At 43.3% G+C, this 144,179-nt stretch overlaps 1 protein-coding gene and 1 non-coding gene across 5 annotated transcripts; one reads left to right on the forward strand and one right to left on the reverse strand.

Annotated features, from left to right (window-relative positions):
• The first annotated feature begins 1,359 nt into the window (after positions 1-1,359).
• Positions 1,360-103,225, forward strand: LOC126468975 (ankyrin-1-like). Of its 4 annotated transcripts, XM_050096594.1 has the most exons (5): positions 1,360-1,646; positions 13,907-14,017; positions 64,337-64,477; positions 69,899-70,138; positions 101,127-103,225. In XM_050096594.1, exons 3-5 carry the CDS (start codon positions 64,464-64,466, stop codon positions 102,802-102,804), a joined length of 1,932 nt encoding a protein of 643 aa, XP_049952551.1. In that variant the 5' UTR covers positions 1,360-1,646; positions 13,907-14,017; positions 64,337-64,463; the 3' UTR covers positions 102,805-103,225. The 4 variants fall into 4 exon arrangements, with proteins under 4 accessions (XP_049952551.1, XP_049952554.1, XP_049952552.1 ...); XM_050096597.1 differs by lacking the exon at positions 64,337-64,477; XM_050096595.1 differs by lacking the exon at positions 13,907-14,017.
• On the reverse strand, positions 93,296-93,370 carry Trnas-cga (transfer RNA serine (anticodon CGA)). The gene has a single exon. It is a non-coding gene; the product is annotated as a tRNA-Ser (tRNA).
• Positions 103,226-144,179: the final 40,954 nt, after the last annotated feature.

Consider the following 144,179-nt stretch of genomic DNA (forward strand, 5'->3'; position numbering starts at 1 on the left):
TAGAACATCTTTTTCGTACGATTAGTCGTTTTAGAGACATTTAGTTCTCTCAAGTTAAAACACACACTCTGCATGTGTTTGCTTTTGATTAACTATGTTAGGGTCTTAGCAGTATTTCACAAATTGCGAAAATCATTTGTGAAATGATATTAAGAAAGGTAATCATCATCCATATTGAATAATGGGACAGAGTAAGCAGGTCGAATGCAGTGTGATTAAGCATGAATCACAGCAGAGTTTAAGCTCTTTCTATACAGAAAATTAAAATCAGCATCTAGTTTCAGGGAATGGCAGTGGCGTGGCTGTAGTTCTGTACCTTCACTTTTAAAGGTAAAACAGTTTTTGCGAAGTAGCAATTTGTGGCAGAGAAAGGAGCTTTCTTTGGCAATACCAACATTGTGCACCTTTCTTCGTACCAAAAACAATATGATCTTATAAGAAAACCTCTTTAAGATATTATCATCCATTCATTTCATACAGACGTATCAACCAGGTTATGAAACTGATTTCACATTCGGAAAGAAGCCCATCTCTGCTACAGTAACTGTTTTGAAAATCTACATGATTAAATAACCCGCATCATCAGAATAGATTTAACGTTATTAGATACTATCATTAAAAACTGCATCACATTTTTATTCATGCTTCCAGTATAATGTTGTAATTTAATTTTCGTACTGTGGTCTTCAGGTGTTCAACATCTGCAACGCATTGAGCCATGGATAAACCTCAAGTGGTATATTGAAAAAATGAATTTTCTGGATTGACGTTTCATCTCATTCACCCCAGTATGCGATAAAAACAATCCGAATACGATAATTAAAGCTCCAAGTGAGCATAACTGGCGTCAGAAAATGTAAGATTTTTTAGTACAACGTTGGTATGTGATGAATACAATAATTATAGGTGGACTAAACAGTCTCACGCTCACGCGGAGTGTGAAGCTTAACTGTGAACTAGAAATTAATAAATCATTTTTCTTAATTTATTTTGACTGAATTACAAAAACGTGTTATACTCACATCGTACAGGCGACTTCGTAGAAGCTGTTGCGTCATAATAGTATTAATTCCTAATAAGAATTAGGCAATAATAACGAGGCAATAAACGGGCAAAAGATATTAAAATATTCATCAGTATTTACAGTACGAATAAAACATCACTTTTTGAGTTATTTCTTCGTCAACCAAAAGGACTGAAATATTTTTCTTATGTAATAATGCGTGTGCTTTTCATGGCTACCACCTTTAGAATTGAAGAATCAGTGGCTGTTCCTTCGCGTGGCATAGTACTTGACTGCGTGCATTTCAGCGCGACGTAGTTGGTAGCCCTGCTAGCGAGTTGACTGCTGCACGAGGAACTGTCTTATCTGCGCGGAGTGAAGTGAGCAGTAGCCTGAAATTAGTTTGCGTTGCTGTGTGATTATTTCGTATCTCTGTTTCACGTTTGGGCAAGTTGATTGTGATGGTTTCACCTGTGTTAATGACGTGTTCAAGAAGTAGTGTGCAGAGTTGTGTTTACGTTTAATGTTCGGACATTAGTTAATACATCTGTTGTATATTTTGTGATTCATGACTTAACTTCGTTCCGCTGTCTGCTTTGCTTCGAGATTACGCCGTGCTGCCAAGAACTGAGACCTAAAGAAGGTAAGCTGTGGAATCTGATTTCTGTAGCTATGTTTTGCACATCGGAGCAAATGATATAAACATCGTAGCTGTTTGTATTTGGTTAAGAAAATGTGCCCGGAAAAGATTTGCTGATGTGATGTTTTTATATCTACTGAATTGTTTCCAAGATGATATTTGAAGAAGCTTTTACTTTGGTAACTTTATTTATGATGGAAGGACATGCTTAACTAAACCGCCTTGATATGCGGAATTCATCAAGTTTGAAGTATTATTTACGACGTGATATCACCAGTTTTTCATACTTTTTGTTGTGTTACGACTGTGCAAATCAAAGTACGACTGAAAACGTATTCAGTATATTACTTCAGTACTTGATTTGTGCTTCATTAAGATGTATGTAGGCCTAGTAATATTTAGGTAAATGAGCAGTTGTTTAGTCACTTTCTAGCTTTGGATGTCCGTACTGGTCTTAGCACAAATAAAACTATACAGGCGTACACAACACTGTAGGGAATGTCATATTTAATGTGCAAACAGCCTTTCGGATCTTTGTCTGCTGGTTTCGTGTTGTTAGTTATTGAAATGCCGGATGGGGTCGGAGAGGCATATTTATTAACTGGTGAACTCTGTTTCTAACGGCTAGGAAAGTACACTTAAAATAAAGTAGTAATTAGTTACTTCTGATTCGTTTTAAATGTTAGATCAGGATGCTGTTTATATAGTGCAACGTGTATAGCACTCAAAACAGGGCGATTTTACTTTATTTCTGTAGAATTTCTTTTTAAAGACTGTTGACGATACAGTGATGGTGGGGCGTGTTAAAAGCAATTTGAGATGCAGTAGACCTTTTAAATAACCTTGCAGTAGACTGTCATTAGCAGAATGGTAATTTCCCTTCTGAAACTCCCCAATGATATTAACAAAACAGTCTTTAATGAAGGGAGTATTGTGAAGGCTACGTTATGTATTCTATTGAAGCATGCAGCAGTAGAAACAAATAACTGCGATATAACTGGCGATATATTTCTACGTCGATTAAGTTAAGTTTTCCTTTTAATCATTAACTAACTTCTGGTACGATATGATGCCGAGGCGGTCTTTTTTCGGACATTTGGTACGCTTGCGTTGTTTTGAGGCTGAAATTTAAAGAACTGTGCTACTCATCCTATTAGGACAGTTGTCTACAATTACAAATTTTCATGTTTCGCAAAACTAAGATTTATAATGTTGTTTACCAGTTCCAATGCTAGAGCTAAATTTTAACAACTTCAGATAGTAATAACGAGTGAACTATTGTTTGGAAAAGAAAGGGCACGCCATTATTGCAAAGCAGCTGAGTAACATATTTTACGCAATTGTTGTTACATTTTAATATTTTCAAATAAATATTTTGTGTAAATCAGTATTTTTTAAGGTGGTTTGATTATGTACGAAATACATTGTTACCGAACAGTTACAGTGATAGAGTGAACGTTTCCTGTAATTTAAAAAACTGCGTCTTGCTTCTTACTGTAGTTTTCCATGTTAGTGGCATAGGCCATAGACCGTGTGTCAAGTCACAGAAATCCTCTGGTGAGAAGTAGTTGTTATCTGCAGAATTTGTTAACCGCGACAATAGGAGTTAATAAGTTCGAATGAAATAAAATTAGTTCTGGACAAAAGTACTGAAGAGGAGCTTTAAGAGGTAATTCGTATGGAAAGTGATACAGAAATGGACCAAAAGATAGATACTTTAGCAACAACAGGATGTTTGTAATAGTGTTGCAGCTAGGTTTGACCCAACTATCAGAACTTACTAGTTTCTAATTTTAGAATCTACTGTTTGTTATTTAACACTTATTTATTGGCCGTTTTGATAAGTTTTTGGTATTTTGTGATACTATCGGCGCACAAGGGCAACCGAATGAAATGCCATGTAATCAGTCGCAATTAATCATACTTGCAGTGATTGCTTATAGTAGGATAACAGATGTTACACAAAACTAGGAGAGATTTCCTGGAGCATTCCGTTTCTGGCTGGCGCTGTTTTGGGCTGAGGCAGTGACGCCTCAGACAAGAGAAAAGCTGGGAGGGGCACTGCTTGCGAAGCCGACTGTCTTTTGTTTGCGATGTGGTTGGGTGGGGGAGAGGGGAAGTCTGCACTGATGACGCTGTCGCCCGCAGACGAAGTGGGACGCGTGACCTTCAATGCAGCTGCTTACGTTGGTCTGCTCCACAGCTTCCCGTCTCTTCTTCGTGCATTGATACTCGCTGGTACTGTGTCGCTGTAAGAGCTGGTGTCCACCACAGCTGGCAACAGCATTTAGTCAGCCACAATATCATTGCACCTGGGAGAGAATGCGCTCATTTTGAGTCAGCGCGTAGTCGTTGTCGATAGTATGTACATAGCTGACTTGAAAGCATTGACAGTACAATGAGTTTTCCTTGGTCACCGCTATACTTGTTGACTGTAACATCACCGTGTGTTTTCTGTACCGGCCAAGTGCAATAATACCGTGGCAGAGCAGTATTACAGTATGAAGAACCCTCGTCTCTAGAACTGCAGAAGCTATTACTAAACGGCTAACCCGTGACGGTCTCCAGGTCCCAATTGCAGGCTGCCTATTTAATGGCTTCCAGGGGTAACAGTCATTTGATTTTCAGTACTTGGTATAATTTTTGACTGAAATTATAAATCTTATGTTTAAGGTGTAACAGCAAGAGCAATATTACCGTTAGAAATTTTGTATACGGGGCGTTTCACAGTTCATGGTAACACACTTCTCCAGGTTGTAGAGGAGACTTAATAGATAAAATTTTACGAGGGAACCGATGTCCAAAAATATCATTCAAAGACGCTACAGAGTGCCAAAGTTACAGGCGCCGGCGCCTGTAAATGACTATACAGTTTGATTTCGTGGTGATGATAAAAACTTTCTAGGATGACGGAGAAGGTTAAATGTATCAATTTCAGGGAAGAGTCCCTGTAAAGGAAACAGACGAGTCGAAAGTTAAAAGCGAAAACCGTTCTGACACCTTTGGCAGAAGAATAAATGCACTGATACTGTTGTTACTAAGATTATAGATTAGACAGCTTTCAGGGGTGATAATATGGACCGAAACAAGGAAGAAATGTCTGGTAAACATGGGCTCTTCTTAAATGCGTCCCTGAGGAGCTGTGAGCGCGTGTACATTCTTGCTACTGTGAAACACATTTCCTCCCTTGAGTGCTCACAGCTCTGCATTTTAGTGCCAATATTTACTAGACTTTTTTTTGTTTTGGCCTGCGTTGTCACTTCTGAAAGTGACCTACCTAACAGTCTTAGGAACACCAGTTCCAGTACATGGAATTCCACTGTGAACGGTATCAGAACGGTTTTTGCTCATAACTTGCGACACGTCTGTTTCCGGTACAGGAACACTTACCGCAAATTGATACATTTATTCTTCTCCTTCATCTTAGAAAGTCTGTAGCATCACGGAGTCAATGTGTACATACAGGCATTTACATACGCCGGCGCCTGGAGCCATAACGCTCTGTAGCGTCGCTGGACGTTTCCGGACATGGATTTTTATGTGTGTGTTGTAAAACACCCTGCATATTTCAAAAATGGCTCTTGGCTCTGAGCACTAAACTGCTGAGGTCATTAGTCCCCTAGAACTCAGAACTACTTAAACCTAACGAACCTAAGGATATCACAAACATCCATGCCCGAGGCAGGATTCGAACCTGCGACCGTAGCGGTCTTGCGGTTCCAGACTGCAGCGCCTTTAACCGCACGGCCACTTCGGCCCGGCACCCTGCATATTTGAGTTAGCGTAATTCACTGTGCGCAAATACCCAAATTACAGTCATCCAGTAGTTAAACTTTACGAAGCTCTATTTCGTTCGCTATCCCCCCGCCACCACACACACACACACACACACACACACACACACACACACACATTAAAGTTCATCGCGTAATAAATTTTCGCAGTTCTTGCAGTAAAACTTATCACGCATGACGTTTTAATTTATTACATCTTTACTACTAACTCAATTCGCATCGTATTTTGCAGGCAGTATCCTCACACACTGTATCTGAAAAATTATATCATTGTACGTCAAATAATTCAGGAGATACGACGCCATTGTCATTGAGATGAGTGAAAAACAAGCTTTCGCTTAAAACCGAGCGCGAATGACTCTATCCCCATCCAGTATTTGAGAAACGAGAGCACTTAGGAACTTCCAGTAAGCTGTAAAGGCAATTGCCAACCTTTTGTTAAGTTTTAAGCGTACATGCTTAACGTCAAATACTTAACACACGAACTCACGTGCAGGGTAATCAAACTTTTCAAGCTGTAGCTGTTTTCTACAGAGGAGTTACATTCTGTAAAGAATGTTATTTGACGAATGTAATCATCTGGAATCCATGCCAGTTTTGACTGACTGAATAACATTTTAAATACAGCAGCAGAACAGTGTTATGTGCAGCTTATGCTTTGGATTAATTTCCTGCATGTTGTCTTAAGGTGTTGAATATTCGTGAGGTGTCATTTGCTTACAGATGCCTTTGACGTGTACAGATACGGTTCTTGGTAAGGATACTAGGAGCACTTGTACACGTAACATGAATAATGCGATACGAATGAATCTACATGGACATTTTGGATGAAAATTTCTTTCTAAAGGCAAATAAAAATATATCATTTGTGCAGATTAATTTCTCTGATTTTGCTCTTGATACAGACCGATGACAAAGATCGCGTAACAGCATGATTATGTCTACAAAATGGATCTGATAGTAAAGTTGTGGCCTTAGTGCATATTTCTATGAACTGTCTAATACATATGTGGCGATTAATAGACATCACTGACTTTAGACTGTGGTTGACGTATTCAAGCCGAAACTACTTCCACAAATCAATAATACAATGAGCTCATTTCAGACAGTGAAACCTGTAATTGTTAATTTGATGGAAGTGTACCGTCGTGTCGCTTCTCAGTAAGACGTTCTTTGTCAACTGACGCTGTAATTTATATTACACGAAAGTTTTAAGAGTGGCAGCATCCCCCAGTTCAATTTGTAGTCAGGTAAAGCCGCTTATATCTTTATCTGTCATACCTGGAATGTTGGGTCGTTTTTGTAGTCTACAACAAAAGTTTTCACGGCGGTGTTGGCGATTCATAGTTTGAGCAGAATTCCTAAAGATGGACTGTCCCTGAGGAAGGTTCAGATCTCAACAGTCCTATCACTATAAGTAATGGGAATTAATGAGTGATTCCCACAATAATGCAGAGGACTACAGGTGCATAATTAGGCTTTTATTTCATTACTGAATGAAGTACGGCTTTCAGCATAGTTATGAATATCAATGCATATGTTTAAGAACTATCGTTGGCTAGGCTAGATTACTCTTTTAGTGTCCTCGACATTTTATTCAAGTACTTGACACTAATTTCATCTCAGGTAAGAAAAATTCCAGGTTGTGTAGAGACATCAACATATCTTTTACCAGCCACCCGGATTTGCACCAGAAAATCTGAACCGGTCGGGGCTCAAAACATTTTGAAAAGCGTCAAAGTTTTCGTACTGTGGTACTTATCATTTCTCCGATTTGGAAATCACGTCTGATACCAATTTAAGTCAAATGTACGTCGATCAACGTATTATTTTTTATTCAAGTGACGTCGATTACGATAGTGATTGTATAGGTCAAGCCCTAGTTATTCATTCTATTTTCTATTTTTTATGGTAACTGCGAATCGATGCACGAATGTTGTATTCTCGGTTACAAACTGATGCCGATAACAGCCAGAGATAACAGGAAGCGAGTAACAGTGATCGGCACTTTAACGTACTGCACCCACAGTCCCCTTGGGGCAGCTTAAAAGCCAGGACGCCGACCGGATGCTGCTGGGCGCCCAATGCAGGTATTCGGACGAGCATTGTCCGTGTGGCGCTGCATTGGCGGACGCAGCAGTCTTCTTCGGGGAAATTTGGAAAACCAAGAACAACGCGTGGACCTAAGTGATTACGCTAAAACGGTAGCAGTGGAAACGCGCCTTCCGCTAAAATCGACGTTTTACAATGTGTCCATTCCGGCACTGCACTTTCTGCAAAAGGCGTTGTGCGTTGACCGGAAATTTCGCGGAAGGAACGAGGGGATAACTTTTCTATCCCACGGTCGTCAAAGGTACGTGTTTGTTGTTCTGCAAAGACAGCTAAGAAATGACCAGTGACTGCTGTCAAAATTTTTTATACTGATAAGACAGCGGATTGGCAGGTAAGACATGAGCCTCTGACGTAGGCCCGCTTTCTCGGAATAGCGCGAGCGGGAGAATGAATGAGCAGAGGATAATTTTCGCGCATTCCATAGTGGGAGAATTTGACACTGGTGGTAGCAGTAGTAGATTTCAGCAAGGCAGGAGAATTCATTGAAGGCACTCTAGTTGCAGACGGCTTTCTGCAGACACCTCTAGTTGTAGATTAGGACGTGGACAGACGGCGTTCACGTGCAAGGCAGAGTGGGGTGGCACATCACTCACTTGTCAGTCTACTTGTCCAAATGCACATAATGATGAGAATAACACTAGTGGCATCGGCTGGCTGGGGCGGAACAGTTAAGTGTTTTGTTACTAATTCAGTAAAATTCACTTTGGTTTTTCGTGACTAGGTGGACAGCCACACTTGCATGTAATGTCATGTTCTCTTTCCGGCACAACCACTGGTTTCATTTCGAGGGCTTGTTGTGCTTTAGTAGTATGTCAGGAAATTGATTTGCATGAAACCCTGTTAAATTATCTTCGCCAATTTCACCATTGCCTATTAAACTTAGTTTCATATCTCCCATCAATGTTTTGTTGTGTGCTGCTTTAAAAATCTAGTAAAGTCTCTTATCAAAATCGCGCAATAAGAATTTGTAATAAATGTTGGGGGTTTACTTGGGTCAAGCTTTTGATTTGTAATTCGTAAGTCCCTTTGAAGTTACGTAACAGTAAATTATGACAATACTGGTACCTGGTATTCAATGCTAGTGCAACCCTTCCCTCATTAATCGTGTTTATTAGAACCGTTGTGGATCTTTTAATAAGCATTTGAGTTTCGAGGAGTAATGTGCCGCTCAGCGGACTCCCTGTAGAGGGTACACACACAAGCATTTCGCAGTTACTTTTGTCTAGTATTGTTCATCATAGGTCTCTTAACTGACATGTTGAAGTTGACAAGGTCTGCTTTCCATGTGAAAATAACACTCTTGTCTTTTCAGCTTCTTGACATCGAAGAAGTACAATTGAGAACAATTGCGCCATCTGACTCAAAATTGTTTTTATCCCCGAATATCAAAAGGAAAGACCTGTATCTCCGACAAGAAACTTAATAAGAATCAGTTACTTCACCGGCTCACATATAACCTTAAAATTATTCATTGGAAAATGTTTGGTTTGATGATTAATTGACGGTGGAAATAATCACAAAAGTTATTAAAGGAATTGCGGACCTCCAGCAGTGTGTTTGAAATACACAGGTTGAAGAAAAATTCGCGCACTCGGACCTCGCAGGGCGCTTCCTCACATTTGTACTACTAATACAAAAATGTTTTACAAAATTTCGGCCTGTGCATATATCGGGCAATAAATTAAAGATCCCCTCGACTATACCTCAGCTTCATCTTTGAAGCAATTACCATTTTTGCGCACGTGGATGAGACTACATAATTATATCCTCAGCGAGATCTGTCACCCTCCTATTTTATAATGGTTATATGCACGCATGTTGAGGAACCTAGCCATCACGTGTTCCGTCGAGTGTCTTAAACCATGGCAACTATGCCCGCTGAAGGCGGTGCAGGCACTTCACTACCGCTGCAGGGTAGTTCTCACTAGGAAGTTCTCCACGATGTGTACTCCGTTGACTGATTTGCCACGTGTGTGACAGTCACTGCGTCATGATAGACCTCCACACTCCATTTAAAGTACATGGGAAAGGAAAAGTTTTGTGACTTTATATGTAAGTTTCTTTCTGTTTGGCTCAGCGAACTGATGACGTGATGGTAAAATTGATTGTAAGCTGTGCGAACGGTTATAAATTTAGTTTTATCATTCGGTGGCCACTAGATACATTTGTTGGAAACTTCGTTTATGCAGTCCTGCTGTTTCAATTTCCTACGCGGTTTTTTGCAATATAAACAGTATCCACTGTCGATTAACCCATCTACTGCAGTGATACCCATTTTGGGGATCTGTCTTTGCAACGGACATTTTGTGTTTGTAATTCTGTTGGCAGCAGTTACTACTATATTGCGTCGTTGTCTAGACCTTTTGTCAACCTTTCTTCTTCGCCTTCCACGTGTTTGTGTTGAGTATTTGCATTTGCACACTGCTGTTTCACTTGTGTGTTTTGTTTTGCGACACTTGTGTGTTTTGTTTTGCAGTTGCAGGGTACGTTCGTCTTTTGTTTGTTTTTATAGTGGCGAACGCGTCTGCTATCGCTATGTTAGTGTTTATATTTTCCGACAAGGAAGAGAGAGTGAGAATGTTTTTCCTACAAAGCATTTTCGTTTATGTAAATGTTTTGATTTTTTATTTCATTTTTATTCATATATTTTTCCTTCTGTAAAATACTTCTTTTTATTTTCTTTACTTCATGTTTTATTTCCTTTTTTGTTATGATTCTAGTCTCTCTCTCTCTCTCTCTCTCTCTCTCTCTCTCTCTCTCTCTCTCTCTCTCTCTGTCTCTGTGTGTGTGTGTGTGTGTGTGTGTGTGTGTGTGTGTGTGTGTGTGTGTGTGTGTGTGATCCAGAGTTGGCAATATTGCCTAGTTTGATATTATTTAGTGTTATCTATGGGTGTTTTCTTTTTCAACAATATGTTTTATTAGTTTAAATAGCATCCTGTTGATGTGTGTGCTCATTTAAAGTGTATTTCTTCGCTATTATTGCTTTTTGAATTTTGAAGTTTTCTTGTAGGTGTAAGAGATACTTCTTGTTAATGAAACTATTTTTATGTTCTTTTCTGTTGTGATAGGGTTGTGGTTTTCTCGATACAGGTGTTCTGTAAATGTTGAATGACTGGTGCCAGATTTCCATGCTCTTTTGTGTTCCTTATACCTGTCTGCTCTAGGTACAAAGCATCACAGCTGTTACACTGGACTTGGTAAATGACAGATTTTTGGTAGATGTCCATGTGATCTTGCTTTTTTAGTCATTTCTATGTAGAGTTAGTGCTTTGCTATGCTATTTTTATTTCTTGGTTCTTGGGGATGTTTCCACTTCTGTGTGTTAGTTTATATTCATATGAGTGTGTGTACCCATTTGCCTGTTGAGTTTCTATGGTGTTCTCTTGTTAGGGGGGGGGGGGGTGGCGGTGTTTGTTTTGGGCGATGTGGGTCTCTGGATTTGTGTGGTGATTTGTTTCTTATTTTTATGTTTTTCTGTATTTCTTGTTCAGTTTTGTTACTAGGGATTCTTGGTATCTATAATTTTTTGCCATCTTAATAATTGTGGATTCTTGGTATCTCTAATTTTTTGCCATCTTAATAATTGTGTGTAACTCAGGAACAGAGGAATTACATAAACACCATGAACATAGGCCTAATGAGAGAACTGATATGAAAAGAAATTAAAAACATCACATATACAAGACATGAACACAATAAGACAAGGCAAATGACAACAGAAGCTAAAACTCTGAAAACTCTTAGAGAAATGCTACACAGAGACCACATAATCATAACAAAGACAGACAAGGAATACAGCTGTCCTAACGGATAAACAAGAATCCATTTCACAAAATAAAATCAAAAAACCAAAGTCAGATCCAACAAACAGGTTCCAAAAAAATAAAAAAAATAAAAAAGTGCTGTAGACAACTGAACTCACTACAAGATAAAAAGCTCATATGAGACGTATTAAACCTAATGCCCCAGAACCTCAGAGCAAACCAAAGCTTCATAAGGAAAATACTCCTGTGAGACCCATAGCAAACAACAGAAAAGCACCATCACTACCCTCGCCAGGCATATGCTAAATATACTAGCATAACAGTATAAATTACAAAATTACAGAAAAGTAAAAATCACAGAAGAAATAACAAATCAAATAAGACACAAATCCCAGACACAGCTATGTTGATCTCATTTACAATCAGTTACCACAAGAATGTGTAACAGAGATAAACTCACGCCTGCACCTCATTACTGGCCAAAATTACTTTGAATTCAACAAAGAATTCTACCTAAAAGGAGCAGGATTGTCAATGGGGTCATAATTTCAGGAAAGTTTGCAAATATCTTCCTGAACAAAATAAAAGAATTTTTCAGAATATAGTACCAGGAAAATGTATTGGTGGAGATACATGGCTGGCATACACTGCTTGGTAGATGAACCAGAAAATAAAACTACTGTATGCAGAGATAAACACATTACACAAAAACATAAAGTTCGCAATAGAGATAGAACAAGGAATCCAAATAAAGTTCCTACATATCACCAAGAAAAATAAAAAAACACTCATTGATCATTTACAGAACTTGTATGTAATGCTGACTAGAAGTCAGGAACACTGTCTTCAGGTTTCAGCAAATACTTGACAACTTAATCAGAGAGCAGTTGAGGTACATCCAACACAAGTAGTCTCTTCGTAGTGATTTATATTGCATAGTAAGGATTGCACAGATTCACCACATTTGAATGCTTAGTTACTTCTCACACACACATTTACTTTCTCCCATTACTCTATCTGCAGGTGGAATAGTGAAATAGCAATGATATCTTGATAAACTTCACACTATCTACCTCTCATTTCTGATGAACTGTAAGGGAGATTGTACAGCGCCGCAGCAGGAGTAGTAGTAATAGATGATGATTCAATAGATTTAAATACTAGGCTTCGTGGCGAATTCAGATTGTAGTAGGTTCCCAGCTAACTGAAGGTTTCTTAACCAGTTGTACCACAGCGACCGTGACATTCTTTTGATGGGTGTCATTATAACATTTTAACTGACACCAATTTTCGCTATAGGCACACCTTGCTGTGATGGAAAATTGATGTCGATGTAGACAAAACATAGAACTCTAACCCTCCTTCCTACAAACAGAATTTGATCAAATGTGCTAGTCACTTTCTTGGGGGGGGGGGGGGGGGGGGGTGGTGGTGGTGGTGGTGGTGGTGGTGGTGGTGGTGGTCGTGGTCAACCTCACACTTTGGAGTACGAAGCACAACTGCTGGGTTCACTTCATGACTAGTTGGCCTGTGTTGTTGATGATTTGGGGGGGGGGGATAATTGCAGTTCCACAATATTGGAATAAATATTTTGGATGTCAGATTATGACATCATCAAAGATGTCATGGCTAGTACTTGTATGGTGATGGGATGATAAACACCAACCTCCTCCTCCTCAAGCACCACTACGGTATTATATGAAAAGTAATACTGCCACCCATCAAGAGAATGTGTGTGTTGCTGTGGTACAACTGACTGAGAATCCTGCATTTAGCTCGGTACCTATTGTAATCTGAGTTTGCCATGGGGTGTACAGTTTAAATCTATTGAATCATCATTATCTTCTACTACTTCTGCTACAAATGCTGGAGTGGTACTACACCAACTGAACCAAAGCGACCACATATGTGTAGGGATTACTGTAGCACATTTTTTTGCACAAACTCACTCACATCAGAAGTGAGAGATGTGTGTTATGTGTGATGCTAAATACTTCGATGCTGCCTTGCTCCAGTATATTCTAGATGGGCAGTAAGACTGCATGCAAAACATTGTGGAGGTTAACTTACTTAACTGCTAGTAGATCTATATCGCTATTCCACATTCAGATGGAGCAATGGGAGAAAGGATATGCGTATATGAGAAGTAACTTTAAGTGTTTGAGTTTTGTGAACCTGTGCGATCTGTGCTCTGCAATATGCATCACTGCAGAGACTACCTTCGGTGATCATATCTTAACTGCTCTTTGATTTAGTTGTGAAGTATTTGTTGGTACAAAAAGGTCATGTTCCTGACTTCTGATTGGTGCTAAATACATGGTGTGCTGTGGTCTGGTGTCTGACACTGATGACTGTTTTTCATATTGAAGTGCCATTGATAACAAGGAAACAGACAATTACTCTCATTCGCTATTCTGTCACGTTTAACATTGCTGACCTATCGTGTAATACCCCTTGTAGGTAACGTGCAGTTGTATGACGGCAAACGGCAAACTTGGCTGAACATGTTTGCGATTTTGTTTTTAATCTTTCATTACCATGGAATCTAACTCGTTATGTAATTTCTTAGTATCAAATTTTATGCTATTTTCAGATGACTGCTTTCACAGGCCGTCCCGGTTAGCCTCTGCTGCTCTCTTGACACACAACACTCATATTCCTTACCAGATGGATGTAGCGATCTCTGCTGTGTCGCCAGATGATGGTACAGTCATCTGAAAAAATATGTTTTAGTCTGTAGTCTCAATTTATTTTTCCGACTTGCTTCGGAACCCAGTACTATCTTCAGGCCATCCTATCATCAAAAAATTCAGATACATACTCTAAACAGTAGCGTAAGACCAATTTACAGAAATATTATACTCAGACAGCAAACCTGTGGTATGTAGTGAAGCTTAAAATATGTAGAAAGCCTCTCATTATTCCTGACATGCAATTGTTACATTGGCGCCTCAAGGAGGTGTCAGTTCTTAAAAGATGATGTCAGTGTAGAGCTTCAAATAAATGTAAATTGTGGCCAACAAGGATAAGTGTTTATTTCATTTATTTATTTTATTCCCTTTTTACCTTTTAAAAAAGTCACAGTGTATAATATACCGAAAAAAGCATAAAATTTGAAATTAATACATTACACAAGAAGTTAGATTCCACTGTAATGAAACATTAAAAACAAAATCGCATACATGTTCAGTCAAGAGTGCAGTTTGCTGTTATACAACTGCAGGTTGCGTACATGGGGTATTGCACGATGTATAAAGGTGCCAGGAAATTTAATTGGTTGACAAGAAGTTCCGTGAATTTTTCATCTCGATGCATCAGTGTTTATTTATTGCTGATGTGATGTTAGGATCTGATTTGATGTGTGCTGACCACAAAATCCAAATTGAAGTGCGGAATTATAGCAGATGTTTGATGTTGAAACATCTCTGCTGTTTGCCATAATTCTTCGACATTTGGTAAAATGTCGCTACAGAGTCCTAACCGAGCGAGGTGGCGCAGTGGTTAGCACACTGGACTCGCATTCGGAAGGACGACGGTTCAATCCCGCGTCCGGCCATCCTGATTTAGGTTTTCCGTGATTTCCCTAGATCACTTCAGGCAAATGCCGGGATGGTTCCTTCGAAAGGGCACGGCCGATTTCCTTCCCCATCCTTACCTAATCCGAGCTTGTGCTCCGTCCCTAATGACCTCGTTGTCGACCGGACGTTAAACACTAATCTCCTCCTCCTCCTACAGAGTCCTATGCTTTCCCTTGAAGGTGTCACACCAGTTCTGTGAAGTATTAGTCACTATCTTCAGATTGCAATGAAACCGCTGCTACCATCGCTCATTGGTTTAACTTCTCAGATATAACTAGCCAGATGTGTGCTATTTCTGGGTCCTTTGAAGCGATTAAACCCACGAATCGACAGGGTGACATCAAATGCATTCCCGTACCCCGCCTGATGGGTTCTGGAGGCTTAGCAGCAGCTCACCCCTTCAGCCAGAAATGTCCATTCGTTTCAGCTACCCCCGCCACGCACCCACAAAGCAGGCAGAATCGTTCTAGGAAACGAGCCACGTACTTACCCGTGTAATTACAATTAAATATTATGATCGTAATGCCAATCTGGTGACCTTCGCCAGTGAGCGAAGTATCAGAAATACTTTTTTCTGATGACTGTGGCTCTGGAAACATCAGTTTTCCATGTAGATCTGTATAATTCTTATGACTGCACATAATTTTCCAGATAAAATCTTTCATTCTCCTTACCAGCTATCGATATGTTGAAGTTACGGTTTCCCACGTCAGATCTATAGCTCCCTTTCGACTGGACATAGTCATTTTCTTTGCACATGTCGGAATGCTGACATTCCTTTGCACATGTCGGAACTCTGTCACTTTGCACTCCAACACATACACATTTCCGATTATCGTTTATATGTGTATAGTGTCCAAAGAAATTGTGGGAAAACACACACACACACACACACACACACACACACACACACACACACACACACACACCAGGCGTCTGGATTCTCCTCACTTCTCGGAAATGACTTGACATTTAATTCTTCCAGCTAATCAGATTTCAGAATAGACTGCAGCACTTCCGGAAACTGCATCCCTCCAAGGCTCTCTCAGGTATAGCACAGGCATCCGGCACTATGCGATGATCAACAGTCCTCCAACGGATGGAAAGGTTGGAAAGACATTACTGATGTGGATTGGTGTTCTGTAATAAACATTTCTGTCGATAGTGCGACAAATAACGTGTGAGGACCTGTTTACAGCAGTTGATGAGAGGACATTCTTGGTATCCTTTTGGATACAGCCGTATTGCCCGTCCTGTGTGTCCAATTGAACCCTTGCATTGGTGTAGTGTGCAGGTGTTTATGAAATGAATCTAACGCCCCTTACGGTCAAATGTATTTTTCAGTGTGTTGTAATCACTATTCCCCACATCAGACCTATGCTCCCGTGATGACTAAACATACGTAATTTTTTACATGAATACTAATCTCATCACTTCATACACGCGTATGGTGAGACGTCAGAGCAGTAACCACTGTAACTTTACATTCCAACAATATAACATTCCTGACAAGTAGTGTGATCATCATTTATAGAAGTATAGTATCTGAAAAATTGTGGTATGTCTATACTCACACCAGCTGGGTGTTGTTTCACACGACTGATCATAGCTTCCCATCAGCGAAATCCTCCCACCACTTTGTCGTTATCACATGTGTGTCAAAAACTAAAGGGCGTAATTTTAATTAAAAAGCCCTTGCATCTGTTACTTATGTTACGTGCGATCTTGCATGTTAGCCTACGTTTCAAAAAAATGGTTCAAATGGCTCTGAGCACTATGGGACTCAACTGCTGTGGTCATAAGTCCCCTAGAACTTAGAACTACTTAAACCAAACTAACCTAAGGACATCACACACATCCATGCCCGAGGCAGGATTCGAACCTGCGACCGTAGCAGTCGCACGGTTCCGGACTGCGCGCCTAGAACCGCGAGACCACCGCGGCCGGCTAGCCTACGTTTGCTAGAGTAAGAAGATGCTAGCTAAGTTCCAAGTCACAGACACCTGCCAATTCCCATGAAATCCCTTCACGTTCCAACAGCATTGTTCCATAGTTAAAAGACTATCTAGTTGTCCGTCCGTCACTGACCAGGAAGAGATCTATAACAAGGAGAAACATAGCACATGAACTTACATTGCACAACGAAATTCAGAAGCACAACACCTACAATGCGTTGATACCGAATGACAGTTTATAAATATCTCCTTTATTGTATTTCTGTAATTAGCATTCTAGAAATAAGATAGTGTAATGGGGTAAGAGGCTTCGTTGACAGCAGTCTCTCTCTCTCTCTCTCTCTCTCTCTCTCTCTCTCTCTCTCTCTCCCCCCCCCTCTCCCTCCCTCCCCCCTCCTTCCCTCCCGCTCCCCCCTCCCTCCCTCCATCCCCCCTCCATCCCTCCCTCTCCCCCCTCCCTCCCTCCCTCCCTCCCCCCTAATTATTTTTGTAACATCCAATGGAGTAAAAGTATGACCTATAAAAACTTTGCTAATGTCACCTTGGGAAAGAATAGGGTTTGGAAACTAGGCAGTTGTGGGATCGAATCTCGGAATTCCCCGCTGCAGCATATACCGCTCATAGTATCCACCAATAGTATGCTAGGAAAAACTGTCTCAAACAGAGGGTATTGAGTTAATTGCCCAACTTGATAGAGTGGGGGACGTATTTCCAATAGATGCTGGAGGTTTCCCAGGTATTGGCTATTTTGTCCACAGCAAGGGAGTTTTCAAGGTGGTTTGTGGAATGCTTTCTTTCCATCCGCTATTGGTTTCCAAAGCAACGGAAGTGTGGGAACAGAGGGATATACCTACTACCAGCACCTGGTCTGCATGATGGGTTGTGAGTGTGGGAGGAACATTGTGGTCTGTGTGATTGCACACATTAATTCAATCACAGACAGGAAGTAGCCACTCGAGAGAGAGCAGTGGTGGTTTCTTAGGCCTCAAAGATCAAATGGTTGCCACCACCTGTTGCTTTGTTCGACAGGAAGTAGCCACTTGAGAGGGGTTCATGCATGTGCAGACTTCCAGTCCTGTCCCAGCTAGAGGTGATAGCACATGGTACTGTAACAGTGAAGCAACTGTTGCATGGACGCACATAGACGTGATCCTCGTGGCCCTTGTGGCCCCCGTCACGTATACTCTGCGGTCGGTGCGAAGATGCGATCGCAAACTTTTTAGCAATGTAATTGTGTACCGTGAGTTATGTTGACGACGACTTCATGATGGTATTTATTTCATGATCGATGTATTTCACACTATCTGCATCTTTGAAAATTAAAGAAACTGCAGAGAATGATGAGCTTTTCCCATTAGATCAAAGCCCTGCAACTTGAATTTTAGAAATAAACCGTATATCTTTTGCTATGTCATTGGCATTGATTTCAATTTCATGTTGTGAGATCCTTCCTCTCAGCACAGACTGGGTCTTTTTCCTTCCAATTTCCAAGTGGGGGAGAGGAGGGGCCAAGAGGATTTCCCAGAAGGGGATGGGTTAGTTAATTTATTGATTTAATTAAATACTCAATTCGTCGATAATAAATATTTTCTTGAATTGGTGTGGGAGTCAGGGAGAGGTTGGGGATTTCATAGAGGGGTGGGGGAGTGGCGATGGGTTTCTCAGAGTAGTGGATTATCTCCAGGGGGGGTCGTAAAAAAATCGTGTTTACACATTAATCTATGAAACCTACACAAACCAAGTGGCAAAGAACACTATTTGCCGTACTATTCATGGGACATGAGCCATTCACACTGATTTCTCTAATCTGAAAATGAAAATTACCTTTAATGCAATATTAACTTGGGTGTGATTGTAACCGACTTCATAAACCACTTACTAAATAGAAACACCAGCTACAGTCCTGCAGAGTGCGCAGCTATAACGTATAGTGTTAACGCGCCATACCTCGTCACAGGCAAACACCAAAGTACTCACTTACTAACTGGGGACTGGAAGAGGTATTGGTCTCCTTCCACCGTTAGAAATAAGTTTGGTGTGTCAGCTATACTTCGTACACAGCAAACTATTTCTTAAAACCTATCAAATGTAAACTGGTCAACGATTGTATACTTAACTGCAAGTTTTTCAGAATGTGCCTGATGGATTACTTATTTGGGAAGCATCACAATAACTATGGGGAACAACGAAAATAAAACCAGATTGTCATAAAGCTGTGATATCGGTCTATGCGATAACGAAAAATGGATTTTTTTCCACATGGTTTCCTCAAATACAAATCAGAAAGATTGCTTAGTGCAGAACACGCGCAAATCCCAAAACAGTGATTTTTAATTAATTCTTTACGTGAAAAATACAAGTTTATATATGAAGATAGTATCTGCCCTTTCGGACATGTCCGAAAGAACAGATACCATCTTCATATATATTAAGGGTCACTGGCCATTTGACCATATTCTTCTGTGCGGATGCACAAACAGTGCCCGAACTCTTACGGGAATCGGCAGTAAAGCCGAGAGTAATGAGTATGATGGGCAGGGGCACTATGAATATAGTGCGGGACAATAAGTTGGGAATTTGGGTCTCACGGGAGGCGTGCCAGAGATACGTGCCTGCAGTCGCACTATCCTTTGTGCCCTCGGTGGCTCAGATGGATAGAGCGTCTGCCATGTAAGGAAGAGAACCCGGGTTCGAGTCCCGGTCGGGGCACACATTTTCAACTGTCCCCGTTGACTTCTGTATGCAGCTGAGGGTATTCATTTCATTGTAAATAAAAGTTTCGCTGAGAAACTGCCTACTGAGACGTAAGTAGCTTTGCTTCATCTACATAAGTTTTTTCAGGCACATCGGATGACTTCAAATGAATGAAAACGGCAGCGCGCCACTTGGACTTCTTCGCCACGCATCCCTCTAGTGCACCACTCGTGGCAACGAAGAGACGTGACGCAGACAACAAAGTGACACGTCCCCATCACGCCATTTCTGTGTGGACTGCTCAATTTGTTAACACGGAGACGCTGCGAAACAGAGCCACGTCCGCGACGTGTGGTGAAGGGCTGGAACAAACATTGCCTTCCTCTCGCAGGGCTGGGAGCCAACGTCCGTATCTGTGCTCCTGTGGAAGCAGCTCTTACGGATCGCTAATTCCATCTGGTGTTCTGAAGATCGTACTGGAACCCTGTCATGAACCAAGTTTAGTCTCTTAACTCACTTGCAAATAAAAAAACGAGCAACGCACGAACAAAGCAAAGCACAGTATACAAAGAATTAGATGACATCTGCAGCGCAGTTGTTTCCTGAGGTTGGCAATGTAGTAAACGTGATGGGTGAGACTCGACCTCTACCGTTATCTAGGCAAGCTTGGTTCAAAACATCCCCCACCTCAAAGTGTCACATTATTTGTTTGAATATTAGCATTGGTGTCTGGAGAAATATATCCCAGAAGGGCAAGACTCTAAAATTGCCGTTTTCTTTTTTAAATATGTATCAGAGTTCGTGAGTTTTAATGTGTAGGGGACACGGAGAGTAGTGAGAGAGGCAAAAAAACTCAACCATGTGGGGGTACAGGTTTCGTTCTTTGGTGACTGCGCTGCAGTAGCGCCCAACAAACAGCGGAAAACTGTTCTTTTGTGCTATGCCGTCGTACATTATTGCTCCTTTGACATACTCTTCTCAAATTGTTTACGAGTCGTAGCCTGACTGAGTAATCAAATTCCTCATACTGTACATCACCAATTCATGTTATGGAATATAATGTATGCCCTATTGTCTAAATGCTTTCCTGAAGTGTTGTTTCGTGTGCAAGTTTTATAGACACCCATAATGGAAACTCAGGACAAGGTGGTTGGCAGAACTGCTCGAATCTGTGGCATCGACCGATATTTGCCCATTTTTGCCTGCTGCCAACATGAACTAGTAGGCACCATCAAATAGAGCAGAAGTGCGGAGTTAACGATTACTGAAATATTATGTGAAACTTATTTTGGAATCACTTGTAGTGTCCGCTATCTCAAGTTGGTAGCAATATTGACGTGGGGTGTTTACTGCGGAATTGATGGCCATCTATCGGGCTCTCTGCTTTATTAAACGGTCTTCCCTCGCCCAAATTCAGTTATGTACGGACTCAGTGAGTGGCCTTCAGGCTACCACTCGGTGTTTAACCGCCACGCTTAATCTCTGCCATCCACGACTTTCTAGCTGATCTTGACGCCGCTGCTTATTAGGTAGATTTTTTTTTGCTGATCGTTTGGATGGGAGGGGAGGGGGGGGGAGCGCCCCCCCCCCTTCTCAGTGACCCCCTCTGGGAGCAGATTTGCAGCTTTACATCCGGTCCCTTTCTGCTTATTCGTGGGCCGACTCTATGGGGAGGCTACACTCCTTTCTAATAAACATCGTACAATCACGGAGACTCCCACCACACACTTTCCCCTCTGCCTCTCGTGGTGTGAATCTGAGGGTCGTTCAATTAGTAATGTCCCATATTTTTTTTCTCAAAACATATTTATTCTTAGGAGTCAGAATTTGGTGACAATACAGATCAACATGTCTTGTCCATGTCCTATTTTTCTATGTAGTCTCCATTACGTTCTATAGCCGTACGCCAACGTTGTGGAAGAGCATGTATTTCCTGATGGTAAAACCTCTTGTCCTGTAGGCGTAGGCATGTTTTCATTGCATGACTGACACTCTTATTATCTTCAAAGTGTTTTGCCTGCAGAGAATCTTTAAGCGGCCTAAAGAGACGAAAGTCCGTGGGTGCCAGGTCTGGACTGTAGGGCGGATGAGGAAAAGATACCTAACCCAATTTGACGATGCATTCCCGGGTTCTCAGACTTGGGTGTGGGCGTGTTTTATCGTATTGGAGCAAGTTTTCTGCTGGGTTCTTGTCCGATGGAACACGTCGGAAACGGTTCTCGAGATCATTCAGAGTCGTCACGTATGCCTCTTGAGTTGATGGTTGACTCTGTTGGCATCACATCCATGAGAATGACACAATCACAATCCTAGAAGACTGTTGCTTTTGTGTTAGCAGAAGAGCCAACATCGTGTTACGAGTGGGGACAGAAATGCACGCGTTTTAGCTCACGCAGGCTGGCGTGAGGAGGGAAGAACTGTACTGACGTGAGGTCTGGAACATGACAAGGAATCAGAATTCAGAAAGCGGACGTAATTAGTTTGATACTTAACTTTAATCCATTAATGATGAATGTCGCTCTTGACGGTACATGAGTCGCAATATTATCTGTTCAGAATACATTCTTGAAGATATTACTTATAGTAACTGAATATGGCGCCTTGCTAGGTCGTAGCAAATGCCGTAGCTGAAGGCTATGCTTAGAGCGTATGTAGACGGTGAACCATCGCTAGCGAAGTCGACTGTACAACTGGGGCGAGTGCTAGGGAGTCTCTCTAGACAAGACCTGCCGCGTGGCGGCGCTCGGTCTGCAATCACTGACAGTGGCGACACGCGGGTCCGACGTATACTAACGTACCGCGGCCGATTTAAAGGCTACCACCTAGCAAGTGTGGTGTCTGGCGGTGACACCACAGTTGCCATGACTTTTTCGGCAGAAGGGGTTGTCTTGAATTTCTTCTTTGATGGTGGATGAGGATGACGTCACTCCATGGACAGCCGTTTTGTTTCCGGCGCAAAGCGGTGCACCCAGCTTTCGTCCCGCATAACGATCCGTGAGAGATAGGCCTATCCGTCGGTCTCACAACGCTCCAACAATTCAGGTGAAATGGCCTTTTTTTGAATCTTGTGATCCATTGTGAGCATTCTTGGAACCCATCGTCAGCATCTCTTTGAATATCCTAGAGTATCGATCATTGTAGACGTACTGAAATAACTGCTGCGACTTTTCTTTCTATTCGAGTATATTCCTCTTGGGGTAACATTTCATAAGTGTCTTGAAAATTCCTGGATTGGACAAAAGATTAATTGAGCCAAGAGCAACGCAGTACGTCTGTCAGCTCAAGCTCGAGGTAATGAGGAGGTACATCAGCAGCAAAAATCGAGAACGGTGTGACAAATGAATCGAAATCATCCTTCACCGTGCAAAGTCTTAAATATATTTGAGAGGTGTTTCAATTATTCAAACATATTCCATCATGTCTGGTCCACAAATGACTTCCTTGATTCCCGGGAAACGTTCTGCATCTTAAGCATCCAGCCCGTTTTTTCCATAGGATTAATTTTTGTGTGATAGCATCAATGTTGTCCGCCACATCTGTTAGCAAATGATTCTCCCCGTGCACTGAAAAACTTGGTGAAATGAAATAGTCTGCAGTTTTGTCTTTGCTACATTTATCCTTACCTCAGTTTGTTCCCTAATGCTATCATTATTTCAGCCACCATTCACTCTCGTTCGTTAGAAGACAAACGTGACTATTGCTGTAATTGTGTTCCAGTGAACATTTTTCGAGGTAGTAATAGTGCAGTCATGTATGACATTCAAACTATATGAAAAGGAAAGCAATTTTAATTGAGCATTGGATGATTTGGGTTCTCCACTTCTGTCTATTTTGGGTCAAGTGCGTACAGTGATTGGTATTCCAAATACAGAACGTAAATCTGATTTAATACAATTAGTACTGTTAGCAATCTGTGACAAGTCGACTGCCTTGCTTTATGCGTACGGCTGCAGTGTTTTTCTTTCCTTCCCAGCCCCCTTAGCTCTACTAGTCGCTGCTCTAGGCGAGAGCAAGGCCGGAGCGCTTGCACTCGAGGAGTGCTATTTGGCCAGACCTGCATTATAGGTCCCCCCCCCCCCCCCTCCCTCGTCACTGTCTGTGCATATAGTATTGTTATATTCAAATACCATGTAACGAAACAGAGCTTCTTTTGTCGGAATTATTATTCGAAGCCCACTAACAGGCTACCTGTAAAGATTAACGAAGGTGCGTACCTAGAGCCTGTCCTGGCTACCACTGAAACTTAACAAGTGACGGAATAAAGCACAAAAAACTGATTACACTACACGCGAAAAAATTGAGGTAATAGGTAATATTGTAGTACACTATTTATAGCAAGTTTTAGACATCGAGTTTTTCTGACAGTCTGTAAAATTAAAGCTTTCTTTAAAAAGAGCCAAATGACCCGCATACTGTGGACTAAGAAATACACACATCAAAAAAAGTTTTGCATCGCCCCAGTTCCCAGAACTCCTGACGATAGACGTTGACTGTGGATATTGTGTTCCCTTTCTGTTCAGAGATATCACTAAACCCGCACAAAGATGTAAACAACCATGCATAAGCAGAACCTATTAGACGGAGGGGGTCCGACAGCTGATCAGTTCGTCATTGCACCAGGAAGGAGGTACACGGCTCGTGTCTGTAGTTCACCATGCCTAGACGGTCAATACCGCGGTTCGATCGCGTCCGCATTGTTACTTTGTGAGGGAAAGGGCTCTCAACAAGGGAAGTGTCCAGGCGTGTCGAAGTGAACGAAAGCGATGTTGTTCGGACATGGAGGAGATACAGAGAGACAGGAACTGTCGATGACATGCCTCGTTCAGGCCGCCCAAGGGCTACTACTGCAGAGGGTGACCGCTACCAACGGATTATGGCTTCGAGGAAATCTGACAGCAACGCCACCATGTTGAATAATGCTTTTCGTGCAGTCACAGGACGTCGTGTTTCGACTCAAACTGTGCGCAACTTCACTCCCGACGTCCATGGCGAGTACAGCAATCTGGACCACCACCTCTGAAATTCTAGCTGTATGGTGGTACAATATGCAATGTGTGTTTCCATGAGCAATAAAAAATTCGGAAATGATGTTTATGTTGATCTCTATTCCAATTTTCTGTACAGGTTCCGGAACTCTCGGAACCGAGGTGGTACAAAACTTGTGTTGATGTGTGTAGATAAGATATGCCTTACTTTTCAGGTGGTGACGATTTTGCACGGAGGCTTTGCCGAGAGTGAAACAAGAACACCTATTGTAAAGAGTATGTTAAACATGACTTTATACTACTTTTGAATGATACTGAAATTTATGAAGATAACTTACACAATCGGTTGTTGTGCTATTTTGTTGCGACAACCTCAAAAAAAATTTGATTCACATAGTGCATCAGTACCGCATTTCGCCACGAACATTGCAACGGTGTTCGGCCACCAGCAAGACCTTGCACTACCTCATTTTTTCACAGAAGTTCGAGGTTTCCTCGATAATCGCTTCCGAGGTCGGTGGACTAGCCGTGAAGAGCCATGGCCACCTCGTTCTCCGGACTTAACGCATCTGGACCTCTTTCTCTGGGGTTTTATTAAAGACCGTGTGTATATACCTCCCCTACAAAACAATTTAACCGACCTGAAAAATCGAATCTACTCTGTTTTTGCAAAAGTTACGTCGAATTTGCTGTAATGAGTGTGGGAAGAAATTGATAACCTGTGGGATGTTTGCCGCTTCACGTATGGTATTTCGCACCGAACCAAAATGACGCTTGACACTTATGTGTAATTTTAGGTTGTTTGCTACAAAATGATACAGCTACCGATCCTGTGTTTCTTCATTAAATTTCTGTATGATTCCAAAGTTTTAAAGTCTTCTTTGACTCACCCTGTGGAACATGACCAGATTTTTCGGGTAACATACCTTTACGTCTGCCACGAGTTAAGCTGAGGGCAAAAAGGCAGCTGCGCTGAAGGAAACGGTTAAGTGTGACGCTCAAAGAAAAATCGTTCATGAAGCGATTGCTGAAGACATAGTTCGAAAATCGTGGTCGTCCACACTACACTAAAATTAACTAAGATGCGGCTTAGCGGCATAATCGACAGTAACTTCTTCACTTCTAGTTGTGTATTAGTGTTTTTTTTTTTTTTTTTTTTTTTTTTTTTTTTTTTTTTGCAGTTATTAAGACGCCTGTTCTCGTGACTCATGGAAATGTGGGGAGGGGAGGGAAGGGGGGGGGAGGGTTGCAGCAGCGAGTAGCCCTCTTGCGGGCGCCCATAGGTATGTAAGATGTGTAAAGGATATCTTTCGGTCTTTTAAATTATCATCGCATTCACATCTGGAGATAATGGCGCCATAAATCATTTTAAATGCAGGATATCCTGTCTGTGCTGTTGAAATAGCAGCTTGGCAAGTTTCTTTTTGGCTAGTGATCGTGCTACCTGGAGAGCGGTGCTGGGATACTGGACTCATATCAGGGAGGACGGTGGTTCATGTGGCCATCCAGATTGACGTAGTCCATCGTATCCTTAAAACGATTAAGGCAAATGCTGGGATAGTTCCTTTGGAAAGGATATACCTGCTTTCCTTCCTCTCCTCAATCCATCTGATGCTGAGCTGAATCTCCAATGACCACGTCGTCTCCGGGACGTTAAAGTCTCCTCTTCTCTCTTTCGTAAATGTAAACACCAGTCACGGATTACGCCTTAAGACTGTACCGACTGACCTACCGGAGTGGCCGTGCGGTTCTAGGCTCTACAGTCTGAAGCCGAGCGACCGCTACGGTCGCAGGTTCGAATCCTGCCTCGGACATGGATGTGTGTGATGTCCTTAGGTTAGTTAGGTTTAATTAGTTCTAAGTTCTAGGAGACTGATGACCTCAGAAGTTAAATCGCATAGTGCTCAGAGCCATTTGAACCAAGCCATTTGACTGACCGACTGCTGCCCGAAAGGCAGTATGACGAGCGAACTGTTATAATGGGACATTCGATCAACATGTCGCCAGTTCCTCCAGTCTTTATTGCCACTCGATGAATCCCCTTGATGCCGTTGCTGTTTTATTCAAGCTCCTCATTTAGCCTCACAGAATGTGAGTGGACCCCGCACCAAACCTCCCTGTCTCACAAAAAGTCCGAGGACATACCGGGAATACAACCCGGGTGATTCCACACCGAAGGCAGAGACGCTAACCATTTCTTTTTAGTGTCCCGTACCTCAGGGACCACTTAGTTGTTCGTTTGTCTCCCTGCCTGCTATCCGACGATTAAAAATTCTTTTTCTCAGGATCGGATGGACGTATAAAGTTGATGTTTTTTATGTGCTAAGGTCTAAAGTCCCTTGGCGCTGTAATAAATATAAGCTTCCAAGCAAATGCAAACATACTGACACAGACCGCTCGGACATTCCCGTTCCAAACTTCTAGGACTTCTTGATTTCCGGTATAGATGAACTCTCTGTATATATAATTAAATTTGTTCCGAACCCACGGTGTGCGAGTCGTACTCGCACTTGTCCTGATTTTTTTGTCATGTTTCGTTTGATGTGTTTCTTCGTCCTTTTTCGTCAGTGGCTCTGTGCTTCTTCAAATCCCATCCATGAGAACATCAGTCAGTTTTTGTTTGTTATCCTTACAAGGGGCGGTCACTCCCCTGGCAGTACACTCTGAGATACCGTGCTGGCTGCCGTTAGGGTATGGCTGCAGTCTCTTCTCTCCTTCCTTTTCTGATAACGCTACGCCAACGTCGAACAAAATAACAGACAAGCGCTGGCCGTATCTTATACATTTTGTCGGCGCGTTCTCATCGGCTGAAAGGGAATATCGTGCAGCTATCTACGTATCACTCGCTTGGATATCTCGAAGGTAAGATTAGATTGCATGATATACACTTAAAATCGGCCAATTCCGAATGGTGCTGGAAGGAAACTCAAATGTGCCGATACTACAAGACCTGTATAATTGCAGGATTAGTATTGACGTAAGTTGTGACAAGCGTCTGCAGTGCGACGTGACCAGATTTGAACTGCAGTCTCTTCGCCGTTGTTCGATGCTATACAGAAGTGACGTTATTTTTCCACAGTGGTAAAAAACAGTTGTCACGTGTGAGACTCGCAGCGAACAATTCGTCAAACATTACTGCAGCAGGAGTCTGTCGAAATCAGATTTGAACGATAGAGCCAATCATTTTGAAGAACCGTAGTAACTCTTGAAATCAAAGCTGATTAGTATTAAAACTATTATGTTTATATAGTTTTCGTATTACCATGATTAAATTGTTTGTTCTTGACACATTTTTGTGTGTCTTTAACATATTTTAGTAGTTAATGTTTTATGGAAAATCATACTTCGCAAGATTCAGAACTACTTATGTAGTTGTTGCTTCTGCGAGATGCTTTCAATTAATTAACGAGAAAATTTAGGATAATAGAATACTTCGATGCAATGAAACTATTTCGCATTTCATTCCAAGTGCCCGTGATTTGAAATCTATGTAGATACGTTTGTTGTCGATTTCGGTGTTTACAGGGATCCAAATCAATTATCATGACATACCTTTCCAACTGCCCCCCCCCCAATTGTAATAATGAATGCACCAATTTCGAAATGTTATTTGAAATAAAACATACTAAACATGGCTACAGCTTTTGCTAGGTAATATTGTTTTCACTGGTAGTCCAAGAGAGAAATAAAGCAAAACAAAGAATGCTGCAAAGGAAAACGAGACTAGCGGCGGAAGACTATATAAAGAAAACGAGCAGGTAAGTTACGTGGGATGTAGAAAAGATAGTATCAAAGGACGAAGATAAAGCAGTTGGACGAAATGAATGATAATAATGACAGATCTAGAGAAGTTAAGAGAGTATTCATACGGATAAATACGGAAACCTAAATGGCGATAAAAGCAAAAGTTTTAGGGAGATAGTAAGAGTATTTTGGCGAGTTACTTGGTGGAAATTGGGGAGGGAATAGAGAAAACCTTCAGTGAGGAAGAGAAGGAACTGAATTTGGAACTGGAATTGGATAAAGAAGTTAACGAGCTGGAATTCGAACCATCGGACTTGGAGGAATTGAAGAGCTCAATTAAAAACATAGAGAATGATAAAGCAGTAGGAGAGGATGGCATAGAGGCCCGAATTCATGAAATTATTGAATTACTAAAATTTGGGGGAAGAAGATGCATATCACTGTTAATGAATTAACAGAGGAAATATGGATAAAGAACAAACGCCTAAGCATTGGAACATGGAATAATCTGTCCATCCCATAAGAAAGGTGATAGGGCAGAGTGCAGCAATTACTGCGGGATCGCTCTCTTAGAGGAAACATACGTGTAAGGGGTTTATTACGTCTTAGGCTCTCAGATAGAATAGCGGCTGCAAACGATACTGTGGTATTAACAGACTAGGTTTAGGAAAAATAGATCCACAGTGGACCAGATAGTTTTATTGTGATAAGTGCTAGAGAAATTTAACGAATACGACAAGCAATTGTATCGGTTGTAAGTTGATTTTGTACAAGCATACGAATGTCGAGAGAAGACTAAGATTGTCCAAACTATGAAAGATGTTAGATTTCCGCTAAAATTAGAGCGGTTGACCGAAATGACAATGAAAGCGCCTGTTTGTCAGGTCAGAATAGAGCAAGAGTTGTCAGGCAGGATGGTATGGTATCTGCACTTCTCGTGAGGATAGAGGGGAGATCTCAAAAATAAATGAGAAAGAGTACCAAATAGTGGAAAAGCTTTAACTATCTACGTTCGATAATAACATAAGGCAACAGGACAGCAGCAGAAATTCAGGAAAGGATGGCTAGTGGAAACCGAAGCTATTATTCCTTGCAGGTGTTTGTCTATATTAAGACCTATAGTAATACATTGATCGGAAGGGCAGGTGAGGATTACAGAGGTAGATGGTTTCTTATTGAGATGGGAAAGGAAGATTTTGAGAATGATTTTTGGGACAATGGGAGGGGAAGATGGCTGGAGAACAAGGACAAACGCAGAACTACAGATACTTTTTGTATAGATGAATATTGTAGTGAAAATAAAGCAAAAAAGAATAAGGTGGACTGGTCATGTACAGAGAATACCAGAAAATCGGAAGTGTCGATAAGATGTTTATAGTGTGTACTTCAATGATACTTAGCTTTTTTTCCAAAGATTTTTATTATGCGACCAGTGATTACCAAAATAAAAGAACAGTGATATGTCTCTGTGCCACCATTATGGTCGTCTTAATGTCCTTCGGAAGCCACAGGACTAATACATTCTTTATCCAAACATGGTATTTGATCTTCTCCGACCGGCTCCAGTACAGATTTTTTTCGTTCTGTCATTGAAGATTTGTAACCTCACGCTTGTGGCATGGTTAGTGGCGATCTGCATGACGGAATTTCAGATGCAGTTTGTTGTGTAAGCTACCATCTTCTTTCTTTATAACTGACGTAGCTAGCCAGAGATCAGTGTTCGTTCGCGGTGCGAGAGATGGGAGGGTGTCGCACGTATGCCCTCACACCTCCCTCCCCCAAGTATAATTTGTTGACACTTCCACCTTTAACGTACCCCAGTTGCCCAGGTTTTAATAATAATAATAAAAACAATGGTGATAAAATGTTTTAATATGATAATAACGGCTTATGTTAATGATTAGTAACTCTCCTGAGAATCATACTTGGCAAGCCAGCTAACGGTGTGTGGCAGACAGTACTTCCGGTACCACTATCTGATCCCTTTTAACTCTGTTCCACTCGCGAATAGTGCGCGGGAAGAATGATTGTGGGTAAGCGTCTGTATTGGCTTTAATTTCTCGAATTTTCTCCTCTTGGTCAAGACGCGAGATGTATGCAGGGGAAAGTAATATGTTGTCTGACTCCGCCTGAAAAGTTCTGCCCCGAATTTCCAGTATTAAATCTCTCCGTGATGCACAACGGCTCTCTTGTAACATCTGCCAGTGGAGTTTGTTTAGCATCTCCGTTACGCTCTCTCGCTAGCTAAACGATCCCGTGACGAAACGCGCCGCTCTTCGTTGAGTCTTCTCTATCTCCTCTTATCAGCCCTACCTGGTAGGGATCCCAGATAGACGAACAATACTCAAGAATCGGGCGAACAAGTGCCTTATAAGCCACTTCCTTCGTGGATGAGTTACATTTCCTTAAGATTCTTCCTATTAATCTGAGTCTGGTGTCTGCTTTTCCCACTATCTGTTTTATGTGGTCATTCCATTTAAGGTCGCTCTGGACAGTTACGCCTAGATATTTTGCAGCAGACTCTGTCTCGAGCTGTTTGTCGTCAATAGTGCAGCAGTACAGTAGTGGATTTCTTTTTCTATGTAGGCGCAGTGTATTACATTTATTTACGTTCATTGTCACCTGCCAGAGTCTGCACCATTCATCAAGTCTCTGCAGGTCGTTATGCAAATTCTCACTATCTTCTGGCGTTGACACTTGGATGTAGACAAATGCATCATCTGCGGATAGCCGTAACGAGCATCCGGCGCATTCTACTAGACATTTTTATTTACTGTAAACAGCAACGGTCCTATCACACTTCCCTGTGTTACTCCGGATGTTACCTTTACATCTGTCTATTTAGTTTCGTTAAGAGCGCCTGTTTAGTTCTATGTGCAAGAAACTCTTAAATCCAATCGCAAGTCTTCTCCGATACTCCTAAGCTCGTATCTTTTTCATTAAATGGCATTGCGGGACAGTGTCAAATACCTTACTGAAATCAAGGAACACGGCATCAAACTGAACGCGCCGTTGTCCACTGCGCTGTGGATCTCATGGAGGAACGGATCGAGCTGAGTTTCGCAGGATCTCTGTTTGCGGAATCCATGTTGATTTTTATAGAGGAGATGTTCATTTTCCAAAAACGTGATAATTCTTGAGCATAAAACATGTTCCAGAATTCTACAACAGATTGACGTCAACAATACAGGTCTATAATTATGTGGATCTTCCTTACGAACTTTCTTAAAAACGGGAATGACCTGTGCTTTTTTCCAGTTTTAGGTACTTTCGTTGCTGAAGCGGTCTACGATAAATTACTGCTACAAGGGAAACAAGTTCATACGCATAATCTTTATAGAATCGTATTTCATCTGGCCCTGACGCCTTTCCACTACTAAGCGATTGTATCTGTCTTTCAATTCCGCGTTCGGTTATCTCAACATCTACCATTTCGACTTAGTACGACGATTGAAAGAACGGACAGTGTTACGATCTTTCGCGGTGAAACAACTTCGGAAGACCGAATTCATGAATTCAGTAATTTGACCTCTTCTGTTATCTTCCGTTTCGGTTCCGGTGTGGTGGCTGAGAGAGTGAATAGATGATTTTGAGCCACTTACTGATTCTGCATATGATCAAAATCTCTTAAGGTTTTTACTCAGGTGGGTTCACAACGTCTTGCTTTCAAAATCATTGAACGCTTGTCTCATTGCTCACTATCAATATATCAGTTACCAGTACGATTGTGAACACACATCTACCACGCTCTGTGCTAACGTATAAATAAGGAGGATTCTGTTTCTTTCAGTCACTCCCAACTATTCTGGTTAGGAAAATCAGTGTTCTTTATACATTTTCCTTTGTGGTGAGCGTTTCATTTTCTGTCCTGCCGTACTCAGCTTCTTGTGCTTCGCCAGTTCCACCCTGTATTCTTGGATTGCGTCCGATGTGTGGGCGGCTGCAGGTGTGACCAGCCTATGAATGTGCGTCTTTAACCGGCTGGAACGCTGTTTGCAGCCGATCAGTCAGTCCGCGCGTCCATCCATGTGCGCCAGCATATATCAGAAACGGAGTAAGCGTGAGTCAATACACACATCGAGGCGCCGCTTTTACGTCAGTGCTAACGGGCTTCCTGTAGTAGTATGACGAGTCTGAGAACCTCGGCACTGCGGTCGCTTCATACTCGTCGACGCGTACCCTCGTACTGAAGCATGCGGGAGTGAGAGACTAGTCGTGACTTATTATGTGTACGGAAGGTGAGTACATGGTCTTGGTGGTTTTTTTAGACTGTGGAACGTGAAAGAAGAAAATTACTTCGATGTAAAGTACAGAATTTCAAATGTATTCCTTTAGAGGGGGAATGCCATTGTCCACACTTTAGCCCCAAAACATACCAATTTCGTCCTGTGCAAACAAAATGGTTGTAATCCTGTTTACTTCCACCACATCAAAACATCTGTGTCAAACGAAACCTGGACACAGACAAACGTCACTTCTATAGCATTGTAACTAAAAAGTCGGGGTTTCTGTATTTATTTGGTGACGACAACTTGCGTTTGTGGACTAACAGCGAGTTGTATAGCTTATCATTCATTTCTGTAATTTATTTGAATAAGTAACCACCATTTAGAGATCACTCTTCATCCTTGTGTTATTTTTTGGTATTGTCCTTACAGACTAGGCAACATCTCCAAAGTGTGTATATGTCGGCGTAATATTTTTGGACAATCTCTGAGTAGTTATTAAAGATTAAAATAAATTTACAGCAGTCTCCGAAAAAGTTTCATGTATATAAATGTGTGCATAAATAGAATGATATTCACTGCTAACCAGTCAGTCATTATATTGGTGTATAATAATCGTCATACCTAATGGCGTTTGTCATTTAGGCAGGTCGGACGTTTTGTGACATTTCAACTTGCACTTGAGAATGGCTATAAAACCGAACTCACGATTGTATGTAATAAATGAACAGTAATTTCCGGTTTAATGACTGAAACTTCCCTTAAAACTGTTGAGAGTCAGCGGTTATATTTGCGAACTCGTGCACTCGCACACCTTTCTGAATGAGTCACCAGACTCTGGTGACGAGTAGGTTGCGGCGAAGACTCAAAAGGGTCTCGAGGAGACGGCTACATCGGAGATACAACACAGGACTCGCTGGCGAGTTTAAAGCGAGTAGACGGAATTGCTTTATGATATCAGTAGGCCACAGTCATCAAGGTGGTAACTGAAATGTGTCCGGTGTCGAACATAGTTTGTAATGTTGTATAATTTGTTGCTATATTACACCGTTTTCGTGCTGCATTTTTTCCGAAAATTCAGAATTTTCTCACGCAGATGTTTCCGAAACACCTGTAATTTACCTTTTTCTCGTCGCGTGTGTGCAGTGCGAATGAATAGTCTAGGTAACGGAATTAGATACATGATGTTGTAGTGGCTGTTACGAGCGTTTCCTCAAATTTTTCTGTAAAGTAGTTGGCAACCATGAGGTTTTCCGGGCTTCACATTGCCAATCCATCCTTCTTTTTGTAAAATGCATCTTTCAGTTTGAAATGCCTGATCTTGGGTCAGTATTGATACAATTCTGCAATATAGGAACGGATATTTGGAATCAGCTGTTCCATAGAGGAGATAGTAGTTTGAACATTAGAACATTCACTAAACCAGCATGAATAATGTTTAATATTTTAGACTTAATACAACTCTCTTCCAAGTAAAACGCTAGCGATAATTTCCAATGTTGGTCCCACATCCGTCTCTTTACACTGAAGAGCCAAAGAAACTGGTACACATGCTTTTTTTGTTTTGGTTTGTGGGGCGCTCAACTGCGTGGTCATCAGCGGGTATACCTGTCTAATATCGTGTAGCGCCCCCGCAAGCACGCAGAAGTGCCACAACCCGATGTGGCATGAACTCGACTAATATCTGAAGAAGTGCTGGAGGGAATTAACAGCATGAATCGTGCGGAGGGAATTGACACCATGAATCCTGCAGAGCTGGCCATAAATCCGTAAGAGTATGAGATGGTGGAGATCTCTTCTGAACAGGACGCTGCAAGGCATTAATGCTCATGTCTGGGGAGTTACGTGGTCAGCGGAAGTGTTTAAACTCAGAAGTGTGTTCTTGGAGCCACTCAGCGATTATGGACGTCTGGGGTGTCGCATTGTCCCATGAATGGATGCAGGTGGTCATACAGGATGCTTACATACATGGCACCTGTCAGTCTTACCTAGAAGTATCAGGGGTCCCATATCACTCCAGCTGCACACACCGTACACCATTACAGATCCTCCACCAACTTGAACAGTCACCTGCTGACATGCAGCGTCCATGGATTCATGAGGTTGTCCCCATACCAGTTCACGTCCATCCACTCGATACAATTTGAAACGAGACTCGTCCGACCAGGCAACATGTTTTCAGTGATCAACAGTCCAATGTCGGTGTTGACGGGCCCTGGCGAGGCGTAAAGTTATGTGTCGTGCAGTCATCAAGGGTACACCCGAGCGGTCTAAGGCGCTGCAGTCATGTACTGTGTGGCTGGTCCTGGCGGCGGTTCGAGTCCTCCCTTGGGCATGGGTGTGTGTTTTGTCCTTAGGATAATTTAGGTTAAGTAGTGTGTAAGCTTAGGGACTGATGACCTTAGCAGTTAAGTCCCATAAGATTTCACATACATTTGAACATCAAGGGTACATGAGTGGGCCTTCGGCACCGAAAGCCCATATCGATGATGTATCGTTGAATGGTCGCACGCTGAAAATTGTTGCTGGCCAGTATTGAAATCTGCAGTAATTTGCGGAAGGGTTGCACTTCTGTCACGTTGAACGATTCTCTTCACTCGTCGTTGGTTCTGTTCTTACAGGATTTTTCTCCGGCAGCAGCGATGTCGGTGATTTGATGTTTTACTGGATTCCTGGTATCCATGGCACACACATGAATGGTCGTACGGGAAAATCCCCACTTCATCGCTACTTCGGATATGCTGTTTGTCATCGTTCGTGCCCCGACTAAAACACCAGGATCAAACTCACTTAAATCTTGCTAACCTGCCATTGTAGCAGCAGTAACCGATCTAACAACTGCGCCAGACCGTTTCTGTCACGTGTTGCAGAGCGCAGCGCCGTATTCTGCGTGTTTAGATATTTCTGTACTTCAATACGCATGCCTGTGTAGTTTCTTTGGCGCTTCAGTGTACATTGGAACTGCTGGGTCACGCCTGTGTTAATGAGGTCGATTATTTCGTGCTGTTGCATTCTTTTCATTTATATTTTTTATCAAAAGATGTGAAATGTAAATCTAAATTACGGCGGCAGCAGCGGTAGTTCGAAGGAGAGATTGAGGGAGATGGTATAATTGGCTGTTCGCATGAAATTGAAGCAAACCTTTCACAGTAAGTAACCTGGTAAAGTTATTGTGCTTTCGAACACCATCAATATCGCAGAAGAGATAAAAATTCTCAGAAGATGCACCTGTTCAGATACCTTACGTGAATTCACTGAATGTAGATGAGACGTCTTTGTTGCAAAGTGACTGAAGTCTTTTGACAGATCCGCAACAACGGTGAGCGTTAATTAATTGCTAACGAGGAATACACAGGCCACTTACAGTATTATTCTTGGCAGCCAAAAAAGGTAAGACGTGAACGGTTGCGATGTTGCCATTCTGCGTGCGTGTCAGCGCACTCTCATGTTGCGGTGTTTGTCAGCGCCTCATCGACACGCGTCACTTGCCGAAGGCAGGAAACGCGCCGTGATGGACTCGGATTGCCGAGTCGTTTACTGGCCGCGATTCGTTTGCAGCTGCAGGAATGTTGTGCCTACCCGACTACGGTCCTGTACACAAGTGTCGCGCAAATGTGATACACTATTGGAAAGTGAAGTACAGAAATGTCAAAAAGTAAGTGTGGACGTTCGCCGCGTATTAAGTTAAAGGCACCTCACGATGAATTTTTTGTCGAGTAATTCACTTTCAGTTTTACATGTGATAGCTAAGATTACACTTCACACAATAAGTTTTAGGCCGGCCGAGGTGGCCGAGCGGTTCTAGGCGCTTCAGTCCGGAACCGCGGGGTTGTTATGGTCGCAGGTTCGAATCCTGTCTCGGGCATGGAAGTGTGTGATGTCCTTAGGTTAGTTAGGTTTACGTAGTTCTAAGTCTACGGGACTAATGACCTTAGAAGTGCCATAGCGCTTGGGGCCATTTGAACCATTTTTCGTTTGCAACGCGAGTTGAAAATACACGGATGCTGACCTGCAAGAACCTCATTATCTTTCGAGATATCTGTGGAAGATTTTCGTTGTAACACTGTTGGGGCGCGCGCGCGCGCGCGCGTGTTTGTGTGTGTGTGTGTGTGTGTGTGTGTGTGTGTGTGTGTGTGTGTGTGCAATCCATATTTTAGTTTCTAGTCCTCGTCGACCGTGGCGCAACGCTGATCGTAGCGGCGAGTTGGTCTAAAAATGCAAGTGTTCGTCCAAAAATACAACCAGCAGCTTATTATGATGGTAAGTATGAGTGTATTATAAACTGAAGAGCGAGCGGCTTTTGTGGTGGGGCATGCAGGAAGTGGTCTTTCCCGGAAGAACGGTACTAAAGCCGCACTGGATGGCTAAAAATGAAATTCCTGCATTGCACAACAGCACGCGATATTTTTAGTGTTTTTTTATCAGTTAAGTACATTAGCTACTGATTTATGTTTTCCGTACAGTGGTAACGTATTTAATGGAAAATCCACTCTCAACGTCGCGTCTACACACTTTGTCCAGACGGATTCAAAAGGCGTGCTGCTAAAGGATCGGTTTAAGTTTGTTTAATGCCCTGCAGGAGGTCCTCTGACGTCGCCGGGTAGGTAGTGGCCAGTTAACTTGCGCGCTTTATGAGCCCGATGCAATGGGTGTAGCGTGCGGCCGTTGACAAAGTTGTGCTCGCTCAGCGTCGAAAATCTGCAAGAGCGGCTCACGATCTCTTCTGAACCACTTGGCACGAGCCACTTACTGTATGTTTTTCCCGCTCACGCGTAGGGGCACTCAGGCTAAAAAGGGAAACGTACAAGCAACGGGTAACGAATTTTTCACCCCTTTCACGTGGTTGTAGCAAATATTTAGACGTAACGAATGCTACACTAGTACAGTACGTTACTATAACGTTTGCAAGAACTCGAGTTGCAAATTTTATTAAAAATATTTTCTTCTTTTGGCCTACTCCTCGTGGCATACATTCTTAATAAACACTAACTTTTGGGGACGGCAACCAAGGATCAAATGCACAAGTTGAAGGAACAGCCGTCGAATTAACCTGATGCAGTCTGAAGAGTTGAATACCACACACCCCGAGCGTCGACTGCCGAGCAGTGTCGTCGGCGTAACCGGCCATGCTGACAGGTCGTACTGCGTACGAGTCACATTACTTTTTTCCTTATCTTACGCCAAAAACTTCTATTGTAGAAATCACTATTTCTCATCAGTGCGCTGGTGTGCGTTTCACATTGAACAACGTACGCTGCTTTTGCCCGAGTGTCGATAGATAAATGATCATTACATCGCGATTCTTTGTTATACTTCGCCACATATGAGTTACAACGATTATTATTATTATAGTTTGACGAACTCGTGACAAAGTAAAATAGCTGCAATTAGAAGGAAGGTCAGCGTTGGCCGTAATATTGATGGTTTATTGACAGCAAAATCGAGTTTCCATCACATAGTGATTATCTTCAGTGCTGTAGTGTACAATGGTCCCAGCGGAGGTTACAATGGTCCCGGCGGAAGTTCGAGTCCTCCCTCGGGCATGGGTGTGTGTGTTTGTCGTTAAGATAATTTAGGTTAAGTAGTGTGTCAGCTTAGGGACTGATGACCTTAGCAGTTCAGTCCCATACGATTTCACACACAATTTTTTATTTTTTTTTTTTTTTTATTTTTTTTTTTTTTTTTTTTTTTGTAGTGTACGAATTAAACTCATAGGCACTGGTGCCAAGTTATTATCAGTAACCGAAGCTATGAAACGATCACAATAACAAGCCCAGCTTCAGTTGTTGTGATCGTTTCATAGATTTGGTTACTAATAATAACTTGGCACAAGTGCCTATAAGTTTAATTTGTACACTACAGCACTGAAGATTATCACTATGCGATGGAAAATCGATTTTGCTGTCAATAAACCATCAATATTACGGCCAACGCTGACCTTCCTTCTAATTTCACGTATATGGTCGTTGTGCATACAGCACTCTATGGAGTAGCCAATCAACAAAGTAGCTGCTTTATTGAAACTTCCTGGCAGATTAAAACTGTGTGCCCGACCGGGACTCGAACTCGGGACCTTTGCCTTTCGCGGGCAAGTGCTCTACCATCTGAGCTACCGAAGCACGACTCACGCCCGGTCCTCACAGCTTTAATTCTGCCAGTATCTCGTCTCCTACCTTCCAAACTTTACAGAAGCTCTCCTGCGAACCTTGCAGAACTAGCACTCCTGAAAGAAAGGATACAGCGGAGACATGGCTTAGCCACAGCCCGGGGGATGTTTGGAAGGTAGGAGACGAGATACTGGCAGAATTAAAGCTGTGAGGACCGGGCGTGAGTCGTGCTTTGGTAGCTCAGATGGTAGAGCACTTGCCCGCGAAAGGCAAAGGTCCCGAGTTCGAGTCCCGGTCGGGCACACAGTTTTAATCTGCCAGGAAGTTTCATATCAGCGCACACTCCGCTGCAGAGTGAAAATCTCATTCTAGCTGCTTTATTACATTATATATTGCTTTTTCTAGGCTTCCGAATTCTCATTCATTCTTGTTCTGTTTTCCTCTTCTTTGTGTTTTCGGTTTCCCCTTCTCTCTTGTTTCTTTCTGGAACATAGTTTTTTTGTTTTTTTTGTGCGCTTTGCCTTGAATAATTCACGTCTGTTTTCTGCGTCTTTGTCTGTTATCCCAGTTCCGGTAGATCTTCCTTAATTTCTTCAAACTCTGAAATTTGTTTTTCCTGAGAAGGGGAATGTTTTTGTCCGCCTCTTGTTATCCATTATGTTGGATGGCCATAAACTTTAGACCTGCTCTTTCTTATTAGCCAAGTGAACGAAGGAAAATTAGGGGGGGAAATCGTATAGCCGCTAATTTCTGTACAGTGGTGGCAGGGACTGTCATGAACACGACACACAAAAATCTCAACAATTAATGTTTTTCCTGAATAACTGGGAAACTGTGCCTTTTGACGAAAACGTTTCCTGGTATAAAATTAAACTACATTAAATTTCCTACAGAAAGGTCCTATTCATGTTTCTTTGGAACTTGCACTTCCCGCGTTTTAACGTACTATGAAATGGTATTGATCGCTACCATTTTCTGAAAAATTCTTACCTACTGTGTTGTGTACCAGCTTGGCATTTATTAGATCAGTAGATGTTTGTAGAATCCTGCACCCCGCGGCTTAGGGGTAGCGTCTTTGCTTAGTAATAAACACACCCTCAGTCTCAGGTTCGAAATCCGCCATCTCTTAAATTTTGAGTAAGAGTCAGTATTGGCAGCCGAAAATTTCCGGCATAAGTTGTCACCCTCATTCTGCCAACGGCTTTGTCAAAAAGGGCGGAGGAGCGGGCGCAGGTTCAGGGCACTCTCTTGTCCTTGTGGTGGAAAACTGCTCCTGAAGGCGGAATAAACAGCAGTGACCAATGGAATGAGGATGGAGAAAGCAATGGAAACCTCTGCATTAAAAAGACGTAACGTGGATCCACAGGGCATGTGGCCTGTAACTGAAAAAGTGTCATGATGATCTCTCAATTGGTAAAAGATTCCGGGATGACCCCCCCCCCATTCGGATCTCCGTAAGGAGACTGCCAATGGGGAGGTGACGATGAGAAAAAGATTGAATAACCAAAGCAAGGACAATGTTCTAAGAGTCGAGGCTGGAATGTCTGAAGTTGCAACGTGGTAGAAAAGCGAGAAAATCTGAAAATGGAAATGCAAATTCTCAATCTAGACGTAGTAGGGTTCAGTGAAATAAAATGAAAAGAAGACAAGGATTTCGGGTTAGATGAGTATAGGGTAATATCATCATCAGCAGCAGCAGATAATAATGGTATAACGGGAGTGGGATTCGTTACGAATAGGAAGGCAGGCACAGAGTTGGTGGCGGTGAACAGTTGAATGATAAGATTGTTCTTACCAGAATGGACGACAAACCAATACCGACAACAGTAGTTCAGTTATACATGCCGACGTGGCAAGACGAAGATAAAGAGATAGAGAAAATACGTGGGATGTTGGAAGGGTAATGCAGTACGTAAAAGTAGATGATAGGGGAGGGAGCAGAAGAATATAAGCAGGAGTATATCGGTTTGGGACAATGAATGAGAGAGTAGAAAGACTAATCGAGTTCTGTAATTTCGGCTGGTAATAGCGAATAATCCGATCAAAAACCACAAAAGGAAGACGTATACTTGAAAAAGGCCGGGTAATACGGGAAGATTTCAGTTAGACTACATCGCGATCATGCAGAGATTCCGAAATTAGACACTGGACTGCGAGGCCTACCCAGGAGCAGATATAGACCCTGATCACAATTTAGTAGTGATGAATAGTAGGCTGAAGTTTAATAGATTAGTCAGGAAGAATCAATACGCAAAGAAGTGGGATACGGAAGTACCAAGGAATGACGAGATACGCTTGGAGCTCTCTAAGGCTACAAGTCTCTGAAGAACGAAATAAATAGAAAGTGCTGGGAAAGTCAGACGAAATGGATGTATGAAAAATGTGAAGAAATCAAAAAAGAAACGATTGTGGGAAGACTGAATCAGCATATGGGAAAGTCAAAATAACCTCCGGTGAAATTAAAAGCAAGGGTGGTAACATTGACTGCAACGGGAATTCCACTGTTCAATGCAGAGGAAAAAGCGTATAGGTGGAAAGAGTACATTGAAGGCCTCTATGAGGGGAAGATTTGTCTGATGTGATAGAAGAAGAAACAGGAGTTGATTTAGAAAAGATGAGTGATCTTGTATTAGAATCAGAATTTAAGAGAGCTTTGGAGCACTTAAGATCAAATAGGGCAGAAGGGATAGGTAACATTCCATCAGAATTACTAAAATCGTTGGGGGAAGCGGCAGCGAAACGCTTATTCGCGTTAGTGTGTAGAGTGTGTGAGTCTGGCGACGTACCATCTGACTTTCGGAAAAACATGATCCACGCAATTCTGAAGATTGCAAGAGCTGAAAAGAGCGAGAATTATCGCACAATCAGCTTAACAGCTCGTGCATTGAAGTTGCTTACAAGGATAGTGTAGAAGAATGGAAAAGAAAAATGAGAATGTGTTAGATGACGATCAGTTGGGCTTTAGGAAAGGTGAAGGCACGAGAGAATTCTGACATTGTGGTTGATGAGGGAAGCAAGACTAAAGAAAAATCAAGAAATAGATTTTTTCGACCTGGAAAAGCCTCCGACAATGTAAAGTGGTGCAAGATGGTCGAAATTCTGAGATAAACGGGTAAGTTATAGGAAGAGACGGGTAATACACAATATGTATAAGAGTCAAGAGGGAACAAGAAGAGAGGACGGCCAAGAACGAAGTGTTTGGATTAATAAGGGTGTAAGATAGCGATGTAATCTTTGATTTCGTACTGTTCGAGCAATGATGGAAATAAAAGAAAGGTTCAGGAGTGGAATCAAAATTCAATGTGAAAGGATATCAATGATAACGATTCGCTGATGACATTGCTATCCAAAGTGAAAGTGAAGAAGAATTACGGTACATGATCTGGTGAATCGAATGAATAGTCCAGTGAGTACAGGATATGGGTTGAGAGTGCATCGAAGAAAGATGAAAGTAATGAGAGTAGCATAAACGACAACAGCGATAAACTCAACAGGATTGGTGATCACGAAGTAGATGTTCAGGAATTCTGCTACCTAGTCGGCAAAATAACCAGTGACGGACGGAACAAGGGGGACATCAAAACCAGACTCACACTGGGAAAAAGGGCATTCCTGGCCAAGAGAAGTCTACTAGTATCAAACATAGGCCGTGATTTGAGGAAGAAATTTCTGAGAATGTTCGTCTGGAGTACAGCATTGCATGGTAATGAAACATGGTCTCTTGGAAAAGCAGAAGAGAATTGTAGCATTTGAGATGTGGTGCTACAGACGAATGTTGAAAATTAGTTGGACTGATGAGGTAAGGAATGAGGTGACTCTACGCAGAATCGGAGAGGAAAGGAATATGTGGAAAACACTGACAAGGAGAAGGGACAGGATGGTGGGACATCTGTTAAGACATGGGAATAACTTCAATGGTACTAGAGGGAGCTGCAGATGGCAAGAACGATAGAGGAAGACAGAGATTGGAATACATTCAGCAAATAATTAAGGACGTATTTTGCGATTGCTGCTCTGATATGAAGAGGTTGCTACAGGAGAAGAATACGTGGCAGGCCGCATCAAACCAGTCAGAGGCCGCATCAAACCAGTCAGAAGACTGATGACTCAAAAAATGTTTGTGAACCAAAGCAAGAAAACAATACATCGAGTGAACAGAACTTACAGTGAAATTTGAAGTTCGACCGCTAATGATGCATTGCACAGGCAGCTTTACAAAATGGTTCAGATGGCTCTGAGTACTATGGGACTTAACATATGAGGTCATAAGTCCCCTAGACTTAGAACTACTTAAACCTAACTAACGTAAGGACAGCACCCACATCCATGCCCGAGGCAGGATTCGAACCTGCGACCGTAGCAGCAGCGGGGTCCGGACTGAAGCGCCTAGAACCGCTCGACCACAACGGCCGGCGGCAGCTTTGCAGGACATCAGAATGATCATAACTCTTGACTGTCCAGAGAGTAACCAGGTTATACATTATGCGTTAATGGTGTATTGCTCTGCCTTTTAAACGCAGTACAAGAGCGATTTTGCGTGCCATGGATGTGTATGTGACACCAGACGTCTACACACAAGCCAAGAACCTTTCATAAATTAGATTTGTGGGTGCAGAGCCAGTGTCCGGTAGCATCCTAGAAATGTTCATACCAGACGAATTTAGTGACACAGACACTCCGTCTTCAAGCCACGAGTGGCCTGCGGGGACCATCCGACCGCCGTGTCATCCTCGGTGGAGGATGCGGATAGGAGGGCCGTGGGGTCAGTACACCGCTCTCCCGCTAGTAAGATGGTATTCTTGACCGAAGCCGCTACTATTCGGTCGAGTAACTCCTCAGTTGGCATCACTAGACTGAGTGCACCCCGAAAAATGGCAACAGCGCATGGCGGCCTGGGTGGTAACCCATCCAAGTGCCGACCACGCCCGACAGCGCTTAAATTCGGTGAACTCACGGGAACCGGTGTAGCCACTGCGGCAAGGCCGTTGCCTAAGGACTCAGGCATCAACGTAAATTTCATTATCATGACCCAGACATCGATATGAGTTAGTTGTCATGATCATCAGGAGCCGTATAATTGTTCGCCTGCCTGCGTTATCCCCTCTAGTGGACTCTCCCAACATACCACTGTTTTGTTGATCTCAGTAAAAATGAATATTCAATACATTAATGATTTGTATTTCACTGAGATTCATTTCGGTATATTCACTGCGGCATACGGCACGCGCGGCTAACAATCATACGCCACTGCGGAGAGACTTTTTGAACACTCCGTATTATGAAGGATATAGAAGAAAGGATGAGTGATAGCAACATCTCGCAGGACATGTTGCATGAGTTTTGTTTCTGTCTATGGCGAGAGTGTCAATATATTAAAACCCTTGGAAAATCATGAAAGGCTTCCTTGTGCTGCTCATTATGTATACAAAGCATTTCGACACACTTTCGATGAAGACAGCGCCTCGTTCAATCATGCCCCGATCATCAGAGCAACAATAAATACTGCAGAATGCCTTGTAAGTTACATTACGAAAACTGGCCTCTGCTTATCTTTGAAATCGTCTTTGAAATAAGAAGTGAGCATACATTATAACAGCTTGTACAGTATGCTTAAATCCTTAGCTACTTAGTATAACGAAGTTGCTGCTTTGCTGAAGGAAAAGAAGTGCTTTTACAGATACCAGTGAAGAGTGATGAGCTTGCAGGAAGAATTGTGGATTTCGTGAAATCACTTAAAATCATTTAGAATTAGACGACGAAAACCAACGTAAAGTCCAATTCGTTAGTTCATTGGTTTCAGGAACGTGAACATACCTGTAGTTTCAGTGAAAACGATTGTGAGGCGAATTTAGTGCAGTTTTTTGTTTCTTTATGATACGAGCAAAGAATTGATTTGTAATGAAACAGTGTTACATATGTATAGTAACGTGTGTGTTTTTAAAATGAGTTACAAGGGATTAAAGATAGAGCTCTGACTCTCCTGCTTGAGAATATTGTAATTACTTCCAAGCGTAAAATTGCTACGTTCCCTTAGCTATGTATATGTGATCTGAATATGCTTGATATAAAAGACGTAAATTAAAAGAAGAAAATTCTTAACAGTGTGCGGTAAATGTGTTCAAGTTACGGAGGTAGAACATGCAATGATTAATGTAATCGTTTTTGCATAGTTGATGTACTGTATCTTATAGCGAAGCGGAAGTATTATAATTCGTATAATATTTCATCAAAGTAAAACACGAATTTTTCAGGTATGTCTTCATGAATTCCACATCAGTCATCAGTTCTCTCTCTCTCTCTCTCTCTCTCTCTCTCTCTCTCTCTCTCTCTCTCATCACACACACACACACACACACACACACACACACACACACACACACAAACACATTAACAGAGAGCCGAGAGCCTGCAAGTGTTGTTTTTATCGCCACCTAGAAACAGAGATTATTTCAAGGACTGCACGGACAAATCCTCCGCAGCAGATGAAGTTGACGAGTGCAGTCGCAAGACGCATTTCATGCATCCCAGAAAGAGAACATAAAGTGAACTATGCTTTAGTAAACCTGACATATTATTAACAAACCTCCGCAGCCAGTTAAATCCAGAACACGTCAGTAATCTAATGCTCAAATGGTTCAAATGGCTGTGAGCACTATGGGACTTAACATCTCAGGTCATAAGTCCCCTAGAACTTAGAAAACCTTAAACCTAACTAACCTAAGGACATCACACACATCCATGCCCGAGGCAGGATTTGAACCTGCGACCGTAGCGGTCGCGCAGTTCCAGACTGAAGCGCCTAGAACCGCTCGGCCACCAGCGGCCGGCACCTACTGCTGATCAACAAAACTGTAAATTTTCTTGTCTTGCAAACAAGTGAAAATTATGAAGCGTTACAACTGTAAATATATATGTTCTTCGCATGTGTTCTCTACAGAGACATGCCTAGATTTCAGGGAAGGTATTTATTTAATGTGTACATAGTTTTCTATTAACGACAGACAGAATAAAATCTTGTGTTTGGAAATGAGACGTATCATTTGTCTATGACCAACAGGAGGCTGGAAACCTGGGCCAAGACTGGTTTTCGGTTCTCACCAGAGAAGAATACATGTGTCCATTTTAACCACGCTCTTCGAAGTTTTAACCAACCAGTGCTCGCAGTGGGGAACAATATTTTACGTTTTAAAGAATCTGTGCGCTTTTTGCATTCTTTATTTGACTCGAAATTAACTTGGATCCCACACCTAAATACCTATGAACAAAGGACTTCCAGTCATTGAATATTTTGAAATCCCTTAGCGGAAAAGCATGGGGTGCTGACAGATCCTGCCTCCTGCTGTTTTATAGAGCGTTTGTTCGATCACGTTTAGATTATAGGAACGTGGCCTGTGGATCTGTCCGGATTTCCTACTTAAAGACGCTGTCCACCATGAGGGCGGTCAGATATCGACTGCAGCCGTTCGGACCAGTCAAGTTCAGTCTCTGTCTGCAGCAGCAGGCGAACCATCACTCTGGATTCTGCAATGCATCCTTTCGGCATGACAGGCGCTAAAAATCTCAGCGTCACATCACTCATTGACATTTAGTGTATTATTGCAACCTAACTTTGAGCAACTGTTGAGGAATCGGCCCCATGTAACCAAACCATTCGGGATACGTGCTACTGACTGTCTCAAGGATCTGGATCTATAAGAGCTTCGAATACACAGCCAGGGATGGAACGCGTTAGTACCTTCGTGTCTTCAGAGGTCCGAGGTGATTTTAAAGCTTGGCACACAAGAAAACTTGTACTCCAGATTACGATTTTACAACTTTGTTTTCTTCCATTTTAAGTACGTGCCACAGTTTTATCGCTATTTATACGGATGGGTGCCAGCAAGAGAAAGACCTCAATTGTTCCGCTGTTTCATATAATAGGGTTTTCTGCGTCTTGTGGAACAATTTACAAATTAGAAGTATAATGCGGTGTTATCTGTCAATATGATGGCGCTCGAGAGGATTAAGGTTACTTGTCCCGACACGTTTAGTGCACTACAAACACTTTATCAAATGTGTTCAGTAGACTAATTGATTCATTTCATCCATGACTCCTAATAGCGGCTCCAACATTATGGCAAGGTGGTGATCTTTTTCTGGGTACCTGGGCACGTCGGGATAGAGGGAAACGACATGACAAAGTGGCCAAGGAAGCATGTCGGGATGGTGATTTTTGTCAGTGATCCACGCCGTCATTTCATTTTCTGACAGATGCATCACGCGTCAGTGGGAGACTGAATGGTTGAAAATAACAGAGAAAAAAGACTGCAGTCAATGAAATTGACTACACAGGCATGGCGGACTTAATGTTGGCCTGACTGCTTGAAGGAGGTTCTGCTTTACAGGTTGCGCATCCGAATAGCCGTTAAACATGTGGTTTCTTTCTGTGGTGGGAAGATCCACCACTCTGTGAGGTTTGTGTGTGCCACTTACAGTTCAGCATATTTTGCCACCGCGTGTTTTGTATATTGGTATCAGGGCAGCTCTCCGTCTCGTTGGAGATCTGCCCTCCATCCTCGCTGATACTGATTGCAGTGTTAGAAAAGCGGTGAAATTTTTTGAACTTTCAGGCCTCATCCCTAAATCGATGGGGAAGGGAGGCAGACTTTAATGCATTATAAACTGCTTCACATGTGGGGTACAGCCTTTCTCCCCACTCAATAGAATGTCATGCTGACTTATCGTCACAGCCCCTGATGACCATGATGTTGAGCGCCTCTCACCTAAAATCATGGTGGTGGTGGTGGGTGGTGGTGGTGGTGGTGATTACGATCATCATCATTATTATCATCAATGAAAAGTACTCAAGAACAGGTCGAACAAGCGCCTTATAAGCCACTTCCTTCGGGGATGAGTTAGATTTCCTATGAATCTGTCTGTCACCTGTTTGTTTTATGTTGTCATTCGACTTACGGGCGCTGTGGGTAGTTAGTCCTAGGGATGCTTTAGGGTAGATACTGTTTCCAGCAATTAGTAATTAATAGAGTAGTTGTATAGTAGTGGATTTCCTTTCCTGTGTATGGGCATCTGTTAAATTCATTTACGTTTAGGGTCGACTACCAGACCCTGCACCATTCATCAGTCCTCTGTAGATCGTTCTTCAAATCGATTTTGTCTTCTTGCGTCAGTGCTTTCTTATAGACACCAAATCGTCTGCGAACAGTCTTTGGAGCTTCCGACGCTTTCTACTAGATCATTTGTAGATACTGTAAACAGTAACGTCGCTACCACACTTTTATCCAAAGGCCCCGAATTTTCCTAGTTTACTCTATTTAGCAAGTGCTTCAAATGTAGCGTTGTGGATGCGACTGCTGCTGCTTTCCCATTATTTTTCAATATTTTCACTAGTAATTTGACTTAATAGTATTTTAATATTTGACTTACTTATGGTGTAGCGGCCCCGGGGTGAGAGGTCACTTAGATGCACAGGCCGAGATGCGGTCAGGGTTGGAGACGGTAGTTGTAAGGAAAACATAGCTTGGAACGTAAACACTTCCATTCAACTTGTGCCACAACATTCGTAGTGCGGTGACGCCGCGGTTATGCCCCTATGGCCGTGCGGCGTGGAGGCCCCGTTGACTGCTGTGGAAGCCAGCTGCCGTCCGCGTTTCTGGCTGTGACGTCTGCACCCATTTTTGCTGACACTAGTTCAATGGTTCAAATGGCTCTGAGCACTATGGGACTTAACATCTGACGTCATCAGTGCCCTAGACTTAGAACTACTTAAACCTAACCAACCTAATGACATCACACACATCCATGCCCGAGGCAGGATTGGAACCTGCGACCGTAGCAGCCGCGTGGTTCCGGACTGAAGCGCCTAGAACCGCTCGATCACAACGGGCGGCGCTTGCACTAGTTATGCCCGCTCAGCGACGTCTGTCCCAGTCTGCACAGTGTGGCATGCGGCAAGTTACACCGTCTACCAGAATTCTCATGGAGAAGTCAGAACGCGGAAGAAGAGATCGCCCGCAGGGGCGACGATGGCCGGTACTGAACGCTCGGCCAGATGGCGGAGATTGAAGGGCTGCACCGCCCTGGACATGAGTCGCTGCCCCCCAAGGCATAAGTTAGGCTGCTGCTGTGGAGAGCCTAGGAGCGGCGCATCCGTTGCACTGCAATAAATCCACAGGTGGCGGCGGACTTTAGCACACGGAGTGGGTCTGGCGGAGTTGGGAAGGGGAGGGGGGTTGGTTTGGGGAAAGGAACAAAGCAGCGAGGTCATCGGTCACATCGGGTTAGGGAAGGATGGGGAAGGAAATCGGCTGGGCCATTTCAAAGGGACCATCCCGGCATCTGCCTGAAGCGATTTAGAGAAATCACGAAAAACCTAAATCATTATGGCCGGACACGGGTTTGAACCGTCATCCTCCAGAATGCGAATCCAGTGGCGGAGATGGCGGCGCCCTCTGGCGCCCAGTGCTTGTTTTGACCTAACCTGGTGGTGACCGGTGGCGTGGCATCGTGTCGTGCTGGGCGTTCTCACGCTGCACATACATCCTGCTAAACTCAACCAGTATTTACACTGATTAGTGACAGATTCGTTACACCGATGCTGGGCATGTATTCATGTATGACTCAGCACCCGTGTGGCTCAACGATGTGGAAACCACCTGGCCCATCCCGTAGTTGCGCTACACTTAAGCTACGTGGCCAGGATTGTGAGGAGCGGCTCGACCCGCTTCGTGGTGAGTAAACAGGTATGTTGATGAAACTTAACAAGGACTTTAGGACTTAACAGTGCCGTATATTGGACAGTGTTCCATATAAATGCTACTAACATCGGGTGTGCGCCAAGGAAATGTAATGATACATCTAATGTTCTCAAAATACTGAAACGGTTTATCGGATAGAATCAGTAGCACTAGGAGAATAGGAAAATATCGATGGACGAAATGCCGAAAGATTTGGACAAGATTTTCACTAAGGTGGTAAGAATGACTGCGCGCTATAAATTTCGATACATGCAGTCAATGCCCTTAAGAACCCATTAGGGATAATACAACTCGTATTCCAAGGAAAACAGGTGCTGACAGGTGTGAATATTTCTGAACCATCAGTTTGAGTCATGGTGGCAAGATACAGACACAAATTATTTACAGAAGAATGGAGAGTGTTATAGAAGCCTACCATGGGAAGATCAGTTAGGCTTCCAGAGAAATGTAGGAACACTCTGACATACCTTAGAAAAAACATTCAAAAAAAGCAAAACTGCTTTATAGCATTTGAAAATACAGACAAAGCTTTCAGTAATGTTACTTGGAATACATTGTCCGAATTCTGAAGGCATAGGGCAAGAGTCGAAGGATGTGAAAGGAAATGGGGCAGGATTGTAGCCTACCAATCCATGCTATTCAGTCTGTACATTGACCAGTAAAGGAAACCAACAAGGGATTTGAAAAAAGGATTACATTTCAGGGAGAAAGTATAAGAACTTCGTGGTTTGCAGAAAATATAAGTTTCTCTGTCAGAGACATTGAAGGATTCGGAAGAGCAGTTGAACAGAACGGACACTGTCTTGATAGGAGGATATAAGACGAACATGAACAAAACCAAAACATGATGTGTGGATTTGGGCAACCATTTTTCCTCGCTTAATAGGTGAATGGAATCATAAAGAAAATCGACGATCTTGGTACGACGTACCCTCCAGCATCCACTGTACAGTTGCTTGTGGAGTATATATGTCGATGTTAAAGTAATGCCGATACATAACAGCATGACGCACTTCTCGGATTACACGTAACAGAAAAAAAAAAATGGCCGGCGGATATCACAGGCTGGTAGCATCCTCAACAGTTGAGTATGTTGTTATATGTATAATATGTTGTTATATATACAGGGTGATTCAAAAAGAATACCACAACTTTAAAAATGTGTATTTAATGAAAGAAACATAATATAACCTTCTGTTATACATCATTACAAAGAGTATTTAAAAAGGTTTTTTTTTTCACTCAAAAACAAGTTCAGAGATGTTCAATATGGCCCCCTCCAGACACTCGAGCAATATCAACCCGATACTCCAACTCGTTCCACACTCTCTGTAGCATATCAGGCGTAACAGTTTGGATAGCTGCTGTTATTTCTCGTTTCAAATCATCAATGGTGGTTGGGAGAGGTGGCCGAAACACCATATCCTTAACATACCCCCATAAGAAAAAATCGCAGGGGGTAAGATCAGGGCTTCTTGGAGGCCAGTGATGAAGTGCTCTGTCACGGGCTGCCTGGCGGCCGATCCATCGCCTCGGGTAGTTGACGTTCAGGTAGTTACGGACAGATAAGTGCCAATGTGGTGGCGCTCCATCCTGCTGAAATATGAATTGTTGTGCTTCTTGTTCGAGCTGAGGGAACAGCCAATTCTCTAACATCTCCAGATACTGTAGTCCAGTTACAGTAGCACCTTCGAAGAAAAAGGAACCAAAAACTTTATTGGCTGAAATGGCACAGAAAACGTTCACCTTAGGCGAGTCACGTTCATACTGAGTTGTTTCCCGCGGTTTCTCAGTGCCCCATATACAGACATTGTGACGGTTGACTTTCCCGTTAGTGTGGAAAGTTGCTTCATCACTAAACACAATCTTTGAAACGAAAGATTCATCTGTTTCCATTTGAGCAAGGATCAAATCACAGAAATCGATTCTTTTAATCTTATCAGCTGCAGACAGTGCTTGAACCAATTTCAGACGATAAGGTTTCATAACTAACCTTTTTCGTAGGACTCTCCATACAGTTGATTGTGGAATTTGCAGCTTTCTGCTAGCTCTGCGAGTCGATTTTCCTGGGCTGCGAACAAATGCTTGCTGGATGCGTGCTACATTTTCATCACTCGTTCTCGGCCGTCCAGAACTTTTCCCTTTGCACAAACACCCATTCTCTGTAAACTGTTTATACCAACGTTTAATACACCACCTATCAGGAGGTTTAACACCATACTTCGTTCGAAATGCACGCTGAACAACTGTCGTCGATTCACTTCTGCCGTACTCAATAACACAAAAAGCTTTCTGTTGAGCGGTCGCGATCTTAGCATCAACTGACGCTGACGCCTAGTCAACAGCGCCTCAAGCGAATAAATGTACAACTAAATGAAACTTTATAGCTCCCTTAATTCGCCGACAGATAGTGCTTAGCTCTGCCTTTTGTCGTTGCAGAGTTTTAAATTCCTAAAGTTGTGGTATTCTTTTTGAATCACCCTGTATAATAACCGAATAGATGTAAGAGGGAATACGGTCGCTAGTGTTCTCTAAAGTCTCATAGTTGAAGGTCAGAGTTTCCACAATCTGACGACACTATAGGCCGTAGCAATTTGGCCCCAGGGGCTCAGCATTGATTTGCTGGGTACGGGCTTGGCGACCCAGGGGTCCTGAGTTGGGGACTGGTCAGCGCCGCCAGTCTCCTGTCACCGTAACCCCCGGACATGCTTCAGCGACCACCGTATGGCGCGGCGGTGGAATGTTGTGTGCTGAGGGGAATGGGAATCTTGGCTTGGCCGCCTGGATTGCGAGGAAGGCAACCTCTATAAAAACCCCTCAATCTTACGGTGTGCTGCGCGCCTACAAGATGCATGGCTGTTGGGGTGGAACAGTCGCAAGCGGGCAACCTCTGGGGCATCAGTTGTATAAGGCTTACTCAGGCACGCGCACCTTTGTCTGAGCGGACCTTCAGTTCCCTAGCTGCCTGTGGGACCGCAATGGACCCTTCCACCTCTATGTTTCCCCCCTACCAGTGGATTGGGTGGGACACTGGTAGGAAAACACACCCCATCGAAAAAGAGACGACGTGCTGCGAGTCCTCCAGTGCCTGCTGTTACTAGAGATTTATCAGACTGTCGTAACAGAGCACATGCTGATAACCAAAATGTGTTTTTGATTGTCAAACGGAAGGAGGGTAGGTTTGAGAGGGTTTCTCCCTTCTACATCCACAAGGGTCTTGAGGGAATTGCAGGAACACTGAAATCTGTGAAGCGACTGCGCAATGAGACTGTTAGTTGAGACTTCTAGTTCCCGTCAAGTCGCTTCTCTTCGGAAAGCAACCTGTCTCGGAGAGTACGCTATCGAGACCGAGCTCCACTCCACTCCACTCTGAACTATTGTAAGGATGTTGTGACATGTAGGGACTTGGTGGATATCCCCAAAGACGAGTTGAAATCTGAGTGGGCTGACGAAGGTATTGTTGACGTGCAGCATATTATGAAACGAGTCGATGGGGGCGTAGTCAAACCCGACTCGTTTATTCTCACATTCAGTTGCCCGAGACTCCCAGAGCATGTTAAAGCGGGTTTCTTACGTTTGCCAGTACGGCCATATTTCCCCAACCCAATGCGCTGTTTCAAATGTCAGCGCTTTGGGCATACTACGTTGGGGTGCAATTGGATAGCCACTTGTGGTAAATGTGGTCAGCCTGCCCATGAAGGAGCCGATTGTTCATCGCCTGTGAAGTGCGTGAATTGCTCTGGGAGTCACCCTGTCTGGAGCCGGGTCTGCACCATATATCTCAAGGAATGGAAGATACAAGAGATCAAAACATCTAAGCGCATCCCCTATGGTGAGGCCAAGAAGCTCTTTAAGGCCATGCAGCCTCCTGTGTTTACTACATCTTTCGCTTCTGCTCTACAGAAACTGGTACAGTTGGCCACTGTTGCTACACAAACGGAGGTTGCTTGTGTCAGCACTGATACCTGCGTTTGCCAGTGCACTTGTGCTGCTGCGGTTGTTTTGCAACCTGCAGCTCTCCCCACAACGTCGGACAAGGCCGTGGTTGCTGACATTGGGGTACTTCCTGCCCCTCCCCATATAGCGCCTTTTGCCCAGGCGAGTAAAGCTCCAACTGTTGACAAGGTTCTGCATTCTAAGCCCGCAAAGACAAAGATGTCGAAGGTGAAGGTTTTGCCACCTGAGGAGACTAGTCAGTGTCAGTCCGATGACGAGGCCATCGTACTGTCTGACATCTCCCTTGGGTCGCCATTGGAGCTGATGGACATTGATGTCGACCGGGGGCGATCTTCTCGCCCCGGGAATAAATCTCCGGCCAGTACGGGCTCTCCTCCAAAGCACAGAGGCAGGGTGAAAATTCAGCCACCCTGATCACTGGCTCCCATATTACAGTGGAACCTGAATGGGTTCAGGACGCATGTGGCCGAATTACAACTCCTTGTACGAGAGCGAACCTTGTGCTTATGTCTCCAAGAGACACATTTTCGGGCCACTGATGCTCCCTCTTTACAGGGCTATACCGTGTATCGGAAAGATGATCTGATGGGGGAAAGGGCAAAGGGTGGTGTTGCGGTTTTTGTCCATGACATGCACCACTCCTCTGAGCTCCCTCTCGTTACGGACTTGCAAGCAGTTGCAGTTGACCTTCTTGTGGGGCGGAGGCTCACAATCTGTTCCGTAGGCTCAATCCTTTGGATTCGCCTCCTGGATGAGGCTGTGGCATTACCAGTGCCGCCCAGGTGGCACCTCTTCTGAGCTGACTGGACACTTTTCAGCCATCTGGCTGTTTTGGAACACCGTGCCAGCGTCCACGAATGGGTCGACCATGTTACAGCCGTGATCTCCCATGCTGCTGAATTGTCGATCCCACGGTCCTCAGGTCATCCCAAGAGGCGTCCTGTCCCTTGGTGGACCACTGAGTACCGCTCAGCCATCCGAGCCCGCCGTGCAGCTCTACGCCGCTTCAAGTGCCGTCCCTCAGCTGACAATCTTACGGCCTTTCGGATGGCAAGGGCCAACGCGCGGCGAGTGATTAAAGAGAGCAAACGACGGTCATGACAATCGTTCTTGAACTCCATCTCCCGCTTCACTAGTTCTACGAAAGTATGGGAAGCCATCAGAAGGATTTCCGGGAAACGCAGCCAAATACCTGTCACGGCATTGCTGCATCAGGGATTTCTTCTCACGGCGCCGAGAGACATTGCCCAGACATTTTTGCGGAATCTACCGCCACTATTAACTGTGATCCAGATTTCTGCCGCTACCACACTGTTATCGAGAGGGGTCATTTGTACTTCCGGTCTCCAAATTCTGAACCCTACAACTGCCCCTTCACAATGTGGGAACTGGATTCGGCGCTGTCTGTGGCTCATGATACTGCGTCCGGTCATGATCAGATCCGGTAGAGCATGCTGCAGCACTTGTTGCTGCCATTCAAGGAAGTTCTCCTGAATTGTTTTAACATGATATGGTTATCCGGCACGTTCCCTGACTCGTGGAGGGAGGCGATTTTGATTCCCCTCCTCAAACTGGGGAAGGACCGAACGCATCCCAGTAGTTATCGGAGTATTGCTTTGACGAGCTGTGTCGGGAAGACGTTGGAACGCATGGTCAACCGTCGCCTGGTTTGGCTGCTCGAGACCAGGCAGCTCCTTAGTCACTCTGTGGCTTTCGGAGATGTCGTTCAACTATAGACAACTTGATAACCAGCATTGTCTAGGTGTATTCTTTCACATTAATAATGCGTAGGACACTACTTGGCGCCGCCTTATCTTCAATCAACTCCATCAGTGGGGCTTTCGTGGCCATCTCCCCATCTTCATTCGGTCCTTTCTTTCCCACCGCCTCTTTTGATATCGGGTTGATAATGTGCTATCTGATTTGTACTTGCAGGAGAATGGTGTTCCTCAGGGAAGCGTTTTAAGTGTCACCCTCTTTGTCGTCGCCATCAACAGTATCACGTCCACTACTATCCGGAGTCCTGCCCAGTGCTCCTTGTTTGTGGACGATTTTGCTGTTTTCTGTTCTTCCTCCGGTTTTTTCACTGCTAGTCGGCAGTTGCTGCTTACGATAAAGCGATTAGAGGCATGGACTGCGAAGATGGGTTTTACCTTTTCTGCAGACAAATGTGTGTGTGTTCATTTTAATCGTTCTCGACGTCTTTTTACCTCCCCGGAATTGCGTGTGAGGAACACCATTCTTCCGTTTAGCGACACTGTGAGGTTCCTGGGCCTCACTTTTGATTCCAAGTTGTCGGGGTTGCCGCACTTTAAAGACCTCAAGGTGCGGGCCCTGAAGGCACTGAATATTTTGAAGTGTCTGATCCATCGGTCCTGCCCCCCAGGGGGTCCACAACTCTTTCGTGGATACGTGCGTAGCGAGCACGGGACCCCGAGCTAATGTGGCCTTCCTTCCTTTCCGGGCTGCATACCTTCCCTTTCCGCATCCTTCCCCATCCCCAATCTTCGCCCCCCCCCCCCTCACCTCTGGCTCTTTCCTTCCCTTTCTCCCCCTCTGGGAGTATGGTTTGTGCCTACGTCCGGAGACGGACGCTCGAATCTGTAACAAATTCTTTGCTTTCTCCGCTTGCAGGTCTTCATCCCTCCTCAGTCCTTCTCTTTTCCTTACCTCTTCTCTTTGCCCTTTTCTCCGCTGCGGCGTTTGAGACACCTCTTCTTTCCCTTTCTCTTTTTTCCTCCCTGTGCGTGTCTGAAGGTCGACTCACGCATTTCCATGTGTAGCCGGTGACGGGGTAACGCGTAATTACCCACCCTGGGTAGACCGGTAGGACACGTACGTACCCCCTGGTAACGGCCAGGCCCAGGGAGGGGTGATTACCCGAGCCGATACCTTCCGAAAGTGCCGATTGGTCCCTCCGTCCGTTTCTCGGGAGGTGTGACCTGAGGTGTGAACAATCACCTAAGGCGGGAGTGCCCTCAGAGAGGGCCCCCACAAGGAAGGAGCGCGCCATCGGAGACGCCGGTAATCATGGGGGATACTTTCGCAATGGTTTCCTCATCTTCTACTATGTCAGCTCACAAGCGTAAGTTCAGTGAGTCTCAGCCACAGACAGTCCTTCCATCGTTGCCACAGTTCCTTGTTGTTCTCGGTCTGACAAAGGTCACGACTTCTCCACGGTCAACCCTTTCATTATTCAGAAAGGTGTCGACGCAATTGCAGGTCCTGTAAAGTCTTGTTCCAGATTACGAAATGGCACCTTGTTGTTAGAAACAGTCAGTGCCCTCCAGGCACAAAAATTGATGTGTACTTCACTGCTACACACCTTCCCTGTCCGGGTGGAACCGCACCGTACCTTAAATTCCTCGCGTGGAGTCGTTTATACGCGCTCCCTCGATGGATTGTCTGACGAAGAAATTCAGCATTACCTGTCTGACCAGGGCGTCACAGCTGTTAATCGGGTTATGAAAAGGGTTGATTCGAACATCATTCCAACCCGCACTGTCTTCTTGACATTTGACAAAGTTCAACTCCCATCAAAAATCAAAGCAGGCTATGAGATAATTTCCGTTCGCCCTTATGTCCCAAACCCTACGCGTTGCTATCGATGTCAGCGGTTCAATTATACCAGCCAGTCCTGTTCCAATCCGGCCAAATGTGTTACGTGTGCCAAGGATGCCCATGAGGGTGCTTGTCCACCTCCATCCCCTCTTTGCATCAACTGTATGGATGACCACGCTGCTTCCTCTCGAGATTGCCCCATTTTTAAAGACGAAAAGCTCATTCAGGAAATCAGAGTGAAGGAAAAGGTGTCGACCTTTGCTGCTCGAAAATTATTCGCCAGTCGACAGCCCACCGTGCCTCAGACAGGAAAATACAGCACTGCCCTTGCCTCTCCTCGGCCAACAAAGGAGGCGGCCACGCAGACTTGTGACCTTACCTTTAGTGCCACGGTCGTCAGATGGGCCAGCGCAAAGATCGCCTATTCAACCTTTCCACTTTCGCCTGCCCACTCTATGGCTCAACCTTCATCGGGTTCTGCTAAATCTCGAGCCCAAAACTCAGACACCAAGACTTCGAAAAAAGAGCATACTCGTGAAGATTTTTTACGTACCCCAACTTCACAACCATCGGTTCCTCCTTCATCTAAACATCATGTTTCGAAGAAGGCTAGTAAGAAACCCAGTTCATCTCCTTCTCTGCCAAGGCGTGTCTCATCTACAGCACCACCTGGCGGTAATCGCCCTCGGCCGTCTTCTGTGTCGCCGAGGCGCACTGCTGGTGGTCGATCAACCGGCCGATCGTTGGTGGCAGGAGCTGCTCCTGAACAACCTATGGATCAGTATCTTCTGCCTTCGGCTGACTGCCATTCCATGCTGTCGGTCGCAAGCTCTGAGCAGTCGCTGAGTTGACGGCAACCTTGGTCACATTCCTCCATGTTCTGTTCACCCTATGTCCATTATCCACTGGAATATCCGCGGCCTTCGAGCCAATTGGGATGAATTGTCGATCCTCTTACGATCCTACTCGCCGGTCATCTTCTGTCTTCAGGAAACAAAGCTGCGTCCCCATGACCGCTTTGTTCTCCCCCATTTTCAGTCTGTCCGATTTGATCTCCCCTCTGTTGAAGGCACTTCAGCACATGGAGGACTCGTGATTCTTCTCCATGATACTCTCCATTATCACCCAATCCCCGTAAACACTTCCTTCCAAGCTGTCGCTGTCCGTTTTTCCCTTTCTGGATATAACTTTTCTCTTTGTACTGTATACATTCCAATGGCACGAGCTGATATCCTTCATCTTCTTGGTCAGTTTCCACCCCCCTATTTGTTGGTTGGGGACTTCAATGCCCACCACCCGCTTTGGGGATCTCCATATCCTTGTCCACGTGGCTGACTATTGCTAGACGTCTTCCACGAAGCGAATCTAGTTTGCCTCAACACCGGGGTCACTACATTTTTGTCTGCCTCCACTACAAATTTATCTCATTTGGACCTTTCGGTCGGTACTGTTCTGCTAGCTCGGCGCTTCGAATGGTTCGCCATTGATGATACACACTCGAGTGACCACTTTCCATGTGTTCTGAGACTGCAGCCTCAACCGCCATATATGCGCCCGCGACGCTGGAAGTTTGCCCAAGCCGATTGGACACTTTTTTCGTCTCTAGCGACATTCGATGACCGTCACACATATTACAGACGTTATTCTTACAGCTGCGGAACGTTCAATACCACGCACCTCCGCATTGCCCCAGCGCCCCCCAGTTCCTTGGTGGAACGAGGTATGCCGTGACGCAATACGTGAGCGTCGACGTGCTCTTCGCGTTTTCCGCCACCATCCTACTTTGGCCAACTGTATCCGCTATAAGCAGTTCCGTGCGCGATGCCGTCGCGTCATCCGCGATAGCAAGAAGGCAAACTGGAAATTCTTTACTAGCTCATTTAACAACTTCACTCCCTCCTCGGAAGTTTGGAGTCGGATTCGACGGTTATCTGGCGCGCCTAGTTTCTCCCCGGTCTCTGGGCTCACTGTCGCGCATGATACGTTAGTGGACCCCGTCGCAATTTCTAACTCATTGCGTCAACACTTTGCTGAGATTTCGAGCTCTTCAAATTACCCGCCAGCGTTTCTCCCGAAGAAACGTGCAGCGGAAGTGCAACCTCTTGCTTTCTCCTCTCAAAATCGCGAAAGCTATAATACTGTTTTCTCCATGCGGGAACTGCAACATGCACTCTCTTCTTCTCGCTCCTCCGCCCCAGGACGGGATGGTATCCACATCCAAATGTTGCTGCATTTATCAACCCATAGTCTGCGTTACCTCCTTCGCCTTTATAATCGAATTTGGACCGACAGTACTTTTCCCAGACGATGGCGGGAAGCTATCGTCGTTCCTGTTCCGAAACCTGGAAAGGACAAACATCTCCCCTCTAGCTATCGCCTCATTTCTCTCACGAGTAGTGTATGTAAGGTTTTGGAACGTATGGTGAATTGCCGTTTAGCTTGGTGGCTGGAGCCCCGCAGTCTTTTAACACCTGCCCAATGCGGTTTCCGAAAGCATCGTTCTGCAGTTGACCATCTTGTTGCTCTTTCCACTTATATCATGAACAATTTTCTCCGGAAACGCCAAACAGTAGCAATATTTTTTGATCTGGAGAGAGCGCATGATACCTGTTGGAGGACAGGCATCCTCCGCACACTGTTCTCTTGGGGCTTTCGAGGTCGGCTGCTCCTTTTTCTTCGCGAATTTATGGCAGAGCGCACATTTAGAGTGTGGGTGAACACTACTCTCTCCCGTACTTTCTCCCAAGAAAACGGGGTACCCCAGGGCTCCGTGCTAAGTGTTGTACTGTTTGCCATTGCCATAAATCCAATTATGGATTGTCTCCTTCCTGATGTCTCGGGCTCCCTCTTTGTGGACGATTTTGCGATCTACTACAGCTCTCAACGGACCAGCCTTCTTGAACGACGTCTTCAAGGATGTCTCGATCGCCTCCACTCTTGGAGCATCGAAACCGGATTCCGTTTTTCTCCCAGTAAGACCGTTTGTGTTAATTTTTGGCGACGTAAGGAGTTTCTTCCACCCTCCTTACATCTAGGACCTGCCAACCTTCCGTTTTCGGACGTCGCTAAATTCTTGGGTCTTATGTTTGACAGAAAACTGTGCTGGTCCCCCCACGTTTCCTATCTTTCGGCTCGCTGTCTGCGATCCCTCAACACCCTCCGTGTCCTGAATGGTACCTCCTGGGGAGCGGACCGAGTGGTCCTTCTCCGCCTATATCGCGCCTTAGTGCTCTCGAAATTGGACTATGGCAGCATAGTCTACTCCTCTGCTCGGCCGTCTATTCTTCGGCGTCTCGACTCTATCCACCACTGTGGATTAAGCTTAGTGTCTGGCGCTTTTTACACCAGCCCTGTGGAAATCCGTTATGCTGAGACTGCTGAACCTCCGCTGTCCAATCGGCGAGCAGTCCTTTTGAGTCGTTCTGCTAGCCATCTGTCTTCCATGCCTGCTAATCCAGCCCATGACATTTTTTTCGACGCCTCCTTGGATGTAGGGTATGCAGGCCGCCCTTCCTCCCTACTACCACCGGGAGTCCGCTTCCGTCAACTGCTCCATTCTCTTTCCTTCCGCTTTCCTAAAACCTTCTTGACAACTTGGGGTACAGCACCGCCTTGGCTCCGTCCCCGGATCTGCCTGCTCCGTGACCTTCGTCAATTTCCCAAGGATGGTACACCTTCACTTGTTTATCGTCGGGCATTTGCTGCTCTATGTGCACAAATGAAGGAAGCCACATTTATTTACACTGATGGCTCGAAAACATCGTTAGGTGTAGGGAGTGCCTATATTGTTGGCGACAACCCAAATCGATTTAGGCTTCCCGACCAGTGTTCGGTGTATACTGCGGAGCTTTACGCTGTTCTCCAGGCTGTCCAATACATCCGCCGCCATCAGCAGATACAGTATGTTATCTGTTCAGATTCTCTCAGCTCTCTACTCAGTCTCCAAGCTCTCTACCCTGTCAACCCTCTGGTCCACCGGATTCAGGACTGTCCGCGCTTGCTCCACCTGGGGGGGCGTCTCGGTGGCGTTCCTCTGGCTGCCAGGACACGTTGGTATCTGTGGAAATGAGGCGGCCGATATAGCGGCCAAGGCTGCAGTCTCTCTTCTTCGGCCAGCTATTCGATCGATTCCCTTCGCCGATCTACGGAGCGTTTTATGTCGTCGTGTTGTTCTTTTATGGTACGCACATTGGTCGACATTTCCCCATAATAAATTGCGGGACGTGAAAGCTCTTCCCTGTGCTTGGACCTCTTCCTCCCGAACGCGTCGTCGGGAGGAGGTAATGTTAACTAGACTTCGGATAGGGCACTGTCTTTTTAGCCATTGACATCTTTTAAGCGGCGATCCTCCCCCACTCTGTCCCCACTGCTCTCAGCTGTGGACGGTAAGACACCTTTTAATTGAGTGCCCCTATTTTACTCCGTTACGCGCCCGTCTACAACTGTCGCCTGATATGTCGTCCATTTTAGCAGATGACACGCGCTCGGCCGATCGCGTTCTCGAGTTTATTAGTGCCAGTGATATGACGTCAGTCATTTGAAGCTTTTTTTTTTTTTTTTTTTGGGACAACCAACCCATTTCTGTAGTGGATTTTCAAGCTTTCCTTCTGCTTTTAGTTTCTCCAATTTTTTGAGTTTCGTTCCCATTGCTGCTGGTTTCCATTTTCGTTTTTTTACTGTTTCCTAAGTCACGGACCGGCCGCTAATGACCATAGCAGTTTTGCGCCCTAAAAACCACAAAAAAACCCATCGGTCCTGGGGAGCAGATCGGGCGCGTCTGCTGCTCTTTTTTTGGGCTTTCGTCCTGTCGCGTCTTGACTGTGGATGCACCGTGTATGGGCCAGCGAGGCCTTCGTATCTGAAGATTCTTGACGCAGTACACCATGAGGGTATCAGGCTGGCCACTGGTGCCTTCCGTACCAGTCCCATCCCCAGCCTGTGTGCTGAGGCAGGGGAACCGCCGCTCTCCATCCGGCGGAAACTCCTCATGGTGCGACGGGTGTGTCAATTCCTTGCCTATCCTACCTCCCCTGCGTACCTTACCGTTGCCCGACCGCCTATGGAATGTCTCTTTTCCAGTCGTCCCAGGGCAACGAGACCATTTGGGATTCGTGCCAAACACTTGCTTGAGTCCCTTGGTGTGGAGCGTGTGGCACCCCAACTCCAGGGTTTTACCCGCCTGCCTCCCTGGTTGCTTCAGAGGCCCAGCATCCTTTTAGACTTGTGAGAGTACCGGAGGAGCTGCACTCCTGCGTTTGTTTTTACCTCCTTATTTTACGATATTTTAAACCAGCATCCCGACCATGTACCAGTATTTACGGATGGCTCTAAACAGGGGGACTCTGTTGGTTGTGCTGTTGTTTTCCCTGATCGAGTCGTCAAGTTACGGCTTCCTGCGGCGTTTACCATCTTTGATGCCGAATTGTTTGCGATTTTGCGGGCATTGGAGCAGATGAGATGTGTTCCCAGTCTTAAGTTTCTCATCTGTTCTGACTCCCTGATTGCCCTTCAGACCATGCAACACTTGTACCCAGCGGATACGGTCGTCCAGAACATCCATTGCAAATTTTGGTGATAAACAACTTAGTAAATTAGCTTACTACGCCTATTTTCACTCATTGCTTTCATATGGCATCATATTTTGGGGTAATTCATCACTGAGGAAAAAAGTATTTATTGCACAAAAGCGTGTAATCAGAACAATAGCTAGAGTCCACCCAAGATCATCCTGCAGACATTTATTTAAGGATCTAGGGATATTCACAGTAGCTTCTCAGTATATATACTCTCTTATGAAATTTGTTATTAACAACCAAACCCAATTCAAAAGTAATAGCAGTGTGCATAACTACAATACTAGTTCAAGATTAAATCTAACTTTGGCACAGAAAGGGGTGAATTATACTGCCACTAAAGTCTTTGGTCACTTACCAAATAGTATCAAAAGTCTGACAGATAACCAACAAGTATTTAAGAAGAAATTAAAAGAATTTCTGAATGACAACTCCTTCTACTCCATAGAGGAATTTATAGATATAAATTAAGAAAAAAAACAAACAAAAATTATAAAAAAAGTAAAAAATAAAGAAAAACACAAAAAAATAAAGTTGTTATATTAACTTAAGTATGTTGTTAAATTAACTTAATTATGTCATGTATTGGAAAATTTGACTCATTCCACATCATTACGAAATATCGTATTCATGATCCATGGAACTTGTATTAATCTAATCTAATCCATGATGATGCCCTACTCCACCTGCAGCGGCAGGGGAAGGAGCTTTCTTTCCGCTGCGTGCCGGGGCACGTGGGTATTAGGGGAAACCAACTGGCGGATTTGGCTGCCAAAGATGCATGTTCCCTCCCTGACGTTGTTGAATGTGCCGTCCCTCTCCATGCTGTTACCTCCCTTTTGCGCTTTCGTGTTATGCGTCAATGGGAAGAGGAGTGGCTGGCAGTCGGTGAAAATAAGCTGCGTCTGGTCAAGGCCACCACGCGGTCATGACGTACGTCCTACCATTCATGCAGGCGGGATGAGGTTCTCCTCACTCGCCTCCGCATCGGGCACAGACCCTTAACGCATGGTTTTTTACTCCGGCGGGAGGACTCCCAATCAGCAGTGCTTGTGGCGTCCAGATTACTGTCCGCCACCAGAGGGCGGTGGTTTCCTTGCCACCGGATTTGCCCTCTATTTTGCAAGACGACGCAACGACTGTGGTTAAGGTCTTACGGTTTTGTGTCCTGTCCAATTTATTGCCTCGGATTTTAGGGAGAGGATTTTAATGTGCTGCTGGGTGACTGGCTCAACCAGGTTTTAGGTAAGAGGTCCGTCAGTCACGATTACCTACTTGTTTCACTTCGATTTCTGTTCTCTTTTCCTTGTGTTTCACTTCGATTTCTGTTCTTTTTTCCTTGTGTTTCCTTTCCCTTTTTAGTGCGTTTCTTCTCCCCTTGTTTTGCCTCTGTATGTGAGGATTTGGAACTGCGTCAGGTCTGTGTCTTTTAGCCGTTCTCTTTGTTCGCTGTCCGTCTTCGTCCCTTCACCGCATGTGTTCCTATTTCTCTATGCGTTTGGGCGCTGATGACCATGCTGTTTAGAGCCCGAAAACCTCAAACCACACACACACACACACACACACACACACACACACACACACACACACACACACACACGTAGCTGTTTTTAGGGGACATTTTCTACCGCTTGAGTAATGCATCAGTGGTCAAATGATCAATACGTGTAGTATAAACTGGAAGCAAGTTTTGGAGGCCAGTGTAAACTAGAGTCCAATTTTGGAGGGTACTGAATCAAAAATTTTATTTATATCGCATTTAGTCATTGTGCATATGTCAGATATACAGCTTTGCACCTGGAGTTGGAATATTGGTGCGAGATTCATAATCCATTGTGTACACTCGCGTAAATGTCATATTATTCATTTATTCCTGTTTACTGCTACAGGGAGGATCGAAAGATACATCATTAGTACGCTAAAAGGTTAGATGGAAAAAAGAATGCAGAAATAAGCGTACGTGCTCATTTACAAGGTGTGGAGGTTATACAAGATATCACACACGTGTATGAGGTAATGCACATGCGAGGGTAAGTCAGTTATTATCCTCAATTTAGTTATATTTTTGTTTATTTTTGGTACTGCTGTCGTTTTACGTTGATGGCACATGCTTTGTTTATTTGTTGTTACATCTTTGCAATTTTCAAGCTGCTAAGTTAGTTTCGTTATCGCTGTCGTGCTGTTAATCATGGCTGCCCCGCTGTCTATTTGCACCAAAGAAGAGCGACATTCAGTGATCCGTTTTTTGTGGTCGGAAGGCGTATCACGTGCCGAAATTCATCGAAGGCTTTCGTTGCAGTACGGGAACAGTGTTTTGCCACAACAGTGTGTCTACGAATGGATTGAAAAATTCCGAAATGGTCGCACAAGTGTTACCCACAGTGAAGGAGCCAGACGACCGTTTACCGCCACAACCGTAGAAACCATTGAGCGTTCACGTGAAATGATTCTCTTAGATAAACGATTAAATATTGACGTAGTGGCACATAGTCTGCAAATTAGTCACGGTTCTACCTACATAATCATCCACAACAGACTTGGGTTTCATAAAGTTTATGCAAGATGGGTCCCAAAACAACTCATACAATTGTATAAACAAACACGCTTGGACATCTGCAAAGAACATATTGGTAACGAAGGGGACAACTTCTTAGACAGGATCATTACTGGCGACGAAACGTGGATCCATCATTACGATCCGGAGAGTAAACGGCAGAGTATGGAATGGAAACATCTCAATTCGCGTTGCAAGTAGTGGTTCAAGACTCAACCGTCCGCAGGAAAACTGATGCTTACGGTTTTTTGAGATGCACGAGGTCTAGTAGTGGAACATTATGGGGAGAGGGGCACAACAATAAACAGTGTACGCTACAGTGAGATGCTTATGGAACATTATGGGGAAAGGGGCACAACAATAAACAGTGTACGCTACAGTGAGATGCTTACTGCCAGGCTAAAGCGTGCAACTCGGAGCAAATGCCGAGGATTGCTGTCAGAAGATGCTGAAACGCTCCAGAAACTCAAATTTGAAGTACTGGATCATCCTCCATATACGAGGGTAGCCCGATCTTGCCTTTCTGACTATCATTTGTTTGGTCCACGCAAACAGACATTAAGGAGCCATAGATTTGCCTCGGACGAAGCAGTGAAAGAAGCGATGCATTCCCGGCTCGCAGCTCAACCGAGAACCCTCTTTTATGAGGCCATCAGTAAGCTTTTACAACGATGGACCAAGTGCGCTGAAACGCAAGGAGACTGTCGAAAAATGATGTTTCCTATTGGATTACAATAAAATTTTATAACTACTTTTCCGGATAACAATTAATTTATTCTCGTAGTTTGTGTCAGTAGTCAGAAATATAGAGCTAGCACTAAAACACGTCTACTCAAACGTGTTACGTTTTCAGTTATTAATAAATGCCACCATTACGGTTCCATAACCTGTCAGAAAATGTTGAGAAGGGAAATTCGTTCACACAAATCTAACTTTTCGTCATTCCCTTTCTCTCGTGAAACATACGTACACAACAAAGTAAGTGCTTGTCTTGTTTTTAAACTCCGTCTATCGTTGTATGTGAACAATTGAATGCTGTTCGTTAGTGTCACGACCATGCCTTCATCTGTCCAAAACAATTCTTGCCTGAATACAAGAGCACTGACCACATCATGTTTCATATTCTCTGTAAACCATCCAGTCCTAAATGAAATTACACGAAACAATCAGTACGAAATTTCAGGGGCGTATGTGAGTAAATCCCTTAAAGCTAAAATAATTAATAATTTATACTTCATTTCCATCATGGAGGAAAGGATTCCTTCATGTTCCTGACTTACAAGTGCCAGTAGCAATTTCTTTCAGTCCAGCGAAAGAACGCACGTTGTTACACTGTATGGGCCAGTCTACAGATCGAAAAAAAAAAAATCGTGCCTGTTTCTTTTCTGCATCAGGGGGTCACGGACACAATATCATCAGTGAATCCCGAATTCGGTGCTCCGTAGTAAACTTGTAATTTTTCGTTTCCGCTGTTATGGCTTTTCTTATCAAGAATCCATGGACCCGTTAAATACTTTTTCCGTGGCCTCTGGCGAGGCTACTGACCATACCAATCTCATCTGAATAGATGGTTCTTCATCTACCGTTAGTCACACTGAACGAAAATTATGTTGAAAAACAGAGTTTTGTAACCAAAAAAGTGGGACTTACATGGTGCATTAGAATCCTGACTAAAACTAAACTGCTTCATGAAAAACAGTGTTGGATTACTAATTGTACTACATAACCTCTTCGAGAGAGGTCTAGAAAAGTCGCGCTATACATAGTACTTAGGAACAGTTCCGAGCAAAGCCGTTCCGCATATTTCTCTCGCTGTGTGCCTATCTGATGTAACTTCATGCTTCTTGGTGATAATTTGTTACTATTAATTGTAACTGTGTGAGACTTTCGAATTTAGAGTTCCTATGTACAACGTGTACATAAAGCTTGGGAACACTTTCAATTATTTATTGCACAAGGACTAAACATTGTACAGATGTCATAAATATTGCATTTTGAAGACAAACTCTGAAAGGGTGTTTTTTTTTCCAAACATTCGATATGCGAACCATGAGTGATCCGATAGACGTCAATACAGTAATCGAATTCTTGCCATACCTGTCCCAGCATAGCATCGTGGACTGTGGCAGTCACCGTATTCTCTCCCGGAGCTCTGCTACATCACGTTGTAGAGGCGGTTCATACACCAGATGTTTAATGTGTCCCCAGAGAAAAGAGGCACATGGCGTGAGATGTGGTAATCGGGGAGGCCATTTCATGAAACAGCTCGCTCCGCAGCTGAACTCGCCATGTTTGCAACTAGCACTGATTATCGGCAAATTACCAAACCACGCTGTGGCGGTATACATGAGGGGGAAAAAAATCAGTGTTTCTCTTCTAAATGATAAATGTATATTATCTGTACAATATTTGGTTCTTGTGCAATAAATAATTGAAATTTTTCCCGGACTTTATGTATACCCTGTATGTGTTTGTGTAAGCTGTATGAACTCTCTGTGAAGTCTTCCGTTCTGACCTTTCAGATGGAATTGCTGTACTCGTGTAAGTATGTAAACTTGCGTGTATTCTTTCTCCCAGGACTTCTAATGCAAATCATTTCTGCAATCTTTTAAGTGTTCATCATCTCTCTCTCTCTCTCTCTCTCTCTCTCTCTCTCTCTCTCTCTGTGTGTGTGTGTGTGTGTGTGTGTGTGTGTGTGTGTGTGTGTGTGTTTTAAACAAGCCAACATTTACATATGTAACCCTATGATTCTTACATTATGTCTGAACAAATCACTGAAAATAGTGTGACTATCCACTGTGATGAATATAGAACAACACAGTATTTCTTAACACGTTGCTCTGAGTACGATAGTGCTCAACAACGGTAATTAATACGCTTACAGAATGAACAAGTACAATAGCTAGAGGTATTCAGAAAGTGAGCGAAATCAATACACACTGACAATCCCTTAAATGCCTTAGGGCAATGTGTGAACGTGGCCTTAGTAATGTTAACGGCTTACCTGTTGAAACGTAGGTTTACTATGCAATGCACATATAATGATCTGCAAAAGATTAGCTAGAAAAAATCACGTTGCATTTGATATTACTTAAACAAATTTTGTTAAATGCTGTGCGAGGAAGCCAAGCGCCAGCAAATCACATGATCAAACGAGCTGCAATACTTGTCGGAGGTAACCGTATTTCACAAAATTTTTGAATGGTCAAGTGGGATCTGAAGGTTTAGTAACGAATAACTTGGGAACTACTGTGGTTTAGTTTTGTATTAATTATCGGAATATGCACCACATTCTTTTTCGCCAACAGTTACATATTGAACACAATGAAACGTGAACGTAAGAAAGAATGATTTTTCTTCTGCATCACATATTTTTCCACGTAATCTCATTTCCACTCTATGGCCAACGATACGCAAGGGCGTGTTTGTTCTGCTGGTCACGAATCACGGTTGACTGTATCCACACTTCTTTGCTGACTGACTGCTTTAGCGTCAACTCCAGAGTCTTTATACATTGGTCCCCGCGAATGACCATACCAGCAAGCTCAATCTCGTCAAGTGAGACAGCCGTGGATTGCTTCCCAAAACGCTGAAAATCGTGGAGATATCTCCCGAACATCCTCCACATAACTGCTTCACCCACTTTGCCCTGCGACTAATTCTGTCGACTACAGATGCTCCATGAACTGCCTACAAACGTTTCGAGAGGTTTATAAGGATGCGTGACTTAGAGACGCCATGTTGAAATATTGCTGCAGGTACGCTATCTGTCGAAGGAAACGGAAAATTTGCGCTGACACTCGGGAAAATTCAAGTAATGCGTATCTAACGTTTTACGCTCATACCGTTGCTCGCGGCCCAGGAAAAAAGTGTTGCATTGCTTTCTGTGCGATCCTCGTATACATTGCTGGTCGTAGTTGCTAACAATTATTGTAATTTAGCATATAGAACAGAAAGCTCTTGAAATGAGCTCTGTAGATGTAACTTCGTCTTACCTGCTCCGTACATTGAAAGGAAAAGGGTAAAAAGTGATTTGATCCTTCCCTGTGTTCGTGCGAATTATGAAGTGCTTAAATTCAAAGCTGCAGCAACTGCATCCCGAAATCAAGCCTCCTCATCACCAAGGCCAAAGTCAAAGCATGCGATTCTACCAACGCTCAAGAAAGAAGTGGGCGCCAGTGCTTTCAGTTACTCAAACTTTGGAATCTAACGACACGCTTTCTGTACATGCATTCAGGAAATAAACTTTCTGTGCCAAATATTAAAAACAAAAGTGCCGTCTCTCGCAATATAGAAGCTTTACATTTTAAGTAAGTGCAAATAAAAGTAAAAAAACAAAAGGTTCTGTCTTTCGTCTTGCTTATTCAATGCTTGTTAGAGTTGAAGTTTTAACAAAAAAATTGAAACGTACATTTATTTTCATTATAATTTCAAAATAGGTGTATCCAGCGGAACCACAGCTGAGGAAGCACTTTCGCTGTTCGCAATTGATAGTTTCTGCTGCCACCGTAATTAATGCGCTGACGTCGCTTGTACGCCAGGAATAAAATCAGTCTCTTAACTGTCTGGATGGATTATTGGACACATTTATTCTAGTGTACGTGTATTTCCTGTGCAGCACATTCACGAAGGTATCGAACTATAATTTAATGAGTTAAGGACTCCTTGGAGACTATAGGTGGTTCACAATAAATCACTCACGAAATAGTTTCGATATACTTGTAAAGGGTTTTAACCCTATAAAAATACTTAGCTTGAAAATATTCCTCGCCTTTTAATAGTGTAAACAAACTAGACGGTAATTTGCAGAACGTTGTCCTACCAAAACATACGTGAATGTTGACTTGCAAATTTCTTGCCCTACAATTCATTCGAGTTCCGATTTATATTGTTACAGGTTTCACCGTTTACAAATGGCACCATCGAAGGACGCAGGATATAAAGCAAAAGTGATATTAAGCTGGACGACTCTACACTTTGCCGAGGAAACAGAGTCGTGGGAAAGCGTAGAGATATTGCTCAATGGAGGATCTTCAACTCGTGACCTGTTCACAACGAAAAGGAAGCTCAAAGATCCATTGCGGGCACCTTCCGTTGTGAAAGAGATATGTCGCCGCGGGTGTTTGCAACTGCTCAGGTCAGTGCAATTTTTATTCAATTATTTCTTACAGTAAGCCAATTACTTGACATGATTTAAGCCACATGACAGTCACGTAAAGTATATATCATTATCAGCCATTTAGCATAGAGTGCTGCCTTGAGACTTCACCATGCATTATGATTTTCAGCCACATGCACCCAATTTACTGCTGCTGCATATTTGTGTTATCTAACCACTTCCAAGTAGGTCGCCATTCTGATCTCTCTGTTGTTTCTTGGAATCTCCCTGTAATTCATTTTCCTGCTTGTAAGTCCCAGACATCTGAATTTTATTTTAGCTATAGTCATAACTACGTCCTGCAATCCAGTTTTGTTCCCCATTTAATTTGTTCGGTTTTCGATGTCTCATGGCAGTTCCTGATATGTATTGTTTAACTACATACAGAACGTTATCTTTTCTTCTTCTTCTTCTTCTTCTTCTTCTCCTTCTCCTTCTCCTTCTTCTTCTCAGCACTCACAACCCCTGTAGACGACACGCTGCATCAACAATCTGCTTACATCGCCTTCTATCTCTCGCAGTCTCTCTCCACCCTGCGAACATTCCTAATGCTGTGATTTCCGTCTCTGTCATCTTTCCACCTTGTATGAGGTTGGTCCAGTGGTCTTGTTGCCAGGAGAGTTCCTTCAAATGCTTTCTTGGTGATTCTCTTGTTTTCCATTCTAGCCACAGGTCCAGCCCATTGCAGTCTCCTGCTTTTTAATTTCTGGGTGATAGTGGGTTGCTTCATTAACTGATAAATTTCATTGTTCCTTCGAATGCTCCATACACCATTCTCCAACACAGGTCCCCAGATTTTTGTCATACTTTCCTTTCGAAAACATTCAGTTTTTCTCTTTCATTTTTTTGTAAGTGTCCAGCTTTCTGAACTGTACAGTACTGCAGGGTAGATGATAGTGTTGTTTATCTTGAGCCTTGTGGGTACTGACAAAGCTTTATTTTTTAATGGGTTGCTTAGTGAGTACAGACATCTTGACACAGAGGCTATTATTTCGTTTATATACACTGTTATGATATTTTTACTGTTGAAACATGATCCAAGGTATTTAAACTGAAGAAAGTTCTTTGAATTTAGAATGTTGGTCAATTTCAAAATAAGGATTTGGGTTTATGACTTGACCTATTTCCATATATTCTTTCTCTTGGTTAGTCAAAAGCCCCATTTTGCTGGCACTGTGCCTGAGAGATCTGTTTTTCAGTTTCACTTGGCAACACTACATCATCTGCATATGCCAGGATTTTTACTGCACTGTGTTCGAATCTGAGACTATTGTATAGATTTACATTACTCTCCTGAACCACTTCCTCTAATGCAAGGTTGAAGGGGGCACATGAGTGTCTCCTTCTCGCAAGCCTGTTTCAATTGGAAAGGTGGCGGGTATGGATCCTCTGAACTTCACTTCTGCCTGGGAGCCATCCACACACGGTTGTATCATCCTAATGATTTTCTGATTATACTAAATTATTGTAATGTGTTGTGGAGAGTACTTCTGTGGATGCTGTCATACGCTCGCTGGAAGTCAATGAAGAGACAGTGGATGTTTTTGTTAAATTCCCGGTATTTCTCAAAGATCTGCCGTATAGTAACAAATCATCAGTTGTGGAATGGTTTGTTCGAAATCCAGCCTGGTAATCTTGAATAATGTTTTCTGTGTAAGGTTTAAGTTTTTCCAGAATTATCATTGACAGAATTTTGTATGTTATGTTCAGCAAACTGATTCCTCTGTAATTTCCAAATTCAATTCTGTTTCCTTTCTTGTGTATGGGACAAATTATTGCAGTTTTCCAATCTTCAGGCAGTGTTTTTGTGTTCCATAGCATTGTGATAAGATTATAAATATCATTGTGTAGTTTGCTTCCGCCCTCTTTTAACATCTCTGCTGATATATGGTCCTTGCCTGCTGACTTGTTGTTTTTCAGCTTTTGAATCACGTGGATTAGTTCTTGTTCTGTGATTCTGCATTCGTCATTATTAATGCTGTCACTCTCAGACTTTGCATAATTGAAGGTTATGTGCGGATCAGGGCAATTTAACATTTCTGTGGAATATTTCCATCTTTCTAGGATATCGTCCAGCTCTGTTAGCATATTTTGATTTTTATGTTTTATGAATAGGTTTTCACTTTGATAACTTCCCTTACTTTTCTTTGTATACTGAAACAACTTTTTTGAGTTTACATTCCTGCTTTCCACTTCTACAGATTCTAGGACTACCGTTAGCTATTTCCTTTTCTCTGTTCATAGAACTGTTGCAGTTTCTCTTTTAACCGCCTTGAAGGCTTCTCTCCTGTCCTCAATTTCTGTTTCTTCATTTTCTTTTTCCTGCCCAGTGTTTTTTCTGCTGCATCTGTTACTACAGTCTTTATTCTTTCCCAAGCCTTCTCGAAATTATTTTTCTCCTCAGCTTCTTGCAATGCTGTCAATTGGTTATTTATTTCAATCACATAGGTTTAGTTAACGGACAGGTCCTTCAGTCGTTCGATGTCTAAATTAGGTTTTGGTGTGGCTTTTGGTTGTTGATTCCAAATCACCCTGATTTTTGTCTTTCCTACCACTAGAAAATGATCTGAGCCAATTTCAGCTTGTCTGTGTGTTCTGATATCTCTTTTAAATGAAGTGCAATGTTGATCGCTCATAACATGGTCAATCTGATTCACTGTTTTGCCATCTGTATAGTACTATATACCTTTGTGTATTTCTTTGTGAGGGAACATCGTCGAGCAAATTCTCATATTCTTTGACAGTGCAAAGTTGATCATTTTTAATCCATTTTCGTTTGTGGTCGAGTGTTTGCTTTGTTTAATTCCTATTGTGGGGATGAACATATCCTCTGTACCTTTTTTTCCCCATTAAAGTCCCTTGTATTCTTCATAGTACTCATCTTTCTCATCCTCAGTTGAATTTTCAGTGGGTGCATGGACATTTACGAATGTTATATCGCACCACTTGTGTTTGATTGTTATGTAAGGCATTTTTTTGTTAACATGATGGAATTCCTTAACCGGATTAACAATCCAGTTCGTAACAGCAAAACCAGTACTAAATTCATGATGTTTTTCATCTCCCCCATAAAAAAATGACAGTTATCCTAAATGTGTATCCCTTCTCGAAGCCACCAAATTTCCTGTAGAGCTACAATGTCTGTCTTGTATGTTTTTAATGCAGATATCAAAGTTGCTGCCGCAGCTGGTTTATTAAGACTACAAATGTTCACTGTCCCAAATGTGAAACAGTGTTTCTTGTTTCCACCTTGCGAATTCCTGTTCCATAGCCTATGTCCGCTTCCTCTGAATCCATTATACGAGGAAAATCGTTGATGTGAGCCAGTAGGTATAGAATCCTCTGGCCGTGTCGAGAGTGCTGTGCAAGTTAAGCTTGGTGATGGGGCTGCCACCTTACAGCTTCCAAGCTCGCTGAGTAATACACTCCTGGAAATGGAAAAAAGAACACATTGACACCTGTGTGAGACCCACCATACTTGCTCTGGACACTGCGAGAGGGCTGTACAAGCAATGATCACACGCACGGCACAGCGGACACACCAGGAACCGCGGTGTTGGCCGTCGAATGGCGCTAGCTGCGCAGCATTTGTGCACCGCCACCGTCAGTGTCAGCCAGTTTGCCATGGCATACGGAGCTCCATCGCAGTCTTTAACACTGGTAGCATGCCGCGACAGCGTGGACGTGAACCGTATGTGCAGTTGACGGACTTTGAGCGAGGGCGTATAGTGGGCATGCGGGAGGCCGGGTGGACGTACTGCCGAATTGCTCAACACGTGGGGCGTGAGGTCTCCACAGTACATCGATGTTGTCGCCAGTGGTCGGCGGAAGGTGCACGTGCCCGTCGACCTGGGACCGGACCACAGTGACGCACGGATGCACGCCAAGACCGTAGGATCCTACACAGTGCCGTAGGGGACCGCACCGCCACTTCCCAGCAAATTAGGGACACTGTTGCTCCTGGGGTATCGGCGAGGACCATTCGCAACCATCTCCATGAAGCTGGGCTACGGTCCCGCACACCATTAGGCCGTCTTCCGCTCACGCCCCAACATCGTGCAGCCCGCCTCCAGTGGTGTCGCGACAGGCGTGAATGGAGGGACGAATGGAGACGTGTCGTCTTCAGCGATGAGAGTCGCTTCTGCCTTGGTGCCAATGATGGTCGTATGCGTGTTTGGTGCCGTGCAGGTGAGCGCCACAATCAGGACTGCATACGACCGAGGCACACAGGGCCAACACCCGGCATCATGGTGTGGGGAGCGATCTCCTACACTGGCCGTACACCACTGGTGATCGTCGAGGGGACACTGAATAGTGCACGGTACATTCAAACCGTCATCGAACCCATCGTTCTACCATTCCTAGACCGGCAAGGGAACTTGCTGTTCCAACAGGACAATGCACGTCCGCATGTATCCCGTGCCACCCAACGTGCTCTAGAAGGTGTAAGTCAACTACCCTGGCCAGCAAGATCTCCGGATCTGTCCCCCATTGAGCATGTTTGGGACTGGATGAAGCGTCGTCTCACGCGGTCTGCACGTCCAGCACGAACGCTGGTCCAACTGAGGCGCCAGGTGGAAATGGCATGGCAAGCCATTCCACAGGACTACATCCAGCATCTCTACGATCGTCTCCATGGGAGAATAGCAGCCTGCATTGCTGCGAAAGATGGATATACACTGTACTAGTGCCGACATTGTGCATGCTCTGTTGCCTGTGTCTATGTGCCTGTGGTTCTGTCAGTGTGATCATGTGATGTATCTGACCCCAGGAATGAGTCAATAAAGTTTCCCCTTCCTGGGACAATGAATTCACGGTGTTCTTATTTCAATTTCCAGGAGTGTATTTTGGATTACCGTTTCCTAGGCAGATTGCCTTTCCCAGGCTCTGAGCTCTGCCTGCCCCATAGAGATGCCTTCTGCCTGCAAAACACTCCACAGGTTCTAAATTGTTTTTGCATTAAAAGTCTAATCCTCACTGGTGCAAATTGTAATGCATTTCTCCCCCTTTTTAAATGGAAAGAGTGCTCGGCTAATCGTAGTAGTAGTAGTAGTTTAAGTTCAAGAAATAATAACCGTCTCCTAGTGATCACCCGAGTGTTATTCCTTTTGGAACTTTGGCCTTTCTTGTGATTCTTGCATTTTGAGTAAGGTTATTCTTAATTTAGAAATACGTAAGCGTTACCAGTAACAGTGGTAGTTACTGACTGTATGCAACCCAATGGATATTCAAAAGTATTGGATTTGGTTGCATTACTGCGATGCATACCGACCAGTTGACACTCTTATAGAAATTGTGTGTTAATGGTCAACATTGACAAAACAAGTACAGAATGCTTATTTCAGAACAATACCTGCAAGACATTAATATGATCAACAAACGTGCAAGTACCCATTTTTTTATACTGGCTTGTCATAGGTCATCTACATTTTGCTGGTTAACAAGCTCCAGTCAGTCATTAAAGCTGAAAATATGGTTCACAACTCTGCCTAATCCTCGGCACATGTAAATGTCGTAGCACACTTAATGTCGCAAAACAACTGTGTTACAATCTGTAAAATGAATATTTGTAGTGTAACTATTATTCAGCAGTGCAGTCGGTAAAGTTCAAGTTAGCGGGAAGCTTTGTGTTTCAATACTGATAGGTTTGCGTCCTCATTTACTCTTAACATTCTTCATACAGTAATTCAAAATGAGTGTCACAGTACCTGTACTTGTGGTGAAGCACATTATGGTCTCTCTTTATCTCGTCAGTTGCCTCAAGGCATAAATGGTAACCATGTAACATATACAGACAAGCTGAAGAGGCTTCTAGTTATTTTGTTGCAGATAAACTATTGGATTCTGGTCCTTGTTTGACAAGTAGTTACTACTTCTGAGTTTGACTAAACAAGAGAGATATCACAAATGTATAGGCATGTTAATCATAGTAAAAGAAAAACATGTTTAGCAACCTAGTGCACTATAAATTAATTTTGTTTGTATGAATTAATGTACCAAACATACCACTGTATTTTCAAAATTTACTGTGATCTTCAAGTGGAGTATTGGTGCGATTCTTCTTATATTAAATTATGTCTGTTGTTTCTTTTTACCAAGACATTGACTTTGTTATCTTTTAACCACTTATTTACTTCTCACGATAACTGATAAATCCATATGATGATCTGTTTTTCTGTGTATCTTTCGTCTGTTCGTAGATTGCAAGCACATCATGGAATCTCTGTGTTCTTTCATAGATATTCATGTTACCAACATTCACTAGTAGAATCACGCACTTGTCAATTTCCCTACCCAGTTCTACAGGATGGTTAGAAACAGTCGAAAAGCTTGTAAGGGCATTGTAAGGTAGCTTGTGCTGAGAAATAATTGTTAAGAAAAAATTGACATGTTGTGCTATTTCAGAGTTAATTAGTATTGAAGTTAGTCAATCAGGCCGTTGTGCACCCAAATTAAAGTGCCCTGTCAGAATTAATGTCAGTTTTTCTCATAGCACAGATGATAGCACATGAGACTGCTCATGTAGCTTGGGTTTGATTCTGACTACTGCCCCAGGGCCAATTTTTGTATCACTCTGTTTTTGGTGTTAGGAAACCGCATGAAGAGCACATTTGGTGACACTGTCTATTGTGGGCTGCTTGAATTTACACTCAGAATGGTCTGATTGGCTAACTTAAGTGGTAATTAACTTGGCAAAGGTAAACAGAATTAAGACATTAACATTTGTAGAGTGACGTTTACAATGTAGTATCAAAATTATTTTGACACAGGGTTATATAAAAATCACCTCTGGAAGCCGATAACTTACTATTGGTAACGACTACCCCTGGTTTTGCCTGGCGGATGAAGGAGTTACTTCACTACGTGTTGCTGTAAACTAGGATGACAAAATGATTTTCAGAGAAAACTGGGACACAACCAGCCAAGCTCCAATGGATCCCCCCCAATCAAAGTACACAGATGTTTTTTGGTTTACATTGTAAGGTCTTCATTGCAGATTTTCAGTACGTGAGAGTTCTCATCCCTCTGTTTTGTCATTCCCATTTATTTTTAAGTGTTTGTGAGGATAGATCATTAGACTGCCTCTTTTTGTGCAAATGTCCTGCATACCATGAACAAATAATGAAGAGTAAAAAGCACTGACACAATTATTCTGCCAAACAGAAGAAAATGCCCCACTGCTGTATTCAATGAAGTGTCACTTTGTACTAGTACTTCTGAGTGGGACGAAGCAAAGCCAAGTTAAAAGCTGAGTCTTTGGTCTGCCTGTGGTCCGCACATCCTGCAAAAGTGTACTTCGTCATTCTGTGGCCAGCTCTACATTAGGAAAGGGGATAGGATTGAAGTATAGAAACCATTAATTAATTTTCATGGCGTGGACCGAATGATTTGTGTAATGATTTGGTTGAATGTGGATCAAGTACAGGAAAAACAATCATATTCACAAAATAATAGATTGCTGTAATCCTGTACTTTATACGAAGGTTCTATCAAATTCAAGAGTGCACCAAATTGGAACAATGATATGATGGTTGGGATAAGCACCAGAGTAAATATCAGTAGCTGATGATGAGTTGTTTACAGTTTTTATAACTTCTGTTATGTGATCATCATTCTCTGTGTCACCAAAGATTCTAATGCCACCTCCAAAGATTAACTTGGTAGAAAAAGCAAAGAAAATTACCTGAATGGTAAAACGTTGATACTAGTTTCCTCTTCACATAAAAAAATATTTGAGAACTGAAGAAAAAGCAGGAAATAGAAAGAGGAAAAGAAAAAATTAAAATGAAAAATTTTTATGCGGAAAAACCAAAAATGCGAAGATCGGGAAAATGACATTTGGGAAAACTAGACCCATTTAAAAAGTTAAAGAAAATGGAGAAAAACATGAGTCTTAGACTTCATCAGGCAAAGGGGATGAAGCATGCATGTTGTGTAATAGGCTACATTCAGACCCAGTGTCTATCTTGTGGCTGTGGCATGAAGAACATTCCAGTGCTTCAGGAAGAAGACAAATACTTTACCTGCAATATCGATTCTTAATAACATGTTTTTGTTTTTTATTACAATCATTTATTGAGAACTTTGCATATATTAATGTAGTATTTTGAAAATTTAAAATGATTTGTCAAAATCAGTTTGGTACTTAAAATAATTTATGGTATCCATTGGTAGTACTCTCAAGAATTTCTCAATGTTTTCATATAGCTATTGCACTAGAATAAAACTACTATCTCATTTTTGAGGTTTTTTCCCATTCATTTAAATGAGTGCCCCATTTTATCCCATTTTGTAGAGATGGGACAAAAATGGGTATTTTGCACCTAACAAGGTTATTGTTTTTTTTTGTAGAGGTGGTATATTTTAAGCTGAAACTGGAATAGCTTCATCTTGCGGAATAGTTGAGGCACCTGAATAACCTTAATTTACTAATCTACTGATCGTGAAAGTAATTTATGTGAATTAAAAATTAATGTCCTACTTTTTCCCTATAGTATACAGCTCTGCAGTTCATAGGCATATGGAAAATTTGTTTCTTGTTTTATTTAAGGTGTGTTTACACTGCAGCCTCACTGCTAGCACCTCGTTGCTTGCTGATGGCACATAACATCTTGCCGCTTGTTGGAAGCCTGTTATATTATTTACTCTGCAGGTATATCTTGATCATCTTGCTTTGTGCCAGAAACCTTTACCTTGCAGCTGTTAGATAGCTATTTAAGTGCATTATTTGCAGCTGTGTGAAGCAAAAATGATATTCTCTGCATCAACAGTAATAGGAGTTCGTTCATGCCACAAATGTGGTTAAAGAAAAAGAGATATGGATACAGCCTTTGAATGTGGACTGTCCATACTCTGATAATTTCACCAGTTCTGTCAACAGCTCAGAAATTATCCAGAACATTTCCTCCGTTACCAGCGTCACACCACATTTTCCAATCAGTTGTAAGTATTATTGAGCTGGAAGTACTTCAAGAAGTGAAGTATTGTGCTACAATACTATTAACGGAAGAGAGGAGTGATTAATAGAACTACTCATTCTACCTCATGTACTACATCCGGATTGTAGTGAGCAGCTTGACATGCAGCGATGATTCAGATTAACCCTAGAACACCCATCCTATTTTATCACAGTAGACACGTGACCTGACTCAGTGAGACTTGTATTTTTTTCTTCATAATGTTATATTTTCACCAAGATAAAAATGAAAATTTGAGTTAGCACCACTTTAGCAAGATTTTATTAACATGAATTTAAATATTTAATACAGATAAGCAAACAAATTTTTATTTATTTTTTTTCTAAAATTCACGGATTGATAAATTCTGGAAAAATACTGTATATCTGTTGTATTTTTATATTATGTTGATGGTATTCTTGAAAAAGTTTTGTTTTTGTGTGTTGTTTTCACAGACAGCCATCATTGTACTTCATTGCAGAGGTTAAATATTCACAACATATGTTTCTTCTGTTGTTGATACAAACAATTTTCTGCATTCTTTGTTTTAAAGATTGCACTTATAACAATAATACTACTTTGCTGGAATTTTTTTCTTCTACAGTTTGACTGGTGTCTTGAGGTTCATGCACAACACTTTCCATACAGTGGAGAACAGGTTTCTGAAGCTCTAGTTCTAGCCTTATTTTTATATGTGTTTGAACCATATCTTCAGTGAGTTCATCAAGAAAGATTTGAAGCTTAGATTTAATTTCTTCTACATCATGTGTCAATTTTTTATTCAAAAATACCACATACAGTGCAACCTAACAAACAGCTGAATTTATGAACAATGAACCATCGGATCCAGTGAATACACCCCACTTTTCATCTCACTACGGTACTTTTTTCCATCATACGTAGTGTGTGACAGTAGAGTGTGATCGTGTGTAGAAACAAATTCTGTAGTTCATTCCTCCCAGCTTTTCTTTGGCAAACATTCTCTAGGTACAAATGCTTTATTTTGTTGAGAAGCCCCTACAAGTGTCAGCCCATGGTCTACTGGGAAATCTGAGAGACCCATGTATGTGAAGAAATACCTGTCGTCGTATTTCAGCAACTAGTGAAACAGTCTGTTGTAAGATAGGTGACAACATTGAAACCAACATTTTCACCGCATTCATATCCTTCTTTTCCAAGGTATGCCCTTTGAGTGTGTGGAAATTTTTAGTCACATATACAGGGTATTACAAAAAGGTACGGCCAAACTTTCAGGAAACATTCCTCACATACAAATAAAGAAAAGATGTTATATGGACATGTGTCCGGAAACACTTAATTTCTATGTTAGAGCTCATTTTAGTTTCTTCCCCCTACGTTCAATGGAGCATGTTGTCATGATTTCATACGGGATACTCTACCTGTGCTGCTAGAACATGTGCCTTTACAAGTACTACACAACATGTGGTTCATGCACGATGGAGCTCCTGCACATTTCAGTCGAAGTGTTCGTACGCTTCTCAACAACAGATTCGGTGACCGATGGATTGGTTGAGGCGGACCAATTCCATGGCATCCACGCTCTCCTGACCTCAACCCTCTTGACTTTCATTTATGGGGGCATTTGAAAGCTCTTGTCTACGCAGCTCCAGTACCAAATGTAGAGACTGTGCTCGTATTGTGGACGGCTGTGATACAGTATGCCATTCTCCAGGGCTGCATCAGAGCATCAGGGATTCCATGCGATGGAGGGTGGATGCATGTATCCTCGCTAACGAAGGACATTTTGAACATTTCCTGTAACAAAGTGTTTGAAGTCACACTGGTACATTCTGTTGCTGTGTGTTTCCATTCCATGATTAATGTTATTTGAAGAGAAGTAATAAAATGAGCTCTAACATGGAAAGTAAGCGTTTCCGGACACATGTTCACGTAACATCTTTTCTTTCTTTGTGTGTGAGGGATGTTTCCTGAGAGTTTCGGCGTACCTTTTTGTAACACCCTGTATACAAAATTTTTATTCTGTACTTAAGAAGTTTTGAACTCGTATACTACCTAAATGCACACTGTCCACAGAATGGAACTAACTTTTCATGTATCATAAAATTTTTGTTTGGTATGTAATATTTCCCAAGACTATGATTTATGGTTTGCCAAAAGTTCCTGATTGCAGCAAATTCATCTTGCTCTCTTTGAACACTTATTGTAGCTTTATCATGAAGCTACAAAAACAGTAAAAATGCTTCAAATCTCTGACATCCGTTGTAGCTCTAAAAATTGATGGACCATACTTCTTGCTAATGGTTCTCTTACATTGGACAAATTGCTTTTTAGATGATCAGCAATTGACAAAGGGCTGAACAGAGCCATTATTTCTGTACTAGTAAATTTTCAGTTGGCAGTTGGCAGCCATGGCAGATGAATGCAATGAAGTGTGTGAATGTGAACAACAGCAGTGGTGGAGTGTTGAAGAGTTGTTGAATACAGTACAGTGTTCTCCATAATTTGCAGGTTGCATCTGTGTAATACTGTTGTAATAAATATCATGCCTGTTGGAATTTTCATTCAGTTTGTGTTCTCTGTGATTTAAAATCAATGTTAAGGGAAAATCAGTGGTGTATTTACAACTAGCATTAACTTCTGTTCACTGTATAATTGTTAAGTGTTGGTTTTGATCCATGAAATGGCACTACATAGTTTCCTGATAGTGAGGATAGCTTTAGGTGATGTTTTTGAAAGAGATTAAATTTTCCCGAACTAAATTTTCGAGAACTATTGATTTCCCTGAAACTCGCCCCCCCCCCCCCCCCCCCTCACTAATTAGTAAAATCCGGGCAGCTATCATCCGAAACTGAGTATCACATTGCGTCTGAGATATTAAGCAACGGAAAACATGTTTTCAATTTTGTCAGTGTGGGGTAATGCTGCACACGGCATCTGTGGTATTTTCTGTAAAGTCACACATGCCTCCCTTCTCTCCCTCCCCCGTTTTGTTCTAAATAGCAAGCATTTCAGGGATCTCATGGTTTGTTTGGTGTGTACAGCCCTTGCAAACCTGCATTTCCTGATCTGAGAAATGGCCTCTTTAAAGCAATTCACAGGCTTATGGCATCAGGAATTGTGCTGCAGCCGGTGCACCATGCGTGCCCCCCATCCATACATATGACGTATACTGGTGCTGCCCACATTGAGGCAGCTGAATACCTCACAGTGCCGTTGCAGTTTCACAACAGTGCTTGTGTTCTTGATGCACACAAAAGAACTACATATTTTAGAAACGATTTTGCAGAAACTTCAATTTAAAAAATTGGTAATATCACGTTACTCTGACTCGCTACACAACTGTCAACTAGCACCATTTTCATTATTGTCATAATTATTATAATGATTCAAATTTAACTAACCCATTCGTCAAACCTGATCTGAAAAAGCCTATTCTGGTGCACTTCAGGTTATATGATGTTGCGTAGGATACATAGCTAACATACAGAAGTAACTTTTGCAGTAGAAATCAGTGACATAACTATTTCCAGTCTAAACTAAATACATTTTAAATAGTAGATTTTTGGGCGCTAATGACCATCGTAGTTGTGCGCCCTAAAACCACAAAAATAAATAAATAAATAGTAGAGGCATGATGCCCTGCACTGTAGTCGTGGTGTAGACACACACATCATGTGGCATATTTGTCTGTATGACAAGCATTTCAGTTTATTGCCTGCAATGTGAAAGCTTTATTCACAAAACAGCGTGTGGTAATGCTTACTGGCAACAAAGTATTATTAGCAGTTTAAAGTTTAATAGTATTCAGAACGTGTGCTCTCTTATCTTAGAGGGTGAAGTAACGTTACTAGATAAGAATATGTAGGGTCATTTCTTCCTTCTATTGATTACATTTACGAAGGATCAATTCAAATTTCGACTAAGAGATTGAATAGAAAGTTTAGATGATGTAATGTAAATGGCTGTCTTTAGAGGCTATTGATCCACACTAATTCGTGTTCTATTTACAACTTTTCCAACAAAATTCCAAGTTGAATTAAAATAGTCGCAGGTGGTTCTGAAGTTAATGTAAAACCATTTCTCACCCTGATAATGTGTTCCCCACTTTGACACCACGGAGAAAGGGCCCCAGTAACCACGGCATACCTGAGATTTCTGCCCTGCCGGACGCATTTGTCCGCCAGGTGGTTTTGCTGTTGTACTGCACCGTTCTCTGCGATGATGCCGCCCATTAGCTGCAATCTGCGTTTACTGCCGCACCACCTCAATATCACACTAGGTAAAGTGCTTGTCCTGACAGCCTCATGATATTTTCCTGTTCTGGCTCATATGTCACACAGTAACTACACTGATGGAAAGAAAGTCGCAACACCAAGGAGGAATTGTGAGACATAAATGGAAGTTGCTAGGCGTGTTTCTACATTTGAACATGAAGCCTACTCAGATTTCGCGCCAATATGAGGATGCAAATCAGGTTTTCTTCAAATACGTGCCGTAACAGCTGTGAGCATTAGTTAACTTTGAGGGACTCGCATTCGGGAGGACGACGGTTCAATCCCGCGTCCGGTCATCCTGATTTAGGTTTTCCGCGATTTCCCTAAATCACTCCAGGTAAATGCCGGGATGGTTCCTTTGAAAGGGCACGGCCGACTTCCTTCCCCGTCCTTCCCTAATCCGATGAGACCAATGACCTCGCTGTCTGGTCTCCTCCCCCAAAACAACCCCAGTTACCTTTGAGAATGGACAACATGAGTTGATGTTGGTCAAGAATGCCTTTAAGGTGACATGATTTCATCAACACTTCACTGAGTTCGAATGAGCTAGTGCAGTAGAACTACGAGAAGCTGGATGTTTCTGCTACAGTATTGCAGAAAGACTTGACAGGAATGTAGCCACTCTACGTGATCGCTGACAGCAGTGGTCACGAGAATGCAATACCCAGCATTACATTGAATTTTCCTTTTGGAGGGTCACTTTTAGGTTGACACTGTGGAAAAGGCACATAAAGTGTGTCTTAAGAGTGAAACCATCGCCATCAGTCAGCACCTGAGGATAAGGTGTATTCTGTCCTGGAATGTTTCCAGGAGCTGGAACATTCATAGTGTTTTCTTCAAGTCTCTAACCTACGTTAGATGCCTCAAAAATCCATCGATCATTATTTTGTCCGTAATCAGCTATTAACACCCAAGCTCCAAAACAGCGTCGTGTGATTTGTTCACCTGAGACATTTGTGAATGACACATAAAGCTGAAACAGTGATGGACACTGTTCTGTGATGTATAATGAATTTACTGTGGATAAAGGTGTAAAAGGTTTGTTCGAGAAATTGACCCCTTTCTTCTTCTTCTTCTTTCGATTTCGGCCATCTTTGGACCACGTTCAACAATTCACTTGCCCGGCTTTTTGATCTTTTTTTTTCTCTTCCCAATATTTCCTCATCATTTTCGAGTGGTTCCTCCTCCGCTCTTCCGACCATTTCCTGTTATTATTCTTTAGTTTCGTTTCTTCTGGAAAACACTTAATTTCGTTCACTATTTGTCTAAACTTTTCCCTGTCCCTGATTGACTCACGGGTGACATTAAAATAGGCCAAATCCTTTTTCACCATCTGTATCCAATTATTGTTGGTTTTTTCGTTCCTGTTACTATGTTCAAACACTTTTCTTGTTAGTCTGTTTCCATCCATCCTCGACAGGTGACCATAAAACGTTAGTCTGCGTTTACGCATTGCCTCACTCACTTTCTCAATAGTTTTGTATATTTCCTTATTACTCTTTAGCTTGTACTCTTCTCCAATCTTTCTCGGTCCTAATATTTTTCTCAAAATTTTCCTTTCTTTCTTTTCCATGTTTTCTATTTCCCCCTTTTTGTTAAGAGTTAGGCACTCCGATGCATACAGGCATTCTGGTCTAATGACAGTTTTATAATGTCTTAATTTAGCTTGAATCGAAATGTTTTTTTTTGTTATATATGTCTTTGGTTTTTTGAAAAGCAAATTCCATTTTCCTTGCTCTCGCCTGGTTTGCACTCTTGTCTAAACCATTCACTTGAATTATTTCACCTAAATACTTAAATTTTTCTACTCTCTTAATATTGCCGTATTTAGTAATAAGATTTTTCTTGTTATTTCTATGATTAGACATATACACGGTTTTTTCAAATGAAATCTGCAGTCCAGCTCTGGCCGAAACTTCTTGTAGTTTCTCCAGGTAGTTCTGAGCTATTTCTTCGTTTTCTGTAACTATTGCCAGATCGTCTGCAAAAGCTAAACAGTCCACTTCTATTTTTTCTTTTTTTGTTCCAATTCTGATGTCATTCTTGGTGCCTTTGAGTTCTTCTTTCCATATTCTCAATATCTTTTCCAGTACGCAGTTGAAGAGGATTGGGGATAAACCATCACCTTGTCTAACACCTGTTTTAATTTCGAACTTCCTTGAAATTTCACCCATAAATTTAACTTTGGCCTTACTGTTTGTTAGCGTCTGTTTGATAATTTGAATTGTTTTCTTATCGACCCCAAATTCTTCCAATACTTTCAGTAATGTTTCTCTATCTACCGAGTCGTATGCTTTTTTGAAATCTACAAATACTATTGCAAATCTCTGGCCTCTTGAGATTCTGTAACGAATTAGTGTTTTCAGGTTAAATATTTGTTCAACACAGGATCTACCTTGTCTAAAACCTGCTTGATATTCACCTATTTTTTTATCCAGAACTGGCTCCACGATTTGAAGTAATTTCCTTGACAAAATTTTGTATCCTACTGGTAGTAGCGAGATCCCTCTATAATTATTAACATTCATCTTATCCCCCTTTTTGTGTAGTGGGTGTATCAGGGCACACTGCCAGTCTTCAGGAATTCTTTCTTCGTCCCAGATCTTCTTAAACATATGTTCCAAAACTTGTGGGAGGTTGGTATCCATTATTTTTAGGATTTCTGGTACTATGGAGTCTTCACCTGGGGCTTTATTGTTTTTTAGACTGTGTATTATGTGTTTTATTTCTTCAGCGTCTGGAGGTTTTGACTCGGTATTAGTATTTCGGTGGTTTTCAAAACTCATTTTATCTTTGGGTGGTTCACAATTTAGTAGATTCTCGAAATATTTTGCTAATATTTCACAATTAGTCTTGTTTGTCAAACCTAGCTTGTTCTCTTCATCTTTAAAACATAAATTTGGGGATTGGTATTTGGTTAGCTGTTTTCTAAAAGTTTTGTAGAAATCTCTAGAATTATTTCTTTTAAAGTCTTCCTCAATCTGTTCTAGGTTATCCTGAAATTGTCTTCTTTTTTTATTACGGAAAAGCTTGGCTGTTTCTCTTCTCTGGATTTTAAAATTGTCAAGATCTTGAGGATCTTTTGTGGAGTTCCATTTCTGCCACAATTTCTGTCTCTTCTCCAGGTTCTCATCACATTCATTGTCCCACCATGGATGTCTTCTTACTCTTTTCACGAGACAATTTTCTTTTGCTATTTCAACTATTTCGTTTTTGATCTCCTCCCATCCCGCTTCCTTATTTATTGTGGATATGCCATCGCTATCTTTGTGCAATGCTCTTTGAAACCGTTGTTTAATTTCTTCATTTTTTAAAGTTTCTGTGTTATATTTTGGAATTTTGTAAAAGGTTTTCTTCTCTTTTCGAAATGGGAGTGGTCTGAATTTAATCGTAGTCAAATAGTGGTCTGAATCAACATCAAGGCTTTTCAGCACTTTAGTGTTTTGAATTTCTTCTTGACAATGAAGTGAGATAGCCACATGGTCAATTTGGAATTCTCCGAGAAGTGGATTTGGTGATCTCCATGTTTTAGTTTTTCGGCTCAGCTTTTTGAAATGTGTTGTCATTATTTTCAAGTTGAAATGCCTACATACCTCTATAAGCCTTTCTCTACATCTATAAAGTTTTAGAATACTTACAGGTCAATGTAAATCTATCAAGTGGCTGTGCAGTAGTACAGTCTTGATAGTAATTGTAAACTAGCAAGTTATTAACTGCCAGACTAATAGAAGAGTATGTTAGCAAGCCTATTACCCACAAACCTGCTATTCAATTTACTGCTTCAGTCATGAGTGTCAGTTGCTCCAGTCCAGTTTATAGGAAAAAAGTCATGTATTCACAGAAGAGAGGAAAATTCTGGAGACTTAATATCGTCGAACGCATGTTGTACTCTGATGTAAAGATGACATCCGAGTTCAAACTGCCACCCACCATTATGTAGTTCAACTCAGCATTGAAGAAGCATGTACAGAAGACTAATTTTGGCACCCAGACTCGGATAACTAAAAAGATTACATGAACCTACACCTGTAAATGCAACTGAAAGCCTGCAGCACTAGTCCCGCAACCAAGCATTCCTACTGCTAAAATATTGGTGGCAGCAGAACCTAATTTTGGGAAGAATAACAGATCCCCAAGACAGGACAAGAGCATCAGCATAATGTTTCCGTTAAAACAGCCTTAAAAATATCCCCAAAATACAGGTTATGGACCAAACGTGACAAGCCAAAATAATTGTGTCATAAGCTATCGGACCATACAACCTTGGTCCTCTCTGAAGAATCACATGATGTCACCACCATCAGCGCTATGGAACTTCAGCAGGAGGGAGACTGGGGTTTTCTGGCATTGAGTTGGTCACCTAGGACATCATCAATGATGTCATTGACAGATTTTCCCACCCCTCTCCTCTCCATGCCTCTGACAGGGCAATTACCCTGTGTGTAAAATGGCAGACAGCTTTTTTTTTTTTTTAAGTTGTTTTCATCCACTACTATGATGTTGCTGTGGCAGTAGGGGTGTTGTATTAAGCATCAATTAATAGGAAATTTAGAAATCCAAAATGGAGCATTGTCATGCTGGTGGTAAAAGATCACTTTTGATAAATATAGAATTCAAAATGGCTGACCTGAAATACTGATACAGCTCAGTGGTGTCAGAATCCAGGATGCTAGGACAAAGAGAAGTGAACAGTATGCTGATCTACTTAACATGTTTTTCCTCCAGCTGTTATTCAAGCTGTCGCCAACGCTTGTCATACAGCAACATGTTATTCAAATTCAAACATCATGAACCCCGCTTTTCCCCTTAGTTTGAACAACTGCCTTTTTGACACCACAGTTCAAACAGGTGGTTTTTGGATTTTACATTAAAATGTATGGTTGTAGCTATTGTGCTGTATAGTAGGAATACTTGAGTGTTGGACACCACACCGAGGGGAAAGGATCTTCTGCAGTCTGGGGATGTGCTGCCACTGCCATCTTACGAATAATTGCCAATACTCCATAATAACAATGAAGTCAGATGAGGGACACAAATTTCCACACAGTTTGCATGCAAATAGCTAAATCTATTGCAGATTATTTTGAAGATGTGCTTCTACCTGCCGGCTTTGGTGGTTTCTTATAACCACAGTGGACAAATGGCAGAATGATGATTGTTCTACATGTATGTTTTATACTCAAAAGCAGCCAATCCAGACTTCATAATAATCATATTTTTGACAGTATGGCGGGGAACAACATTCTGGATCGAGAAAATGTTTTTCTGTGGCTTTAATAACATGACCTGTAGAATACTTGTGCAGTCTGAGGCAGTAGACCTCTTAACGAAGCTGTTACAGTAGTCCAGGCCATCGATCCATTAGAAGATTTTTCTTTTAAAAGCAGGTCAGTTCCACTTTGTAACAAGTGTGTGCATTTTGTGTAAATAATTCACTGCAGGAATTAATGCTGACAGGGATTCGCTGGCTGTTAGATATTGCTGACATGGGTGACAGACACATGATTGCTGGGGCTCTGGCAGCAGTCCTGACTCGTAGCACACCTAATGTGATAAGGTAGGCACTGTAAAGATTCATGTTGTTGACTACCGCTGAGAAACTGACGTTACAGTATGTATCTGTGATGCACTGTAAACTGTGTAGAATATCGAAACACAAATTTATATTCTCTGTACCAAGGAATAGTATTATTTGCTAATTGAAGTTGTAAAAATGAACATAGGCAAAATGTATGCAGTTATTATTCTCTAGCCATTTTAGAGGAATGCTAAATTTTTCTTATTACTTAATTTGAATGTTTTACTATCAGTTGCAGTATTGTAATTGAGAGAATCGATGTTTTTCTCCGTAATCTACCAACTTACCAGCTGAGCTGTAACTTCTTCACATCTATATAACCCATATTGTTGCACTGTAGTGGAACAGTTCAGTAGAGACCTAAAGGGAAGCAGTTATAATGTAATTATCATCGTCAGATTTCATTGTTCACTCATCATCCATATTTTCACTTTTTCCCATATACGTCGTATGTTTAATCGCAATTTTCATGTTTTCAGTATTACATGTGTAAATCAGGGCCGGCCACGGTGTGCCAAACTTAACGTGTGCTCAGTCTGCTCGCCAAGGCTCTGCCTGTTTCAGCCCTTGTCAGAAGTATCTGTTACAGCATGACATTTCGTTTAGTACTCCAGTGTGACATCTTTCGATTGGCTATATTCTTTGACAGATTCGTGGTGTTAGCACTGTTTACCCTTTGCTATTTGTTCGGGTATGGACATTCCAGGGCCAGTGGATGCTCACACAAAAAAAGTGAGTGTAGCGATCTATCATCACAAGCCTTTTAAAAAGAATGAGAACGATGGAAGCGCGTGATGAGAATTCTCATTATATATTAAGCAGTCGCATAAGCGACGGGTGGTGTATGAATTTGCAGTTAACTGACATTACTCTAGCATGCAGAAAGAATTTAAAGATTCGGTTGACGATATTAACACTGATCGACAGATGGGATTCGTTGTTCTGTACATCAAGAAGCACTTTGCGCTAAATTTTCAGGCAAAGAGACCATAAAGAAACTGGTGGTACGTATAGTAAAAGTTTTGAAGTCGCACATATTAGTCCACTGTCACTTACAACAGTTGTCAATGTAACTCAGTGAAGAGCATGAGGACAAATATTTCTGCTAAGTACATTGGTTAGGTCAAGGGGAATGCCTGGAACGATTATCATTTTAAAACTCGATATTTATGAAGGAAAGAGTGCATTAACAAAAATTAGAACATCCGGAATAGATTGCGGGTCTCGTATTTTAAGTGAACTTCATGCACACTGCTCACAGTAAGACACTGCAAAGTTAGATACAACTTCTTTCTGACTCGATGGGGATGAATTTAGAAAGAAAATTGAGCCACAGAAATGGTACATTCTGACATTAACAGTCCAGTTTCCCTAAACGTTTTCAGGACACTGCCAATCGCACATCTGCAATCGAGACCGTTCGCTGTTCCAGTTGAAAGTGCTCCTGTGCACATGCAAACGTAACCGATTAATTCGCAATGTAATTCACATTTCAAAGACAAATCTTTTTACATTAAAACTAAAGGACGTGTACATCGCTTTCTGTAGGTACAGTTTCCATGTCTCCATAACGTGGTTGCAAAAGTGCATCAACATTACAGTCGACATATTTGTGTGAAGACCTTAGATGATTGATGATGATGATGTTGTTGATGATGATGTTGATGATGATGTTGATGATGATGTTGATGATGATGTTGATGATGATGTTGATGATGATGTTGATGATGATGTTGATGATGATGTTGATGATGATGTTGATGATGATGTTGATGATGATGATGATGTTGATGATGATGATGTTGATGATGATGATGTTGATGATGATGATGATGATGATGATGATGATGATGATGTTGATGTTGATGATGATGTTGATGATGATGATGTTGATGATGATGATGATGATGATGATGATGTTGATGATGATGATGTTGATGATGATGATGTTGATGATGATGATGTTGATGATGATGATGATGTTGTTGTTGATGATGATGATGATGATGATGATGAAGACACAACACCCAGTCATCCTGGGGCAGCAAATGAAAACTCGGAAGTTTAGATACGCACGAAATGGCGTTTTGGTGTCATTGTTGAAAAATAAGAAATAAAAGAACTCATTAACAGTTAGCGAACAGACGGCTTGGAGAATTACATTTCATTCTACACAGTTCCCTGTTTTTTCCTTACTATCGAAATTTTTTCGTGGTTACTAAACAAGACAGTGAATGCCAACAATGATTTCTTTGTTGGGTTGGTGCTCCTTCAGCATTATTAGAATCATACACGCGTTTTGTTTTGTGATTGCGAAAGCATAATTAGTATTATATAAAAATCCAAGAAAAGTGTGCGAAGGGCAGTTCAGCAGCCACCGAAGCTTGTATTTGTTGACTAGTGACGTTAGCTGGTCAGATGTAATAAGTAAGCATAACTTTTTAGCAAAACTCGGCCCTTAGAAATGTCAGTATAAATAATCGTGTGTGTTAGTAAACATTAGGTCCCAATATGCTATCGTATCCAGAATGAGATTTTCAGTCTGCTGCGGAGTGTGCGCTGATATGAAACTTCCTGGCAGATTAAAACTATGAGCCGGACCGAGACTCGAACTCGGGACCTTTGCCTTTCGCGGGCAAGCGCTCTACCAACTGAGCTACCCAAGTACGATTCACGCCCCACCCTCACAGCTTACTGGCAGAAGTAAAGCTGTGAGGACGGGCCGTGAGTCGTGCGTTGGTAGCTTAGTTGGTAGAGCACTTGCCCGCGAAAGGCAAAGGTCCCGAGTTCGGTTCTCGGTCCAGCACACAGTTTTAATCTGCCAGGAAGTTTCATGCTATCGTATGATTGTCATTATTTTCATAAAATGCCGATTTTTTATCAGTTAGCTGCGTTTGTAACGACTCATATTCGATTGTCAACATACTTAGTTGTGGGTCTAATCTATGCGAATGGCAGACGAGTAATGATCTAAGATTGCCACTCTCGTTTCAGAACGTAGAAAATTTGTTTCTCTATTACATGCACGGACTAGACGCGCTGTTAATACGTCTAATAAGCACAGTTACAGTGGTGTAAAATTGCAACACTACAAAATAATTAATGTAGATTAATGAAATTTCGGCAATCATTTTCATAGTTAACATATTGAAGTGATTAACATTGCAAAATCACGCGTTAATGTAAGCGTGAGATAACCCATTGCAAATGTGAAATGCTGGTATGTGAATAACCGGTGAGACCGACAAAATGTTGAATCCAAGCATACAAACGTGAATACAATTTGCTGTACATGTGCTGGATGTCAGATTGTGGGATGACGTTCCATGCCTGTTGCACATTGACGGTAAGCACAGGGACTGTTAATGCTTTTTGTGGATGAGGCTGGAGTTGCCCGATGATGTCCCATAAATGCTTGATTGGAGACAGATCTGGTGATCGAGCAGACCAAAACAGCAACATTTGGACCGTGTGTAAGAGAATCTTGGCTTACGACAGCAGTATGTGGGCAAGCGTTATCCTGTTGGAAAACATCCCCTGGAATGCTGTTCATGAATGGCAGCAGAACAGGTCGAATCACGAGACTGAAGTACAAATTTTCAATTAGGATGCGTGGGATAACCACGAAAGCTGTGACCTCCCCGGGTATTGCCTGCACTGAGTTTGACACCTCACCCATGGTCGAGTGGGAGATCATTCCAGAGTCTGACAGGCAGCGAAAAACTTTCGTGGGGCCGATCGTAGGGCCTCCCCGGTTCGTTTGACGAACAGGTTTCGGGCGTTATCTGTGGCTGACGATGTCTCTGGTCCGGATGCAGTGGGCCACCCCGTTCCAGAGGAAGCTTCTCGGCCCGCAAGGTCTGGGCATTCACAGAGGGTGGGTTTGCTGGTAGGTGGGAGCTCCAACGTTAGGCGCGTAATGGGACTCCTTAGGAGCATTTCACATTTGCAATGGGTTATCTCACGCTTACATTAACGCGTGATTTTGCAATGTTAATCACTTCAATATGTTAACTATGAAAATGATTGCCGAATTTTCATTAATCTACATTAATTATTTTGTAGTGTTGCAATTTTACACCACTGTAACTGTGCTTATTAGACGTATTAACAGCGCGTCTAGTCCGTGCATGTAATAGAGAAACAAATTTTCTACGTTCTGAAACGAGAGTGGCAATCTTAGATCATTACTCGTCTGCCATTCGCATAGATTAGACCCACAACTAAGTATGTTGACAATCGAATATGAGTCGTTACAAACGCAGCTAACTGATAAAAAATCGGCATTTTATGAAAATAATGACAATCATACGATAGCATGAAACTTCCTGGCAGATTAAAACTGTGTGCTGGACCGAGACTCGAACTCGGGACCTTTGCCTTTCGCGGGCAAGTGCTCTACCAACTGAGCTACCAACGCACGACTCACGGCCCGTCCTCACAGCTTTACTTCTGCCAGTTTTTTAGGTTAGAAGGTCTCAAGGAGGGGAAGGAAGCCAGTGTGCACTCTGTGTGTATTCCGGGGCAGTCATTCTGGATGTGGAAAGGGTGCTTCCGGATGCCGTGAAGAGTACAGGGTGCAGCCAACTGCAGGTGGTGGCTCATGTCGGTACCAATTACGTGTGTCGCTTTGGATCGGAGCAGATTCTGTCTGGTTTTGGGCGGCTAGCGGAAATGGTAAAGACTGCCAGTCTTGCTTCCGAGATTAAGGTGGAGCTCACCATCCGCAGCATTGTCGATAGAACCGACTGTGGTCCTTTGGTGCAGAGCCGAGTGGAGGGTCTGAATCAGAGGCTCAGGCGGTTCTGTGACCGTGTAGGCTGCAGATTCCTTGACTTGCGCCATCGGGTGATGGGTTTCCGGGTTCCGCTTTATAGGTCAGGAGTCCACTACACACAGGAGGCTGCTACACGGGAAGCGGGGGCTGTGTGGAAGGGACTGGGAGGTTTTTTAGGTTAGAGGGTCTCAAGGAACCACAGAACGGGCGTCCGTCAGAAAGTGGGCAGGTAAAAGACCGTGAGGTGGTAGTAGAAACGATTGGTATTGTAGTTGTAAATTGTCGTAGCTGTGTTGGGAAATAACCAGAGCTCCAAGCCCTAATAGAAAGCACTGAAGCTCAAATAGAGCGCTGGCTAAAGCCGGAAATAAGTTCAGCCGAAACTTTTTCAAACGATCTAACAGTGTTCAGAAAGGATAGATTAAATACAGTTGGTGGTGGAGTATTTATTGCTGTCAGAGGTAGTTTGCCTTGTAGCGAAATTAAAGTAGATAGTTCATGTGAAATAGTATGGGTGGAGGTTATACCTGACAATCGGACTAAACTATTAATTGGATCGTTTTACGACCCCCCCCCCCCCCCCCCCCCCCCGACTCAGAAGACATAGTTGCTGAACAGTTCAAAGAAAACTTGAGTCTCATTTCAAATAAGTACCCTGCTCAAACGATTATAGTCGGTGGTGACCTCAATCTACCCTGGATACGCTGGAAAAATTATACGTTTTAAGGCCGGCGGCAGGCATAAATCATCATCCGAAATTGTACTGAATGCTTTCTCAAAAAAATGATTTTGAACAATTAGTTCATGAGACCACTCGAAGCGTAAATGGTCGCGAAAGCATACTTGACCTTTCAGCAATAAATAATCCTGGACAAATAGTGAGTGTTGTGACGAGTACAGGGATTAGAGACCACAAGGCAGTTGCTGCTAGGCTGAATACCGTAACACCTACAACCATAAAAAAGAAACGCAAAGTATATCTATTTAAAAAAGCTGATAAAAATGCTCTTAACGCCTTTTTAAGAGACAGTCTTCACTCCTTCCGATCTGATCATGTAAGTGTAGAAAAGTTGTGGAATTTTTTCAAAGAGATAGTATCAACAGCAGTTGAGAGATACATACCACATAAATTAATAAGTGATGGTACTGATCCCCCATGGTACACAAAACAGGTCAGATCGTTGTTGCAGAAGCAACGAAACAAACATGCCAAATTTAAAAGAACGCAAAATCCCCAAGATTGGCAAAGTTTTACAGAAGTTCGAAATATGGCGCGTACTGCAATGCGAGATGCTTGTAATAATTTCCACAACGAAATTCTGTCTCGAAATCTGGCAGAAAACCCAAAGAGATTCTGGTCATACATTAAAGCACACCAGTGGCAAGACACAATACCTTCACTGCGCGATAACAATGGTGAAGTCACTGATGACAGTGTCACTAAAGCAGAGTTATTAAACACGGTTTTCCGAAACTCCTTCACCAAAGAAGGCGAAATAAATATTCCTGAATTCCAATCAAGACCAACTGCTAAGATGAGAAACATAGAAGTTGATATCCTCGGTGTAAGAAAGCAGCTTAAATCACTTAATAAAGTATGCTGATAAAATAGCTCAATATTTAGCAATTATATACAACCACTCGCTCACAGAAAGATACGTACCTAAAGACTGGAAAATTGCTGAAATCACAACAATACCCAAAAAGGGAAGTAGGAGTAATCCGCTGAATTACAGGTCTATATCACTAAGGTCGATTTGCAGTAGGGTTTTAGAACATATACTGTATTCGAACATTATGAAGTACCTCGAAGAAAACGATTTATTGACATATAGTCAGCACGGATTCAGAAAATATCGTTCTTGTGAAACACAACTAGCTCTTTATACTCATGAAGTAATAAGTGCTACCGATAGGGGATGTCAAATTGATTCCATATTTTTAGATTTCCAGAAGGCTTTCGACAACGTTACTCACAAGCAGTCTTCTAATCAAACTGCGTGCCTACGGAGTATCGCGACTGGGTTCGTGATTTCCTGTCAGAAAGGTCACAGTTCGTAGTAATAGACGGAAAGTCATCGAGTAAAACAGAAGTAATATCCGGCGTTCCCCAAGGAAGTGCTATAGGCCCTCTATTGTTCCTGATCTATATTAACAACATACGAGACAATCTGAGTAGCCGTCTTAGATTGTTTGCAGATGATGCTGTCATTTACCGTCTTGTAAAGTCATCAGATGATCAAAACGATTTGCAAAATGATTTAGATAAGATATCTGTATGGTGCGAAAAGTGGCAATTGACCCTGAATAAAGAAAAGTGCGAAGTTATTCACATGAGTACTAAAAGAAATAAGCTAAATTTCGATTACGCGGTGTCACAAATCTGAGGGCTGAAAATTCAACTAAATACTTAGGGATTACAATTACAAATAACCTAAATTGGAACGATCACATAGATATTGTGGGTAGAGCAAACCAAAGACTGCGATTCATTGGCAGAACACTTAGAAGGTGCAACAGGTCTACCAAAGAGACTGCTTACACTACGCTTGTCCGATCTATTCTGGAGTACAGCTGTACGGTGTGGGATCCGCATCAGGTGGGACTGACGGATGACATCGAAGTAGTACAAAGAAGGGCAGCTCGTTTTGTATTATCGCGAAATAGGCTGGTTCAAATGGCTCTGAGCACTATGGGACTTAACTTCTAAGGTCATCAGTCCCCTAGAACTTCGAACTACTTAAACCTAACTAACCTAAGGACATCACACACATCCATGCCCGAGGCAGGATTCGAACCTGCGACCGCAGCGGTCACGCGGTTCCAGACTGTAGCGCCTAGAATCGCACGGCTACCCCGGCCGGCCGCGAAATAGGGGAGATAGTGTTACAGACATGATATGTGAATTGGAGTGGCAATCATTAAAACAAAGGCGTTTTTCGTTGCCACGGGATCTTCTCATGAAATTTCAATCACCAGTTTTCTCCTCCGATTCTGTTGGCACCCACCTACATAGGGAAAAAATGATCATCACGATAAAATAAGAGAAATCAGGGCTCGTACGGAAAAATTTAAGTGCTCGTTTTTACCGCGTGCCGTCCGAGAATGAAACGGTAGAGAGACAGCATGGAGGTGGTTCATTGAACCCTCTGCCAGGCATTTTATTGTGAATAGTAGAGTAATCACGTAGATGTAGATGAAAGCTCGTGCTTTCTTACGAAGTAGCCATAACTCCAGGTTTAGCTCAAGAGTGTCTAGCTACACTGTAGCACGTAGACAGCTGGCCACGTCCTAACTAACAGCCATCACTGCCACTGAGGCGGAATCAGCTTTCATTGGAAAACGCAATAGACTGCAATGAGCTCTCGCGTGCAGCATTCAAGTCGCAAATGGCAGTTGTTTCGGGTTAGTGTACTGTACGCTACAAAGCGTCTGGCTGGAAGCTGTCCTTGAAGTGACCGATTTCTAACAGTTCATGCCCCACAGCTGTCTGGAGCCCGGTCGTCTTGTGACCATACATTCTCGTGAACTCCGCAGCCAGCAGTCATGTACAGTGGTTACATTCCTGCCAAGTCTCTCCGCACTGTCGGAGAAGGATCATCCAGCTTCTCGTAGCCCTATTACACGACCTTGTTCAAATTCAGTGAGGTGTTGATAATGGCGTGTTTGAGGCTGTAAAGGTGTTCTTGACTAACACCAACTCACCACGTTTATCTCCTACATAACTGACGCTCACACCCGTTACGGTGTGTATTTAAAGCAAACATGATGTGCATCCTCATAGTGGCGCTACTAGTCCCACGCTTCTGTGTCTAGAAATTTGAGTAGACACCACCTTTCAGAGAAATTTTCCATTATTTTGTTGATCTTAAAACATCTAAGTAAAACAAAAGCTTTTAATACAGGTGGATCAATACTAACAGCACTTATTCGTTGGCGGGACTGACACGAGGGAGCCTACTTTACTCTTTGCTACATGTTGCTAGGGCACACAGTGCCCCCATTTTCGGACTGGCCGTGAGACAGTTTATACCTGAGCTTCGCGAGGTGCTAGGAAAGCAACAACCGCAGCAGGTCGCTGTTGCTTTCATTTACAGCAGACATACCAGTTAAAACCTTAGTTAAATTTTGAGATGATTATGAGCTACGTGTGATGTGACTGAAAACCACATATGTTCACTGAGGAAGCATTTGTTTTACTTAAACGATGTACGATCAAGAAAATCATGAAAAATTGCTTTGGATCTTGGTACAAGTAAGAATGACATATAGCCATACAATCAGCGTAAATCGATAAAGAAACACGCTTAAAAGTTTTGATTAATAATTCTCTGACGTCGTTATTATAGACCCCTTAGCGGCCGACCTGAAGCCCACATCCTCGATCTGGTGTGATCAAAGTGACAGAAGATGCCCATTATCTAATTCACCGAATTCCATATAATATAAGCACCTATTCGTTCTAATGTGTCAGAGTGTTCGACTAATATATCCAAACTCCGGCATTACTAACCTTGTTGCTGTGTCCTGTCTGAAACTACGATGCTAGGAATGCAGGAAAACCATGTGTGGGTCGTGAAGAACTTACAATGCTGTGGGGAAAAATGAAAATGCAAAACAAGTAGTTCCTGTAGAATGAAATTTTCGCTACACAGCGGAGTGTGCGCTGATATGAAACTTCCTGGCAGATTAAAACTCCGGGCGGTCTATGGCGCTGCAGTCATGGACTGTGCGGCTGATCCCGGCGGAGGTTCGAGTCCTCCCTCGGGTGTGTGTGTGTGTGTGTGTGTGTGTGTGTGTGTGTGTGTGTGTGTGTGTGTGTGTGTGTGTCCTTAGGATAATTTAGGTAAAGTAGTGTGTAAGCTTAGGGACTGATGACCTTAGCAGTTAAGTCCCATAAGATTAAAAAAAAAAAATTAAAACTGTGTGCCGGACCGAGACTCGAACTCGGGACCTTTGCCTTTCGCGGGCAAGTGCTCTACCAACTGAGCTACCCAAGCACGACTCACGCCCCGTCCTCACAGCTTTAATTCCGCCAATGCCTCGTCTCCGAGTTTAATTAGTTCCTCTGTTTACAAGTTCTACAACATGTCATACAAAAAAAGCGCATATCATGAAGCATATTATCATGGTCTGTGAAGCTCATAGATGAGTGCTTTCTTTCTCCTCCCTGTTCAATGGTAGAAGAAAGTGGACGTGTTTGCTAAACCGCTCCTGTACAACATTTGTCTTTTATTGACTCCTAATGTTAGTACAGTTCGTATCTCATCTTTCGTTTCCTGTACAGTACAGTAGGGGCACATGTTAGTTGTCAGTCCGTTTCCTTGCCGGTTATGCTGTGTAAAGCTTTGCATTTCAGTATAACGAACAGGCGAATGGTTTCACGAATCTGTCCCGAACTGTGTACTGATAGTTTGGTATAATCTTCTTTGTTAAGGTGATACACCACAAGTTACCATACTGTCCCGCTGTGGTAGAGGAAGATTGGAAAGTAACGCACAGTACCGAAAAGATTAATAGGTAACATAACAAAAAATCGCAATGAACATTTCTTCCTATTTTTCTACAAGCCACCAACGTTGTAAACACATTTCTCGCATCGTGGCACCAGTTTCAATATGTCCTGTTCGCAGGAGACCATTTGGTTGGACTACAGCTATCAGTGGACCACTGATGTCGCAAAGCATTGGCCAGCCAGGAATTTCTACACGAGACCAAAGAGATGAAAGTCCGACGGTGTATGGCCCGGACTGTGTGGTGGATGTTGGAGCATCTCCCACCCAAATTTAGTGATTTTACTACGAACAGGAGGAGCAATGGGGAGGGGGGGGGGGCGGGAGCATTTTCATGAAGACCTTTGACACCGTCAGCATTAATGTTGTGGTATTTGTCATGAAGGGCACGACGTAGCTTAACCAAAGTATTAATGTAGGTTGCAACATTCATAGTGGTCCAGTGTTCAGAGAAGTCCACCAGTAACACACCTTGCTTATCCCAGAACACCGTCGCAAGCGTTTTCCTAACAGATTGAGTCACTTTGATTTTTTTCATACTAGGGAACCAGCATGTTTCTACTCCATAGAGGCCGGCTTGGTTTCGGACATGTAGTGGTACTCCCACGACTCACCACCAGTGACGATTCCTTTCTGAAAGTCATGTCCTTCTGCGGCGTAACGCGCTTAACTGATCCAAGGTTGTCGTCATTCGCTGGCCCATGTTGTTGCCTGTCAGGTTCCTAGGCATCCATCGAGCACTAACTTAACGAAACATCAACATGTCATGAACAGTATTGTGCATCGCACCATAAGACATGTTGAACTGCTGCAATAACTTTCACAGTTGCACAGACCGGGCGTTCAAAATTTCTGCCTCAGTGGCTCTGACATCCTCTGGAGTTATAGCTGTTTCCTGCCTCACGGTTCGCAGCGAATCACTAAGGTTGACACGACACTCTTGGTAGTATGCACGACACCTAGAGACATTGCTACGCTCCATGCAGTAGTCTCCTTACACCCCACATCTGCCTCTATGCATTTCACTTGGTTTATGCCGTTTAGCCCACTGCTCTTTCGAAGTTGACGACAGTAACATGCGCTTCATGTTTGTTTCGTAGTTCTGGCGTTTCTCAAGAGAGCTGCACATGAATACAAAATATCCTCTTTAGCTCAAAATCCAACCTAGATCGTCGTGAAATTCAACATTCCTGCTGCAATGCCAGGGGTGAAAAAAATTGTTGTGCGTTACTTTCCGATCCTGCTCCGTAATTGCAAATGATTTCGATTCTGAGTGATGTAGGCTGCACAACTGTGATAGAAACTTGCACATAATTGCTGCTTCTATCAGTTGTAAACACTAGGACGCTCTACAAGACAGCCGCAGAACAAGAGAGAGCATATTGACTTCTTATTTATTATTTTTTGAATGACAGATGCATCGTTAGCAAGAGATTTATTTTACTCAAGTGAACGCCTGATCTACTAAAAAACATACGAATCGAAGAAACTAAACCTGTGGCGCCACTTTTAACGACGAAACTAAGCTGGCTGCTTTGTCGTAGCTGGGGGAGGTACGTGATATGACAGTACTGCCTTGTTGTCCATTGGGGACTAAGTGTTCTCAAACAAGAGCTGGTGGTGCCTCTCTGCTGCTTTCACCTGTTTGTTCTATGTATGAAGAAAGATCGAAGGGGAAAAAAAATTCTTGCTTTTGCTTTTTAATAGTATTCCAGTTTCAAGCGATTCGCAAATAGCTTTCTCAAAAACACAGTGCAGATGAAAGCCCACCCGCCTTGTCACATCTCTTTCGTAATTTGAAAGGAATGTGAAATGTGTGTCCTAAATTTCAGTTCTCAAGTTGTTCAACACGGTCTGATGAACTATTGTTTTGTTTTATGCTTCAGGTTCGCGCTATCAGAGAACCCAGATTTGGTTCACACAAAGCTGGAGATGAGCCGCACCCTTCTTCATGTGGCAGCACAGTCTGGATCGTCAGTGGCTGTGCGGTGCCTCCTAGACTACCCGGTCGATGTGAATGCCAGTGATGGTCGGGGTGTGACCCCCTTGCATGAAGCAGCTGCCCACTGCGATGCCCACGTGCTGATGCTGCTGCTCAAGGCGGGGGCCAACGCCCAGGCCAGGGATATTGACGGCAGAACCGCTCTTCACTATGCAGCCAGTGGCGGCTCAGCCTCCGGTATCCGGATCCTCTTGGCGGAGGGCCTGACTCCAGACGTTGAGAGCGCCAACGGTTGCTCGCCACTGCACGAGGCTGCCTCTAGCTCTAACCACCACTGTGTCCAGCTGCTACTGAATGCTGGCGCCGACTTGCACATGACGACAAATGCAGGCTGGACAGCGCTGCACTGGGCTGCCAACAAAGGAACCGTCCGCTCTCTAAGGATGCTACTCGAAGCTGGTATCCAACCAGGAGTCAGAACGCATCAGGATGAAACTCCGCTCCATCTAGCAGCAGAGCGCGGGCACTCAGATATGGTGACACATCTGGTGAATTACGGAGCAGATGTAGAAGCTTTGGACAGCGCTGGTAGGACACCAGCTAAACGAGCCTCAGACTACGTTGAGAAGCAGCAGCAAGAGGAGGCTGCGGCTGCTGCATCCGTTAAAGCTGCTGCAGCTAAAAAGGTGGAAGAAACTAAGCAACACAGACGTCAGAGGGAAACTGGCCAGAATTTGGCCGCACCAGCTTCTGAGGAAACCAACACTGAGCTGCATTCTAATGTGCCTCACTCTGATGTTGTACAAGTAGATGATTCCCAGTTATATTATGATGAAGTGGAGGGCAGTGAATACAGTTTCCAATCTGAATCGGAAATAAGTGGGCAGGTATACTCTGATAGTGGCAGTGACTTCGAGGAGGAAAATTATTCATCAGAAACTGCTTCAGTAGGAGCCCCTGGTTACAATAAACCACCACCTTTGCTTTCTGTAGAAACAAACATTGGGCATTATGGTAATCAAAACCGTGGACGTTACCAGAGAGGAAAATATCGTGGAAGAGGGCGTGGCAATTTCAGAGGTCACAAATCAGGTTCGAGGGGTGGTGGACCTGTACAGTCCCAGGAAGGAAAACCAGAGCACACTCCAGAATATAAGCCGTCCTCAGGTAAAGCACAAAATGCTGGGTATGTACAGCAGGGGGAACATCGCCACCGTCAGCGCCATCGTCATCACCATGCAAAGGAAGGGGAGGCCAAAAGGGAATATAATAACCAAAATAGCTCCAGTGATAATAGGAGAAAGGAACACTTCACTTACACAGCAGCTGAGGACGCCAAAATGAAGCATCCTTTCAGCAAAGATAGACAGAAACACCCAAGTGACGAAAGATATGTGCCCCAGAATACGGTTCCAAATACTGGAACAAGAAACTTACAAAGGCGTGAGGCCTATGGTTCCACCGACCAGATAAATCGCCAGGGAAATAGAAGTGGCGGCACTTTCTTGGATGAATTAAGGTATTTGCAAGAAAAACTCGCTTCTGTCGACGCTGGAACTACCCAATCGCCGAAGCCTGTACCACCTCCAAAACCTAAACCACCTCCAAGGCCACAACTATAAATACTAGTAGCACAGTGGCCTTATTTGTTAAGTGTTACGACCTTCTTGTCGATCATTTTCTCATCGAAAAGCTGCAGAGTTTATCAGATTCTGTTTTTGGCTGTATGATGTAATGTTTTGCTGAGAATTTGAACATGAAATAGTTTGTATTTAGTACAAACACTTAAGTTGTCAGGTTGTACATGTCAGGTAACCTTTTAATGGCCGTCTCTTTACTTCCTGTTCAATTGCTCATCCAGTATTGTTGAATCTTGCTGTGTTTCCTACTGCCCTATTGCACAGATTAGGTGGACGATGCCATCAAGATCTCAACATTATTGCTTCAATGTGTGCCTTCAGTAAGAGTTTCAAGACTGTCGTTTTTTACTGTTGTAAATGTTAAATATATTTGTGTGATAATAAATTAAATTGTTTACCATTATCTTATTATTGCCTTAATAAAAGACTACGTGCTCTACCCTAACACTACAGCTTCAGTGCCAATAACCATTAACAATAAAGCTAATAACGTAAGCTAGAAAACAGACATTTGGAGAGCTCTATCTAACCAGTCTTTGGAATGAACACCACAGTAAACTTCCAATCATTCATTCACTTCATATTTCTTGTTTGGTCTGTTACAGTAATGTACATGTTTTCAAATCTATGTTTATCGATTTGTATGTATCTGTCATCTCTGGAACGAGTGAACAATATCTTTTGCAAAGATTTATGTATGAATTCTTTCAGTGGATTCTATCTTGGGTTTGGCATTTCGTGCTTGTATTAATATGAGATTATTTCTTAATGTCTGATTTCGCTTCTTTTGGGAGTTGGTAACATTTTTTTTTTTCAGATGCCTGCTACATTGTACTCATAGCTATGTCGTGTTGCAAATAAATTATTGGTGCAGATGTGTAAAATTAAAACATAATCCTTGGCTGATGCAAGAAGCCAAAGAAGCAGATCAAGACAGACAGACAGACAGAAGCTACACCAGAGATAACTGCTGATGTAGGAGCACAGCTGTCAAAGTGTTAGGATGGTAACGCCATGTTTGTCACCAAGTAGAGGGGTGAGGAGTGTAAATAATATCGACACAGCAAAAATGCAAATACAACACAATCTAGGCAGCTCGATTATTTCGCATGCAGACTTGCGGCCTAGTTGAGCAGACCCCAGTGCAGTAGCAAAATCAATGTGCACTGAGCCATTATACAGGGTGTTACAAAAAGGTACTGCCAAATTCAGGAAACATTTCTCACACACAAATAAAGAAAATATGTTATGTGGACATGTGTCTGGAAACGCTTAATTTCTATGTTAGAGCTCATTTTAGTTTCGTCAGTATGTACTGCACTTCCTCTATTCACCGCCAGTTGGTCCAATTATGTTGATTTCGGTGCTTGTGTTGACATGCGACTCATTGCTCTACAGTACTAGCATCAAGCACATCAGTACGTAGCATCAACAGGTTAGTGTTCATCACGAACGTGTTTTTGCAGTCAGTGCAATGTTTACAAATGCGGAGTTGGCAGATGCCCATTTGATGTATGGATTAGCACGGGGCAATAGCCGTGGCGCCGTACGTTTGTATGGAGACAGATTTCCAGAACGAAGGTCTCCCGACAGGAAGACGTTCGAAGCAATTGATCGGCGTCTTAGGGAGCACGGAACATTCCAGCCTATGACTCGCGACTGGGGAAGACCTAGAACGACGAGCACACCTGCAATGGACGAGGCAATTCTTTGTGCAGTTTACGATAACCCTAATGTCAGCTTCAGAAGTTGCTGCTGTACAAGGTAACGTTGACCACGTCACTGTATGGAGAGTGCTACGGGAGAACCATTTGTTTCCGTACCATGTACAGCATGTGCAGGCACTATCAGCAGCTGATTGGTCTCCACGGGTACACTTCTGCAAATGGTTCACCCAACAATGTGTCAATCCTCATTTCAGTGCAAATATTCTCTTTAGGATGAGCCTTCATTCCAGCGTGATCAAATTGTAAATTTTCACAATCAACGTGTGTGGGCTGACGAGAATCCGCAATCACATCATCAACACAGATTTCCTGTGAACGTTTGGGCAGGCATTGTTGGTGATGTCTTGATGGGGCCCCATGTTCTTCCACCTACGCTCAATGGAACACGTTATCATGATTTCATACGGGTACTCTACCTGTGCTGCTAGAACATGTGCCTTTACAAGTACGACACAACATGTGGTTCATGGACGATGGAGCTCCCGCACATTTCAGTCGTAGTGTTTGTACGTTTCTCAACAACAGATTCGGTGACTGATGGATTGGTAGAGGCGGACCAATTCCATGGCCTCCACGCTCTCCTGACCTCAACCCTCTTGACTCTCCTTTATGGGGGCATTTGAAAGCTCTTGTCTACGCAACCCCGAGACTCTTCGTGCTCGTATTGTGGACGGCTGTGATACAATATGCCATTCTCCAGGGCTGCATCAGCACATCATGGATTCCATGCGACGGAGGGTGGATGCATGCATCCTCGCTAACGGAGGACATTTTGAACATTTCCTGTAACAAAGTGTTTGAAGTCACGCTGGTACGTTCTGTTGCTGTGTGTTTCCATTCCATGATTAATGTGATTTGAAGAGAAGAGTTGGGTTGGGGTTGTTTGCGGGAGGAGACCAACAGCGAAGTCATCGGTCTCATCTGAGTAGGGAAGGATTGGAAAGGTAGTCGGCCGTGCCCTTTCAAAGGAACCATACCGGCATTTGCCTGGAGGGATTTAGGAAAATCACGGAAAACCTAAATCAGGACGGCCGGACGCGGGATTGAACTGAACTGTCGTCCTCCCGAATGCAGATTTGAAGAGAAGTAATAAAATGAGTTCTAACATGGAAAGTAAGCGTTTCCGGACACCTGTCCACATAACATATTTTCTTTCTTTGTGTGTGAGGAATGTTTCCTGAAAGTTTGGCCGTACCTTTTCGTAACACCCTGTATAACGTTCATTTTTAGTCAAAGGAATAGCAGTTTGGCAGCCACCACCTACAAGAAGAGCTCTACGCAAGTCCAAGTGGATACTTGATTCTACAAGCAGCCACTAAAAGACTCGGCTTTCACCAACTGCGGGCATACCGCTGGCTGGTGATGTAGTGCCTTCAAGCCAGCTAACCACCTAGGAGTCTGATTCCACTTGCTGCCAGGCTTCTGCTCTGGAGGGCAGTTGTTGGTGATGAGGGCGAACCTGCTGCGTGACCATATATTGTTGCTCTATGCCTCTACTCACAAGGTTGGACTCTGTTGCTGAGAACTAACTGCATGGCTGTTCCTGCTGAGCTGCTAGTATCACACCAGGTCGCAGGCCACTTGCTACATCGGCATTTTATCACCCACAGCCTTCTGCACACGCCCAGGAGGGTGTTTCCATGGCAGAACGTCTTGGCAAGTGTTGTAATTTGTTCGTCTATGACAAACTCATCCAAGAAATGCACCCAGCGGGCTCGGCCGCGCTCCTCGGGCGCTAGGCAGTGTAGTTCAGGGCGCCATTCAAAAATGGTTCAAATGGCTCTGAGCACTATAGGGCTTAACATCTGAGGTCTTTAATCCCCTAGAACTTGGAACTACTGAAACCTAACCAACCTAAGGACATCACACACATCCATGCCCAAGGCAGGATTCGAACCTGCGACCGTAGCGGTCGCTCAGTTCCGGACTGAAGCGCCTAGAACCGCACGGCCACCGCGGCCGGCTCAGCACATCGTCCGCGACCGTATGTCGCTAGTGTCTGCATAGGAGCGAGAGAAATAGCTGCGGAGCGAGTGACAAAGATTAGTAATGCCCACGCACACTCGTCATATGTACAGTAGGCGTCTTCTGAAAGATACATCAATTTCTAAAATGAACTAGTGTCATAAATATATTTTAAAAATAATTTTATGTAAGGCATATAGAGTCTCATTCTTACTGTTAGTAGTTACAAGTAAATATTTTGTATCCCTTTTCAGAGTTTAGACATCGGATCCTTAATTTGCTGTTTTGTAAGCAAAAATTTTAATTGGACAAGTTTGAAAACTTAAATAAACAGGATTAAGGTTAAAAAGACGATTAATTCTTAAAGTCGACATTGTTAAAGAAGCCAATTAACATTTTACACTTTTTTCTTTTTCGAGAAAATGATTTTGTTTAGGTTTGGTACAATATGCTGGGAGACTGCTAACCTGAAAGAATATGTCAAATTTTTATCGCTAATCAGTGAAGGGTACTTAGTTTTAGCAAGCTTCAAAAGGTAGAAAAAGCGCTCACATATATTAGTGAAACCAAACATAGAGACAACTGTGGTCACGTTTTTGTACAAAAGAGGATAAGTCTCGTGGAAAACAGCAGTAAATGTCATCCAAAGTTGTACACATAATAAAGCGGTACTTCAGGCGGATATCGTGCGAGGTGCCGGGGCTAGCAGTGTATTTAAAACTAAATTCTTCTCGAATCTACATATGTAATTGATGCTCTAAGCCCCCCCTATTCTAACTCCGACTTTTGCTGTTGCACATGGATTAAAAAAAAATACGCGAACTGACTAATCAACCCTGCAAGTGGAGTAGAAAAGAGTTTGGCACCCACAATAATTTAATTTGATAAATAAGTTAAATAAAGGAAGGTTTCATTAACATAGTGAGAAATGATAGGGTTGCTCTACTGATTAACAGAATGAAAGTTCTGTCCAAAATAACAATATGATTTATTAAGACTAAACACAAAATAATAAACAAAAACACATGAAACATTTACAATACATCAAATTGGCTCAAATTGGATACTCAAACAAATGCTGTGAAGGTGAGGTTGTCCCTAAACTAGGTTGTGACGTTTATGACGAAGTGGTATGTGGAGCCAATTCCTTGCCACTCAAATCTGAAGAGAGCCACACAACTAACCCAACATTAATTGCTGCTACATTAGTGAGAACTCAGACGATGAACACCCAAGATAGAACAAAGTTAGAAAAGACGAACAGGCGCGCTCTGCTGAGCTCTGATTATCGCCTAGCAAAAATGCCTGCTTTGTCAGTGTTGCGGACGTACATTACCCAGCTGTCTTCTTAGCTGCAAGGACACGATCTGGCGTACTGGAAGCGATGGTTGGTTGCATCGATGTCCTGTCGTGGTGATGATAATGTCGCGAGTATAGCCCGAAACAAATTATCCTGGCCTGGTTGTTCCAGACTAAAGACTTCCTAGCAATACAAATGCGCCTCTGAGGGAGACGAAGAAGGCTCGCCACACAATCACTGACGGTACAGTGATTGATTTTAACAAGCGAAGTCACCCAGTAACTCCGATACAGTCAACATTAGCCAAAACTGCTGAAGACAGACAACATAGGCCTCTTGTACACAGAACGCTGAATTGCCAACTGTACTCGGAAAGTTACGTTGAAGTCAAAACTTCAGCAACTTCATCAAACAGTTACAATTAAATAAAAGTATATTAGACAGCCAACGGAAGGCAGGCTGACCCGAGCAGCGAGAGCTCAGTCTTGTAACCTACTTCAACCGAAAGGCGAGAGCCGACTCCTCACAAGAGCACCCATACAAACTGAACACAGAACATTCCCGCCCCCACGACCGTGGCCGTGGTTAGCCGTTCCAATCAGCAACTCGAAAACCGGCGGAAAATTCCACTCTATTGCCGGAGCACTACCATTCCACCAATGGAGATTCTTGGCGCCAATTTCTGCGCCGATTTTGCTACGTCACGGAGCTATGCCCTAAGCAAGCCAATCACAGTTACTATACGGCAGAAAACGCGGGAATTTGCGCACCAAGGCTGCTTGGGAACAAAAGTCATTCTCACGCCTCGCTGGTAGCCCGCCAGAAAGTGTTTTCGCTAAGTTTCTGCGAAGTAACGGAACCTCTAGCCCAACCGCTACTTGAGGCCCCTCCGGGCGTGTCTTTTGACAATGTCGGCGTCTGGAAAGCATTCACTCGACTCCCTCACACCCGTCGGCTTACCCTTTCAAGATCAGATGTGCCCGCCTGTCACCGGACCACCTGGGTGACGATAGACGCTGCGTGGATAGTCCGCGTGTGAAGGAATAGCAACTTTTCACCGCATGCAATTAGAGAGGAAAATCGTAAGATAGAAATATGAGAGGGGGCTCATGCCACCTCTCAATCGCATTGCAGATCAATCAGTTCTAGCTGAAAACACCCGTGAGACGTCCTTTGCCCGAAGGGAAAACGGGCGAACAAATATATCTAACCCCGGTTGAAGCACTCTTATCTCCAAAAATCTGCTTTCAAACTCTTCTTGTAATTCCCAAATGATTTGAACATAATCTGAAAAATCCACATCTTTGTTAACGCTGTCTAATGCAGGGAAGTGCCCACAATTCTCCTCGCGCAACTGTTTTTCTACAAAACAAGTTGTTTTTTGAAATGCTTCAATCGTCTGCACTGGATCGACAACAGAGTGATTTTCGCCATGGAGTGAAATGTTAAAGTATTTAAATAACCAGTTTGGTCATTCAAAAAAAGCCAAATTCACCGTCCATTTATGATCACGAAGTAATTGTTGAGGACGTCTTTTCATATCCAAAAATGTATTGATTTAGACACTCAAGGAGAAAAACCGATGAAGCACCTTCCCTCTGTTCAACCATCTTATTTCTGTGTGGTAGGGGATGTCTGGTTATTCGCTTCGATATCATCCAGAAATTCTTTAAATTGGTGATGTGTGAGTGCATGCGAACGAAGACAACCGTTCGAACAACTGCGTCCATAACAGTTTTTATGTTGACAATTTGCACAAAGTGCTTCCTGGTGTATCAGATAATCGATTGCCGCGAATAGGGAACAGCTGACTTCAGCCATTTTTGACCTGACGCAACTCAGGAATCCATGCGTATCCCTCGTAGCGCAGGGGCTCCATCCGTTGTTACACTGGTCAGGCGTTCCCATTTTAAACCCATTGACTCGAACACGTTTTTCATACCGAGAAAAATTCTTCGGTGACACGCAGATTTTCGTCGACACATCGAATGAATATCACTAGCTGAGATATGTCCGCAACGTCCGTGGACTCTTCAAGAGCGATAGAAAATGAAACGAAGTTTGCCGCTGTCTCGATTAATTGCTGCTTCATATCTGAGGTCATGTCTTCGACTCGGCGATCAACAGTTTGAGGCGAAAGAGTTTTTTTTCCCCCTCTGTGAGGTCTGTTGGACAAATACAAGCCGCCGAGTCGATCAAGCAGTCCTTGATAAGATTCCCAGACGCAAGGGGCTTTCCTGCTTTTTACAATTCTCAGCGAGCATTTGTAGCTTGCGGGCAAACTTTGCCCAACTGTTTGCTGCACACATCACACCAAAAAACCTAACAATTAATTTTGCACAATCCTGTTTTTGAAACACTTTTATCATTTTAACAATTGTTTCATTCATTAAAGCACGAATAAAGAACTAACAAAAAACGATTGGTTTTAAGTGCGTTTTGTCCCAGTTCCTCTGAAAACCGGTCATAGACGTTAGCAAGGACAGCGAAATGTGGTAGCAAAATAAATTTTTATCTATTGGAATGTTTGCGTTTTAATTAATTGAAAACATAGATCAAACTATAAGATATGTTTTCCCATCCATCAAAACACAAATACACGAAAAAAAGAATGACTCTTTGCTGTCCGAGAGAACGTTTATGACGGCTTTTCAGAAAGTTGCAAAGAATAACGCAACTGAAACTTCCCCTTACGTATGAGCGACGCGATTTAATGCAACCCAGTTATAAACATTAACCGAAAAGAAATGTTCCTTGTTGCTGACAGTCTGATATTCTATAACTGGCACATTGCTAAGTGACATATCCGCTTATAAATTACAGTTTTATTTATCATCTTTATAAATAATAAAGAGTCATAACGATAGGAAACACTTCACTGTAACGCTGCTTGAACTTTTCTTTCAGTTCATACTTTGACTGGTTTTCCTCTTGAGACAAATTTACAAACTGATGTTTGTGACAGGTATTAAAGTGCCGTTCAGTCGAGTACCTTTTTTTTTTTTTTTTTTTTTTTTTTTTTTTTTTTTTTTTTTAAAATACATGAGGTTCTGACGACGTACTAAACATTTGGCATGATTTTCGACAGCAGTACAAAAGAAATTAATTTCTCTCGGGTTTAACTAGTGCGGGCGCGCCGCTCCTCCTTTTTTTGTCTGCTGCTGTTGACCATCCATCTCGATCCGCTGTAGCCTTACGTCTGTTGACTAACGGCTTTCTGTCGGATCAATGCTTTCGACCGGTGCTGGCGCGGCGGTCTGCCTTCCGTACGAAGCTCGCATACAGAGACATGGCGAGGCGCGACGAGCGGACCGCACGGTCAGCTGAACAGCTGAACGAAACGGCTCGGCCACTGCAGCAACATACGAAAACGCGTGGGGCGCTGGCCTCGGGCGATTGCAGGCGCTAGCACCCCTAGGGCACAGTTTGGACGAGTCTGGTCTATGGCATGTGTCACTGTTAATGATCTTACTTGAGCATCTACCGATCATCATCCAGACTACAACCAACTGCCTTAACTCAGTCCTGCCACTGCAGAGGTGATGCACCCTGGACCTCTACATTTTGGTGTAGTGGAATCAACTGGACCCAGTATCGTTTCACAGCCTTACTTATTAGCATTGGGAGTTACAGTGGGGTTTGTTTACTAAATTTTTTGTTTGTGGTCTCCTACTTCCATGTGCAATGGAGATGGGTTCAGGGTGGAACTATCACGGGAACGAAGTCAGAGGAACCAGCTGATTTGTCAAAATTGTCCAGCATTACTAGAGAATTATCTGTGTAGCTAGTTAGGTGCACACAGTGCGACCCATTAGGTCAAAATGCACCACGACTAAGTCAATACCAGTGAAGTATTTTACATGTCATTGTAATGGCCATATTGCTGGGCGGTGAAAGAGAGGCAGTCAAATGAAAATGGAACACACACCAGGAGGGGACCATGGGATTCATTCCATTCAAAAGTAATTACCACAAACTGTAAGACATTTGAAGAGCTGACATGGAAAATGATGTGCCAAAAAGTAAATTTTTCAGGAGTTAAGGAACTGTAACTGGAACTTCGGAAATGCTTTATTTCTTCTAATTTTTAGGCACAGTCAGTTTAGTTATGTGTTTTGAATAATAATGACTAAAGATATCAACAAAAGTTACTGAAAGCATTGCTATACACAACAATAAAAAGTTAGGAAGAGCAGATGTCCTTGTAGAACTGATGATATTTTGAATCTTAGGTAATCAAACATAGCCAATAAATGTTTTTTCTTGGCATCACTGATGTATATTACATGTATCTCATTGTTGAGGGCGTGCATGTTGTCGAATTCTTCATATTTTCCCTTCTTGAAAATAGTATGATGCTTCCATTTCATTGAAGGTTTTCTTCGTTTTAATTTGTGGTAAATCTGTCACACACACGTTGATTCGCCATTTGTTAGTAAGCTGTAATGATGTGTTCATAAACTCATCACAGGCACGGAAGACGTAAAAGAAATCAGATTTTGCCGTTGTCACCACCTGGAATGGGTTGTGTAACTGCGAAGATCTCACTACTGTGTGAAGTTCTTCTGGCTCCAAGACTCTGCAAATGCGTTTTAGTTTCTCAATAACACCAAACATCTGGATCACAGGGTGTATAAGGTTGCCCAGAGATCAGAAACTTCAGTTCAATAGAATAATAGTAGCTTCTCACTACTAGATACATTAGAACGTGCAGCACCATCTTGTTCTTATTCGGACCAGCGCAGTTTACACATCATATTTCCAGCTGGCGCTTAGGTGTCAATCGATTTGACACAACCTTTAAAAGACATGATGCAATAGCGTTACCTCCACGGCCTCCAATTCCTTCGCCCTACATAATTTGACTTCAGAATTTCCCGTATAAATACACAAGTTGTAATTTGACAGATGGCGCATATAAAACATTTTACTATGTGTCTAAGATGGCCTGAACATAGCCTGTTGCATATCGATAGCTACAGTCGCTATAGTGCTCGAAGGATATTGACTAGATATAATGGAATAAGAAAGAATTCTTAGAGCTTTCTCAGCTTTCTTGACTTGAGGCTCTTTTGCAGCAATTGAAGCGAATCTGGACGCTCCACCACTGGCGTTTATTTCGCAAGTCACCTCATCGCAGGTAAGGTAGGTATCTATTCTCGGCCGTCTTAAATGCAAATTGGGAAATGCTCTCTTGAAGACTCTGCAATAAAATCGACCATCGATATGTGCCTCAGGAAAGGTTTCCTTGAATGCATGATAAAGCCGATTAATGTATAAGTCAGGATTGTGGTTCTGCTTTGCTGACTTCTGCCTCGAATAATAGTTTTCTTCTTTTGGGAATGATCTTTTATGTTATGTATGTCAGTGACATTACATTTTCGCTTGTGTGATGCGGCAGAAGTGACTCGGGCACCCCTGAACACTATGTCTCCCTTCCTTAAATATTGGAAGAGAAGTTTGTTTTTTCTTTTTCGATTACAGACCTGTACGGTACCTTGCCGTGTTGGAATAGTGTTCACAGCTGACACTTGTCTTCTGCTGTCTGCTGGTTCTTCATAGCTCCCATGGCGTCTTCTTGTAATGTTCGTCAAATGAATATGACTCATTAAATACGTGCCTTGGACATCTTTCGATAAATGTGAGAAATCCTCAGACACCTTCTGGATGTCACTTTTGCTCAATGATTGGTATGCATATCGGCATTTGCAGGACTCATGGATAGGATGAACAAAGCGGAATCAGCAATAATAATGAAGGGATTTAGTGCAAACAATGAGTTCGTTATGTTGTTATAATTAACAAAGAACTGATTGAAACATACCTCGTCTTGAGGTTTATACACTTCCTTCAGTTTTGGAATGTTCCTTGACATCTTAGCTCTAAACAGTTCTTCATAAAACGTCACAACACACTTAAATGAGTAGTGAATATAAATCAACTCGCAGACTTCACTAAGCATAGCATCGACCCTCACTGAATATTGAATGGCACATGCATCCTTTTCCACGCAGACAACCGTGGAGTTACATCAGATGCCATCTGGAAACGTCAGTGGGATCTACAAGCAGTCTCTCTTCACTTAGATATCTGTCCATGCCATTTAAAATGGTACGTAGGACATTTTCCATGCAAATTTGGAACACTGACCAATTTGGCACTTACACCCTTTTCCATGTCAGCTCTTCATTTATCCCACTGGAAGACGAAACGGCTGATTACTGTTTCATAGAACACTACCAGTGTCTGATGGATCCCTGACTGGACTCACCCTTGCACTTCCTCGTCAGATTGAATCTGTGCTTGTCTTTCTTCAGGTCGCCAAAGATGTGAAAATGACGCAGTGAAAGATCTGGGCTGTACAGAGGATGCTGCAGTGTTTCCAACCAGATGGTTGAAGCATAGTTTCAATCTGATCAGCAGTGGGGATTATCATGTAACTGGATGACTCCGACAGCATTCCTGGGCGCATCACAGTTTCTGCAAGTGTCTTCATAACACTGTGTATCGATTATAGTTCCACACTTTGGAAATGCAACGAGAAGAGGGCCCCGGAATCAGAGGTGACCTTACGTGGTGCCATCATTTAGAGCTCGAGGGCAAATAGCAAAGGCAGCAGTGGAAACATCCCACAGCTCTTGTGCCAGAGAAATCCAAAGCTGTTCCACAAAGCTGGTAACGTTGCACAATAACGCCAGCCACCACAGTGCCAAACGGGTGGAGGTTACGCTTCAGCCTTTGGTTGAGAAACGTTGCAAAATCTTCCATACAGCCTGGATCTTTCACTGTGCAATTTTCACATCTTTGGCAACCTTAATGAAGATGGGTGGACGTCGGTTTGAGCTGATTGAGGAAGCGGAAGAGTGTGTATGGTTGTCGATCAATCAGCAGCTGACCGCGTTCTACAAAACAGGAATTGATCATACTGTCTCCCAGTGGGATAAATTTATTACAATGTGTGGTGATTACTTTTGAATGGAACTGCTCCATAGTCCCACTGAACGTGACTCAGGACTAGGCATAAGATTTCAGTTAGTGTTCTATGCTGGCAAATGATTGAGGTATTATTGCTGTCCTGGTATTCCTGTTAATTGTACTGTTCTGTGTGTTGTGTGTTATTGGATAAGGGTTCCGCAATGGTAGAGTGTTTCCAGGCAGTAACTCAATAGGGAGAGCGATTATCGGCAGATAATGTAGTGATACATAGGCAAATAGTTGGTATGAGGGAGGATAGGGCGTCGTTTAGTTTAGCCACTCCATTGTTTGATGCAGCTGCCACTAGTTTGGTTACCACCTGTTATGTTAAGTCAATTGAGGGTGTGTTCTCTCTCCTGGTCGCTGTGGTAGCAGTGACAAGGCTTGGGTTTTATGTGGATGACAAACTGTTGCAAGTGGCCAAGTTAACGGTTGATAGGGGAAGTGAAAGCATTTGTTAGATAATGATGAGGGTTTGATGAGTACAATTAAATTTGAGCGACTAAAGGAGGGTCACCTGAGACGCTGTAAGAAGCAGAATATTATGTGTGTTGTCAGAGAAACAGATTGCGTCAGTAGAAAGTTTTACCGATTGCATAAGGAAAGTAAGCGTATAAGGTGCAGCCAAATGAAAAGGAGACAGGTGAGAAAAAGTAGTAAACTTTATTATTTCAAAAGCAGTCGCCACAACCGTTAATACATTTATCTTACTGTGAGGCAAGACAATTAATACGCCCATGGGGAAAATATTGTCAGTTGCATAAAGGCGTGCACCTCTTCACCCAAAGCAAATTGAGCTACAAGATGTCTTTGTTCAGGGCGTCATAAATATGGAAATCACATGGGAGGGACTGGGGACTGTATGGAAGATGCATAAGGGCAGGCCTACATTTTACAGAGGTTGTTTCAACTATGCTACAGAAGTCTCGATGGGAAACCCATATTACACAATGTCCATACAGTCACAATTTCTCCCCATCCGATTTCCATATTTTTGGAGCTCTTACAATCTTGATGGCTGTCGATTTGCTTTGGATGAAGAAGTGCATGCCTGGGTACAATCATGGTTCCATAGGCAATCCAGTCACCTCATCTTCCGTAAGACAGATAAACGTCTTGTTCTGTGGAAAAATACTGTAAGGGTTGTCAGCTATGTATGAGGACATGTCTAATTCATTACTGTGGTACCTCATTACTTCATATGGATAACTGTTCTTCACCCAGCAGATGAAGCTATCTATATCCGTATAAAGTAATTTAAGATCTGTGAAATGGGGTTTCACAAACTCATAATGAAAGTAGTACATGTGGAGTTTCGATAGGTCTAGCTAATATGCATATCACCACATAGACAGATTTCATAAATTCTAGTGCAAACTTTGCCATCTCCACAGCAACAATGTTCTTATTGAATATTGTGACTCGTTTAAAATTCTGTCTGACCATGCATTGTTATGCCATAAAGTCCATCTCATACGGTTCTAATAAAAATTTCATGGCATTCCCTCAACATTCTCAATTGTTTCACCAAAAATTGAATTATTCATCAATTTAAAAATTCTTTCTCAAAGTCACATGTCGCAGAAGCAGTCAGTGTCGCATTCAAATCAATATACTCCTTCAACCGAGGGGGTTTATTTGAAGGAGATATCCCAGGCATTCCCAGTGTTGTCATCAGTTTTGAGGTGGAGTCTCCTTGCGGAAGTGGTTGCTCGGGACTCAGTGTACACATCATGCAAAACTAATAGGTGAGTGAGTTCTGCCTCCACCACATACAGAATCAGCCACCATGCTCCCAATTTTTCCACCTAATCCCTTGCTTTCTTCTTTGGGCACCCATCAAAAGTCCCCATTCGCCAGTGATATTTGCATGGTGTGCCTTTATAAGTTATTGATATCCATGTACATGATGTAATTCGAATCAAGGGCTGCACTGAACCTCTCATCCATACCTGGGTTATTGGCGATGGCATGCAGGTGGACACATTGACAAAGTCCCACATGAATCACTCGCCCAAAGAAAAGAATCATGTGAGCATTCTTCAGCAATTCGATGGTGCTTTTCATTTTCTTGAGCACAACGTTCTAAGACAACTCAGGTGCTTTCTAATAAAAGGTATAATCCAGAGAATATGTGGTCATACCTAGTCTCTGGAATTTCTCAAAAACATCTGCAAGCAAGTGCATGCCTATGCCCATGTAAAGCTGTGCATACTCTCCTAAAGCAGAGATGTTGAATTCCTGCCAGACATTCTCCATTATGGCATCGACTGTAAGACTGCTGGAGAATGCAGTTATGTCAGGTAGCCTGGTTTCGTTGGGTTTTGCCGTACTATCCAAATAATCCTCTGGAAAAACCTCCTTCCTAGTCATGAGTTGAAAGTTTTCCTCATCTGTGAATGCAGCTTGAGTGATACGCATATCCTTCCTGGGTAGAGTTTCAACAAGTTTCTGGAGTGGTGCCTGCATGAAGTGTAGCGAGTGAAGGAAGTAGAGCGTAATTTTCGGCGTAATTCGTTTGAAGAATGAAATATACTTCTCAATAGTCTCAGATAGGATGCTGACCAGATTTTTCTCCCAGCTGAAATCAGCCAAGTGCTCACGAAGAAAGTGAGCGTCATACCCGCTTAAATTACGAAAGAAAACGGGAATGTGCCATGGTAACTGGAAGTTCAAATTGCATGTATTGTGAGCTGTAGCATGGAACTTCCCCATAAGATGACAATGATCTCAACGAGGAGTTTCCACTTTTCTGTCTAATGGCAGGCACAAATATGACAGTTAACCATGTTATTGTAGAAATCTTCATTCTCCTTCCATTTGGTCATGGGATCCTTGTTGCTGTAGAGATTATCAATCTCCCATGAAAGTTTATCAAGCTCACTGAGAAGGCATTAGACATAACATCTGTAACAGTTAAGACTTGAATCATAAGATGATACAATTTGGAACACAACTGCATGTAGTATATGTTTTTTGTGAATGTAGTGTGTGAGGCTGTGGGATCACCTTCACAGTGGGCCACAGGAGCGAGGAGGCATTCAAAGTCGGCGTACACCACAAATGGGCATCGCTCCTGATGGTGAGCATTCTTAAACTTTATGAATTTGCTTTCCTCAGTAGGCATAACAACAGCTACCGGGTCATTCAAAGTGATCTCTTCTAGATGCGTTGCTAAAAACTTGCTTATCGAAAAGCCATTGATGCGCCTTAAGCAAATAAGCTGTTTATGCCTGTGGTTACTCAGTTGGGAGGGAAGGAGTCATGACATGCCTTTTATCCAAATAAAACGGTAAATGCCTTTCTCTTTATGTTTCTCATCTGAGAATAACAGCATGTTTACATGCATCCTGTGATTACCACCAAATTTTAGGAAATGGAGGGGTACAGCATCTATTTGCTCGTTATGCTCATCTGAGTTGGGTGACTCTGGATCATGAACATGAGCCATTAATCCAGTATTTTGCACCTCAAATTCCGTTATGTCCCGGATTTTGATGGGGAACTCAATATCATCAGAGCTATAACACTTACGAACGTCAGTACATATGCTGCATAGAGATGTGCATTGCAAATTTTTCATGCAGTTTCCCTCACAAGCCATGATTTACCATGCAAAACCAGCATGGTAGGTTTTATTTTCGACATTAATACATGTCTTCTTATCGGTTATATCTGTATGAAGCTTCATATAGCTGGACCTTCCATTTACTGGCTAATGGACATGCAGATGGATGCCAAGGTTTAGTATTCAGATGAGTGCTTTAGCTGACTCCCTGACTTCCTTCTTGAAAAACTGGTCCAGTGCATCACTCAAAGTGGACTCATGAAACCGCTCAGTGATAGATGTGCTCCAAGCTATCATGTTATTTTCCCCCCAAAGATAGGAAATACTTGTCTCTTCAATGCTAGAGACCTATTTAAGGGGGGGGGGAGTGTAATACACAGCACAGCACTGCATTTAATGATGAGGATACCAAGGGTAATTAACAAAACTGAGGAGATCGTTTCCAGAACAAGAAGGCACACTTTCCGAAACCCTAAGGGTCTTGATATCCTATTGCCTGATTCTCTATCCTAGTGTAGGGGATTCGTTCCTCAAAGGCATCTGCAATCACTGAGTATTCTAACTGCAGTGTGGTGTTACTGAACCGATGTCCTGTACTAAAAGGATGCAAGAGGGAATTGCCACTAGCCTCAGGATTACTGCTACTATTACTGTAGCTACAACTAGTTGACATCAGTGCTCCTGCTGATGACAGTTGCATGGAGGAGCAGGGAGGTGCACATACCTCATGTTTTGGGAAAGAATGTGGGGGAGAAGGAGACGGTTTGCTACCTCAATGTGAGCAGCATGGCTGCAGCTGCAGCTGTGTAAATGGTTGTTGCCACATCCTTGAACCAGTTGCCAGAGGGAGGGTGGCCCATGGTCACTAGAGCAGTGCTGAGGTAGCACAGGGGCAGGTGCTGTGGCCACAGGAACAGCTGCTTGTGCAGTGTGGCAGCTTCCTATATGGGATAAAGTCCATGTTACACAGCAGAGCATGCCGCACCAGACCTCATCCACATGGTTGTTTCTTCACTGCCCCCAGTACCCTCACTACGGCATAGTGTGTGGATGGTGCTGCTGTAGAGAAAGAATTATGAGAAATAAGCACATTACTCCAATGAGAAATAAGCACATTACTCCAGATATCACGTGTTACTGCAAGGAAAGAAAGAGCACTTATTATTTGTAAGCAGTATCTTGATGTAATGTAAAAAACTGTACATACACAAAATGAAGAAAAAATTTGTTGACCGAATGTATACTTATATGATAGCTGTAATGCAGATAGCATCACAACCTCATCCCCCCTGCTCCTGCTCCTCGAAATACTCGAAATACTCATCAATTGTCTGCTGGAGATATACTGAAACAATTCAATACTACGAAATTCTTAGTGAAAAAGTTACAGTTATCAATTTTGATCCTCAAAATCATGTACAATAGCAAAGACTTACTGACCACTAAATAATTGCAGCATATTACGTATATGAAGAAGAATATGTAAACTACTTAGAATGCTCTTGCTGCTGCAGCTGCTGCTGAAATCTTTCTGTCTTCAACACATCCACGATTTAGTGGATGTGTGCTGAAACAACAAGAGAATAAATTATCGCCAAAATCTGAACGCATGCTACAATACTTTTTTGATGTCGAAATCTGAACACACAAGGATCTGATATCAGGGAACTCTTCTTACGAAAATGTACTTCAAAATCTGAGCACTCAGTGATTTGATACTGGGAAACCTTTTTACGAAAATATACACAACAAAATCCTACCACATGCTGCGAAATTAAACATGTGCTTACCCGGTAATTCCAATTTCTCCAATGGTCTTATGCATTTGCCACCACTGGCAAGTGCTTGAAAATCACTCAGCTTTGCAAGCAAGTTAACAATTAGCACACACATGAGCAAGAATAAGACAGCCAAGCTGACCCCACTGCAGACAATAGCAGAGTGAGGATAAGGTTGGAGGGGTAGGGTTTGTATACCTTCACTGACTCAACATTAGCCAATAGGAACACTGTATTCTTAGGACAGATGAAAACCTGTCTGCTTATTTGGGCATATTGGTTCATGCACAAACAGGAAGTAGCCATTTGCGATGGAGCAGATGAGGTTTCCCAGGTATCAGATATCAAAAGGACGCCAACTTCTGCTTTGGGGTCACTGAACTATGCAAGTGGCGACGCTAACGACGCCCATCTGAGTGGATGTATAGTGAACTACTGTTCAGTATGCATTTGTCTGCCTTCACTACCACATGGGTTACGGGCTATGCATGGAGGAGTGTGCTTGTGTTCTCAAGTATCTCTACATACAATTGTCTGTATATACAAGTGTTCTTGAAATTTAATTACTTGATTTGCTTTCATCTGTCTACATGAGATGGACCATATCACTCTTGTGATCACACTCTGTAATTCCCACCATTGTCGCTTACAGGGTCTGGGATCACGTGCTAAATGGCTGTGGGCCTGGGCACAAGGTTTCCAAACACCATGGAAAGGAGAAGAGTTGTTGCTACAGTCCCAGTAAAGTGCAATAAGGAAGTTATTTTTCTAGCACTGTGCATTTGCTCAGAGCTGTTAGTGGGTGTGGATTTTATAGAATCTATTTGTCGTATATGTCTTAAGTGGTGTTTTTGTGATCTTTTTGTAATCTTTTAGGTCTTAATTAGCGATGTATTTTTTATTATATGTTACTCCCACCAGCAGTCTGTAGCACTGCAGCCAGAACAGCACATCAGATCTGATGTTAGTGGCAGCAGAAATCTAGTGCTTCCTACAATTTCTTACTTGTCACAAAGGCTGCCATCACCTGATGCTCCGTTTGGGGTTAGTGCAGCTTCTTATCCGCATGCCCTGTGTTTGATGATGATGATGATGATGATGTTTGGTTTGTAGGTCACTCAACTGCCCAGTCATCAGTGCCCGTACCTAGCCCCAATTTTTACACAGTCCAATTTTTTTCACAGTCCTATCTAGCCACTCTTACAAATGATGATGACGATGATGAAATGATGAGGACAACACAGACACCCAGTCCCCGGGCAGAGAAAATCCCCAACCTGGCAGGGAATCTATCCCGGGACCCTGTGATCCAGATGCAGCAACACTAGCCATTAGATCACGAGCAGTCGACCTGGCCCTGTGTGCAGGCCTCTCTCTTGTCCGCGTGTGTGTGGATATGCAGAGTAGCTGCCAAGTGGTTGGTGCGGAGATATGATTGGAAGATCTTTAACAGTGTAATTATGTAGGGTGAGTCAAGTTGAAGTTGATTTCATAATGGTATTTTTGTGCAATAGGAAAAAAGTGATGTATTTAAGTATTTGTTTCTGATGTATTTTTCAAGACCTCCGTCTTACAAAATTAAATAAACAACAGAGAATGATGAGTTTTTCCCAGCAAATAAAATGGAGATGCAACCCATGCAAACTGAACTTTATGAAAAAGCAGTATATTCTTTGCTGTGTAATTGACACTGATTTTAATTTTGCGTCATGAGATCCTTCCTCTCCAGCACAGACTGAGCCTTTTCCCCTCCAATTTCCAGATGGGGGGAGGGGATGGCTGAGATATTTCCCAAGTGGGAGGAATTAATTAATTGATCGATTTAATTAATTAGTCAAGTAATTTGATATCAAAAGTGAGTTTGTATCAGAGAGTGGGGATGGAGATTCTGCAGAGGGGTGGTGGTGATGGAGGGGGAGGGGGAAGGGGAAGGGTTTCTGAGAAGGACAGATTATCCCCATACAGTCATAAATTAACTCTCAGGGGCCATAAACCACTTCACAGAACAACAGGGTAGGGTCATAAATCAACAGCTGTCCAAATTTGCATATCAATTTGATACCAAAAGTGTGCCAAAATTGGCTTTGTCCTACTACTAACAGTCATTGAGGAGACACTGCTGGTAGCACCTTGCTTCATCTGGGCAGTCAGTTGCTCAATAGTTGCACTTCTATTCGCCAGTACTCATCTCTGGATGTATCATTCACCCCAGTCATCTGTGACCCATGGTTCACCACAGTTACCTCATCACCAGTTGTAAATACCAGCATTTGCCCATGCAAGGTGTGCTTTAACCATGATGGTACCCAAAAAGTTTAGAAACTTAGCCGTTTCTTAAATGCTTTCACCCTTGGCCTGAAAGCTGATGATACTGACCTTTCAGACATCATATAACGCACTTTGTTGCTGCATTGTGGCAGTGACTGCTCTTGTTTTTATGACCTCCCGACATGCTTAACGTATAGTCCACTGCTACTGCCGCCACCTGCAGTTTGTGAGTGGTTATTTCATGTTTACATCGAACATAGGTGGCTATCACGTTATTATGATTGGACTGTGTATGTTTACCAGCGCACTATAGACAGGGTGGGCAGAGAAATAATGTAGATAGACGAAGCAGATAAAATTTCAGAGGTCTAACAGATGTAATATTATTCTCAGGACAACGAGGAGAAGTGCAAAAGCAAACAATTTTTTCTCGAAATGGTTAGGCAATGGTTGCATTGATTTGACAAAGACATATTAGAATGCCTTGGGACTCAAGAGGCTGTAACACAGTGAGGGCTAGAAGGCTGCCTAACTGGGGAGGATAGATCGCTCTGATCTGATTACTACACTCAAGCTCATAAATTAAGGATAATGCTGATACATGGTGAAACAACGCTCACCTTGGGATATGACCATGCACTACATCTGACCTGCGGTCGTCGCACGGTGGCGCAGGCAGCACTCCACATACGTAGAGGTGTGTTGGTGCATGTCAGAGTACGATGCAGCGAGTAAGTGTGCAGACGTTTTCAGATGTGCAAATGGTGACTGTGTGATGAAAATGGCTCAAAGAAAACATATTGATGACGTTATGAGGGGTAGAATAAAAGGGCGACAGGAGGCTGGTCAAACACAGCAGGTCATAGCACGGGCCCTCTGTGTACCACTGATCTCAAGATTATGGCAACGATTCCAGCAGACAGGAAATGTGTCCAGGCGCTACAGTACGAGGCGTCCACAGTGTACACCACAAGAAAACAGTTATCTCACCATCAGTGTCGGCAGACAGCCATGGAGTACTGCAGGTAGCCTTGATCAGAACCTTACCGCAGCCACTGGAACAGTTGTTTCCAGTCACACAGTCGACAGACGACTGAACAGACATGGTTTATTCGCCCAGAGACCTGCAAGATGCATTCCACTGAACCCTGGTCACAGGAGAGCCAGTAAAGCCTGGTGTCACGAAGACAGTACATGGTCACTGGAACAGTGGTCCCAGGTTATGTTCGCAGACGAGTCCTGGTATAGTCTGAACAGTGATTCTAGCCGGGTTTTCATCAGGCGTGAACCAGGAACTAGATACCAACCTCTTAATGTCCTTGAAAGGGACCTGCATGGAGATCGTGCTTTGATGGTGTGGGGTGGGATTATCATTGGTGCACGTACACCCCTGCATGTCTTTGACAGAGTAACAGTAACATGTCTGTTGTATCGGGACGTCATTTTGCACCAGTATGTCCGCCTTTTCAGGGGTGCATTGGGTCCCACCTTCCTCCTGATGGATGATAACGTATGGCTCCACCGAGCTGCCATCATGGAGGAGTTCCTTGAAACAGAAGATATCAGGCGAATGGAGTGGCCTGCCTGTTCTCCAGACCGAAACCCATCGAGCACGTCTGGGATGCCCTCGGCCGACGTATCGCTGCACGTCTTCAAACCCCTAGAACACTTCAGGAGCTCCGACAGGCACTGGTGCAAGAATGGGAGGGTATATCCCAGCAGCTGCTCGACCACCTGATCCAGAGTATGCCAACCCGTTGTTCGGCCTGTGTACGTGTGCATGGTGATCATATCCCACATTGATGTCGGGGTACATGCTCAGGAAACAGTGGCGTTTTGTAGCACATGTGTTTCGGGGCGATTTTCCCAACTTATCACCAATATCGTCGACTTACAGATCTGTGTCATGTGTGTTCCCTACGCGCCTATGCTATTAGCGCCAGTTTTGTGGAGTGCCACGTTGTGTGGCACCACATTCTGCAATTACCCTTAATTTATGAGCATGCGTGTATTTAACGCCTGCCCAGCATAAGGGTCATTGTAAAAGTAAAGTACGTTTGTTTTCCCAGATACTTTTATTCAAGATAATGAAAGAAAACTTATTTTACATGTTATTTTGACTTCTCAGATGTTTTTCTGTGTAGCAACGTTTCAAAGTTAAACATTTAGCGTAGCACTGCCCCCCCCCCCCTCCCCCCTAGCTTTGCTTTGCTTTCCGCACAGGCAGTTGTCGCCAAATTATTGAACGAGTTACTAACGTCGACTTTCAATTCGGTGTCATTTCTACACAACTTCCCGTTCATTATTGGAAAAAGATACTAACCACTCTGGACCGCGACCGGTCAACAAGGCGGATGTTCATAACTTCTCTCTTAAACTGCCGAAGCAAATCCTTCGTCAACGTAACAAAGTGCGAGAAAGGAGAACAATGCTGCTGCGCAACAAACCACGCCGTTTGTTTCGAACGGCGCTGGGTTTTTAGTGAAGGATCTGGCAGCAGTCCGCTGCATTTATGGTCTGTCCTGTAGGGATAAAGTCGTTGAACAAAATGCTTTTTCGATCCCAAAACACTGTGACAGTGAACTATTATGTACTCAGGATTCATTGGGCGTTTTTTGGTTTTACTGGGGAGTCGCGAGTGATGCCATTCCGTTGAATGGCGCTTGTTTATTGTAATCATGAGTCGATAGTCGAGGAACCCTCGTGGTATGCATTTTCCTATAGCCCAAATCAACACTAACAATTTAATAAGGAACTGATCTTGAAATTTCTTCAAAGCACAGGCTTCGTCCATCAATAAAGAAACTTTGCTGAATTTTTTTCCTCAGTCCTTGATTTGAGTTCATCAGTGGCAAAAGGAGATCGGCCCACACGTTCTTCATTGTGAATATTCGTTCATATTTTATTTTTGCGTTCAAAAACTGCGTTATACTACGAAACTCACACTCGGAGGGATCGTAAACTTTGTCACACGTTTTAAAACAGCAGAGATAATCAGTAAACGGCACTTCCTACTAGCTGATAGCGTCAAAGTAGCGGCAGCCATTACAAATATATATGACAGGGCCGCAGATATGAAGGAAAATTTGTACAGCTCTTCAGGTCAAAACGTTCTTTACTTCTAGAAAGACCCTCGCATTTATCAACATTATGCGAAGAGCCAGTTGAAGAGTAGTTGACAGCACTTACGTTTAGCTGGAATGTATCCGTAGTGGAGCTTCGGGTAAAGTAGTGGCCTCTAAACCGCTGCTCGAGAGCCGCACACGTCTCTTTTCCCTCTCGAATGTGGCTCTTCCGCAAAATACAACGCGCGGGGTTGTGCGTGGCTCAAGTGCAGAGTCCTTTTTCCGCCTGGGCGAGTCTATTTCAAAGAAGTGGCGTTAAACGTGAGGGTACCTGAGACTGCCATTTCTTTTCTTGGAGCACGGGCAGCGTGCACTTGCTGCGACACAGACCGCTTTTCCTGCTTGTGACAGTGTCTTCGAAAATGGGTGTAGGGGTGGAATGATGCTTCAGAGACGAGCACATTAAATAATTTTAATGGGCTGAAGTTCATGCAAAATGAAGGACTGAAAGGAACAATCATTGAAGAGTATGGAACCACTTCTCGTAAAGTGTGAAAAAAGCTTGCAGTTGGGCAAAGGAATTAATAACGAACTAAGAAGAGCTCATTTGGAAAGTGAGTTTTTATAAATTTGAGTTCTGAGTCGGCGATAAGTGAAGCAAGCGATGATAATGACCAAGAGCTGTAAGCCTCCATAATGGGAACCAATACTTGCAGATTCGGCTGGTTTTCTTATTTCTGTTTTTACATTCTTAGCCGGTGTTTATTTTCGTATCTTTAGACGAGTGCTCTGAAGTGCCTCGTTGAGAAAACCTTTCCAGAATGGTGAAATGTCAGCACATATCACCAGACCTTACCTTTGCACCTTTATCTATCTTGTATTACTTCCGAGTCTATGTCCCGCCAGGAATTCCACCTGCCTCTGTCCGAAGCGCCTTGCTCCCGTCGAAGGTTCCCACACCAACAGAGCTTTCCCCTTAGAATCCATGAAATTTCAGTCGGCTTGTACACGAGGGGAGGCAATCGCGATTATACACAAACTGTGTGAACCAGTTAGCCGACACTCTCATCGTGCAATGCTTAATGCCAGTCGCTCCGTAGATCACTCTCCTACCCGAAGCATAGATACCTCTATTTCTTCAACCAAGCGCATCCTATAGATTTTTTTGTCATCAGTTTAAGAATTATAATTATTTTGTGTTGGTAGCTTTATTACAGGTACTCTGAAAGGAAATACTTTTTTTAGTTGTCCTGTTTATCATGGCTACAAAGAAACAGCAGGGAAAAACGGAAGACGGAAATCGTGAAATTAAAGTTAAACGGACCGAAGCTTTCACGTTTGTTCAAAATTTAAATGGCATCCCTGTCAATATTACTTGTCATGCAAAAACTGGCCAGGTGCGAGAAAGACTCGCGCACTGTCTTCAGAACAAACTCAATTATGTATATAAATAGTTCATTCATTATGGTAATCGAGAATCTCGACCATTTTTGCCTGCTATCGACACTGTCACTGGCATCATATCGGTCGCAGGGATTCCAAAATTTTCGAGAATGTTTAATCGCAACATAAAAGTGACATGCAGGACGCAGGCAACCATTATTATAATAATGACTAAGTCGCAAGTCTGAGGAACAATGTGCAACAGAGTTCCCAGAGTGCAGACAACATATTAACTGGATCCGTTAACAGCATAGCCACGAACCAGGTGCCATGTTTACCTCATTGGGCGCAATTCATAATCCAACCAGGTGGCATGTTTACCTGATTGGGCGCAGTTCATAACCCGATTTGAGGCGCTAGTGATCGTGAACAATGCACATATGGTTGAAACTTTAGGGGCACAGATGACTGCGAATACACACAGTATAGAGGCGCGCATCTCCGCCAATTAGAGGCGCGGATCTCCGCTATCAATGAAGATTTAAGAGCGCGGATGACGGCGAATTCCGAGCAACTGGCTAGTGTACAAGGCAAATTACGAGACGTAGCAACGAACATTAAGCAAGCCGTCGTCTCTGAACTCGGGCCGAGATTTGAATTCATTGAACAGCGTCTCCCGCGCAGTCCGGAACCGTGCGACTGCTACGGTCGCAGGTTTGAATCCTGCCTCTGGCATGGATGTGTGTGATGTCCTTAGGTTAGTTAGGTTTAAGTAGTTCTAAGTTCTAGGGGACTGATGACCTCAGATGTTAAGTCCCATAGTGCTCAGAGCCATTTGAACCATTTGAAGAGCGTCTCCACACAATAGAGGCGACGCAGGTATGCCCGACAAAGGCGAGGGAAACACGGAGCAACGGAATAGAGCAGGACTTCGAGGCTCTTAAGGAACTGTGTCAACACGAACGCGATGTAGTGTTAGCGTTGCTGGAAAGCTCGAGGGCGGAGGACAATAGATTCGCTGATAACAACATTGCGGCTATTTCTTCGCTTGAAGAGCGTTTGCTGCAACTCAAACAAAACTGCGAGGAGGAAATCTCCATGGTGAAGCGTGATCTAGGAAAACTTGCGGAGAGCGCGAGTCACCTAAGCGCATCTGCAGGTAGTGAACAAACCGTGCCAACACAAGTAAACGAAACAGAGGAAGTGCGGTCCCTGTTAAGATTTCAACTAGGGCAGTGTGAAGCCAACAGGAGACAAAGAGGAGCTACTGAGGACTTGAATGGGCGTGTATCTTTACTAGAGAACCGGCTCAAAGGTGATCAAGCAAGCGAATGAAACAATAAAAAATACAGGCGATACAATGACGAAAGCGAAGTGGCGCTTGGACGAACGAAATACGGTAATTTTCGCGGGTTTTTGGCGAGAGAGGAAACGCACGATTTCGACCATGCATTTCCTCACCGTCAGGGGATTTGAAGTGTTCACAGACGGTAAGAACGGAAGTCATCCTCGATCTTGGGCTGATCAATTCCAGTTTTCGTTGCCTCCCACGTGAGAGTTTAAGTGCGGCTATCTCGAACGAGAACTGGCATTGGGAATGAGATCGATTGCGCGGAACTGCAATACGGTTTACGAGCTCTATGAGGCATTGCTTTCGGCCTACTGGTCAGAAGCGGTCCAGGAACAAGTGAAACATGGCATCATGATGTTGCCAAACTTCAACCAGTCCGGCTTCACGAGTCCGGCGCGCTTCTTCCACTACATGCTACAGAGAAATCAGTTCCTGTACAATCCGTATGGGGCGGCGGAGCTTATCCGCGTTTGTATCACAAAGCTGCCACCGCATCTTCAACATACACTCCTGGAAATGGAAAAAAGAACACATTGACACCGGTGTGTCAGACCCACCATACTTGCTCCGGACACTGCGAGAGGGCTGTACAAGCAATGATCACACGCACGGCACAGCGGACACACCAGGAACTGCGGTGTTGGCCGTCGAATGGCGCTAGCTGCGCAGCATTTGTGCACCGCCGCCGTCAGTGTCAGCCAGTTTGCCGTGGCATACGGAGCTCCATCGCAGTCTTTAACACTGGTAGCATGCCGCGACAGCGTGGACGTGAACCGTATGTGCAGTTGACGGACTTTGAGCGAGGGCGTATAGTGGGCATGCGGGAGGCCGGGTGGACGTACCACCGAATAGCTCAACACGTGGGGCGTGAGGTCTCCACAGTACATCGATATTGTCGCCAGTGGTCGGCGGAAGGTGCACGTGCCCGTCGACCAGGGACCGGACCGCAGCGACGCACGGATGCACGCCAAGACCGTAGGATCCTACGCAGTGCCGTAGGGGACCGCACCGCCACTTCCCAGCAAATTAGGGACACTGTTGCTCCTGGGGTATCGGCGAGGACCATTCGCAACCGTCTCCATGAAGCTGGGCTACGGTCCCGCACACCGTTAGGCCGTCTTCCGCTCACGCCCCAACATCGTGCAGCCCGCCTCCAGTGGTGTCGCGACAGGCGTGAATGGAGGGACGAATGGAGACGTGTCGTCTTCAGCGATGAGAGTCGCTTCTGCCTTGGTGCCAATGATGGTCGTATGCGTGTTTGGCGCCGTGCAGGTGAGCGCCACAATCAGGACTGCATACGACCGAGGCACACAGAGCCAACACCCGGCATCATGGTGTGGGGAGCGATCTCCTACACTGGCCGTACACCACTGGTGATCGTCGAGGGCACACTGAATAGTGCGCGGTACATCCAAACCGTCATCGAACCCATCGTTCTACCATTCCTAGACCGGCAAGGGAACTTGCTGTTCCAACAGGACAATGCACGTCCGCATGTATCCCGTGCCACCCAACGTGCTCTAGAAGGTGTAAGTCAACTACCCTGGCCAGCAAGATCTCCGGATCTGTCCCCCATTGAGCATGTTTGGGACTGGATGAAGCGTCGTCTCACGCGGTCTGCACGTCCAGCACGAACGCTGGTCCAACTGAGGCGCCAGGTGGAAATGGCATGGCAAGTCGTTCCACAGGACTACATCCAGCATCTCTACGATCGTCTCCATGGGAGAATAGCAGCCTTCATTGCTGCGAAAGGTGGATATACACTGTACTAGTGCCGACATTGTGCATGCTCTGTTGCCTGTGTCTATGTGCCTGTGGTTCTGTCAGTGTGATCATGTGATGTATCTGACCCCAGGAATGTGTCAATAAAGTTTCCCCTTCCTGGGACAATGAATTCACGGTGTTCTTATTTCAATTTCCAGGAGTGTATAATCGTAGCTAGCAGGTGCAAGGATGACCTAGAGTCTTTCAAAAACTTCCTACAAGAGCGGGTGAGGGGGCATCAAATGGTGGGCAAGCCCCACCAAGTAATTACGTGCCGTGCCCGCGCGATAACAGCCACGGACGCAGTAAGACGAGGAGAAACCGCTCGCGGTGGAACAATCAGCATGGCAACCGACAGCAGCCATACCATAACAACTGGCCACGTAATGGTGGGAATGATGGAATGCTGACGCGAGGAACGATAGGTGTGATGAACGAAACGCCGCAAATGATAATAGACGCGCTTACGGCAATCACGACCGATTCCGCAACGAACCTGGCAGGCACTAAAATCAAAACATTGCTCCGGGACCTGACGTTGAAATAAGGTCAGCTAATCCCCGCCACAATCGGCCAAATAACGGACCGTGGACGCCGCAATGACGTTTGTAGGATGCGGAGGGCGTTGTCACCAGGCAAAATATAACGGAAATTTGCGATATACGACCTATTGCTAGGGATGACATGAGGGAAGAATTATTGCGTGAAACTACTTGCGTGACGGTTTCAGCCGTTAACCCTGTGGTTACAATCTCAATTAGAGAAGTGTCACTTACGTGCGTAACCGACACTGGAAGTCCGTTCAGCATTCTGAGGGAAACGGCGTTTTGAAGATGTGAGGAGGCAGGGAATTGGCCCACTCTTCCATTGCATGGAACGAAGGTGAGGTGAGTGATCTATGGAAAGAGTCTCGAAATCAGTAAGCAGACTCGAATTATTTTTAAGTGTCAAGAGAGAGAATTTGAATGGAATTATTTAACCGTGTCGCTGCTTAATGTCGAAGCAATTCTGGGCTCTGATTTTATACATGCCCACCAGGCGGTAATTGAATTGATGGAGGAACCATGTCGGTTAAAATTGGGGAAGGTTCCGCGGTACTTGTTTTTAAGGAATGCGTCCTGCGTGACGAATCTGAAGTGAGCTGCTCGAAGTTTTGTACTAGGTCCGGATCGCGATCCGAACTGGATATCCATGTCAACTACGTTAGTGGATTGAGCTATCCATCCGACGAGCATCACAGAGATCCTGTTTTCGCGAAGATTGCGGAGATGTGTACTGCGACGTCAGAGCATTGGAAGTTGACCGACAGCGGCTATACCACATGTTGTGGAGACTTACGCGGGTATTTTCGGATGCGCCTGGCGCGATTCAAGGCTTAATATACACTCCTGGAAATGGAAAAAAGAACACATTGACACCGGTGTATCAGACCCACCATACTTGCTCCGGACACTGCGAGAGGGCTGTACAAGCAATGATCACACGCACGGCACAGCGGACACACCAGGAACCGCGGTGTTGGCCGTCGAATGGCGCTAGCTGCGCAGCATTTGTGCACCGCCGCCGTCAGTGTCAGCCAGTTTGCCGTGGCATACGGAGCTCCATCGCAGTCTTTAACACTGGTAGCATGCCGCGACAGCGTGGACGTGAACCGTATGTACAGTTGACGGACTTTGAGCGAGGGCGTATAGTGGGCATGCGGGAGGCCGGGTGGACGTACCGCCGAATTGCTCAACACGTGGGGCGTGAGGTCTCCACAGTACATCGATGTTGTCGCCAGTGGTCGGCGGAAGGTGCACGTGCCCGTCGACCTGGGACCGGACCGCAGCGACGCACGGATGCACGCCAAGACCGTAGGATCCTACGCAGTGCCGTAGGGGACCGCACCGCCACTTCCCAGCAAATTAGGGACACTGTTGCTCCTGGGGTATCGGCGAGGACCATTCGCAACCGTCTCCATGAAGCTGGGCTACGGTCCCGCACACCGTTAGGCCGTCTTCCGCTCACACCCCAACATCGTGCAGCCCGCCTCCAGTGGTGTCGCGACAGGCGTGAATGGAGGGACGAATGGAGACGTGTCGTCTTCAGCGATGAGAGTCGCTTCTGCCTTGGTGCCAATGATGGTCGTATGCATGTTTGGCGCCGTGCAGGTGAGCGCCACAATCAGGACTGCATACGACCGAGGCACACAGGGCCAACACCCGGCATCATGGTGTGGGGAGCGATCTCCTACACTGGCCGTACACCACTGGTGATCGTCGAGGGGACACTGAATAGTGCACAGTACATCCAAACCGTCATCGAACCCATCGTTCTACCATTCCTAGACCGGCAAGGGAACTTGCTGTTCCAACAGGACAATGCACGTCCGCATGTATCCCGTGCCACCCAACGTGCTCTAGAATGTGTAAGTCAACTACCCTGGCCAGCAAGATCTTCGGATCTGTCCCTCATTGAGCATGTTTGGGACTGGATGAAGCGTCGTCTCACGCGGTCTGCACGTCCAGCACGAACGCTGGTCCAACTGAGGCGCCAGGTGGAAATGGCATGGCAAGACGTTCCACAGGACTACATCCAGCATCTCTACGATCGTCTCCATGGGAGAATAGCAGCCTGCATTGCTGCGAAAGGTGGATATACACTGTACTAGTGCCGACATTGTGCATGCTCTGTTGCCTGTGTCTATGTGCCTGTGGTTCTGTCAGTGTGATCATGTGATGTATCTGACCCCAGGAATGTGTCAATAAAGTTTCCCCTTCCTGGGACAATGAATTCACGGTGTTCTTATTTCAATTTCCAGGAGTGTATCAACTTAGGGTGCGTGAGCACAAACCGTTCTTCGTAGTCATACCCCATTCCACTGACGAATAAGGGGCAAGTGGAAAAGGAGATTAATGACATACTGGGCATTGGTGTGACTGAAGGAGCGCTGAGGTCGTACGATTCACCATTACTTGTAGTTCCAAAGCGTGATGGGTCTGCACGCTTAGTGTTAGACTCAAGGCAGGTGAATACCATTATTATATCTGAAACGGTCATTCAGAGCTTTTACAACGGTCCCATGGTGTAAAAGTCTTGTCATCAATTAATTTACGCGCAAGCTTTTGGCAAATTATTTTTCACCACTCATGCAGGCTGTACACTGCGTTTCTGTGTTATGGGAACTGTTAACAGTTCAAAAGCCTTCCGTTTGGGCTGCATATCTCATCAGCCGCATTTATTAGAGGTCTTAACAGCATCATTCCAGAGTTTTTGCGATCGCGCGGTACTATATATGTGGACGATATTCTGGTAGCAGAAAAGTAAGGGGCTGACCACAATGAAGTATTGGACCGATTATTGGAAGCCTTTGGAAAGGCAGGAGTGACTGTAAATTTAGACAAGCTACAATTCGGCAGAAAAGAGATACAATACTGGCCATTAAAATTGCTACACCACGATGATGACGTACTACAGACGCGAAATTTAACCGACGTGAAGAAGATGCTGTGATATGCAAATCATTAGCTTTTCAGAGCATTCACACACGGTTGGCGGCGGTGGCGACAACTACGAGGTGCTGGCATGAGTAAAGTTTCCAACCGATTTCTCATACACAAACAGCAGTTGACCGGCGTTGCCTGGTGAAACTTTGTTGTGATGCCTCGTGTAAGGAGGAGAAACGCGTACCATCGCGTTTTCGACTTCGATAAAGGTCGGATTGTAGCCTATCGCGATTGCAGTTTATCGTATCGCGACATTGCTGCTCGCGTTGGTCGAGATCCAATGACTGTTAGCAGAGTATGGAATCGGTGGGTTCAGGAGGGTAATAGAGAACGCCTTGCTGGATCCCAACTAGCAGTCGAGATGACAGGCATCTTATCCGCATGGCTGTAACGGATCGTGCAGCCACGTCTCGATCCCTGAGACAAGAGGTGGGGACGTTTGCAAGACAACAACCATCTGCACGAACAGTTCGACGACGTTTGCAGTAGCATGGACTATCAGCTCGGAGACCATGTCTGCAGTTACCCTTGACGCTGCATCACAGACAGGAGCGCCTGTGATGGTGTACTCAACGACGAACCTTGGTGCACGAATGGCAAAACGTCATTTTTTCGGATGAATCCAGGTTCTGTTTACAGCATCATCATGGTCGCATCCATGTTTGGCGACATCGCGGTGAACGCACATTGTAAGCGTGTATTCGTCATCGCCATACTGGTGTGTATCATCCGGCGTGATGGTATGGGGTGCCATTGGCTACACGTCTCGGACACCTCTTGTTCGCATTGACGGCACTTTGAACAGTGGACGTTACATTTCAGATGTGTTACGACCCGTGGCTTTACCCTTCATTCGATCCCTGTGAAACCCTACATTTCAGCAGGATAATGCACGACCGCAAGCTACAGGTCCTGTACGGGCCTTTCTGGATACGGAGAATGTTCGACTGCAGCCGTGGCCAGCACATTCCCCAGATCTCTCACCAATTGAAAACGTCTGGTCAATGGCGGCCGAGCAACTGGCTCGTCACAATACGCCAGTCACTACTCTTGATGGACTGTGGTATCGTGTTGAAGCTGCATGGGCAGCTGTACCTGTACACACCAACCGAGCTCTGTTTGACTCAATACCCAGGCGTATCAAGACCGTTATTACGGCCAGAGGTGGTTGTTCTGGGTACTGATTTCTCAGGATCTATGCACCCAAATTGCGTGAAAATGTAATCACATGTCAGTTCTAGTATAATATGTTTGTCCAATGTAAACCCGTTTATCATGTGCATTTGCTCTTGGTGTAGCAACTTTAATGGCCAGTAGAGTAAAATTCTTAGGACATATCGTATCTGCAGACGGGATACGACCCGACCCGGACAAAATTTGTGCGATTGCAGAATGTGAACTCCAACTAGAAAAACACAATTAAGAGGTTTTTTAGGACTCTGCAATTTCTAAAAGCGTTTTGTGAACCTATACTTGACCTCTACATCACGTCTTTTTGCCCTAACAGGGAAGAATGCCCTGTGGATCTGGGACCAGCAGGTGGAAGTCGAATATACGAAACTCAAATGCTCATATTTTTGCGCACCCCGACCTATCGCAAGATTTCTCTGTCATGACTGACAGCTCATTGTAATGCTTGGGCGTTATTTCATTCCAAGCAGAGGATATCAACGATCCATAGTCTTAGAAAACAATTTCTTTCGCAAGTCGGGTGTTCACTCGCCGTGAAAGAAATTATTCGGTTACAGAATTGGAGGCGGTCGCGATCGTGTGGGCGTTTACCGAATTCCGGTACTACGTTTTTGGTCGAACGACAAAGGTGTTTACCGACCACCGGGCTCTGCAATTTCTGATGACTGCTGAACTGTCCCACAAGAGACTAGCAAGGTGGGCGTTGTACCGGTTTACGGGGGAGTACATTCCAGGGGCAAAAACATCACTGCGGACGCTCTCTCGCGTGTACCTGTTGGATTAGTACATGCAGAAGATGGTCATGCTGGAGAGAACAACTTCAGCATCCTATATCTGAAAGGGGTGGCAGGAGAAAATTCCATAACAATTTCTGTAAGGGACATCGCACACGAGTAGGACAGAGATGAGATGTTGAGGGATATCAATGAAACTGTATGAGACCTGTTACGTTAATGACTTGCTCAGGCGAATACGTCGCATCATTAGATTGTGCGGGCCATGCCAACGAGCTAAGCCAGCCGCAGTGACGTACGTTGCGCCTCTCCATCCAATAATCCCCACGAAATTATGCGACATTGTCGCAGTCGACTTGTTCGGACCAGTAACCCGTACTAGATCAGGCTTTGTCTGTCTACTAGTGGCTGTGGAACTGACGTCCAAGTTTGTTTCCCTGACGCCTCTGAGGAGAGCAACTGGCAAGACTGTGGCAAAGGCGTTCGCAAACAACTTCTTGCGAGAAGTGGGACCTGTGAAGGGGGTGATTTCCGACAACAGTCCGCAGTTTCTTTCTAAAGAATGGTTACAAATGCTGAGGCATCGGAGAGTAAAGTCTACATTCATTTCAGTCTATCAAGTGAGTTGTAATCCCGCGGAACGCGTGATACGAGAACTCGTAAAGTTATGCAAAATCTACTGCAGCAGTAACCACAGAACGTGGGACAAGCATCTGAAATCTTTTCAGGACATACTAAACGAACTGCCGCATTCATCGACCAGGTTACCCTCAATCTTGGTGCTCAAACACAAGGAACCGCCGAGTAAGGTCAAAGAGGCAGTTTCCTGGCCAAACGAACGGAAACTCCGGCGTCAAGTAATTGTAGACTTAGCACTAAAGAACATTAAACAGGTTGCCGAGGTTAGAAAAAAGGCATGTAAGAAAGGTGTTAGAACGATTGTATTTCAGATCGGACAAAAGGTCCTCGTCAGAAACCACAAACTCTCAAATAAACATTCTGCCCTCTGCAAAATGTTTCTCAGTGTTTTCAGTGGACCACACTGGGTGCGGCGCATTTCACATCCCAATGCACTGTAAGTGGAGACACTTCGTTCCAAACGGATGTTGGGGTGACAATAAACTTAATCACCACATTATGTTATCCTTATATTCTTGCACATAGTAATTAACATGTATGTATATTCCCTGTGACATAGTGCAGCAATAATTAATATACAAGTTATGTATCCACAGGAAGACGCTGAAAATATGTGTACTTAATGACAAGATGTTATTCCTCTTAAAATAAATGTTTTAGATCATGCTGCCATATTTTTGTCGTTCATTCACCATCTTGATGTGAATCTATGAGCATCTCGATGATCACCAAGAAGTGTAGAGCCATCGTATGGAATAAGGGAGGAAAATCCATGGTTACAGTTAACAGTAACTGGTGGTTTAGTTCTGGTTCAAAATGGTTCAAATGGCTCTGAGCACTATGGAACTTAACTGTTGAGGTCATCAGTCCCCTAGAACTTAGAACTATTTAAACCTAACTAACCTAAGGACATCACACACATCCATGCCCGAGGCAGGATTCGAACCTGCTACCTTAGCGGTCGCGCGGTTCCAGGCTGTAGCGCCTAGAACCGCTCGACTACCCTGGCCAGCCCTTTAGTTCTGGCCAGAGAGTATTCTTGTAGGTGTTCTATGTGGTACTGTGGGTGTCTTTTATGTCCGTACGTGTCGTGAAGTAGTTGGTACTAGCCAGAATTTGTTGTGTTCCATGTGTAGATAGCAGTATTTAGTCTGGATGAATGTTGATTGTGTGATGCCATACCGCAAACAGCAATAAACAAATTACATTTCAACTGTTACTTTTCTTTTACAAAGTCGTGATAACTTATTTTATACCACATCACGGTAAATAGGCTTGATTAAGTTTTTTCCCCTATTAGTAAAATTACTGGGAACATTATATTTTTACACCGCATCACGTTGCTTACACTAGATCCATTTTAATGCCCAAGTGTAAAGTTTCTGGGGCAATTCATTATATTGTTTCATTAGTTCATAGGATTAATTAAGTTTTTGTTCTCTCGCTTTTTGCTTCAAAAGCACTAATTTCAATCTATTTTGTACGATCTATCTGGTGGCATATTTCTGTAAGTCCAGATCTGATATCTCCCAGTGAGGCTGCAGTCAGAGGGCCAAAGCCAACGGTGCTGACTTCATGTCATTGGAATGTGGCATTTACCGGTTCCTGTGAATGTGGGGTCCCACAGCCATCAGTGAGTCCGCGTGAGCCGATTAGCGCGGTGGCCTCCCTGAACAAAGAGTTGCGCGGCCGACCCTTCCTCTGTGGCAGAACAGTGAACCTTACTACCTGTACGCACTTTCACTGCCCTGTGGCCTTATTCTGTATCTTTCCGCCATTTTGCCGGAGGGTTCGGTACGCGAGCGCACCGAATGGTCTTGTTTCCGAAAGTGAGCCCCAACGTTATTCAGTAAACACTTCGAAAGCAAATGCCAAACGGGCCTAGCTAACCGAAACGCTGTTGTAAGTTCTCCTCGCACCAACCAATGAAAAGCAATCTGCATCAGATCCACGCATGCGCAGTGCAGCGCCACAGCAGCTTGAACTCAGAGTGGCTAGCAGCCGATGCAGGCACGCCATTGTTGACAGTACCGAAAAGTGCGGTTAGAATACGTAACACTGTTGAAGTTTCGCTGACCACGGGATTCCATGAATGCATGATAATGATAGAATATTGACTGTGTTCTGGAAACTGTCATAAATGTCACATTATGTCGTTTTATTCTCATTCATATTGACGTCGGGTTTTGGATTTTACTTTTGGAACATGAGTTAGGAATGAAGTGTAGTACCAAATTGTAAAAATAAGGAACAACTTTTCAAAACATATTATGTTCACTAGTGGACGAAATTGAGTTTGATATGAACTCCAGTATTTTATTACTTGCTCTACAGACTCCTGCAATCAGATTATGTCCAAACTCATTTTAACACCTTCAAAAAGAGCGTTGAAAAGTAGCAGATACAACAAATAGCATTTTGTCCTCTAGTATGACTGAATCAAACTGCATTACGTCCAACAGTTACCTTTATTTTGTTTTATTAAGCTATGTTGGCTACAATATAAGACTGATGGACTAAAGTGAACCCATTTTTTAACTGACCAACAATGAACAGTTAATATTCATTTTCAGTATTACAGCATTGTTGTGTATAAACGTTTATCATTCTGTCAGACTTATAGAAGTCAGACGTAAAAACGTTGTTGTGCTGAGATGGAAAGTATTACAGCGAGTGAATGTGCAACTATCAAAGAGGAAACGAATCATGGAACGAGAAAACGAATGAAAAGCAAATCAAAAAGGGAATTAGAGTATGCGTAATAAAATTACTGTTATTGCAATGCTATACAAATCAATCTATTTGTACTTACCTGTATAATTATTTCTCCTGTATTTTTTATTGTCAGATTTCAGGATAAGGATCCTCATTTCATGAGCTGCGAACCTCCTTGAAAGCATAAGTAGGACGCTTTTACTGTTGTCCGATTATTGTTAACAGTCTACACAAAAATAAAAGGGTAGTATTTGCTAAAATAGAAAAAAAAGAAACAAGATAAAAGGCTTTCTTTCCTTCTAAATGTAAGCAGTCCTAAGTACGGAATGATCCAAAAAATAAACGAACTGTTCTCACAGTTCAGTATCACGTAAGTAAAAAATCATCAAATTTATGTATTATTACTCTGATAAAACGTGATAGAGGAATAATATTGTAATTGCTACCTTTAATGGTTTTCAGGTTTATTCAAAGGTTTGTAGGGTTCCTGTGTGCTGCATTCTTCAGGGAGCACTTTGGCATTGGTCAAAGAAGAGTGCATACCACCGCTTATGGCCTTAACACAGGTGAAGGAGTGCTTGACAAGAGAGGAGGAGACCATAAAGCTGGAAAGTATAGTGCAAAAAAGGAAAAAGGTAACTGCATTCATTTCACATCTACAAGCAAGGGGGAGTCACTACTACAGAAGGAAGAGCCAGCGCCTTTATCTGCCAAGTGACCTGAAATGGTGGTTCTGAGCACTATGGGACTTAACATCTGTGGTCATCAGTCCCCTAGAACTTAGAACTACTTAAACCTAACTAACCTAAGGACATCACACACATCCATGCCCGAGGCAGGATTCGAACCTGCGACCGTAGCCAAGTGACCTGAGTATACACAAACTTTTCCTCATGTATAACAATTGAGGAACATCTGATATGAAAGTGAAGAAAACATTTTATACAAAAATATTTGATACAAAATTTAATCTAGGTTTTGGAACTCCAGCAAGTGATAGATTTAGCTTATGCTATATAATGTATCACCAAATGAAAACTGCTACAGACATCAACACGAAGAATAAGCTAGTAATTGAACTTGGGTCACATAAATTAAGAGCTAGAGCTTTTCACAAATTAATGAGGCAAACGTAGGACTGTAGACTGCCATTTGCATTTGATTTACAACAGGTACAACCTCTCCCAAAATTGTCTAATGCTGAGACATACATGCAAGACAGATCTCTCTCAGTTCTTTTGTGTAACAAATGTGGCAGGTACAGAACCTACATTTTACATTTGAAATGAAACGCAGGGCAGGTAGAGGGTTACAAGAAATTTCCTCAGCCATCACAGATTTCATAAAGAAATTGACCATTGACTCATCTGTCACATTTCTCATATTGTTCGCAGTTGTATATGCTGGACAAAACAATAATCAGCACGTTACTCATGCAGTCGCTTTCTGGTTATCCAGAGAGTCTCCAGTGTATGTGACTGATGTACTACACTGCTTTCCAGGTCAAGAGCATTCCTTTTTACCTCCTTACAGGGTATTTGGACGAGTAGAAAAGAAACTTCATAAAATTTCAGAAATATTGAATCCAAACACGTACCAGGATGTTTATGCAGAACTGTGTGAAACAAGAATTTGAGAGAAAGACTGGGAAATATCTAATTTCAAGGAACTAAGTGCAATTTTGAGGCCTGTAGATGGGATCAGTGATCTGAAAAGGATCCATTTGAAGAAATATATGGTAGGTGAAAGGGTAACTGATGTGAAAATCAAAATGCACATGACTTATTTTTCTGATGATCCTTCAAAACGCTTTTTCCATTAGGTAAACGTGGATACAGTTTGAACAAAGTATCAAATATCTCCGAAGTGTCATCACTGATGAGGTTGAAACAAAAAATGAAAGACGATGTGGAAAAACTGCTAAGTCTCAGATGTGGGAACAAAAAACAGAAAATGAAATACTAGAATTTTTCCCTCAGACTATCAGCCTTCCATGTAACGAACTTATTGCCCAAGATAATATTTGTGGTTGTTTAGAAGAGGAGTATGTTTTCGGAAAAATTTTGTGAACTTTATTCCTTTAAATGAAGCACATTTTCGTTTTTGTTTCTACTTCTGGTGTTAAAATGTTTTACCGAATGCTAAAAAATGTATTTTCAAACAATAAAAAGTAGTTTTACCAGTTCTATGTCACTGAAAACTAATGAAAACGCATTATGTCCGAAACAACTTACATCAAAAGGCAGATTGTCCAACAGAACCCAACAAAACGCATTTTGTCCATAGCTTGAAAGTATAAAAAGTCATTGTATTAAACACATTTTGATCAACAGTCCTACCTGAGTATGTGGTGTAAAATATGTAAAAATTAATCGAATATTTTTTGTGGTATACGTTTTTCGATTCTCCTGAAAAATTTACTTTTTGGGGCATAATGCGTTTGGAAAAGCAGCTCCTCAAATACATCTATAGAAACACCCAAAAATTCGTCATTTTTTCTGCTTTCCGTTGTTCCTTTGTTGCTTCAAAATTCATGGAGATACGTTCCGTCTATGCAACTAATTGAAGGCAGTTTGTTTATTGCCAAACGCATTTCGCTTCTTTTATTCGTGAAGATGCTTCAGAAGGAAAAGAATCGAAATGCGTATGGCTATAAACAAACTGCCTTCAGTTAGTTGCATAGACGGAAAACATCTCCACGAACTCGAAAAATTGTTTAAGAGAGTCTCAGAGAATAAGAAGATGCATAAAATGTGGTCTTAGCTCGCTTCTAGAGATCAAAATGATGAAGCAGCCTACTTCCCTGTATCATCGATTTGATTCATAAAAAGAAAAATTTAAAAAAAATCGCCTTTTCGAGAGCGTGTGGCGAGTGCAGCTATAGAAATTCGTTGTAGTTGATAACATACCCGAAAATATTGTGGCGGGAACCTTTCATCTCGTCTACTGTTATTAAAGATTCGATTGCAGATAAATATTTGTGACAAGCTAGATTATAAAGACGATTGCTGCTAGTTTCATTCAAAGTAATTAACGTTGAGCTCTTAGATTCCTGTCTGACCACACTCTCGGAAATCGCTACGTATTCCGAAAAAAATGGTGAATTATTTGTGACAAGAAGTAGTATAAATGTCACTGTCAGTTATTTCACGCACAGTAATTTTATCTTTCATTTGTTAAACATATGGAAGTCGCGAAATCGGAAACACTCGTTACTGAGAAAGCGCGCTCTTACGAGTAAATTACTACGAATATTTTAGAAAAATGCTTAACTTTGACGTTTAACCAAGTCTCAGAATGTGTTGCAAACACGAAGAGGAAAAAAAATTTCTTTTGCATCCAGCAGCCCTTTGCCACGGCAGTTTTTTTTAAATCTCATTTTGTTCGCTTTTGTTCGTTACATCTGCTCGGGGCGGACGTCATAAGACATCCGTTGAAGTTCGTTGTTGATCGAATAACTCAGTTTTTTTTATTACAGAGGGCAGCTAACCCTCTGACCGAACAAGCTGAACTACCGTGCCGGCACAGTTCGTCCCCTTACAAACTTAGCTTTTACAACTTGTATGCCGTCAGTGCTTTGTTTTATGTAATTTCATTCTAAAGAGACGCAGGCTGACTCCGTTTCCAAATGCTGTGGGCGTAAGCCATAAATCCATGAAATTTTGGAAGGTTTCGTCTATCAGACTTCACAAAGTTCCTTTGCATTATTACTTAAAAGTTTTAAATGCGTTCCGATAATTAATAAGCACACCATTTGCGGAAAAGAGTACGTTAAGTCACAAGTAATTTCAGCTGACACTCATGTGATATACGAAGCAGAGCCGACCTTTTGAAATTCAATGATTTTTTAAACTCTTAATTATGTAAAAATAACAGGTACACTCCTGGAAATTGAAATAAGAACACCGTGAATTCATTGTCCCAGGAAGGGGAAACTTTATTGACACATTCCTGGGGTCAGATACATCACATGATCACACTGACAGAACCACAGGCACATAGACACAGGCAACAGAGCATGCACAATGTCGGCACTAGTACAGTGTATATCCACCTTTCGCAGCAATGCAGGCTGCTATTCTCCCATGGAGACGATCGTAGAGATGCTGGATGTAGTCCTGTGGAACGGCTTGCCATGCCATTTCCACCTGGCGCCTCAGTTGGACCAGCGTTCGTGCTGGACGTGCAGACCGCGTGAGACGACGCTTCATCCAGTCCCAAACATGCTCAATGGGGGACAGATCCGGAGATCTTGCTGGCCAGGGTAGTTGACTTACACCTTCTAGAGCACGTTGGGTGGCACGGGATACATGCGGACGTGCATTGTCCTGTTGGAACAGCAAGTTCCCTTGCCGGTCTAGGAATGGTAGAACGATGGGTTCGATGACGGTTTGGATGTACCGTGCACTATTCAGTGTCCCCTCGACGATCACCAGTGGTGTAGGGCCAGTGTAGGAGATCGCTCCCCACACCATGATGCCGGGTGTTGGCCCTGTGTGCCTCGGTCGTATGCAGTCCTGATTGTGGCGCTCACCTGCACGGCGCCAAACACGCATACGACCATCATTGGCACCAAGGCAGAAGCGACTCTCATCGCTGAAGACGACACGTCTCCGTTCGTCCCTCCATTCACGCCTGTCGCGACACCACTGGAGGCGGGCTGCACGATGTTGGGGCGTGAGCGGAAGACGGCCTAACGGTGTGCGGGACCGTAGCCCAGCTTCATGGAGACGGTTGCGAATGGTCCTCGCCGATACCCCAGGAGCAACAGTGTCCCTAATTTGCTGGAAAGTGGCGGTGCGGTCCCCTACGGCACTGCGTAGGATCCTACGGTCTTGGTGTGCATCCGTGCGTCGCTGCGGTCCGGTCCCAGGTCGACGGGCACGTGCACCTTCCGCCGACCACTGGCGACAACATCGATGTACTGTGGAGACCTCACGCCCCACGTGTTGAGCAATTCGACGGTACGTCCATCTGGCCTCCCGCATGCCCACTATACGCCCTCGCTCAAAGTCCGTCAGCTGCACATACGGTTCACGTCCACGCTGTCGCGGCATGCTACCAGTGTTAAAGACTGCGATGGAGCTCCGTATGCCACGGCAAACTGGCTGACATTGACGGCGGCGGTGCACAAATGCTGCGCAGCTAGCGCCATTCGACGGCCAACACCGCGGTTCCTGGCGTGTCCGCTGTGCCGTGCGTGTGATCATTGCTTGTACAGCCCTCTCGCAGTGTCCAGAGCAAGTATGGTGCGTCTGACACACCGGTGTCAATGTGTTCTTTTTTCCATTTCCAGGAGTGTATTTTGGGATAATATTGACCAAAACTGTTTTTTACGTTATAATCATGCACAGTAACAACAATACAAACCATATTTCTAACAAAGGAAAATAGCCTATTATGAACTCACTTTCCACCCAGACACATTCTGGTGATTCTTCAGTAGCAC

Source organism: Schistocerca serialis, chromosome 1, assembly GCF_023864345.2.
Source record: "Schistocerca serialis cubense isolate TAMUIC-IGC-003099 chromosome 1, iqSchSeri2.2, whole genome shotgun sequence".
Taxonomy (NCBI): domain Eukaryota; kingdom Metazoa; phylum Arthropoda; class Insecta; order Orthoptera; family Acrididae; genus Schistocerca; species Schistocerca serialis.

Excerpts from the sequence above, each read along its gene's own strand:
- LOC126468975 (XM_050096594.1), top strand. Across the intron at positions 70,139-101,126 it reads GGGTGTTTGCAACTGCTCAG|GTTCGCGCTATCAGAGAACC; the intron begins GTCAGTGCAATT and ends TTTATGCTTCAG.